Source organism: Eptesicus fuscus, chromosome 21 (genome assembly GCF_027574615.1).
Source record: "Eptesicus fuscus isolate TK198812 chromosome 21, DD_ASM_mEF_20220401, whole genome shotgun sequence".
NCBI lineage: Eukaryota > Metazoa > Chordata > Mammalia > Chiroptera > Vespertilionidae > Eptesicus > Eptesicus fuscus.
Window position 1 is genome coordinate 46,803,308 of NC_072493.1, and position 125,838 is coordinate 46,929,145.

The following is a 125,838-nucleotide window of genomic DNA, read 5'->3' on the forward strand; positions in this document are numbered from 1 at the left end:
TGGATAGGAGAACAAGACCCATACTTCTGCTGTCTACATGACACCCACTTCAGATCAAAAGGCACTGCATGAAAGTAAAGGGTTGGAAAAAGTTATTTCATCTCTACCTTTGGGCCCCCATAAAAGTGCAGAGAATGTTCCTCTAGTGAGAGCTCTAATCCTGGACGGTGGACATTTAATAGGCATGAGGATAACCGTGCTCAGAGTTAGCTGACCCCTGTGGGAGCGCTGACTTTGAGTGAAGGCAGCACATACAGGGTGTTTCAATGGCCAGAAAGTTGTGGAAGGAGCTGGAGCAGGTCAGAGCAGGCCTGCTGGGAACCTCAGGTAAAGATGCCTCTCTTTTATGTGAACCACTTAATTGATCGCTTTATAGTCTCTTTCTAAAATTTGCAAATCCAATAAAGGAGAAAACTCTGCCATTGGGGGTAAAACAAGTGATTTCATGGAAATGAAATTTTTAAAATGCTGTTGTGGTAATACTAATGTCAGACAAAACATAGGCTTTGAAAGAGAGGCCATAATAATAGAGAGATACTTCCTAATGATAAAGGGGTCAACTTACCAAGAGGATAAAACCCTTGTAAACATTTATGGATGCAAAGAAGGACCTGAGTAAATCAAGCAAATAGTGATGGACATGAAGGCAGAGATTAATCTTTTCCCCTGGGATATTTGTATTTTGGTTGTTGATTTGTAGCACTTGGGGAAATAGGGATACTAGATGCTTTAAGATCTGTGACTTAAAATAACTTTTTCTCATCCCATAGCCTGTATTTTCCCTTATGTGCTAGTCTTTGAATGCACAGAGCATACATTTTGATGATGAGTAACTCATTTAACCTTTCTCTGTTTTTGTGTTGGTGTCATCTCTCAAACTATTGTAAAATCCCAAGTCATGTAGATTTAACCCTATGTCATGCCCAACTGCCCTCCCCTGCAGGCCTGGTTGCTCCCAACTGCCCTCTCCTGCAGGTCTGGTTCCCCCCAACTGCCCTTCCCTGCAGGTCTTGTCCCCCCCAACTGCCCTGCCCTGTAAGCCTGGTTGTCCCTCAACTGCCCTCCCCTGCTGACCATCTTGTGGCAGCCATCCTGTGTCCACATGGGGGTGGCCATCTTGTGTTGGTCTGATGGTCAATTTACATATTAACTATTATATAGGATAAATGCTTATGCTGATATAGATGGAAAGTTTGAAAGAGACATTGCTATTGGACAAAAAGAAAAAAGAAACACCCAAGAAAACTGAAGCTACCAGGACTCGACTTATTCTCAATCATGTCTACTCACTCTGCAGAGAATGTCCTGCTTTTTATGTATAGATGGAATCTTTTTCAACGAAACATACTTCATATTAGATGATCACTAACACATATTGTGGTAAAAATTACTGTGGGTATAGAGCAGTGTTGGACACAACATTTGTTTTAGTAATGCAGTTTATCACAATGTTCTTTAAAAGGTTTCTTTTTAAGCAATGCTGTTGTCCTAAATGATCACATCTTAGTCACCCAAGGCTCATATCCCAGGTCGTGTCCCTCTGAAAGGCTCTGGAACTCAGCCATGTTGAGACTTGGTCTCCCTGGGGAATGAGGAAGGGAGCAGGAAAGGCTGCTGGTGTGAGTATGAAATCGCCCATCTACCCAGGGAGAGTTGTGGTTTCACCTTGTAGTTCTTCATCCTCACACAGACCAGTGCAACTCTTTGGTTAATGAAAGTGCTTACATGAATTCCTATTGCAATCATGATTCTGGGTTCAAGCCTCTCCCCACCTCCAGCCCCTCCCTGAGATCCCAGTTCCTACAGAGTTGCTTCAGCCTCACTACCAACATCTGCCTGCGTGGCCGGGGGCGGGGGGCAGATGAGCTCCTGACATAACCCTTTTCAACTGTTAGTTTCTATCACACGTGGAAATCTTTCTGAGTGCTTTCATAATATATTTGAAGCTGAGAGTCACTGACTTCCAAAGGGTACCATGGGGAATAGAGAGGAATATTGACAAGCAACATCACTGCCAGAGGGTGCTACATTCCATTATAAATTTTAAGGAGGAAATAAACAGAAATGTCTGCAAGTCTTAGATCACTTTTACCACATCATTTCTGGAGGTTGCATTTGCCCCTGTGGGTTGTATCCTCTGCCACAGAGAAGGCTCCTGTTTGATGCAGGTGAGGCTCCATCAGGGTCTCTGTCAGGGCATTCCCCTCCGCTCCATTGGTGTATGTGTCTGTATTAATCCAGGATCACACCCACTTGGTTACTGTTGCTGTGTAAAATGGTTTTCAGTGTCAAAAAGTGAATCTTCCAACTTTCCTATATTTGAAGTAATTCGCCTCTTCTGAATATCATTTGCTTAAATTACAGTCAAAATTGCCTTGACTAGGTAATCTATTTATGTGTAGACACTTGGACATATTAAGGAATGTCTTTCAGTTTATTTGTATCTGCTTTCTTTAGCATTGTTGTGTCATTTTCAGTGTTCAAGTCTTATACTGTCTTTGTAGAATAGATTGTCTTAATGTGTTTATCTGTTTATTATATGTGGTGTGTTTTTGGGCATCCAGTGGCAATACTAAGATGTGATAATTTATTGGCCTAAAGCAATCAAATATTTATATAGGTTAAACATAATCCTCTGGTCTGACATACTCTAAATTACAGGTTTCTAAACAGGTCATATCTTTAAAGTAAATAAAGATTTATAAAGCTTGAATGAATACCTATATTCATGAAAATACTGGAAAATAATCAAAATTTAAAAATGGTGATGGGACTAAGTATACTGATCATAGTTATTATTCTTATAACTCTGTTTTAAATATTGTAATTTTTAAAATTGTCTTGTTTCCCAAATATAAGAAAAACTAACAGGAGACATTCTGCATTAATATCAGTGTCTCATTAACTATGTTATAGGGACTACTAAAGTCAAAATATTCATTTAGAAATGCCTTTCCAGAACACAAAGACTTCAAAGACCACAACTTCCAATTAGAAAGTTTTTATCCCTTGGAAAGTATGTAAATTAAAATCTGTTTCCCAATGGGTCTGTCTCTGACACCCTCACCTTCCTGCTTCCCTAACTCAAGCTGCCTCTCTATTCAGATGGGGAGACAGGGAGGGGCTGAGAGAGCAGGCTGCCCTTCCCCTCCCCCTCCTCACTTAGGTTTAAGGATCCAGGGAAATTGGAGGCAGAAAGTGTCTGGTTTCAAACCCAGTCTGCCCGCCTTTTCATTTCTCTGTAAGAATGTGTTACCAGCCTGTAAAGTCCTGGGAAAGACACCTCCCTGGGATATGTGCAGCTGAAGGGCAGACCAGCCAGTAGCTCTAAGCATAGCCTCTGGGATCTGGAAAACTTATGTGTGAATTCCAGATTCTTCCTCCTTTAAAAAATATATATATATATATATATATATATATATATATATATATATATATAATTGATTTTTAACAGAGAGGAAGGGAGAGGGAGAGAGAGTTAGAAACATCGATCAGCTGCCTCCTGCACACTCCCTACTGGGGGTGTGCCTGCAACAAAGGTACATGACCAGAATCTAACCTGGGACCCTTCAGTCCGCAGGCTGATGCTCTGTCCACTGAGCAAAACCTGTTAGAGTTCTTCCTCCTTTTTTTATGCGTTTGCCACAGCTGCCATTTACTCGCTAGCACCCCAATAAAAGAACAGCCCCTCTATCTGGGGAGCCTTGTGCCATCAGAGGGCACCTGGCCCTTTCCTCCCTTTAAAGAAGCAAAATACCCGCCCTCTCTCTGCTCCTGTCTCCTCTCTCCCTGGTGAATCCTGTCACAGCCGCGTCACCAGCCAAACCCCAACAATGACGGGGGAACTCCCCCAGGAAGGGCGGTCCCTGTGGGAGGAGGTGAGGGACCCAGGGCTGCCCCCTCGCTCCTGCCCCGCCCTCCCTCCCTCTGTCCCCGCACAGGCCCCGCCCCCACCGCGGAGTCGCTCAGCTCAGGCGCTGGCCCCGCCCATCCCGCAGGGAGGCGCATGCGCAGCTCCTGGCAGACGCGGAAGCGGCTGTAGAGGGGAAGGTGGCGGTTCCCTGAGGAGGTGTCTGTGCTTTAAAGCCGCTGCTCTCCGCCCCCCTCCCCGCAGGGAAGGCTGAGGGCGCTGCGGGCGCTGAAGTCCGTGGTGAGGTCCCCGCCCCGGAGCCCCTCACAGCGGTGAGTCCGGTCCCGGGCGGCTGCGCAGTGGAGGCGCCGCGTTCCTTTGGGGGAAACTGAGGCCAGGCCGCGGTCTCTCCGCCTGTGGCTGTGGGCCCCGCCTGCCGCGTGGTTTTCCTGCTGAAAACCATCCCCGGGGCCGCCGGTCCCCCCGCGGGGCTGGGAGTCTGGGTCAGGGGGTTCCCGCCCTTTGCCCCTCCCCCGCCCGGCGCTTTCCGCCCACAGAGCCCGGATGGCTCCCGGCCTGGGGGTCTGCACCCCGCCTTCCTAGGCCCCCCATTAATAAGGGGTCTGAGTGCCCGGGGAGCACAGTGTCCATGGGGAGGGGCTCAGGGGGAAGAACGCGGTGTCCCCAGAAGAGGTGACCTGCCCGCAGGGAGGGCTTTGTGGGGCGGGGACTGCGGGGGGCGGGGACCCGGGCTGGGGGGTCAGGAGGGGAGGGGGAGAGACAGACACGTGGGAGGAGGAAGGGCGGTGAGGGGTCCACAGAGGGGCCATAGGGGTGTGGGGGGACTGGACGGCGATGGTGGGAGTGAGGGGGGAACTCGGGAAAGCAGCCTGAGGAGGAGGAAGTGGGGAACTAGGGGGAGGGGAGCCCAGAGAGAGGAGGGAGCTGAGGGGAGAGGGTCCTGGTGAGCAGAAGTGGGGGCCGCACAGGAGGAGGCACCTCAGACAGAGACACTGGTTCAGAGGAGAAGAGTTGGGGAGCGAGTGCAGGGACGGAAAGGGGGGCTTAGGGAGGAGGGAGCAGAGGGGAGCAGCGCGGAGTCCCCAGCTGTGGGGAGCAGGACAGACTGTCACGGGCAGCAGCGGGGACACGGGCGTGGGGAGGGACAGACGGACGTGTGTGGAGCTGGGAGCCATCAGAGACCAGGAGAAAGAGCACCGGAAGGGAAATGGGTTTCAGGAGGTTCGTGGTCCGGGTGTAGGGACAGACAGAGAAAAGGGGGGAAAGAGCAGGGGAGGGGGGGACACAGGAAAGGACCACAGAGGAGAGAAAGGGAACAGGGAGACAGAGACAGACCCATGGACAGAAATACATGGTAGTGGGAGGAGGGGACCCTGATCTGGGTGAGGGGTGAGCTGATGGGTGTGGATGATTTAGTTTTGTATTGGTTCGTGGAAATGTGTGTGTGTGTGTGTGTGTGTGTGTGTGTGTCTGTATGTGTGTGTGTGTGTTTAAATATATATTTTTGAAATATATTTTATTGATTCCCTAGAGCAGTGGTCGGCAAACTGCTGCTCGCGAGCCACATGCAGCTCTTTGGCCCCTTGAGTGTTTAGCAAAGGCCAGCTTAGGAGTATCCTAAGTTAATAACAATGTACCTACCTATATAGTTTAAGTTTGAAAAATTTGGCTCTCAAAAGAAATTTCAATTGTTGTACTGTTGATATTTGGCTCTGTTTACTAAGAAGTTTGCTGACCACTGCCCTAGAGGCAAGGAGGGAGAGAGAAAAAATCAATGACTAGAGATAATCATTGATCAACTGCCTTCTGCATGCCTCTAACTGGGGATCTAACATTCAACCTGGCTAAATAGGAATCTAACTATGACCTCCTGGTTCATAGGTTCAAGCTCCACCACTGAGTCATGCCACCTAGGTGTGCCTATATATTTAATTTAACAACTGAATTGTTTTAGTTATGCAGATTTGAATGACAATGACAAATCTCCAGTTTATAAAACTTGGGAGTCCTATATAATAAAGATGTAATATGCAAGTTGACTCTCACACCCTCACAAGAGGCCCACCCCCATGTGGTGACAAGATGGCCATGGCCATGTCATCACAATATGGCCACCACAACATGGCCGGCAGGGGAGGGCAGTTGGGGGCGACCAGGCTTCCAGGGAAACGCAGTTAGGGGCAACTAGGCCAGAAGGGAAGCGCCGTTGGGGGCAACTGGGCTGGCAGAGGACTTCATTTGGGGGCCATCGGGCTGGCAGGAGAGCAATTGGGCGTCGATCAGACTGGCAGGGGAGTGGTTAGGGGGTGATCAGGCTGGCAGGCAAAAGCGGTTAGTGGCAATCAGGCAGACAGACAGGCGAGTGGTTGGGAACCAGCAGTCCCGGATTGTGAGAGGGATGTCCGACTGCCTGGGATTGGGCCTAAAGCGGCAGTTGGACATCCCCTGAGGGATCTCAGATTGGAGAGGGTGCAGGCTGGGCTGAGAGACACCACCCTCCAGTGCATGAATTTCGTGCACCGGGCCTCTAGTTTTATAATAATTTGCTTCCCTTATTCACTCAGAGGGGAGAGACTTATCTCTTGGGTCCCTTGTCATTTCCTGGGATGGCAACGACTAGGTGGCCTGTGTCTGTCACCATGTGATGCTTTTCCAAGGAATCTTAGAAGCCTTAGCTTTGTTGCTGTGGTGGTTTCTGTGTGTGTGTGTTTCATCGATGGATTTACTTTTTCAATGTCTGACGTTTAATTTATTATTTACAAACACCCTGAGATAAATTCTCTGGGTCTTCTCAGATCCCCTGAGGAGCTTTAGGAAATGCCCTCAGGTGTACTTTCCCGTAGAGTTGGACAGCTGCTCTGGGTGGGGCGTCATTGGTTACTTAGGTGCACCAGGTGATGGAAGGTGAGGACAGGGATTAGCAGGAGGGTTGCAGGACGCCTTTGTGAGAGTGAGGAGCAGGGTTTGTTCAGGGGACTAAAGGGGGTGCTCTGTTTGGTTTGGGGGGTCAGGACAGCAGCTCACATTCTAATTTCTGTAGGAGTTTGTGGATACCTTTGGGAGGAGAGACACATGAAGACACACTCAACACCTCACAGTGTGGTCTCCATTGTTCCTGACTCTCTCCTTTGACAACGGTTAGAAGGTCCTTCTGACTGTATGTGTGAGATGAGCTGATTAAGAGGCTGTGCTGACGTCTTTGAAGGCACATTCTGTGACTCCTCAACATAGTGTCACCTGAGAAGGCAACCCAGACCCCATCAGGACCAGGACCACATGGCTGCTTCTCAGGTAAAAGATGTGTCCTGGGTCTGAAGCTATGTTTGCTTTTCTCTAACATCTGGTGATTAATTTCTCTATTTCGGATGTTCTTGCCTTTGCAGGTTGTTTTTCTTTACTTATTTCCTTACTTTATTCATTACTAGAGGCCTGGTGCACAAAATTCATGCAAGGGGTAGAGGGTCCCTCAGCCTGTCCTGCGCCCACGTGCACTCTGGGACCCCCTGGGGGATGTCCAACAACTGGCAGTTGGACAACCCTCTTGTAATCCGGGTCGCTGCATGCCCCAGTGACCGTGCTTTCCGTCCAGGTGAAAGGCATCTTGCCGTTATATGGGCAGCTACATTTTTTTGCCCTGATTATAAAAGGTAGTACATAACATGATCCTTCTGAGGCAGTAGTACTATTTTCCTCATCTTATGGGTCAAAAAACTAAAGCAGAGAGAAATTACGTAATTGGCTTTGTCACACAGTTATAAGTTATGAGAATCAGGATTGACCACAAAATCCATAAGCTAGAGTCCAGGCATTTCAATGCAGCATCATCCTGTTTTTTCAGTGTTAGAGTAGCCTTTCCCATTTTTAATTTTTAAATCTAAGAGACTGTTCCCAATATATGGGGTAGGGTCCCTAAGCCTGGCCGGCAATGAGGGCCGATCTGTGGTGTGACTGATGGGGCAATTGGCGAGTCCCTACTACCACCTGCCTTGCTTGGTGGCCTGGGGCCGTCTGCTGGCCGTACAACCCCCCCCCCCCCCCCCCCCCCCCCCCGCCACCACAGCAACTGGTCGCCTCTCTCTCAAGGGGCAGATGCTCAACTCAGAACACTCGGGAGACAGATGCTCCTGTGTTGAGCAACTGCCCCCTGGTTGTCAGTGCGCGTCATAACAACTGGTTGTTCCCCAGGTTGATCGATTTGCCTATTAGAGTTTTTTGTTTTTTTTTTTTTTTTGCCTATTAGAGTTTTATATAGGATAGTCAATGTCAGCAGTTTCTATATTTATCTATTTTTTCTTCTTTTTAAAAAAAATATATTTTATTGATTTTTTTACAGAGAGGAAGGGAGAGGGATAGAGAGCCAGAAACATCGATGAGAGAGAAACATCGATCAGCTGCCTCCTGCACACCCCCCACTGGGGATGTGCCCGCAACCAAGGTACATTCCCTTGACCGGAATTGAACCTGGGACCCTTGAGTCCGCAGGCCGACGCTCTATCCACTGAGCCAAACCGGCCAGGGCTATTTTTTTCTTCGTTTTTTTTTTTTACCTCTCTTTTTAAAAATATATCTTTATTGATTTCAGAATGGAAAGGAGAGGGAGATAGAGACAGAAACATCAATCAGGATGGAGAATCATTGATCACCTGCCTCTTGCACCCCACCCTGCACTGGGTATCAAGTCTGAAACCTGACCAGGAATCCAACCAGGTGCCCTGACCAGGAATTCAACCCTAACCTCTTGGTTCATAAGTCAACCCTCTACCTCTCACCCACACTGGGCTGGGCTACAATTTCCTCCTTTGTCCCAGAGCCTTGTCTGTATTCATTTTGAAAGCAGGAAGCATTCCCATATTTATTTAGTGACTTTCAACTAATCAGAACATTCCTTTTGTGACAGATAAAGCTTGGAAGGCAGCCATGTCTAACAACCCTACTGGGATGGGTCAGAGGCTCACATATCACTGAAGAAGGCAAATGTAGGTCTTAGGTTCAAGTGGCTGCCGCATCAGCTCTAGATCAGGGGTAAGAGGATGCACATCTCAGAATAACTCATAAAATTCTGAATAGAAGGGCAAATAGAAGAGACTTGCTCACTGGATAAGTACGAATACTTGGTAGATAAATGTTCTATTATTAGCTTACAGAACATAAGAGGTACATGTGGTTTGGCACTTGCAAAAATTAAAGTTTATTTGTGATAATTTCCACAAAATTATTTCTTTATTGATGTATTTTTGCCAGTAATGTCACAGCAGTGGTGACCTGACCTTCCATGTACCTCAGTCACCTGATGCCCCTTGTCCCGTCCACCTGATGTTCATGTGGCAGAGGTGCTCCCCTCACTGTAGAGTTAGTGGTCTCCCTTTCTCAGGAATAAGGGTGTAGTAGGGATTTCATAAATTTGTGCAAATACCATCACTTTTTTGTATTTTCTAGAAAGTTTTCAAGAATGGTATTAATATATATTCAGTTCCATTGAATTTTTACAACATAGTATAAATGATGCATAAAATTTTTAAAAGAAATGTACTAGTAAGAAAAATTGGTTTACCAAGCTGTTGTGGATCAGTTGGTGGAGGGTTTGATTCCTGGTCCAGGGCAAGTAGGTCATAGGTACCTATGGCAACCAATCCATGTGTCTCTGTCTCTCTTTCACATTGATGTCTCTCTCTCTCTTCTCTCCTCTCTCTCTCTCTCTCTCTCTCTCTCTCTCTCTCTCTCTCTCTCTCTCTCTCGATCCCTTTGTCTCCTTTCCCTTTCGTGCCTCAACCTTCCTGCCTTTCCCTCCCTAAAAATCCATGGGAATAAATCTCCCCAGGTGAGGATTACAACCAAAAAACGAAACAAAAGATCTAACTTGTTTTACATCCTTATGTTTCTCTCATTATGTTCATAAAACACAAAGGGGATCATACACAAATACATTCATGAGATTTACAAAATCACTAAACCATCTTGATTTCATAGTTGTAAAATGTGTGTCTCTGAGCCTAAACTATTAACTTTATTTCAGCTATTTTTTTCTTTTTTTCCCCCTCAAGTACATTTTTATGGATTTCGGAAAGGAAGAGAGGTAGAGAGAGAGAGAAACGTCAATGATGCGAGGGAAACATTGATAAGCTGCCTCGTACACACCGCACACTGGGGATTGAGCCCGCATACTGGTTGTGTGTCCAGATCAGGAATCAAACCAGTGACCTCTTGGTGCCTGGGTTAGCACGGAACACTGAGCCACACCAGCTGGACCAGGCAGGATAATCTTGTCCTAAGATTACTCATAGTGAATTTCCAACTAGGATTATGGTTCCTATATGTGCTATTCCAGGAGAACTGAATTACATTAATAAAACCTTTTAGTTCAAAGTTCTGCATGAATTTTTTTCTGTGTTTTTACTTTCTCTGTATTCAGAAGTATGGCACATGGATCAGAAACATTGAAATCACAAGTAAAAAGTGAGCTTGTTACACATGTGGAAACACAACTCCCATGTCAGAACCTGGATCACAATCTATATTTATACAGATGTTCATTTCCTTGTGGTCTGTTTTACACTTGAGAAGAAGTCCATATACTTCCAACCAGCATGGTATTTCCTGCTGAGAAATATACACCACTGACCCTGAGTGATGGAAATACAGCACTCAGAAATCCAGGTGCCTGTGTACATGATTTAATTTTTAAAAAATATATTTTTATTGCCCTAACAGGTTTGGCTCAGTGGATAGAGCGTCGGCCTGCGGACTCAAGGGTCCCAGGTTCGATTCTGCTCAAGGGCATGTACCTTGGTTGCGGGCACATCCCCAGTAGGAGGTGAGCAGGAGGCAGCTGATCGATGTTTCTCATTGATGTTTCTAGCTCTCTATCCCTCTCCCTTCCTCTCTGTAAAAAATCAATGAAATATTTTTAAAAAAATTTTTTACTGCTTTCAGAGAGGAAGAGAGAGGGGATGAGAGAGAGAGAGAGAGAAACATCAATGATGAGAGTCATAGATCAGCTGCCTCCTGCATGCCCCCAGAAGGACGCAGCCCACAACCCAGGCATGTACCCTTGACCGGAATCAAATCTGGGACCCTTCAGGTCCCAGGCTAGCATGCCTTAATTTTAAAGTTTATTTTCCTGAAACATAATCTGTACCGTGGATTTGTGGGCATGTGTCATCCTCATGTGTCAGTGTCAGAAAACACATCAGAGAATGTTACTAGGACAAAGTGATCTGTTGAATAATTCAGGATACTCCCCTAGGTTCAGACCTCTTGTCTTGATTCTGTTTTCATGTTGGGTGACATTATGAACTCTTCTGGTGACCTCTTGGTAAATGTGTCTTTTCTTTCAGGAACTGTTGACCTTCAGGGATGTGGCCATAGATTTCTCTCAGGAGGAGTGGAAACGCCTGGACCCAGGTCAGCAGAAGTTGTACCTGGATGTGATGTTGGAGAACTACAGCAACATGGCCTTCCTGGGTGAGGTTGACTTCCTTCCTGAGTTCCTACTCCACCCGCAGGGTTTGGTTTCTTATATTATTTTAACATCTGTAACGCCAGCAGCGGAGGGCAGTTAGGGACCACTAGGTCAGCAGGGGAGGGCAGTTGGGGGTGACTGGGCCATGATGGGAGCGCATTTGTGGGTTATGAGGCTTGCAGGGGAGGGCAGTTGGGGGTGACCAGGCCGGCAGGGGATGGTAGTTAGGGGCGACCGGGCAGGCATGGGAGGGAAGTTGGGGGCGATCGGGCCTGCAGGGCAGCAGTTAGGCGTTAATCAGGCTGGCAGGCAGAAACGGTTAGGGGCAATCAGGCAGGCAGGCAGGTGAGCGTTTGGGAGCCAGCAGGCCTGGATTGAGAGGGGGATGTCTTATAGGGATCGGGCCTAAACCGGCAGTCAGACATCCCCCAAGGGGTCCCAGATTAGATAGGGTGCAGACTGGGCTGAGGGACACACGCACCCAGTGCACGAATTTTGTGCACTGGGCATATAGTGTGTTTATAATCTTGCTGACAGTGTATGAATGTTGTCATTTCTCCACTTCATTGTTAATACTTTTTTTTTTATGGATGATTGGCATCCTGTTAAGTGTTTGGTGGTATTTCATGGAGGTGTCCATTGCATTTCTCTGGTGATGAATGAGTTAAACATTACTTAATATGTCTATTGCGCATCTTTATATCCTGTTTGGGAAATGTCTATTCAGGTCCTCTGCCCATTTTTCAATAATGTTGTTTGTCTTGTTGGTATTAAGTTGTGTGAGTTCCTCACATATTTTGGATCTTTATTTTTTGAGGATGTAACATTGCTGGGCTGTTGTTGTTTTTGTTATTTTGTGGTTTCTTTTGGTATGGCAAACTTATTCTTTTGTAGTCTCATTTCTTTATTTTTTAACTTCTTTGTTATGCCTAGGAAGATACATGCAAACCAGTATTTTTAAGAGTGTTGGTGAAGTTCATTGACAATGCTGACTGTGTTTTTATGGTTTCAGGTTTTATATTTTAGTTGTTAATCCATGCTGAGTTCATTTTGGTTCATGGCCTATAAACGGGATCTAGTTTTATTATTTTTGCATGTATCTGTTCCATTTTTGTCTCCCTACTTGAAGAATCTGTCTTTACCTATTGTGTGTTCTTGCCTTCTATCCTGTAAATTAGTTAACCATATAGCTTTGGACATTTTTAAAGTTGTGTTACTTCCTTTTTCATGTATATTCTGAATATTAACTACTTATCAGGTAATCTGTTTTGTAGAAATTTTTTTCACATTTCACAGCTTGTATTTTTATTGCACTAACATTTTGCTTTAATGTGAAGTTATTTTTATATGGTGTGTAATGCCTTTTGACTATTTAGTTACCTTTCCATTCAGTGCTACAATATAAAATAAAATGTCATAAAAACTTTTCTATATGCCTTAGCCAGATTGGCTTAGTGGATAGAATGTCGGCCTATATACTGAAGGGTCCTGGGTTCAATTCCAATCAAGGGCACATGACCAGGATGCAGGCTTGATCCTCAGTAGGGGCTATGCAGGAGGCAGCCACTCAATGACTCTCTCTCTCTCTCTCTTCTCTTTTTTTTTTTTTAATGTAATTTATTGATTTTAGAGAGGAAGGGAGAGGGAGAGAGAGAGATAGAAACATCAATGATGAGAGAGAATCATTGATTGGCTGCCTCCTGCACTCCCTCTACTGGGGACTGAGCTTACAACCCAGGCATGTGCCCTTGGCTGGAATCGAATCCGGGACCCTTCAGTCTGCCGGCCAATGCTCTATCCATTGAGCCAAACCAGCTAGGGCTCAATGACTCTCTCTTAATGTTTCTATCTCTCTCTCCCTCTCGCTTCTTCTCTGAAATCAATAAAAATGTATTTAAAAAAACAAAAACTTTTCTATAACTTTTATTTTAATAGATTGAGTTATTATTAGCTTTATGTTTCAAACTGCCCTCATTCTTTTTTTTTTTTTTTTTTTTTTAAATATTTTTTATTGATTTTTTACAGAGAGGAAGGGAGAGGGACAGAGAGCTAGAAACATCGATGAGAGAGAATCATCGACCAGCTGCCTCCTGCACACCCCCCACCAGGGATGTGCCCGCAGCCAATGTACATGCCCTTGACCGGAATCGAACCTGGGACCTTTCAGTCCGCAGACCGACGCTCTATCCATTGACCCAAACCGGTTTCGGCTGCCCTCATTCTTTTTACATGTAGACATCTAACTATCTCAACACTCTTTGTATATGTGAGTATATCTCTTCTTCTGTGATATAAGCACCCTTGTAGAATATTATTTTACCTCATGCGTGTGAAGTTGTAAGTAGGCTTTTTGTTCTACAGTGCTTTTTTGTAGGTTTTGTTAATCCTCATATGAGGACATTTTTTCATTGCTTTTCAGAGAGAGTGGAAGGGTGGGAGCAAAGACTGGGAGAGAGAAGGAAGCATCGATGTGAGAGACACACATTGACTGGCCCCCTTCTGTTCCCATTTCAACCCAGGTGGGGTGGGAATTTGCAACTGAGGTCTGTGTCCTTTAACGGGCTTTCAACCCACCACCCTGAAGTGCACAGGATGATGCTCTAACCCTGAGCCACACTGGCCAGGGCCTACCGTGCTCCTTTATTTACCTCTGTCTTAATGTGTGGATTCTACTCTTTTTTTAAAGTATATTTTATTGATTTTTCACAGAGAGGAAGGGAGAGGGATAGAGAACTAGAAACATCGATGAGAGAGAAACATTGATCAGCTGCCTCCTGCACACCCCCCACTGGGGAACGAGGCCGCAACACAGGCATGTGCCCTGACCAGGAATTAAACTGTGACCTCCTGGTTCATAGATAGACTCTTAATCACTGAGCCATGCCGCTCCAACTATTCCTTTTATTTTTTAAAGTTCCACAAGAGAAATCAAAGTGATAGTGATTCTTTATTAGAACACCACAGATTTTTATATTTCTATATATTTTTCCTTATACAAATAATTTTTATATTTTCATCTATTAGTGTTTTGTAGAATTTTTAAATTACCTCCAGGAGTATTTTTTTCAGGAGTACATTTCTTAAGGATTATTTATAGGGCAGGTCTAATAATGAGAAGGTCTAATAATGAAAGAGTTTTGGAGCTGGAAAAGTTTTTTCCTCTCTATTGTTGATCTGTTTTGTCAGTATTCTTGTTGGATGGTTTTTGTTCATTTATCACTTCAGTGTTTTATTTCGTGTCCTTTTTAGTCTCCAATAGTATTCTGCTTATGAAAAGTTATGTTTTAATATGCTTTTTGGATTGTATTGTGAGATTCATGATATTTTCATTCTTTTTTATATGTTCTCACGTTTATATTGATTCTACTTAGAGTTCATTGAACTGCTTGCATTTGTATGTCGCTTTCTCCAATTATCAGGATCTTAAATGATTAATTTTTTTAAATAAGCTATCTAATCCTTTTTGGTGTCCTCTTGGATGTCGACTTGTTAGTGTCTTAGGAATTCCTTAAATTCTCTTTATATTTCCACATGTTTGTTGGCTTTTCTTAATCAAAATTTTAATGAATTAAAATTTTGATGAAATGTGTATAAGTTCTTTGATTTTTTTATTTTCAGAGATGAAGAGAGAGAGAGGAGAGAGAGAAATATCAATGAATAGAGAGAATCATTGATCGGCTCCCTCCTGCATGATTGGGGATCTAGCCTTCAACTCAGGCCTGTGCCCTGCCATGGAACCAAAGTGTGACCACCTGGTTCATAGATCAAAGCTCAACCACTGAGCCACCACTTTATGGAAAATTCTTAGATGTTCTAAGTTGAAAATGTCTTTTGTTATTGATTCTACTGTATTTTTTAATTCGGGTATTATGTTTTTCAATTTCACCTTTCGGTGTGTTCTTTATAAAATACTTTTTTATCATATTTTTACTTTGGTTATATAATGGAGTTGTCTTTTTTTTCCCACCTTTTTGGCTTTAAGATATTTAGTTCCATTCTTTTTCAGGTAATTAATATATTTTAATTAATGTGGTCCCATTTGATTACTTTTATTTTGTGTTTCTGGTGATACACTTTTTCTGTTTCTATGCATGACTTAATATACTTTGTAGAGATTTCGGAATTGTAAACAAGCAGGCTTTTGAACATACTTTCTATACTAGGAAACAAATAATCACCATCTGTGGAACCAATTCTACTTTCTGTCAACACTGTTTTCAGTATTGTGTTCTTGGTTCAGTTGTCTGTTTAATTTCCCAGTTGAGATTGTCTCTCTTTCTTTCTCAGGCCCATGGTATCTTTTCAGAACCATGATATACATTTTCGGAACCACAGTCTTTGTGGTTCTCGAACAATTTCTCATTGTTCCTTTGTAGCAGCCACTACAGAGCACTCATCGTGTACTACCATTCCGTTCACACTCTGTGTCATGCACAACAGACACTTGTTGTTCAAGAAGCTTCAAAATAGGGAGGACATCGAACATGCACTTCCCTCATCGCTCTCTCTCCAGCGATGTAACTGGGCATTGGGAGTTTTTTTATAATATTGCCATTGTGTGCCAGGGGTTTTGAGCAGGTATCATTGGAAAATATAAGGAACTCTTTGTCCCTCTTTGATGTGAGTTTTCCTCATTGTACCTATCTTGAGCTTTGATTGAATTCTTTTCATGCTCTTGGAGTACTCAAAAATGTCATTTGGTGAATACGTGCTGTTACTTCAAAGTTCACTGACCTGATTGTCAAAACTTAAAAATTTGTGTGTTCTTTTTTTCAGCTATGTCATCTAAAGATAACCAGGTCCTTATGCCAAAGCCTGAAATACAAGATTTATTCCCTGAAATAATACTGGTGAGATGTAAAAGGTGTCACTTTGATAATGTACACTTAATGAAAGCCTTGGAATTTGAGGAAGAATGTGATGAGAAGGGAGGATATTAATGTAAACAGAACTAATCTGGAACACTTACAATGAAATGCTTGTTACCTAAAGAAGTCAGGTGTATTATGCATTTGGGAAATCTTCCAATTTAAAGTCAGTTACATTGGCAGATCAGTGTGTTTCTGTACGTGAAGATTGACAACAACTTTTTATTGTTTAGCATTCTTGGAAAGAAAATCTGCAAAAGCTAGGAATTCACATATTCTCTAGTGTAAATATTTATTTGAATTATTTAAAATGTAGGGTGGAATTAAACTTTCATGCAATCATATCTAAAATGTATAGATTTATAACGTACCTATAAAGTTAAAATATGCTCAATTGGGCAATCTTTTATGATTCCTTAAATTAAAATATATATTTTTATTGATTTCAGAGAGAAAGAGGGAGAGGAAAACATCAATGATGAGAGAGAATCATTCATTGGCTGCCTCCTGCATGCCTCCCACTGGGGACTGATTCCACAGTCAGGCCATGAACCCTTACTGATAATGGAACCATGACCTTGTTTATCTGTCGAAGCTCAACCACTTAACCATGCTGGCTGGGCAGTTTGGCAATCTTTTATACAAGGATTAATTCTTCTTCCTCTGACAATAAATGTTTTGTATTTATTTTTTATCTATAATTTCAATAAATTAGGAAAGCTATTTTATACAACCATCTTGGTTTAATGAGTATCACAAAATGGTACGTATGGAATGAGTGTACATATTTAATGAAATTATAAATCTCACTACAGGTCTTTCTATCTCCCATTATTACCAGAGTATGCATAAAGAAGATAGCAGTTATCAATGGATTAAACATTGGAAACATTTTAAGCAAGAGTCATATCTTAATCATCGGACAAGTGAGCTTGCAGAGGACCATTATAAAGGTGGCAAAGTCTTTGACCAAATGTCCAATCACAGCACACATCAGGTTATTCCTGTTGTGGAGAAGACACACAAAGGAAGTAAATGTGTCCAGTCTTTTCAGCAGTCTTCAAATTATAATGAACAAGAGAATATTTATACTGGGGAGGAGGCTTACAAATGGGATCCTTGTGGTAGAATCTTCAGTCAAGTATTCAATCTAAATAAAATGAAAAAAATCCATAGTGGAGAAAAACCTTATACATGTAAAGATTCTGGTAAAACATGTAATTGGCTGTCTGGTTGCACTGTAAATCATAGAATTTATACTGGAGAGAAGCCTTATAAATGTACAGAATGTGGCAAAGCCTTTGGCAGGTCTTCAGTCCTTACTAAGCATCAGAGAGTTCATACTGGAGATAAGCCTTATAAATGTAAAGAATGTGGCAAAGCCTTTAGATGGTCCGCAAACCTTACTTATCATCAGAGAACTCACACCGGAGAGAAGCCTTATAAATGTAGTGAATGTGGCAAAGGATTCATTTCGGCACCATCCCTTAATTGTCATCAGAGAATTCATACTGGAGAGAAGCCTTACAAATGTAGAGAATGTGGCAAAGCCTTTAGCCAGTCTTCACACCTTATTTATCATCTGGGAGTTCATACTGGAGAGAAGCCATATAAATGTGAACAGTGTGGCAAAGCCTTTAGGAATTCCTCATTCCTTACTTCTCATCAGAAAATTCACATTGGAGAGAAGCCTTATAAATGTAGGGAATGTGGCAAAGCATTCAGTAAAACATCATCCCTTAATTATCATCAGAGAGTTCACACTGGAGAGAAGCCTTATCAATGTAGAGAATGTGGCAAAGCCTTTGGTAGCTCCTCACACCTTATTACGCATCAGAGAGTTCATTCTGGAGAGAAGCCTTATAAATGTACAGAATGTGGCAAAGCGTTCAGTGAGTCCACAAAGCTTAATCGACATCAGAAAGTTCACACTGGAGAGAAGCCTTATAAATGTAGAGAATGTGGCAAAGCCTTTACAGAGTCCTCACACCTTACTTGTCATCAGCGAATTCACACCGGAGAGAAGCCTTATAAATGTGGTAAATGTGGCAAAGCCTTTAGCAGGTCCTCAGACCTTACTAAGCATCAGACAGTTCATACGGGAGAGAAGTCTTATAAATGTAGAGAATGTGGCAAAGCTTTTGGCAGCTCTTCAGTCCTTACTAAGCATCAGAGAGTTCATACTGGAGAGAAGCCTTATAAATGTAGAGAATGTGGCAAAGCCTTTAGCCAGTCCTCATCCCTTAAGAAGCATCAGAGTGTTCACACTGGAGAGAAACCCTATCAATGTAGGGAATGTGGCAAAGCGTTCAGTGAGTCCACAAAGCTTAATAGACACCAGAGAGTTCACACTGGAGAGAAGCCTTATAAATGTAGAGAATGTGGCAACGTCTTTAGCCGTTCCTCCTCCCTTAATGAACATCAGAGAATTCATTCTGGAGAGAAGCCTTATCAATGTAGGGAATGTGGCAAAGCCTTTAGCCATTCTTCATCTCTTACTTATCATCAGAGAGTTCATAGTTGAGGGAAGTCTTATAGATGTGAGGAGTGTTGGAAGTGTTACCAGGGAAAACTTAGTGAATATCACAGAATTCATACTGGGCAGAAGCCAGATTAATGTGCAAAATATAAAAAGGCCTTTCCATGCTATTATGTATTACTGTACCTGAGAGTCTTCATACTAAAGAGAGACCTTACAAAACTAGGGAATGGGCTAGAGCCATGGTCGGCAAACTGCGGCTCGCGAGCCACATGCGGCTCTTTGGCCCCTTGAGTGTGGCTCTTCCACAAAATAACACAGCCTGGGCAAGTCTATTTTGAAGAAGTGGCATTAGAAGAAGTTTAAAAAATTTGGCTCTCAAAAGAAATTTCAATTGTTGTACTGTTGCTATTTGGCTCTGTTGACTAATGGAGTTTGCCGACCACTGGGCTAGAGCATTTACCCTCTGATCAAAGTTTACTGAACATCAGAGATTTTATAGTTGAGGAAAGCCTATGTTGTAGAAAATGTGAGGAAGCCTTTAATGTGTAGTCAAACTTAGTCCACATTTTAACAATCATTCTAAGGAGAAACAGATAATAAAAGTATTTGGCCAGAGATTTAACCATAGGTCTAATCTTCATTGAGAATGATAAAATTAGGCCTTATCAATTATGAGGCATATGTCAAAGTATATATCCTAATTTATATCTTATACAACATCTGATTATTATTACTGGATAGAAGCCTGGCAGGTACAAAGAATGTATGAAAGCTTATTCAGTATACAAAAGTTGAAATCAGAATTCATACTGGAGAGAAACAGTACAAATGTAAACATTGTCCGAAAGTCTTTAATCAATACCCGTATCTTACTCCTCACATTGGAATTCATCCCAGAGGGAAACCTTAAAACTGAAGAATGTGGGAAATCATATAGTTGGATCTAGAGCCTCAGTCAATATTAGGAATTGTAATTGGGTAGAAATTCTACATTCATGATATAGGAGGGAGCACTTGTTCAAAATACTCAGTTTACAAAATTCTAAGAAATCGATTTTTTAAAAAAAATATATTTTATTGATTTTTTACAGAGAGAGGGATAGAGAGCTAGAAACATCAATGAGAGAGAAACATCGATCAGCTGCCTCCTGCACACCCCCCACTGGGGATGTGCCCACAACCAACATACATGCCCCTGACCGGAATCGAACCTGGGACCCTTTAGTCCACAAGGCGACGCTCTATCCACTGAGCCAAACCGGTTTCGGCTGGTGTGAAAAATTTTAAATCAGATTTCAACATGGCACACGTGAACTAATTACTGGAATTCAGTGGTCCACCAAAGTATATAACTTGACAATCTGCTAAAGTAAATGTCTGGTTTTATCCATACACACCACACAGCTTTTTACTGTATTGGCTGTTGTCACTTATTTGATTCGACCATCTATGGGTAATGTAGTCTTTGCTGTTGACTAAACAGTCTCTGTTGCCTGTTTTAAAAACTCTTGCTGCACACCAGTTTGCCTGTGTGACACCCGGTTGAAAATCACAGCTGTCAACATACAAAATCCATCTTGTCTAATGTGTCATTTAAGACCACTTTTTCCTCATTGATTTATTTCTCTGGGAGATCTATTCATTGATGCCAATGGGAAGTTAAAGTTCCCTCCTATGATTGTATTAAATAACTTGAAAATGCCAATAACTATATACCTATCAGTATTCACCCATAATATAAATGGTTTCACTGCTTCAACCAGAAGACACAGGGTAGCTGAATGGATAGAGAAAGAAGCCCTTTATATATGCTGTCTACATGACACCCACTTCAGATCAAAAGACACAGCATGAAAGTAAAGGGTTGGAAAAAGTTATTTCATCTCTACCTTTGGGCCCCAAGGAAACTCCTCTGCAGAGAATGTTGCTCTAGTGAGAGCTCCAATCCTGGACGGTGGACATTTAATAGGCATGAGGATAACCGTGCTCAGAGTTAGCTGACCCATGTGGGAGCGCTGACTTTGAGTGAAGGCAGCACATACAGGATGTTTCAATGGCCAGAAAGTTGTGGAAGGAGCTGGAGCAGGTCAGAGCAGGCCTGCTGGGAACCTCAGGTAAAGATGCCTCTTTTTTATGTGAACCACTTAATTGATGGCTTTACATTCTCTTTCTAAAATTTGGAAATCCAATAAAGGAGAAAACTGCTCTTGTGGGTAAAACAAGGCATTTCATGGAAATGAAATTTTTATAATGCTGCCCTAGCTGGTTTGGCTCAATGGATAGAGCTTAGGCCTGTGGACTGAAGAGTCTCAGGTTCCATTCCCGTAAAGGGCACATGCCTGGGGTTGCGGGCTCAATCCCCAGTAGGGGGCAAGCAGGAGGCAGCTGGTCAATGATTCTCTTGCATCATTGATGTTTCTCTCTCTCCCTCTCCCTTCCTCTCTGAAATCAATAAAAATATATATATAAAAAAAATTTTTTTTAAATGCTGTGGTTGCAATACTAATGTCAGAAAAAAATACACACGTTGAAAGAGAGGCCATAATAATGGAGGGATATTTTCTAATGATATAGGGATCAACTTATCACGAAGAGAAAACCCTTGTAAACACTTATGGATGCAAAGTAGGGGGACCTGAGTATATAAAGCAAATATTGGTGGACGTGAAGGCGGAGATTGACCTTTCCTCCTGGGATCTTTGTATTTTGGTTGGTGATTTGTAGCAATGGGGAAACAGGGATACGAGATGCTTCAAGATTGTGACTTAAAATCACTTTCCCATCTCAGACTGTATTTTCCCTGATGTGCAGGAGTCTTTGAATGTACACAGCATACATTTTGATGACTAATTTATTTAACCTTTCTCTGTTTTTGTGTTAATGTCATATCTCAAACTATTGTTAAATCCGAGGTCAGGAAGAATTAACCCTATGTTTTTATCTCAGACTTATTACATTTAGCTCACATATGGCTTCTATGTCTTGGATAAATTGTAACCTTTTTTTATTGCAGTCACCTGCTCAATTGAGAGTCCCCAGCTCAACACCAAGGGTTTTTGTGAGAAGGATGTGCAGAGAATAACAAATGGTTACTGTTCAGAAATCACATTCATGATACATTCCAACACTAACTATGTCATTTAAAACCCCTCTTTTAACCTTAGTTCTACCTTTGAATTTTCCATTTTCTTATCAGTTATTAATACTTCTGAGTCAGAAACACCCTAATTCTATTCTGTAACCTCAGATGCATTCATAAAATCAGGCAAAAGTGTTTCTTCTATCAGTGTTGGTTTTTCCATAGGTTCCTGCGCATTTGTGCACATTAATACATCACTTCATATGTAGTCTCTTATTTCCTGGTTTGTGTAGAGCTGCCAGGGCATCCATCCAGATGGGGCCCCTGAGCAATCCTTACTGACCAACCTGGCTGGTAGTCCAGAGCCTACCTGCAGGCTCTAGTCCATGTGTGAATGACGCCCCTTCTCAGAGTGATCACCTCACCAAAGCCTGTGGCCGGGTTCCTTGTCACTGCCTCATGCAGAGACGTGTGGTAGGATGTTCATTTCCTTATGTGAACATAAAAGGAAACAGGAAACCTGGCTTTCAGGTTTTTAGTGGCATCATTTAAACCCAAAATCATTTTAAACCTGAAATAAACAACCTAATATTCTCCCATCCAAGTACTAACCAGGCCCGACCCTGCTTAGCTTCCGAGATCAGACGAGATCGGGCGCGTTCAGGGTGGTATGGCCGTAGACTAAACAACCTAATATTCTTAGTTCTTTTTTTCTATGGAAATTCTAGAGATTGTGCTGGTGGAGTTTGCATCAACCTGACCACATCTCTGTGTTCCACAGACATTTCTAAAGTCTTATTTCTAAGACCGGGCTTCCTGGTTTTCTCAGAAATAATATGAATTTTAAAAATTTTAAAGTATTTTTTTATTTATTTTTTTTTAATTTCTTTATTGATTAAGGTGTCACATATTTGTCCTCATCCCCCCATTCCCATCCCACCCCTCTCCCCACGCATGCCCCAATCCCCTGTTGAACTTAACCGTTGGATAGGCTTATATGCATGCATACAGGTCCTTTGGTTGAACTCTCCCCCTCCCTCCACCCTCCCCCTACCCTCCCCTATCCTCCCTCTGAGGCCCGATAGTCTGATCGATGCCTCCTTGCTTCTGGTTCTGTTCTTGTTCCTCAGTCTATGTTGTTCATCATTTCCTCTAGATGAACGAGATCATATATTTTTATCCTAACATTTTAATAAGATATTTTTATTATTTTTATTTTTTTAAATATATTTTATTGATTTTTTTACAGATAGGAAGGGAGAGGGATAGAGAGTTGAAACATCAATGAGAGAGAACATCAATCAGCTGCCTCCAGCACACCCCCCACTGGGGATGTGCCCGCAACCAAAGTACATGCCCTTGACCGGAATTGAACCTGGGACCCTTCAGTCCACAGGCCGACGCTCTATCCACTGAGCCAAACCGGTTAGGGCAAGATTTTTTTTAATTAAAAAAAAATTTTTTTTTCATTGCAGCGAGGAAGGGAAAGGGTGAGCTAGATGGAAACATCAATGATGAGAGGGAATCATGGATCCCCTTGCTCCTGCATGCCCCACACTGGATGGAGCCCTCAACCAGAGCGTGTGCCCTGACCAGGAATGGAACCCCGACTTCTGTTTCACAGTCCTATGCCCAACCACGGAGGCACACCATCTGGGCATGTTTTATTATTTTTAATAATTTAATGCTTGAGGTGAGACAGATTGAAAGTTTGGAAGGTACATTGCTTTTGGGGGAAAAAAGAAAAGCTCCCAGGACTCAGCTTACGCTCACTCATGTCTACTCACTATGCAGAGAATGGCCTGCTGTTTGTCTATAGATGGAACCTTTTTCAGTGAAACATACTTTGTATTAGATGCTCACTAACATATTGTGATAAAAATTGTTGTGGTACAAAGGGAGATATTATTAGATATTGGTCAATGGTTTTACTTCTTTTTAGGCTTACATTACAGAGAATGTGCCGCCATACAAAATGTTGCACAATTAATGATTCCTTACTGTTCATTTTTGACTCCTGGATGTGCCCCAAACTGGGCTTGAACCCGCAATCCTTGCACATTGGGATGATGCTCCAACCCACAGAGTTACTCCTTGGCCAGAACAATACTAATGAATCTTTTTGTTGTGAATCTTCACCTGAGGCAATGTTTCAATTGATTTTTTAGAGAGAGTGGAAGGAAGGGGGAGAGAGAGAGAGAAATGTCTCTGTGGCAGAGACACATAGATTGGAACCTCCTGCAAGGGTCAGAGATGCACCCTGCAAGGTAGATATGGCCCCTTTACAGAAATCAAAGCCAGGACTCTCAGTGCAAGAACCAATGCTATAGCCACTGAGTGACACCGACTAGGGCCAGAATTAATGATTCTTGAGCTAAAACTATGTCCTGTTGTCTTCTTCAGTGTATATGTTTGACAGGTTTGTTATCCATACATGACAGAACACTCGAAAATAGAAAACAAAACAAGAAATGGATTCGGGATTCAGGGTGTGGTCAAATAGGTTATAATCCTTCATACGCTAAGAGTCTGACCTTTCATTCCACCCGTCGGTATGACACGCTCTGACCACCATTGGGCAGACGCACTGACGGCTCTGACCAGTAGGAGAGCTTGGTGCTGTGGTCTGGCTGGTAGGCAATGGGTAAGACTGGCTGGACATGCCCTTTAGCCCTCCCACTGTCTCTCCCAGGCCCCGATAGTGCACCGGTGGGGTCCCTTGATCTGGCCTGCACCCTCTCACAATTCAGGACCCCTCGGGGGATGTAGGAGGGCCAGTTTGGGCCAGATGCCCCCAGGCCAGGCAGAGGGACCCCACCAGTGCACCAGGACTCTAGCAATAATGTAAGAACTAAACATTCTGGCCCGGCCTGTGGTGCTTAGTGGATGAGCATTGACCTATGAACCAGGAGGACAGATGAGCTTCCTGGTCAGGGCACCTCCCCGGGTTTCCCTGTCAGTCCCCAGTGAGGCTGCTGGTGTGAGGATGAAATTGCCCATCTACCCAGGGATGTTTTCACCCTCTAGTTCATCCTCACACAGACCATTGCAATTTTTTTTTGTTTAATGAAAGTGCTTACATGAATTCCAATTGGAGTCATGTTCCTGGGTTCAAGCCCCTCCCAACCTCCTGCCCCTCCCTGAGATCCCAGTTCCCACAGAGTTGCTTCAGCCTCACTACCAACATCTGCCTGCATGGCTCGGTGGGGGGGCAAATGAGCTGCAGGCAAAACCCTTTTCAACTGTTCGTTTCCATCACACGTGGAAATCTTTCTGAGTGCTTTCCTAATATATTTGAAGCTAACAGAGAGAGTCACTGACTTTCAAAAGTTACCATGGGAGCAGAGAGGAATGTAGACAGGCAGACATCACTATCGGAGGGCGTTTCATTTCATTATCAATTTTAAGGAGGAAATCCACGGGAATGTCGGAAAGTTGGTGATCACTTTTACCACATCATTTCTGGAGGTTGCATTTGCCCCTGTGGGTTGTATCCTCTGCCACAGAGAAGGCTCCTGTTTGATGCAGGTGGGGCTCCATCAGGGTCTCTGTCAGGGCATTCTCCTCTGTTCCATTGGTGTATGTATCTCTGTTAATCCAGGATCACACCAACTTGCTTACTCTTGCTTTGTAAAATGTTTTTCAGTGTTAAAAAGTGAATATCCCACTTTCCTATATTTGAAGTATTTTGCCTCTCCCGAATCTCTTTTGCTTAAATTACAGCCAAAACTGTCTTGGAATTTTGATAGCTAATCTATTTATTGTGTAGACACTTGGACATATTAAGGAATGGCTTTCAGCTTATTTGAATCTGTTTTCTTTATCACTGTTGTGTTGTTTTCAGTGTGTCTTTCACCTCTTTGTAGAATGGATTGTCTTTATGTGTTTGTCTGTTTATTATATGTGGTGTGTTTTCTGGCTTTGGGTGGCAATACTAAGAGGTGATATATATATATATTTTTTTTGGTCTAAAGCAATTAAATACTTATATAGGTTAAACATAATCCTCTGGTCTGATGTACTCTACCTTAGAGGTTTCTAAACAAGTAATATCTTTAAAGTAAATAAAGATTTATAAAACTCGAATGAATTCCTATATTCATGAAAATACTGGAAAATAATCAAAATAAACAAAAAATGGTAATGGGAATAAGTAAACTGACAATAGTTATTTTATTTTATTTTTTTTTACAGAGAGGAAGGGAGAGGGATAGAGAGTCAGAAACATAGATGAGAAAAAAAAGAAAGAAAGAAAAAAAAAAGAAACATAGATGAGAGAGAAACATCAATCAGCTGCCTCCTGCACAACCCCCACTGGGGATGTGCCTGCAACCAAGGTACCTGCCCTTGACCGGAATCGAACCTGGGACCCTTCAGTCCGCAGGCTGACGCTCTACCCACTGAGCCAAACCGGTTTTGGTAATAGTTATTCTTATAACTCTTTTAAATATTGTTGATTTTAAAATTGCATTATTTTGCCCTAATCGGTTTTGCTCAGTGGCTAGTGTGTCCTCTTTTAGAGTGAAAGGTCCCAGGTTCAATTCCGGTCAAGGGCATGTACTTTGGTTTCAGGCACATCCCCGGTGCGAGGTGTGCAGGAGGCAGCTGATTGATGTTTCTCTCTCATTGATGTTTCTAACTCTCTATCCCTCTCTCTTCCTCTCTGTAAAAAAAATCAATTAAAAAAACTTTAAAAAATTGTATTGTTTCCCAAATATAAGGAAAACTAACAGGAGACATTCTCCATTAATATACACTGAGTGGCCAGATTATTATGATCTCTGAACGCATAGTAATCTGGCTACTTAGTAAATATATATAATTTTTTTATATTATTCGTGCATGGGTGGGGTCTGGCCATCATGGCCAGGGGGCGGGGACCTGGACGGTTGGCTGGTCTACCTGCTGGTAGAACTCCTGGACCAGGGGACAATTTGCATATTAACCTTTTATTATATAGGATTATATAGGATATACACTGAGTGGCCAGATTATTATGCATTCAGAGATCATAATAATCTTGCGACTCAGTGTAAATATCCCATTAACTGGGTTATAGGGACTACTAAAGTCAAAATATTCATTTAAAAATGCATTACCAGGACACAAAGACTTCAAAGACTACAACTTACAACTAGAAAATTTTTATCCCTTGAAAAATACGTAAATTAAAATCTGTTTCCCACTGTGTTGGACGGGACCTTATCTCATCAGGTGCCTAACCATGAATGGATATCTGGGTCTGTCTCTGACACCCCATCCACCTGCTTCCCTAACTCAAGTTGCCTCTCCATTCAGATGGGGGGACAGGGAGGGGCTGAGAGAGCAGGCTGCCCTTCCCCTCCCCCCTCCTCACTGAGGGTTTAAGGATCCAGGCAAATCAGAGGCAGAAAGTTTCTGGTTTCTAACGCAGTCTGCCCGCCTTTTGAATTCTCTGTAACTTCCCTGTGAGACTGTGTTACCGGCTGTGAAGATCCTGGAAAGACACCTCCTGGGACATGTGCAGCTGAAGGGCAGGCCAGCCAGTAGCTCTCAGCACCGCCTCTGGGATCTGGAAACTTCTGTGTGAATTCCAGATTCCTTCTCCCCTCTTTATGCTTTGCCACAGCTGCCATTTACTCGCTAGCACCCCAATAAAAGAACAGCCCCTCTATCTGGGGAGCCTTGTGCCATCAGAGGGCACCTGGCCCTTTCCTCCCTTTAAAGAAGCAAAATACCCGCCCTCTCTCTGCTCCTGTCTCTTCTCTCCCTGGTGATCCTGTCACAGCCGCGTCACCAGCCAAACCCCAACAATGACGGGGGAACTCCACCAGGAAGGGCGGTCCCTGTGGGAGGATGTGAGGGACCCAGGGCTGCCCCCTCGCTCCTGCCCCGCCCTCCCTCCCTCTGTCCCCGCACAGGCCCCGCCCCCACCGCGGAGCCGCTCAGCCCAGGCGCTGGCCCCGCCCATCCCGCAGGGAGGCGCATGCGCAGTTCCTGGCAGACGCGGAAGCGGCTGTGGAGGGGAAGGTGGCGGTTCCCTGAGGAGGTGTCTGTGCTTTAAAGCCGCTGCTCTCCGCCCCCCTCCCCGCAGGGAAGGCTGAGAGCGCTGCGGGCGCTGAAGTCCGTGGTGAGGTCCCCGCCCCGGAGCCCCTCACGGCGGTGAGTCCGGTCCCGGGCGGCTGCGCAGTGGAGGCGCCGCGTTCCTTTGGGGGAAACTGAGGCCCGGCCCGCGGTCTCTCCGCCTGTGGCTGTGGGCCCCGCCTGCCGCGTGGTTTTCCTGCTGAAAACCATCCCCGGGGCCGCCGGTCCCCCCGCGGGGCTGGGAGTCTGGGTCAGGGGTTCCCGCCCTTTGCCCCTCCCCGCCCGGCGCTTTCCGCCCACAGAGCCCGGATGGCTCCCGGCCTGGGGGTGTGCACCCCGCCTTCCTAGGCCCCCCATTAATAAGGGGTCTGAGTGCCCGGGGAGCACAGTGTCCATGGGGAGGGGCTCAGGGGGAGGAACGCGGTGTCCCCAGAAGAGGTGACCTGCCCGCAGGGAGGGCTTTGTGGGGGCGGTGACTGCGGGGGGCGGGGACCCGGGCTGGGGGGTCAGGAGGGGAGGGAGAGAGACAGACACGTGGGAGGAGGAAGGGCGGTGAGGGGTCCACAGAGGGGCCATAGGGGTGTGGGGGGACTGGACGGCGATGGTGGGAGTGAGGGGGGAACTCGGGAAAGCAGCCTGAGGAGGAGGGAAGTGGGGAACTAGGGGGAGGGGAGCCCAGAGAGAGGAGGGAGCTGAGGGGAGAGGGTCCTGGTGAGCAGAAGTGGGGGCCGCACAGGAGGAGGCAGGTCAGACGGAGACACTGGTTCAGAGGAGAAGAGTTGGGGAGCGAGTGCAGGGACGGAAAGGGGGGCTTAGGGAGGAGGGAGCAGGGGGAGCAGCGCGGAGTCCCCAGCTGTGGGAGCAGGACAGACTGTCACGGGCAGCAGCGGGGACACGGGCGTGGGGAGGGACAGACGGACGTGTGTGGAGATGGGAGCCATCAGAGACCAGGAGAAAGAGCACCGGAAGGGAAATGGGTTTCAGGAGGTTCATGGTCCGGGTGTAGGGACAGACAGAGAAAAGGGGGGAAAGAGCAGGGGAGGGGGACACAGGAAAGGACCACAGAGGAGAGAAAGGGAACAGGGAGACAGAGACAGACCCATGGACAGAAATACATGGTAGTGGGAGGAGGGGACCCTGATCTGGGTGAGGGGTGAGCTGATGGGTGTGGATGGTTACGTTGTGATTTATTGGCTTGTAGCTTTATGTGTGTGTGTATTAAATACATTTCTGTTGATCTCCCTCAGGCAAGGAGAGGGAGAGATAGAAACATCAATGAGGAGAAAAAACCAATGATCAGCTGCCTCCTGCTCTCCCCTCACTGGGGATCAAACCTGTAACCTGGCCATATGCCCTGACAAGGAATCTAACCATGACCTCCTGGTTCATAGGTCCAATCTCAACTAGTGAGCATGCCACCTAAGCATGGTTTCATATAATTAATTTAACAGCTGAATTATCTTATTCAGATTTGAATAAGACTGACAAATCTCCAGTGTATAAGGCTTGGGAATTATTAATAATTTGCTTCCAATTGTAACCCGTATTCACTCAGAGGGGAGAGACTTGTCTGTGGTCATGGGCCCCTGGTCATTTCCTGGGATGGCAACGAGGAGGTGACCTGTGTCTGTCACCACCTGATGCTTTTTCAAGGAATATTAGAAGCCTTAGCTTTGTTGCTGTGCTTAGTGGTGTGTGTGTGTGTGTGTGTGTGTGTGTTTCTTTCTTCCATGGATTTACCTTTTCTCTGTCTGACACTTCACTTAATTTGTTATTTAAGAACATCCTCAGGTAAATCCTCTGGGTCTTCCCAGATCCCCTGAGGAGCTTTAAGAAATGCCCTCAGGGGCACTTTCCCCCGTGGAGGCGGACAGCTGCTCTGGGTGGGGCATCACTGGTTACTGAGGGGCCCCAGGTGATGGAAGGTGAGGACAGGATTAGCAGGAGGGTTGCAGGACGCCTTTGTGAGAGTGGGGAGCAGGTTTGTTCAGGGGAGGTAAGGGGGTGCTCTGTTTGGTTTGGGGGGTCAGGACAGCAGCTCACGTTCTCATTTCTGTAGGAGTTTGTGGAAGTCTTTGGGAGAAGAGACACAGGAAGACACACTCAACAACTCATAGTGTGGTCTCCATGTGGGAGCTCATTGTTCCTGACTCTCTCCTGTGACCGAGGTCAGGAGGGGTGGCCTTTTCCTCATTTCCAGGTCCTTCTGACGGTGGGTGTGAGGTGAGCTGATTGAGACGCTGTGCTGACGTCTTTGAAGGCACATTCTGTGACTCCTCAACATACTGTCACCTGAGGAAACAACCCAGACCCCATCAGGACCAGGACCACATGGCTGCTTCTCAGGTAAAGGATGTGTCCTGGGTCACAGGCTGTGCTTCCTTTCCCTCTGGCATCTGTGGGTTTAGAACCTGCCACTTGTGATGTTGGTCCTATTCATGTTCTTTCCTTTTCTTATTTAATTGCTGTTTTTCTTGTGAAAGTCAAGGTCACCAGTTTATATAGTTTTTTGCTTTGACCCAGAGCCTTCTGTGCATTCATGTTATACAGGCTCCACCAGGTCAAGAAGATTTCCCACCTTTAATTGATGACTTTCAACTACTGAAAACATCCCTCTCTGACAGATCAACCTTGGAAGGCAGCCATGTCTAACATCCCTACTGGGATGGGGCCAGAGGCCTGGGTATCGGTGAAGAAGGGAAATGCCCCTTTTAGGTTCAGGTGGCTGCAGCATCAGCTCTAGAATAGGGGTAAGAAAATGCACGTCTTACTGCTCAGAATAGCTCAGCGAGTTCTGAAAAGAAGAGTAAATAGAAGAGACTTGCTCACTGGATTAGTAAGAAAGACTTGCTATTTAAACGTACCTTTAGCTTACAGAAGATGAGAGATACACGTGGATTGACACTTGCAAAAAGTAATGTTTATTTGTGACCGTTTTCACATAATGACTTGCTTATTTATGTATTTTTGCCATGATGCGTCCTTTCCGGTGCCTCAGTCACTTGGTATCCATTTTCCAGCTCACGTGATATTCCCTTGGCTGAGATGCTCCCCTAATCGTAGAATTTATTGAGAGATGTGCACAGACCATCCAGCTGCCCCCTCTTCGTCTTAGCTTCTATTTGCTTTGAAAAATAAAAGCTCTTTTATTTCCTACAGATCACAGTGTTGTTTTTGGTGTGTTTTTTTTTTTGTGATTCTTATTTATAGATCACAGTGTTTTGATATGGGAGTTCAACCAATCAGGCCTTCTTGCTTTGAATTCTGATTATATTCTACACTGATGTCATGGACATACTTGACATAATCACTTTTTATATTTTCTTTTTTATTATTATTTTTTATATATATATTTTATTGATTTTTTTACAGAGAGGAAGAGAGAGGGATAGAGTTAGAAACAGTGATGAGAGAGAAACATCCATCAGTTGCCTCCTGCACACTCCCCACTGGGTATGTGCCCACAACCAAGATATATGATCTTGACCAGAATTGAACCTGGGACCCTTGAGTCCACAGGCCGACGCTCTATTCACTGGGCCAAACCGGTCAGGGCAAGAATCATATTATTAATGTATGTTTAATTCAGGTAAATGTCTATGATTGTAGCTCTCCACTAATGACACTCAAAAATTTACTAATAAATTAGCAACTAAGAAACAATAGGTCCAATATATTTTCTATCATTATGTGAGTTCATCTCCTTATTGTGTTTATAATACACAAAGGGTATTATTCAGAAGGAGGTTCATGCAATGTATGGAATCACAAAATAACCTTGATTTCATTGACATGACAATTCTTTTTTCTATCCATTTTATATTGTAGCTAAGTTCTCATCAGTGTGTCTGTCTCTACATAAAATGTAACATTGTTTGAGCTACATTTTCTTACTGGCTTAACCTGTCTTTATTCTTCTCACTTACAGAAACTGCTGTGAATATTCATGAGTTTTCTTCATTGGATATTGACCTTTCTTTATTTGTTTTTTAATTGTAGATCGAGTTTGGAATAAAATTGACGGTTTAACATTTATTATATGTTTCACAAAATATTCTCCTATCCAAGGCAGAATAATCTCTTTTCTAAGAATACTCATAGTAAAATTTCAAATAGGATTGTGGTTTCGATGTGTCCTGTTCCATGAGAACTATAAATTCCATTGAAAAATACTTACACTTAAATGCTATACATGAATTTTTTCCTGTGTTTTCTTTGCTGTGTATTCAAAGTATGACAAATGGACCAGAAACGTTGGCATCACAAGTGAAAAGTGAGCTTGTTACACATGTGGAAACACAGGCCCCACCTCAGAACCTGGACCAGAGTCTGTATTTTTAGGAACGTGCAGTCGTGGTTGACTGTGTTAGCTTCAGGCAGTAACTATGCTTCCAACTCAGCAGGACGTCTCCAGCTGAGACACACACACCACGGACCCTGAACGATGCAAACACAGCCCGCGGAAACCCATATGCCCGTGTGGATGCCCTAATGTTAAAGCTTATTTTCCTGAAAAGTGAAGTCTGTTCTGTGGATTTTGGGACATGGGTCATCCTCATTTGTCAGTGTTAGAAAGCATATCAGAGAGTGTTACTGGGCAAAGTGATCTTATTGGAGGTTTCGGGATATTCCCCTTGGTCAAAACTTTTCCTCCTAACACGGTTTTCTTTTCTGTTTGTTTCTCTTTTGTGTGTGTGTGGTTTCTTTTTTTTTTTTTTTACCCCATTCATTTTTTTCTCTCTTATCTCCTAACACTGTTTTCATGTTGGGTGACATTGTGAACTCCTCTGGTGACCTCTTGGTAACTGTGTCTTGTCTTTCAGGGACCGTTGACCTTCAGGGATGTGGCCATCGATTTCTCTCAGGAGGAGTGGGAGTGCCTGGACCCAGCTCAGCGGAAGTTGTACCTGGATGTGATGGTGGAGAACTACAGCAACCTGGCCTCCCTGGGTGAGGGTGACCTCCTTCCCGAGTTCCTCCTCCTCCCGCAGGGCTTTGTTTCCTTTGTTATGTTAACATCTCTAGGGGCTTCTGCTTTCTAGGGTAGACTTTCTGATTCTTGCTCTTAGGGAACAAATGGGGGTTTTGTGGTTTAGAAAAGAAAGGCTTTGTAATATATGTGAATCAGGAACTCACTGTTTGAAAATTTTACTTGTTGTCTTGACCAGTGGTCAGCAAACTCTTTAGTCAACAGAGCCAAATATCAACAGTACAACGATGGAAATTTCTTTTGAGAACCAAACTTTTTAAACTTAAACATCTTCTAACGCCACTTCTTCAAAACAGACTCGCCCAGGCCGTGGTATTTTGTGGAAGAGCCACCCTCAAGGGGCCAAAGAGCTGCGTGTTGCTCGCAGGGCGCAGTTTGCCGACCACTGGTCTAGACTAATTAAGGTTCTGTCAGAAAACAGTATTTTGGAAAATAATTTTCTACAGTATTCAGATACTCTACCATGTCTTCTTGCCAGTGGACAAACTGGATTGGAAACAGGAGAATCTCTATAAAACTCATGTTCCATTCATACATATAAGAGCCTAAGCGACCTTTATTGCAGAACTATCAGAACAACCAGTCGCTATGACATACACTGACCACCAGGGGGCAGGCACTCAACACAGAAGCTGCCTCCAGCCTACAGGCCCAGATCTCTTGATTGGGGCCAGGCCCCTGGGCTGGGATGGGGACCAGGGATAGGTGTTGTTGGATGCAGCCGCTTTCCCAGGGAGGCTGCGGCCTAGCTCCCTCCTCAGGGCCAACCTCCTGGGTCCCTCATCCTCTCCTTCCCCCAGTCGACAGACCCCGATTGGTGCTGAACCATGCCGTGACGGCACGTGGGCTGTGAGGGCCTCTAATACAATAATAAATAGTTCTTGCAGTCTGTAAGCAAGTCCTTGTCATGTTTTCTGAGCACGTGGGCTGTGGCTGGGGTAGTAAGTTGGTTAGAGCTTTATCCCTATCTGCAAGGTTGTGGATTTGATCCGGTCAGGATGAATTCAAGAAGCAACCAATGTTGCCCTGGCTGGTGTGCTTCAGGTTAGAGCTTCAGTCTGCCCACCCACGGGTGGAGGGTTCTTTTCCTAGTCAGGACATGTAACTGGGTTGCAGGTTCAATTCTCAGCCCGGGTTGGGATTTGGGGAAGGCAATCAATTAAACTGTCTCTCTCACATTGCGCGTGTGCTTGCTCTCTCGCTCTCTCTCTCTCTCTCTTTCTTTCTTTCTCTCTCTCTCTCTCTCTCTCTGTTCCCTCCTCCTCATCTCCTCCCTTCTTTCGTTCCACTCTCTCTAAAAAAAAAAAATCCATGGAAAAATCCCAGTGAGTATTTACAACAACAAACAAAAAAAATAACCAATGATTGCATAGATGAGTGGAATGTGTATCAATGTTTCTCTATCACTCTTTCTCTCCCCTTCAACAATAAATAAAACAGAAAAACAATATTGAAAAAGAATAAGAAAGCACTGAATACGAATAGAAAAATGATAATATCTGTTCCCAGGTGGGTGGGAATGAGGAAGCAGATGGCATAGGTGAGAGGCCCAAAGGTCACGGAGGAAGCCAGACCTTCCAGTTTGGTTGGGAAGCTGTGTTTCCGTGGGAAGGGTTTTGAGAAGCTCAGGTTTGTCGGTTGCTGTCGTAGAGGACAGACCGTCTCCAACAGGACCCTTGTCCGTGCAAAGGATAGGCCATTTTTATGGAAAAGCCACTAAACATAGCAAAGCAGCTGGGGCGGGCCCCCAAGTCGGGTGGGACAAGTTCTCCAGGAGTCAGTAGGTCAAAGCTACAGTGTTCACCAGGGTGATGGAGACTCACATGGTGGGCGCTTGCTGGCTTTGTGGGGAGGTCTCAGAAATGAACAATGTGCTCTGAGCACTTTTCTCTGACAGAAAGCTGCCCTTCCAGCTCTGGCTCTGATGGCAGACAGACAGCTCAGTTTCTCCCTGTCTGTGCAGCTGAGGCCCTGGTGCTAGAGCTCAGTGTCACTGAGTCCATGTGTAAGTCCGTGTGCAGGCCCTTTAAGAGGAAATCCTGCCCTAGCAGGTTTGGTTCAGTGGACAGAGTCTCAGTCTATGGGCTGAAAGTTCCCCAGTTCGATTCAGGTCAAGTGCACATGTCCGGGTTGCAGGCTCGATTCCCCAGTGAAGGGCGTGCAGAAAGCAGCCTCTCCATGATTCTCTCTCATCATTGATGTTTCTTTTTCTTTTTTTCTCTTTTTTTAATATATAAAAAAAATATATTTTATTGATTTTTTTTACAGAGAGGAAGAGAGAGTTAGAAACATCGATGAGAGAGAATCACCGACCAGCTGCCTCCTGCACACCCCCTACTGGGGATGTGCCCGCAACCAAGGTACATGCCCCCGACCGGAATCGAACCAGGGGGACCTTTCAGTCCGAAGGCCGACGCTCTATCCACTGAGCCAAACCGGTTTTGGCTCATCATTGATGTTTCTATCTCTCCCCCTCTCCCTTCCTCTCTGAAATCAATAAAAATATATTAAAAAATAATAAAATAAACATTAAAAAAAGTAGGAAATCCTGTGACTCCAGCATCCCTCAGCCCCAGTGCACACAGGTTTTTGAGTGTTTCCTGTGTTGTGATAGTTCCCCACATTTAGTTCATGGCCTTTGTAGTGTTTGTTTATATCTGAGGGAAGTGCATGATAGGACATTCAAGTATGAGTCAGCCACATGTCTGTCTCCATTAAAGCCATGTGCATGTTTGTATCCCTACCCCGGCCTTGTTCATGACTCACCTTGTTTTCCTCTGCTCAGGCTTTGGAGAATGGTTGTTTGTCCTGTGTAGTTACGGACATACACGTAATATTTGTTTTTATGGATGAATTTATATTCTCATTATGTGAGGTAAAAATTTGTTACCATCGCCCTGACCAGTAGAGCATCGGCCTGCGGACTGAAGGGTCCCAGGTTCAATTCTGGGCAAGGGTAGGTGCCTTGGTTGCGGGCACATTCCCAGTGAGGGGTGTGCTGGAGGCAGCTGATCGATGTTTCTCTCTCATCGATATTCTAGCTCTCTATCCCTCTTCCTTCCTCTCTGTAAAAAATCAATAAAATATATTTTAAAAAATTTGTTACCATCGAAGGTAGTTTTTGGAAAAAAGTTTTATAATTCTGTCTCTTTAGATCTTATTTTTTTATTTTTTATTTTGGTAAAAAAACAAACACACATGTGACTAGAGCTGGCCTGTGTGGTTCAGTTGGTTATATCATCGTCTCATACACTGGAAGGTCACCGGTTCAATTCCCGTTCAGGGCACGTACCTAAGTTGCAGGCTCAGTCTGGGGTTGCTGTGCTTGTATCATTGCTTCTCTTTCACGTTGATGTTTCATGCTCTCTCTCCCTTCCTCTCTATAAAAACCAATAAAGATTTTTAAAAACACAACAACGTGATTAAAAATCTACCATCTTTACCATCTGTAACTGTACAGTCCAGTGGTGTTCAGTATACTCACCTTGTTGTGCATTTGATCTCTCAAAATGTCCATCTTGCAGAAGTGTCTCAATATGCATTACAAAATTACTTCCTCATTTGTTTTAAAAGCAAGGCCCGTAACTCCCATTTTTTTCCTGAGGTGAAGACATTAGATTACTCACCTGAGGGAAACCCTACAGTTTCAGTCTCTCTGTCACTTGTGTGCTTCACTTAAAAAAATGTCCTCAAGGTTTCTCTCTGTTTATCAGTTGATGATCTCTTCTTCTGTTTCAGGCAGAATAGCCTCCCATTGTACGTGTATAGTACACTCTCTTCATTCAACTATGCATGGACCTTTGGGTTGTTTCCACCTACCTCAGGCTTTTTGAATAACATCATAATGGACACAGATGTGCACATGTCTCTTGTAGTTTCTCCTGCAAATGTTTTTTTTTTATAAATACCTAGAAACGGGATGGCTGCATCATGGGATTATTCCGTTGGTAATTTTTTGACAAATACTCCTGTGTTTTTCATACTGTTGACACCAATTAATGTTTCATTCAGCCATGTATAGGGTCCATTTTCTCAACAGTTTATAAAACACTTGATATACTTTTTCTTTTTTAAAAATTTTTTTATTGTTTAAAGTGTTACATATAGTATCCCATATGTCTCCTTTCCTCCCATTGACCTCTCCCCAGCCACCCCCATCCCTCTATACTTGATTTCTTTGATCCTGGTTGTACTTATTCTTCTGAAGTGACATCTTGTTTTGTTGCTTTTTATGTAGGTTACAAATGTTTATTTATCATATGTGCATGAAAAAATGATAGGAAAATGCTGCCTGGTGTGGTTCAGTGTTTGGGACATCCGCCCAAGCACTAAAGGGTTATGGGTTTGTACCCTGGCCCCATTGAGGCATGTGTGGTGGGCTTCTAATCAATGTTTCTTTCTCTCTCACTCTCCCCTCTCCCTCCCTGCATCCCACTCTCTTTAAAAATTAATGGAGCCCGGTTGGCTCAATGGATAGAATATCATCCAGCAGACTGAAGGGTCCCAGTTCGATTCTTGTTAAGGGCACATACCTGGGTTGCAGGCTTGATCTCTGGCTTGGTCAGGGTGCAAGCCAGAGACAAACAATCAATGTATCTCTCTCAGATCGATGTTTCTCTCTCTCTGTCTCTCCCCCTCTCTTCTACTTTCTTTAAAAATCAGTGGAGCCTGGCTGGCATGGCTCAGTGGTTGAGTGTCAACCCATGAACCAGGAGGTCATGATTTGATTCCCGGTCGGGGCACATGCCCAGGTTGTGGGCTCGATCCCCAGAGTGGGGCTTGTAGGCGACAGCCAATCAATGACTACTGTAATCATTGATGTTTCTATCCCTCTCTTTCTCCTACTTCCTCTTTGAAATCAATAAAACTATAATTAAAGATAGATAAAAATAAAAATTAACGGAAAAAATATCCTTGGCGAGTATTAACCAAAAAAATAAAAGAAAGTCAATGAAAAAACATCCCTGGGTAAGGATAACAACAACAACAGCAAACAACAATAAGAAAGCTTCCTGGACCTGAGATCAGATACTTCAAAGAAAGAGTCTGTGATGGAGTTTTTCAAAGAGCACTTTTAGCCAGGCCTCAGTGGTTGAGTGTCGACCTCATGAATCAGGAGGTTACAGTTCCATTCCTGGTCGGGGCACATGCAGTGTTGTGGGCTAGATCCTCAGTGTGGGGCATACAGGAGGCAGCCAATAGACGATTCTCTCTCATCATTGATGTTTCTGTCCTTTCATCTCTGGAATCATTAAAAATATATTTTCAAAACAAAATAATGACCACTTTTAGATGCACAGCAAAATGGTGTAGAGTTAATGACAGTTTTCACGTGCTCCCTGCATAACCTGTCCCTTCTCTATGTTTTCTACCAGTGGTACATGGATTATATGTAGGAAGCTACATTGGCACATTATTATCACTCAAAGTTGTAGTTTACCTTAGGGCTCACTGCTGGTTTGTACACAGGGATTATGCAAAATTTATGATTGCACATTTCCGAAATGATACGGATTAGATCTGGTTCTCTCTCCTCTGCTTATTCTTCCCTATTTTCCCTACACTCTAGCAATCATTGATTTGTCTACTGAGTTTGTCATATCCTTTTCTGAAGTGTCACATAGTTATTACATAATATGTTGCCTTTTCAAACTGGATTCTTTTTATTTTTTGTATTGATTTTTTGAGAGAGAAACATCAATTTGTTGTCCCACAAATGTTTGCATTTATTTATGATTGATTCTTGTATGTGCCCTGATCCAGGATCGAATCCCTATCAATGGCATATCTGGGCGGTGCTGTAACCAATTCAGCTACCTGGCCAGCCAGATTGGATTCTTTCACTTAATTCTATGTATCTAAGTTTCTATCCTCTCTCTTCATGTTTTGATTTCTTATTTCTTTATAGTGCTGAATAATTTTCTATTGTATATACCTCTGTTTAATTATCCATTCACTTGTTGACACACACCTTTCTTGCTTCCATTTTTTTTTTTTTTGAAATTATGAACAAAGATGCTATAAAGAGCACCTTGTAGGCTTTTGTGTAGATAATATGTTTACCTGTGTGGATAAATACTAAGGAGCACAATTAATGCTTCAGATGCTATGTGTATGCTTAGTTTTGTAAAAAACTCCGAACTATCTTCCCAAGTGACTCTAGCATTTGGCATTTTCACCAGCAGTAAATGAACATTCCGGTTGCTCCACATCCACAAAGGCATTTGGTGGGGTCAGTCTTCTGGATTCTGACCTGTTCGGTGGTGGTTTACTGTTGCTTGACTGTGCTGTTTGTTACTTCTCATTGCGTTAATGTGCATCTACTTAGTGACATAAGACGTGAAGAATCTTTTTAATATGTGTTTTATTGATTTCACAGTCAGGAAGCTGGAGGGAGAGAGAGATAGAAACATTCATGAGAGAGGCATCAACTGGCTGCCTCCTGCACACCCCCTACAGGAATCAAGCTCACAACCCAGGCACGTGCCCTGACTGGGAATCAAATCAGTAACGTTTGGTGAATGACAGATGCTGAACCAAGTGAGCCACACTTGGCCAGGGAGAGTTGGAAGACTTCTTTATATGTTTTGCATAATAGATTTGTATACGTTCTCTTTTACAAAAATTTTTTCTCCACCTATGGCTTCTGTTTTTTTTCTCATGTTGAACATAACTTTTTTTCTCCTTAATGTTTCAGTTGGTAGATTGGGAGTTTCAATTATAGTAGAATTAATTAAAAAACAAACTTAAGAATTTGGCTTTTAAAAATATGAAGTATACTAGTATAACATTAAGTTCCTTTTGTATTTAATAATATAGATGTTATATTTATAGCGATGTGTCATCCCTGCAATAAACACTTAATGAGTCATGTCTTGGATGTGATGAGATATAAATTTTGTAATGTTTATGTTACAAAATTTCATAACCAAAAGGAAGTTTATTATTTTGGTTTAAATTGTAGAGCACCATTAGATCGTACTAGTATTGTTGTGACATTATACTGTTTGTCTTGGTTAGATCAACTCCCTTGAGTATTTTTTTTTAATTTTATTGATTTTTTACAGAGAGGAAGAGAGAGGGATAGAGAGTTAGAAACATTGATGAGAGAGATACATCGATCAGCTGCCTCTTGCACACCCCCTACTGGGGATGTGCCCACAACCAAGGTACATGCCCTTGACCGGAATCGAACCTGGGACCTTTGAGTCTGCAGGCCGATGCTCTATCCACTGAGCCAAACCGGTTTCGGCCCTTGAGTATTTTTTGCAATGGAGGTTTTCTGGTGATTAAATCCCTTAGCTTGTGTATGTATGGGAAAGTCTTTCTCAGTCATATTTAAAAGATATTACTGCTGGGTATTTTATTCTTGCCCGGTAATTTATTTTTTTTTTTTAGTCATTTGAATACTTGGTTCCACTCTCTTCTGGCTTGTCGAGTTTCTGCTGAGAAGTTGGATGATATTCTGATCGGTTTTCCTTTGTAGGTTACTTACTTCTTTTCCCTGACTGCTTTGAGAATTCTTTTTTATGTCATTCTTTTTTGATAGTTTTAATACAATGTACCTTGGAGAGGGCCTCAGTGGATTGAGTTGAGTAGGTGTTCTATGTCCTTCTTGAGTTTGAAGATCTAGTTCTTTACATAGGTTTGCAAAGTTTTTATCCACTATTTGTTTGAATAGGCTTTTAGTTCCCTTCTTCCTCTTAGATATAGTTGATCAACTTATTCTAGTTGCAGGAGGACAAGTCTGGGTGATCTCTCTAACCTCCTCTTAGTATGCGTGTAATCTATATATATAAAAGCATAAGCGACCATCGCAACTGAACGGACGACCGAACAGTCTGCGTGGAGCCACCATGCCGGCAGGGGGGTCAATGAGAGGCGACCAAAGGACCGAGCAGCAGGCTGCATGGGTGAGCAGGCCAGCAGGGAGGTCATTGAGGTGTGACCAAACGACTAAGCAGCAGGTTGCGTGAGGTTACCAGGCCGGCAGGGGGGTCAGGGAGGGGTAACCAAATGACCAAGCAGCAGACTGTTTGGGGTGACCGGGCCAGCATGGGTGGAGGGTGGGGGGGGCAGTGAGGGGCGTTCAGCCTGTCAGAGGGGGTTAGTGTGAGGTGACCAGGCCGACAGGGAGCAGTTGGGGGCGACCAAGCCAGCAGTGGGGGCTGTTGGGGGTGATTAGGCTGGCAGGGGGAGCACTTGGGGTGACCAGGCCAGCAGGGGAGGCAGTTAGGGGCAATCAGGTTGGCAGGCAGGTGAGCAGTTAGGAGCCAGTGGTCCCAGATTGTGAGAGGGATGTCTGACTGCCGGTTTAGGCCTGATCCCCAGCATCGGATCTAAATCAATATCTTAATACCTCTTGTTGGGGTTCAAGAATTTAAACAACCAGGATCGGGCCTAAACCAGGAGTTGGACATCCCCTGAGGGGTCCCAGATTGGAGAGGGTGCAGGCTGGGCTGAGGAGACACCCCCTCTGTGCACGAATTTTGTGTACCGGGCCTCTAGTTCCTATATATGAGGCTTTTCTGATGGAGTCAGTTCCTTTCTTCCTTTTCATGCTCAGGTCTCTTCTTTCTTTGCTCCATCTGTTCAGCTCTGTTTCCTAGTCTCAGTAGTTCACCGCTAATCTCCTAAATTGCATACTTTGTTTCCAAGGGTTCTGATTGGTTCTTTTTGAAAGTTTCAATCTATTTGGTAAAGTACTAGTTTTCTTCATTAATTTGTTCCTGAGTGCATTGAATTGCTGGTATTTTATTGCATTTTATTGAGTATTTTTAGAACTGTAATCTTGAATTCTGTGTCATTTCTATCACATATTTCCATGTGCTGCAGCTTGCTCTTTGGAGATTTTTTATTTTCTTTCTGAGCTTTCTCATCACCGTGGTTACTAATGCATTTTGTTAGTCTCCTCTGTCTAGGCATTTATTGTTGACCTTTCTGTAGCAGCTTTCTCTGAAGAGGACTTTCTATTATTTTACAGCAGGTGATGCTAAATAACAAGATTATTAACTGTGAATTCGTAGAGCTGACTACAGTCATGCTGCTTCGGTGGGTGTTTATGTTGCCCTTATTGTAATGGTGACCCCAGACCTCTGAGGGTCCCCCCACAGGCCTCACCTGGTTATCCATCACAGAAGTCAACAGCGATTCTATTGCACTAGGTCTCTGTGTGCTGATACTGTGGTCTTTGACCCAGGGCAACTGGAAGTGAGTTTGGGGAATCTAAGGGAAGGTAGCGCTCTGGCTACATTTCTTTGTCTGAAACACCATTCCCCGACAGCAGACAGTCATGACAGAACCCCTATGTTATGTCCTTGCCCAGGCATCTCTGTTGGCTTAGCTGCTATTTTTTTTTTAATATATTTTATTGATTTTTTACAGAGAGGGATAGAGAGTTAGAAACATCGATGAGAGAGAAACATCGATCAGCTGCCTCCTGCACACCCCCTACTGGGGATGTGCCCGCAACCAAGGCACATGCCCTTGACCGGGAATTGAACCTGGGACCCTTGAGTCCGCAGGCCGACACTCTATCCACTGAGCCAAACCGGTTTTGGCTTAAATAATTCTTTATTGTTAAAGTTATGACATATGTTCCCCCAGAGAGAGAATTATTGATCGACTGCCTCCTGCCCCCCAACACTGGGATTTGAGCCCACAACCCACGCATGTGCCCTGACCAGGAATCGAACTGTGACGCTCTGGTTCATAGGTTGATGCACAGCCACTGAACCATGTGTTCCAGGCTCCCACTTTTCCTCTTTAGCAGCCATTACAATGCATTTACCACGTACCAGTAAGGCCATTAGGTTAGCAATCTGTATCATGCAAAACAGAAACACGTTCTTCAAGATGCTACAAAACCACATGATCATTGAACACACACAGTACCCTCATGTCTATCTCCTCAGAGAAGAAACTAAGAAGTGGGAGTTTTCTTATAATTCTGCCACTGTTCGCTAGGGTGTTTTGAAGTATTGGTGGCAAATGGAAGCAACTTTTTAACCCTCTTTCATGTGACTTTTCTTCAATGTACCTTTCTTGGTCTTGCTGTCAACATTTAACTTAATTTTGGAGTACTCAAATATGTCATGGCTGGCTTGGCTCAGTGGATAGAGCGTCGTCTGCGGACTGAAGGGTCCCGGGTTCACTTCCGGCCAGGGGCACATGCCTGGGTTATGGGCTCAATCCCCAGTAGGGGCTGTGTGGGAGGCAGCCAATCGATGATTCTCTCTCATAATTGATGTTTCTATCTCTCTCTCCTTCTCCTTTCCTCTCTGAAATCAATAAAGAAAGAAATATATATATATATATATATATTTTATTATTATTATTTTTTAATTTTATTGATTTTTTACAGAGAGAAAGGGAGAGGGATAGAGAGTTAGAAACATCGATCAGCTGCCTCCTGCACACCCCTTACTGGGGATGTGCCTGCAACCTAGGTACATGCCCTTGACTGGAATCGAACCTGGTACCTTTCAGTCCACAGGCCGACGCTCTCTCCACTGAGCCAAACCGGTTTTGGCTGAAATATATATATTTTTTAAAATGTCATTTGGTCAGTAATTGCTGGTAAGTTCAGTGTGCATTCCCCTGGGTGTCATAACTGTGAAACTTTATTTCATATCTTTCAGCTATCTTATCTGAAGACAACCAGGCCATTCTGCAAAAGCCAAAAATAAGAGATTTATTCCCTAAAATAATACTGGTAAGATATGGAAGGTATGGTTTTGATAATGTACATTTAGTGAAAACCTTAGAATTTGAGGAGTGTAAATGAGAAAAAGTATTTTAACATGGACAGAAGTAACGTGGTACAGTTATTCATAATAAATCATTGTCACTTAATGAGGTCAAAGGTATTACACATTTGGTAATACTCCCAATTTAAATTAGTTATATTTTTAAATTAATGTGTTTCTAAATGTGAAGACCAAATATAATGTTTTTAATATTATACATTCTTGGAATGAAAATAATGAAAATCTATGAATTTACATAATGTATGCTGTAAATATAAGAATTAATACAGTGTAGTATGGGATAAAATTTTCAGTCTTTCCTAGAATATAGTGATTTATAATGCACATACAAAATTTAACTGCAATTAATTTGTTGACTTCTGTATTAAGGTATCATATACTTCTATTGAGAAATAATGTTTTTGATACAAATGTCTATAATTTTTACACACTTAGGAATCTTTTTAAATATGTCTTTATCAACTTAAGAGAGAGGAAGGAGAAGGAGAGAGAGTGAGAAATATTAGAAATACCAATGAGAGGGAATCATTGACTGGCTGGTTGCCTGTTGCACATCCCTCACTGGGGACTAAGGCCACAGCTCAGGCATGTGCCCTGACCAAGAGTCAAACTGTGACCTCATGGTTCATGGTTTGTTACTCAACCCCTGAGTCACACCAGCCTGGAAGGAGTGTTGTGTTTTTTTAATAAACCATCATGGTTTACTAGTTATCACAGAATAGTTATTTGAAAAAAAGAGTACATGTTTAATGAAATTATAGCTGTCACTAAAGGCCTTTCCATCTTCAATGATTACCAGAATACATGCAATGAAGACAGAATTTATCAATGCAAGGAACATTTGAAAAATTTTAACCAAGGGTCAAATTGTGATATACATCAGAAAATTCAGCTTCCAGAGTACCATTATAAAGGTGGAAAAGTCTTTGACCAAATGTCAAATCAAAGTATACTTCAGTTTATTCATACTGTTGCAGAAACAAACAAACAAAGTAAATGTGACAAACCTTTGAAACTATCTTCAGATCATACTGAACGAGATAATATTCATACCAGAGAGAAAGCTTACAAATTTAATTTGTGTGCAAGACTTTTCAGTCAAATACTCAATCTAAATAAACTTAAGAAAATCCATACTGGAGAAAAACATTATAAATGTAAAGAATGTGGTAAAACATTTAATTTCCTTTCAAATATTCGTGAACATGAGAGAATTCATACTGGAGAGAAGCCTTATAAATGTAGAGAATGTGGCAAATCCTTCAGCCGGTCCTCAGCCTTTATTTATCATAAGAGAATTCATACCGGAGAGAAGCCATATAAATGTAGAGAATGTGGCAAAGCCTTCAGGAGCTCCACAACCCTTTCTGGCCATCAGATAACTCATACTGGACAGAAACCATATAAATGTGCAGAGTGTGGCAAAGCCTTCAGGAGGTCCTCGAAGTGTCGTCGTCATCAGAGTGTTCATACCGGAGAGAAGCCTTATAAATGTAGAGAATGTGGTAAAGCCTTCACTGAGTCCTCAATCCTTAATCAACATCAGAGAGTTCATACTGGAGAGAGGCCTTATAAATGTAAAGAATGTGGCAAAGCCTTCACTGCGGCCTCAAGCCTTGCTTATCATAAGAGAGTGCATACTGGAGAGAAGCCCTATAAATGTGGAGAATGTGGCAAAGCCTTCAGTGGGGCATCATACTTAGCTTATCATCAGAGAGTGCATACTGGAGAGAAGCCCTATAAATGTGGAGAATGTGGCAAAGACTTCAGTGCAGCATCAACACTTACTTTTCATCAGAGAGTTCATACTGGAGAGAAGCCTTATAAATGTAGAGAATGTAGCAAAGCCTTTACCAGATCCTCATCCCTTACTTATCATCAGAGAGTTCATACTGGAGAGAAGCCTTATAAATGTGGAGAATGTGGCAAAGCCTTCAGGAGGTTCTCAAGGTGTAGTCTTCATCAGAGTAGTCACAGTGGAGAGAATCCTTATAAATGTAGTGAATGTGGCAAAGCCTTCAGTAATTCCTCAAACCTTAATCGACATCAGAAACTTCATACTGGAGAGAAGCCTTATAAATGTAGAGAATGTGGCAAAGCCTTTGTTGTGGCAACAAACCTTACTTATCATCAGAGAGTTCATACTGGAGAAAAGCCCTATAAATGTAGAGAATGTGGCAAAGCCTTCAACAGGTCCTCAACCCTTACTGTACATCAGAGAGTTCATACTGGAGAGAAGCCCTATAAATGTAGAGAGTGTGGCAAAGCCTTTAGTAAGTCCTCAAACCTTACTAAGCATCAGAGAGTTCATACTGGAGAGAAGCCTTATAAATGTAGAGAATGTGGCAAAGCCTTCAGTGGGACAACTAATCTTACTTATCATCAGAGAGTTCATACTGGAGAGAAACCCTATAAATGTAGTGAATGTGGCAAAGCTTTTAGTAGGTCCTCGAGTCTCACTTATCATCAGAGAGTTCATACTGGAGAGAAGCCTTATAAATGTAGAGAATGTGGCAAAGCCTTTAACCAGTGTACTTGTCCTATTGTACAGCAAAGTGTACATACATGAGATAGGCCTTAGAGTTACAAGGAATGCCATTAGTACTTTGCCAACAGTGAGGACTTACTCCGTACCATAGAATTCATATTGGGATGAAGCCTTATGAATTTGAGAAAAGTGGAAAGGCCTTTAAAGATTTTCGTGATTTATTGTACATGAGAGACGTCATAGTGGAGAGAAATCTTACAGATGTAAGGAGTGTGGAAATCCTTTTCTTGTCAGTGTGATCTTTTTTAAAATTTAATCTTTATTGTTCATATTATTATAATTATTACTCTTTTTTCCTCCCATACCTCCCCTCCACCCGGTTCCCACCCCACCCACTGCCCTTACCTCCCCCCCACTATCCTCATCCATAGGTGTACGATTCTTGTCCAGTCTCTTCCCGCACCCCCCCCCCCACCCTTTTCCCCCTGAGAATTTTCAGTCCACTCCCTTTCTATGCCCCTGATTCTATTATATTCACCAGTTTATTCTGTTGATCAGATTTTTTTATTCACTTGATTTTTAGATTCACTTGTTGATAGATATGTATTTGTTGTTCATAATTTTTATCTTTATAGTTTTTCTTCTTTTCTTCTTAAAGAACACCTTTAAGCATTTCATATAATATACTGGTTTGGTGTGGATGAACTTCTTTAACTTTTTCTTATCTGTGAAGCTCTTTATCTGACCTTCAGTTCTGAATGACAGCTTTGCTGGATAGGCTAATCTTGGCTGTAGGTTATTGCTGCTCATCACTTTGAATATTTCTTGCCACTCCTGTCTTGCCTGCATAGTTTCTGTTGAGAAATCAGCTGACAATCCTATGGGTGCTCCCTTGTAGGTAATTGACTGTTTTTCTCTTGCTGCTTTTAATATTTTCTCTTTTTGTTTTATGCTCTTGGCATTTTAATTATGATATGTCTTGGTGTGGTCCTCTTTGGATTCCTTTTGTTTGAGGTTCTGTGTGTTTCCTGGACTTGTCAGTCTATTTCTTTCGACAGGTGGGGGAAGTTTTCAGTCATTATTTCTTAAATAGGTTTTCAGTATCTTGCTCTCTTCTTCTAGCACCCCCATTATTCTGATGTTGGTATGCTTGAAGTTGTCCCAGAGGCTCCTTACACTATCTTCAAATTTTTGGATTCTTTTTCCATTTTGCTTTTCTGGTTAAGTGTTTTTTGCTTCTTTGTATTTCAAATCTTTGACTTGATTCTTGCGTTCCTCTAGTCTGCTCTTGGGTCTCTGTATAATATCTTTAAATAAATATATTTCTATTGATTTTTTACCGAGAGGAAGGGAGAGGGATAGAGAGCTAGAAACATTGATGAGAGAGAAACATCGATCAGCCGCCTCCTGCACACACCCCACAGGAGATGTTCCCACAACCAAGGTACATGCCCCAGACCGGAATCGAACCTGGGACCCTTCAGTCCGTAGGCCAATGCTCTATCTACTGAGCCAAACCGGTTTCGGCTATATAATATTTATATTTCAGTCAGAATATGTTTAATTTCTAGTTGGTACTTTTTCATATCCTTGAGGGTCTCGCTAAATTTATCAGCCTTTTCTATAAAATTCTTCAAAAACCTTTCAACCATGGTTTTGAACTCTATATCCAGTCGTTTGTTTTCCTCCATTTCTTTCATTTGTGATCTGTTTCTTTGTCTCAGCATTTTCACTGCTTCCCTGAGTTGGTAGGATAGCTTTGTATGCTAGGTGTCCGATATGGCCCAGGGGCTTGACCTCCCCAGTTACCTGAGGTGGACAGTCTTGGTGCACCACCCCTTTGTGGACTTTGTGTACAGCCTTGTTGTAGTTAAGTCTTGATTGTTGTTGGTATCACTGGGAGGAATTGACCTCCGGGCCAATTGGCTGTGAGGATCAGCTGTGTCTACGCCGGGGGAACTGTGCTGGAGACAGCCTTATGAGACAAGACTTGCAAAATTGCAAAAGTGTCTGTGCTCAGCTTGGATGGGGCGGAGTCTCAGGGCTGAACAGACAGTCTTGGCTTCCCATCAGCCCTGCCCTATGAGGCCCCTGGGTCTTAGTGTCCCTCAGTAATCGCTGCAAGCACCTCTAAGAGTAAGCCGCACTCAAGTTTTGCCTGCTGCCAGACAGTCCAGTTTCTCCCCCAATGAATCTGGACTCCCAGATTCTCGCCCAGAACTGGAGTTCAGCACAGTGGGGAGCTTCTGTTTCCCAACCACTAGAGTAACCCAGCGGCGCACTCAGCAGGCAGTCCTCTCTTCGTGCACTCTCACACGCGCCTCCAGACCTCTGTCTTTCGCGGCTCTCCTGAGTTTCCGCATGATAGTCCAGATTCCCACCATATAAGCCTGAGTCCCCAGTGTCTCACCCGGAACTGCGGTTCAGTGCAGTCAGAACTGCGGTTCAGTGCAGTCGGAACTGCGGTTCAGCGCAGTCAGGAGGTTTTGTCTCCTTCCCGATAGAGAAAGCCAGCCAGGTACTTAGCCGCATGCACGCGTGTCTCCGTACCTCAGCCTTTTGCAGCTCCTCTGATTCTCCGTGTGCTTTCCTCTTTCCTTCTAATTGTAGAATTTCCACTCAGCCAGCTTTCCTGTGGTTCTGGATGATGTTCGTTTTGTCTTTTAGTTGTAGTTTTGAAATTGTTGTTCGAGGCAGCAGTTTAGGTGCTTACCTATGCTGCCATCTTGGTTTCTTATTTGTCAGTGTGATCTTATTGCACATCAGATAATTCATTGTGAAGAGAAGCCTTACCAATGTGAAGAATTAGGCACATTTTTAAATGACCATTGGTGTCTTTCTCAACACAATACAATTCATACAGGAGAGAAGACCTATAAATATAGTGAGTTTGTCAAAGCCTTTAATTAGGACTGGTGTCTCACTTAACACAAAATAATGGAGTGAAACATTACCAAAGGAGAATGTGGGAAAGCTTTTAACCTGTACTCAAACTTACTAGTAATTGGAGGGAGTCATTCTAAATAGAAACAGTAAAAATATAAAGAATTTGCCCAAAGATTTAACGAATGTTCTAATTTCATTGAGTATGATCAAATTAAGCTTTATAAATTGTAAAGCTTAATATACACGTGCCAAAGTGTATATTCTCATTTATATATTATTCAACTTTGATAATTATTGCTGGAGTAAAGCCCAGCAAATATAAAGAATGTGGCAAAGTTTCACTCCATAAGAGAATCATATTTGAGATCAGAATTCACACTCAGGAAAAACAATAAATGTAAACAATGTCCAAAAGTCTTTATTCCACATTCATAATTTATTCCTCACATTGAAATTCATAGCAGAGAGAAACCATAAAACCAAAGATTGTGGGAAATCCTGTAGCTGGACCTGCAGTCTCGGTCAATATCAGGGATTACAATTTGGACTTAATTCTGTGTTCATGATATAGGAGGAAAGACTTTTTTTTTTTTTTTTTTAATATATTTTATTGATTTTTTACAGAGAGGAAGAGAGAGGGATAGAGAGTTAGAAACATCGATGAGAGAGAAACATCGATCAGCTGCCTCTTGTACACTCCCTACTGGGGATGTGCCCGCAACCAAGGTACATGCCCTTGACCGGAATCGAACCTGGGACCCTTGAGTCCGCAGGCCGATGCTCTATCCACTGAGCCAAACCGGTCTCGGCAGGAAAGACTTTTGTTTAAAAAAAAACAAAAAAAAAAAAAAAACGCTTCTCAAAAGCCTAAAAACATTTCCAAGGTATGTATTTGAAATTAAATTTTTAAGTTTCACAGAATTCACACTAGATGAATAGTCAATACTTTTCAGGTATTACTCTAAATCAGAATACTTATAGAGAATAACCCAATGTTTAAATGAACATAAGTAATTTTTAATATGCTTGAATATATTAAAAGAAGCAATGTTTCCATAAGTATAATTATTTACAGTATTGTCTATTTTTTATTGACATTTGAGTATATTGAAAAGGAAATATTAATGTGATTCTGTTCCCATATCACTGTTGCTACCCTGTTTTATTCCTGGTGTATGTGTGAAATCATGGGGTTGTTACTGCCTTAAAGACCTGTGAGCTCTTGTATATTGTGTGGGTTTCACTGACGTATACTTATCCGTGGAATATTTTGCATATTCGAAGGCACACTGCTTGAAGACCATCTAAATGGAGATTGTGGTTGACTTAGAATGTTTTATGTCATCACAAAGGGCATTATAAATTTTGACTAAATTTGCCAATTACAGTTTCAGGGAATTATGGTGGCAATTCATTAAAATCCTGATGTATCTTCAAAGTAGGCATAGATAGAAGTGATGAACATTAGTTGATGTGGTGAAATAAAGAAGATATGAGGCATATCTGAGAACGCATATAGACAGCTCATCCCTAAGTGCATAAAATTATTATACGTTCATGTTTTCTAATTGATTAGCCTCCATTCAAAAGACCAAATGAAGCACAGTTATTACATAATTATATCACAATGCCATGACCTTCCCGGCGAGTTTAGTATGACTTGAAGGAGGGCTGACGACACAATAAATACACTATACAAATACATGAATTTATCCACAACCCTCAGCCAGTGGGAATGTGATACAACAGGGCAACACACCCATTCTTTTTATAGGCATGACCCAGAGAGGCACATAACATTTTCACTGACATCCCATTTGCTAGAACTTTGGCATACCTGGCTGCAAAGGAGTTTGGGAAATGTAGTCTTCTGCTAAGAGGTAATGCATCCAGCCAAAAATCAGGTGGTCCGTTATTAAAGGAAGGAGGGGAAACTGAAAATCTGTCTCTGAATCAGATTCCTTCATAAAAATACTGATTTCTTGTTTTATTTGAAAAAATTAGTACTTGCTCCTTCTGTTAAGACAGATACTGGCCTTCAATATGAAGAAGGAAATTATGATACTGGCTGCCCATGTAATTATAAACACCTCTGTAAAGTCTGTAATTTAATGTCTGTTCTGTAATAAAAGTGACAGTTTGTTTGGCATTATTCAACTTATAAAAAAAATATATATATATGAATTTAAAAGGCATTTGGGGGGCCAGGTGGAACCTCTTTTGTGAAGAACACCAAGTCAGGGTCCTGCCGGCTTTTAATTCAGTTTGAATACACATTTTCTGTTTAGTAATGCATACAGGTAGATCAAAGGTAAAGTTTGTTATACAGTGTAGTGATTATCTGGTCAGCCCTAATCATTTGGCTAAGTGGATAGAGCATCGGCCTATGGAATGAAAGGTCCCAGGTTTGATTCTGGTCAAGGGCATGTACCTTGGTTGTGGGCACATCTCCAGTAGGAAGAGTGCAGGAGGCAGCTGATCGATGTTTCTCTCTCATCGATGTGTCTAACTATTCCTCTCCCTTCCTCTCTGTAAAAACATCAATAAAATATATTTTTTTAAAAGATTATCAGGTCAGGAAATAGCCTGGAGCGATTGCAATCACAGCATGTCAAACTTGTGCTGATATTCAGCCCTGCTGAATATCAAAGTCCATTGGCCTTCCAATGTCTCTTTTGTACTATTATGCTAAGTGCTGTTTGCTTTAGCCTCCAGCTTCAGAAGATTAGTAATGCATCTTAAATGTTTGTAATGTGCATTTTGACAAATGGTTGCACTTACAGTGTTGGTTTTCATACTTTATTTGGAGTATGGGTGAACTTCCTATTTTCTTTTTTAAAAGTATATTTTTATTGATTTCAGAGAGAAAGGGAGAGGGACCAAGAGGTCAAAACATCAATAAGGAGCTGAAACCTGTTTGGGTCAGTGGATAGGGCGTCGGCCTGCAGACTGAAAGGTCCCAGGTTCGATTCCGGTCAAGGGCACGTACCTTGGTTGTGGGCACATCCCCAGTAGGGGGCGTGCAGGAGGCAGCTGATCGATGTTTCTCTCTCATCGATGTTTCTAACTCTCTATCCCTCTCCCTTCCTCTCTGTAAAAAATCAATAAAATACAAAAAAAAATCAATAAGGAGAGAGATTTATTGATGGGCTGCCTCCTGCATGCCCCACATTTGGGATTGTGCCCACAACCCGGGCTGGTTGCCCTGTGGGGGAATGGAATTGCGAGGTCGATGCTTGATCACTGAGCCATGCTGGCTGGGCTGTTTTCATTAATAAAGCTGAGTGAGTGTGGATGTGTTCATGTGTTTAACCTTCAAGCTTGTAGGTAACAGTATTGGAGTTGGCAATGCAGTGTAGTTATGTCAGTAGCAAACCCTTTTCTCAGTGGCCTGGAACTTTAAATAATGTGAAGAGATTCCTCCCTTGTTGATATATTTTTCTTGTTCTTGTATCTACGGGGACATTATGATGGTCACAATAAATATGACAAGTGTTTCTGAGAGTTGAGCTAAACTACGTTCTGATGTTGCTGCCGTGGCCTTTGTGTTCTTCAGCAAGGAGCCTCGAAGTGACACCCCCTCCTCCACAATTTTGTGAACCACCTCAGGTCCTCAGTCGGGCACCAGAGAAGCTCAGGCAGGGGCTGTGGCAGGTACTGCTCTGGGGGAGCCCAAAGGGAGGGTCGCTGGGGGAGGGCACCCAGGCACCGCCTTGAGCACCAAGTGGCCTTGGTTCTGCAGTTTAGAGCCGCCAGGGGAGGAGAGTCAGAGCTCAGGCGTCGGGAAGTCTCCAGAGTTTCCTAAATGTCTGTTTTGTTCATAAGTGATCTTAATTTTGGCAGCTACTTAGGATAACCATAATACAATGGTCCGGACTTCAAACATGAGTGAATTGATTTGCAGGCATTACTCATAGCGTTTACATGTGATTCATCCCTGACTCCTACAACTTACCATTGGGAAATGAGGTGAGGATCCATTTGAAGTTAAAACTCACAAGTCTGGCGAAGTCTAAACGCCGGATGTAGCCCTGATGTTCTTTTTAATTTTATAAAATGCCATTATTTATTTTTAGAGACAGTGCACTACTTCCTTCTGATTGGATTCAGAATGTTACCAGATGGTGTCTGGGCCCAGGGCAGGTCTGCCTTAGCGCCCCTCCCCTTAGCGTGTGGGTTCTTGATTGTGTAGGAAAGACTTCACAACACCAGTCCAGGTGGCTTTTGAGAGTATGTTTACTAAAGCTGTGAAACACAGAGGGCTTAAGGGAGGATAAGCAAGTGGACAGAGCCAAGAAAATGGGGGCCTTAGAGCCCATTTCAGGGCACTAGCCTGGGTCAAGCTGCAGCTGCCCGCTGCTTACCTGGTTGCAAAACTCCTGTCCCTTAGCATTTAGGAGAAAAATAGCAAAGACACAAGGCAGCACAGATTCTTGGAGACCAGGAAGCAGCTAGCGAGGAGTAGTGGTCACATGGGTGTCCTGGTTCTGGTGTAAAGCAGTTCATCTGCATGTGGGAAGCATGAGGGTCACTGTTGGCCTTGAAATACTTGCTGCTGTGCTTCCGACAGCGACAGGGGTGAGTCCACATCCACGGGGGACGCCCCACACCCAGCCTGCTTCCCCGCCCAGATGGAGGGTCCGCGTTCAATCGGAGGGAACTCTGAGCCATCACTGTAAGTTCCAGGGGCAGCCGGTAAGCAGAGATAGAAATGAAAGCCCCACATTCATTCCTTCTCCAGTGGACTGTTGTAAGTGTGTACAAGCTGGTAAATACCAGTTCCTTTGCATGGGCCATCCCTTAGGATCACACAATGACTAAAGAAACTAGATATTGGATACTCTTCTACTTCCTGACATTCCCATGGAGCATTCATACGTATAAGAATCTCCTGATATTTTGTCTCTAGGTCTCATTATCTGGACCAGGGGTTTTATAGTTTTGTTCTGTTACGGACAAACTATTGGATCTGGATCATTCATAGGAATTCAATATCAGCTAGATATTAGTTACACTTTTTGCTGTAGTGAGTAATATGGAGGACATGCATTGATGTAAAATACACAAATTTTTTTTTCACACGGTCATTAGGAAAATAGATGAAGCAGACATTGTCCCTTGGGTTAGAGGGTGTGCTGTCTTCATTTTGTCCAGAATGCATATTCTGCTGTGAGGTTAAAAGCTCTAAGTTAGAGATTTCAGCATTGTTTATCTCATGGCACATATGAGCTAAGTACTGAAATTCAGTGATCCACCAAGATATATATTTTGCCAGTTTGCAAAAAATAAAAAAAATAAAAAATACATGATTTTGATTCATGCACACGACTCAGCTATTACTGTGTTGCCATTTGTCATATACACTGAGTGACCAGATTATTATGATTTCTGATCGCATAATAATCTGGCCACTCAGTGTACTTCTCTTGAGTACGTCATTTATTTGATATCAAAGATACTATACATTGTGCACCTGATCATTTTTCCCCTTTGCACTGGCTGATAGAAAGCTCAGGGCAAATAGGTGGTTGATCTCCACAAAAGTCTAGAATACTTTTTGGTGCCCATTTGAGATAGAAATACACTGAGTGGCCAGAGATCATAATATGTGTTCAGAGATCATCATAACCTGGCCACTCTGTATATTATTAGACATTCTATGGATAATGTAGTCTGTGCTACTTACTAAATACTTAGATGTTGCTTGTTCTAAAATTTCTTGCAGCACACAGTTTGCCTGTGTGGCATTATCGTTGAAAATCTCTGGTGTAATCATATCCAATCCATCTTATCTAATGTGTCATTTAAGACCACTTTTTCCTTTTGGAAGAGCTGTCCATTGATGTCAATGGGAAGCTAAAGTTCCTTACTATGAATGTATTGATTTAAAAATGTCAAAATCTATATACCTCTCAATAATCAAAATATTAATGGAATAATGCTTCAACAAGAAGACACAGGGTAGCTGAATGGATAGGAAAATAAAACCCATACATATGCTGTCTAAATGAAACCCACTTCAGATCAAAAGACACAGCATGAAAGTAAAGGATTGGGAAAATCTCTGCCTTTGGGTCTGAAAGATCCTTTTCTACAGAGAATTTTGCTGTAGTGAGAGCTCTAATCGTGGACTGTGTACATTTAATAGTTCTGAGAATAACTGTACTCAGAGTTAGCTGACCCATGTGGAAGCGCTGACCCCTAAGTCAGCATGTAAACAGTTTTTCAATACCCAAAACCCTGTGGTGCTGGAGCAGGGCTGCTGGAAATCTCAGGTAAAGATGCCTCTCTTTTATGTGAACCACTTAATTGATGGCTTTACATTCTCTTTCTAAAAATTGGAAATTCTATAAAGCAAAAGTTGTTCACTTGCAGGGGAAAAAGTGTGCGCTTGTGTGTAAAACGTGTAAAGGAAATGAATGCAACACAATCATAGTAATCAGTCATTAGCTAACATTGTAGGTCGTTAATAACTAGAAGCCCAGTGCACGAATTCGTGCATAGGTGGGGTCCCTTGGACTGGCCATCCTATCCAAGGTCGTGCTTGTCAAAGGAAGGACTGTGGGAAGTTGGCTGACTGTCTGGGCTGAAGGGGGAAGTAGGGAAGGGCTGCAGGAGGTTGATTATATGTATACTAGAGGCCTAGTGCACGAAATTCATGCACGGGGGTTGTGTGTTTCCCTCAGCCCAACCTTCAGCCTCTCCAATCTGGGACGTCACTCTCACAATTCAGGACTGCTGGCTCCCAACTGCTCACCTGCTTGCCTTCCTGATTGCCCCTAAGTACTTCTTCCTGCCAGCCTGATCACCCCCTAACCACTCCCTACCAGCCTGATTGATGCCTAACTGCTCCCCTGCCAGCTTGATTGCTCCTAACTGCCCTCCCCTGCAGGCCTGGTCACCCCTAACTGCCCTCCCCTGCAGGCCTGGTCTCCCCCAACTGCTCTCCCCTGCAGGCCTGATCGCCCACAACTGCCCTCCCTTGTAGGCCTGGTCCTTCCCAACTGCCCTCCCCTGCTGGCCATCTTGTGTCCACATGGGGGCAGGATCTTTGACCACATGGGGCAGCTATCTTGTGTGTTGGAGTGATGGTCAATTTGTATATTACTCTTTTATTAGATAGGATAGAAGCCTGGTGCACAGGTGGGGGCCAGCGGTTTGCCCTGAAGGGTGTCCTGGATCAGGGTGGGGGTTCCGTTGGGTTGTGGGGCATCCTGGGCGAAGGGCCTGTGGTGGTTTGCAGGCCTGCTACGCCCCCTGGTGACCCAAGCGGAGGCCCTGGTATCTGGGATTTATTTAATTCCTATAATTGAAACTTCGTAGCCTTGAGAGGAGGCCAGGAAGTTTGGCTTCCTCCATCGCCGGGGAAATCCAAGCCTCCTGCTCCCTCTGTGGCCGCAGCCATCTTGGTTGGATTAATTTGCATACCCACTCCTGATTGGCTGATGGGCGGGGCTTCTAGGTATAACAGAGGCACGGTCAATTTGCATATTGTTCTTTTATTAGGACTAGAGTCCCCAGTGCTTGAAATGTGTGCACTCGGGGGTGGGGGGTCCCTCAGCACAGCCTGTGCCCTCTCGCTGTCTGGGACCCCTCACTTCTTCCTGCCTGCCGGCTCACTGCTCCTTACTGCTTAGCTCCGTGTTCCTTACTGCTGCTGTGGAGATGGGAGTGGCTCTGGCCACTGCGCTTGCCAGCCCTGAGCCTAGCTTCTGGCAGAGCAGAACTCCTGTGGGAGCACACTGACCACCAGGGGGAAGCTCCTGCATTGAGCGTCTGCCTCCTGGTGGTCATTGCTGGTCATAGTGACTGCATGTTCTGCTGTTTGGTCAATTTGCATATCAGGCTTTTATTAAATAGTATAAGTTAAACATAATCCTCTGATCTGACTTATTTAAAATTACAGATTTCTAAACAGGTCATATCTTTAAAGTAAATAAAGATTCATAAAACTCCAATGAATACTTATATTCATGAAAATACTGGAAAATAAAGGGTGATGGAAGTGAGTAAACTGTCAATAGTTATTTTTATAACTTTTAAATATTGTTGATTTTAAAATTGTTTTGTTTCCTAAATATAAGGAAAACTAACAGGAGACATTCTACATTAATATCAATGTCCCATTAACTAGGTTATAGGGACTAGTAAATTTAAAATATTCATTTAAAAATGCCTCCCCAGAGACAGCCGTCTACGAGGTGAGGAGAGAGGCCGAGGGAGAAACCCACTTTGTTGACACCTTAATATTGGACTTCCCAGCTTCCAGAACCGTGAAAAAATAAATTTCTGTTGTGCAAAAAAATAAATAAAAATGCCTTCCCAGAACACAAAGACTTTAAAGACCACAACTAACAACTAGATTTTTTTTTTTTTATCACTTGAAATCAAATAAAATCTGTTTCCCACTGTGTTGGATGAAACCTTATCTCATCAGGTGCCTAACCATGAATGGATATCTGGGTCTGTCTCTGACACCCCCTAACTCAAGCTGCCTCTCCATTCAGATGGGGGGACAGGGAGGGGCTGAGAGAGCAGGCTGCCCTTCCCCTCCCCCCTCCTCACTGAGGGTTTAAGGATCCAGGCAAGTCAGAGGCAGAAAGTTTCTGGTTTCAAACCCAGTCTGCCCGCCTTTTGAATTCTCTGTAACTTCCCTGTGAGAATGTGTTACCGGCTGTGAAGATCCTGGAAAGACACCTCCTGGGACATGTGCAGCTGAAGGTCAGGCCAGCCAGTAGCTCTCAGCATCGCCTCTGGGATCTGGAAACTTCTGTGTGAATTCCAGATGCCTCCTCCCCAAACCCCTAACAATGACATGGGAAACTGTCGCCCGTGGGAGGAGGTGAGGGACCCAGGGCTGCCCCCTCGCTCCTGCCCCGCCCTCCCTCCCTCTGTCCCCGCACAGGCCCCGCCCCCACCGCGGAGTCGCTCAGCTCAGGCGCTGGCCCCGCCCATCCCGCAGGGAGGCGCATGCGCAGTTCCTGGCAGACACAAAGCGGCTGTGGAGGGGAAGGTGGCGGTTCCCTGAGGAGGTGTCTGTGCTTTAAAGCCGCTGCTCTCCGCCCCCCTCCCCGCAGGGAAGGCTGAGGGCGCTGCGGGCGCTGAAGTCCGTGGTGAGGTCCCCGCCCCGGAGCCCCTCACGGCGGTGAGTCCGGTCCCGGGCGGCTGCGCAGTGGAGGCGCCGCGTTCCTTTGGGGGAAACTGAGGCCCGGCCCGCGGTCTCTCCGCCTGTGGCTGTGGGCCCCGCCTGCCGCGTGGTTTTCCTGCTGAAAACCATCCCCGGGGCCGCCGGTCCCCCCGCGGGGCTGGGAGTCTGGGTCAGGGGGTTCCCACTCTTTGCTCCTCCCCCGCCCGGCGCTTTCCGCCCACAGAGCCCGGATGGCTCCCGGCCTGGGGGTCTGCACCCCGCCTTCCTAGGTCCCCCCATTAATAAGGGGTCTGAGTGCCCGGGGAGCACAGTGTCCATGGGGAGAGGCTCAGGGGGAAGAACGCGGTGTCCCCAGAAGAGGTGACCTGCCCGCAGGGAGGGCTTTGTGGGGCGGTGACTGCGGGGGGCGGGGACCCGGGCTGGGGGGTCAGGAGGGGAGGGAGAGAGAGACAGACACGTGGGAGGAGGAAGGGCGGTGAGGGGTCCACAGAGTGGCCCATAGGGGTGTGGGGGGACTGGACGGCGATGGTGGGAGTGAGGGGGGAACTCGGGAAAGCAGCCTGAGGAGGAGGGAAGTGGGGAACTAGGGGGAGGGGAGCCCAGAGAGAGGAGGGGAGCTGAGGGGAGAGGGTCCTGGTGAGCAGAAGTGGGGGCCGCACAGGAGGAGGCACCTCAGACGGAGACTCTGGTTCAGAGGAGAAGAGTTGGGGAGCGAGTGCAGGGACGGAAAGGGGGGCTTAGGGAGGAGGGAGCAGAGGGGAGCAGCGCGGAGTCCCCAGCTGTGGGGAGCAGGACAGACTGTCACGGGCAGCAGCGGGGACACGGGCGTGGGGAGGGACAGACGGACGTGTGTGGAGATGGGAGCCGTCAGAGACCAGGAGAAAGAGCACCGGAAGGGAAATGGGTGTCAGGAGGTTCATGGTCCGGGTGTAGGGACAGACAGAGAAAAGGGGGGGAAGAGCAGGGGAGGGGGACACAGGAAAGGACCACAGAGGAGAGAAAGGGAACAGGGAGACAGAGACAGACCCATGGACAGAAATACATGGTAGTGGGAGGGGAACCGTGGTCTGGGTGAGGGGTGAGCTGATGGGGTGTGGATGGTTAAGTTTGATATAGTGGCTTGTGGCTATATATGTTTAATTTTTTAAAAAATATATTTTATTGATTTTTACAGAGAGGAAGAGAGAGGGATAGAGAGTGAGAAATGTCGATCAGCTGCCTCTTGCACACCCCCTACGGGGAATGTGCCAGCAAGCAAGGTACATGCCCTTGACCCTTGACCAGAATCGAACCTGGGACCTTTCAGTCCGCAGGCCAACGCTCTATCCACTGAGCCAAACTGGTTTTGACTATATATGTTTAATTTAACAATGGAATGTTTCCAGCGGTTCTCAACCTGTGGGTGGCGGCCCCTTTGGGGGTGGAAGGACCCTTTCACAGGGGTTGCCTAAGTCAAGACATCCTGCATATCAGATATTTACATTACGATTCATACCAGTAGCAAAATTACAGTTATGAAGTAGCAACGAAAATAATTTTATGGTTGGGGGTCACCACAACATGAGGAACTGCATTAAAGGGTCTCGGCATTAGGAAGGTTGAGATCCACTGGTTTAAACAGATTTGAATGAGAATTACAAATCTCCAGTTCATAAGGCTTGCAAATTGTATAATTATTTGCTTCCATTTGCAACCTTATTCACAGAGGGAGAGACTGGTATGTTGATCCTGGGCCCCATGTCATTTCCTGGGATGGCAAGAAGGAGGTGACCTGGGACAAGAGATGATTGAGTGATGCTTTATCACGGATTATTAGAAGCACTGGATCTTTTTTTCTCTCCCATGGATTATCTTTTTGAATCTCTGACATTCAATTCATGTAAATGACCATTAACTTCTGAAATCAGCAGTGGTGATGTCTGACACCTCTTATCATTAATATTTTTAAAAAATATATATATTTTATTGGTTTTTTACAGAGGAAGGGAGAGGGAGAGTTAGAAACATCAATGAGAGAGAAACATCGATCAGCTGCCTCCTGCACACCCCCTACTGGGGATGTGCCCGAAACCAAGGTACATGCCCTTGACTGGAATCGAACCTGGGACCCTTCAGTCCGAAGGCCAATGCTCTATCCACTGAGCCAAACCGGTCAGGGCTATAATTCTTTTCTTAATATAACATAGTCTTCACCTTTTTAAAGCTTTATACCTAGAAATCATTACATTAAAATGACACAACCCTGATTGTTTTTGGTTTTAAACGTATTGTGTGTAGTTCAGATTCTGAGCCCTGCATCCTTTCTCCTGTCTATCAGACATCAAGACTCTCACTGGCACTTAGCAATAATATGAGGCGATCTCAGCGTTTACTTGGTAAGGATGGCAATGATCTTCACAGTCGTGAGCCAGTTGTGTGAGTTGGTCCAATGTTCAGCTCCTCTTTCCTTCCCTTCATGTGATTTGTTGAATTAGTGTCTGTGAGCCACACAAAGGAGCAGTTATCCTAAGTCCCTCTTGTCCATTCTCTGAACATATTGAAGGATGGACGGGATTGACCTGGAACTTGGTTCCCACAGAGACCCTCTTTTCAGGTGAAGTCATTTGATGAGCATATTTCAGTAGCTAACTTTCCCCAAAAGCTTTAGCATGAAGATCTATTCTCCATAATTTCCTGGGAAAGGAGGAAGGAAATCTGCTTGGGAAGCTGCACATGTACAAGTTCCTCCTTCCCCCCCTCCCACTCCCCACAGGTCTCAGGTGAGCTGGGTCTGGTGTCTGTGCCCAGGGCTACTGAGAGCAGCTCTGGGGGAGCCTCCCAGGCCCCGGGAGGGAACTGGTTAAAGATGCCAGGACCCGGGCCCCAGGGCAGGCTTTTTCAGGGGAGGGAAGGGGTGTTCTGTTGGGTTTGGGGACACAGCAGAGCAGCACATGCTCTCAGTGCTGTAGGAGTCTGTGGATGTCTTTGGAAGGACAGACACATGAAGACATACACTCAACAACTCACAGTGTGGTCTCCATGTGGGAGCTCATTGTTCCTGACTCTCCTGTGACCAAGGACAGGAGGGGGTTTTCTTTTCCTCATTTCCAGGTCCTTCTGACTGAGTGTGAGGTGAGCTGATGAACAGGCTGCGTGGTCACCTTTGAAGGCACATTCTGTGACTCCTCAACATACTGTCACCTGAGGAAACAGCCCAGACCCCATCAGGACCAGGACCACATGGCTGCTCCTCAGGTAAAAGATGTGTCCTGGGTCACAGGCTGTGTTTGCTTTTTCTGAAACATCTGTTGATCTATTTCTCTTTCCCTTCCCACGCCTGTGTCCCTTCCTGCTGCTCCTGTTACACTCTGTCCTGCTCCCCACAGCCGGCTGACTCAGTGCTGCTTCTCGCTCTGCTCCATCATCACGAAGACCCCCTTTCTGTGCCTGCACTCGCTCCCCCCAATTCTTCTCTCTGAACCAGTCTCTCTGTCTGAAGTGCCTCCCCCTTTGTTGTCCCACTTCTGTGCATGAGGACCCCTCTCCCTCTCAGCTCCCTTCATCCCTATGGGGCTCCTTCCTCTCCATATTTCTCTACTTGTGATGTTCTTGCCTTTCCATGTAGTTTTCCTTTCTCTCTTCATTTCCTTTTTTCTTATGATTGTCAACGTCAGCAGTTCTATATTTCTCCTCTCTTTTTTAATATATGTTTTTATTGATTTCAGAATGGGAAGGAGAGGTGGAAAAAGGTAGAAACATCAATGATGAGAGAGAATCAGCCGAAACCGGTTTGGCTCAGTGGATAGAGCTTCGGTCTGCGGACTGGAAGGTCCCAGGTTCGATTCCGATCAAGGGCATGTACATTGGTTGCGGGCACATCCCCAGGTGGGGGGTGTGCAGAAGGCAGCTGGTCGATGTCTCTCTCTCATCGATGTTTCTAGCTTTCTATCCCTCCCCTTCCTCTCTGTGAAAAATCAATAAAATAAAAAAAAAAAAAAAAGAATCATTGATCAGCTGCCTCTTGCACACCCCACACTGGGGATTGAGCCTGCAATTTGGTCGTATGTCCAGACCGCATATCAAACCAGTGACACATTGGTGCATGGGTCAGCACTCAACCATTTGGCCACACCAGCTCGACCAGCCAGAATAATCTTGTTCTAAGAATACTCATGGTAAATTTCCCACTAGGATTGTGGTTCCTATATGTCCTATTCCATGAGAACTGAATTCCATTAACAAAGCCTTTTAGTTCAAATTTGTATATGAATTATTTTCTGTGTTTTCTTTTTCTCTGTATTCAGAAGTATGGCCCATGATGTGGAAACATTGGCATCACAAGTGAAAAGTGAGCTTGTGACACGTGTGGAAACACAGGCCCCATCTCAGACCCTGGATCAGGATCTGTGTGTTTACATTTCGTTGCGGTCTACTTCACACTTGAGAAGAAGTCCATATACTTCCAACCCACCATCTCATTTCCAGCTGTCCATGCCTTAATTTAATTTAATTTTTTAATATATTTTTATTGGTTTCAGAGAGGAAAAGAGAGAGAGACAAACATCAATGATGAGAAAGAATCATTGATTGGCTGCCTCCGGCACACCCCCTTATGGGGATGGAGCCCACAACCCAGGCATGTGACCTTCACTGGAATCCAACCCGAGACTCTTCAGTCCGTAGGCCGACACTCCACTGAGGCAAACCAGCTAGGGCAGTGGTTGGCAAACTGACTCTCGAGCCACATGCGGCTCTTTGTGCTTTGAGTGTGGCTCTTCCACAAAATACCACGTGCAGGCTCGCACGTACATTGCGATTGAAACTTCATGGCCCATGCACAGAAGTTGTTTTTCAGCTGTCTAAAGAAATTTCAATCGTTGTACTGTTGATATTTGGCTCTGTTGACTAATGAGTTTGCCGACCACTGGGCTAGGGCCATGGCCTAATTTTAAAGTTTATTTTCCTGTAAAGTAAAATCTGAACCTGGATCTGTGGGCATGTGTCATCCTCATGTGTCAGAAAACACATCAGAGAATGTTACTGGGGCAAAGTGTTCTTTCTGGATAATTCAGGATACCCCCCTTGGTCAAAACCTCTTCTCCTAACACTGTTTTCATGTTGGGTGACATTGTGAACTCTGCTGGTGACCTCTTGGTAACTGTGTCTTTTCTTTTTCTTTTTCTTTTTTTTTTTTTTTTGTGTGTGTGTCTTTTCTTTCAGGGACCGTTGACCTTCAGGGATGTGGCCATAGATTTCTCTCAGGAGGAGTGGGAGTGCCTGGACCCAGCTCAGCGGAAGTTGTACCTGGATGTGATGGTGGAGAACTACAGCAACCTGGCCTCCCTGGGTGAGGATGACTTCCTTCCCGAGTTCCTCCTCCACCCCACGATTTTATTTCCTTTATTATTATGACATCTCTAAGGGGCTTCTGCTTTCTATGGTAAAGTTTGTTCTGTAGGAACAAATTGTATCCTAGCTGGTTTGGCTCAGTGGATAGACTCCATGGCCTGCAGACTAAAAGGTCCCAGGTTCAGTTCTGGTCAGGTGCCAATGCCCGGGTTGTGGCCTTGCTCCCCAATAGTAAGGCCACAACCCGGTGGAATGCAGGAGGCAACCAATCAATGATTATCATCATTGATGTTTCTATCTCTTTCTCCCTCTCCTGTCCTCTCTGAAAGCAATAAAAATATAGTCTATATAATAAAAGTGTAATATGCAAATCAACCAGACGGCCAAACAGTGGAACTACCATCCGGGACTATGCTATGACACCCACTGGCGCCCCGATAGCCAAGATGGGTGTGATGCGATTGGTCGGGGGCCCGGCTATCGCCCCATGATCATCCCGTCGAGGGAGGCCCAGGCCGCCAGCTGTCTGGATGATCAATCGGGTTACTCCATGATCGTCCCAAAGAGGGAGGTCCAAGCCACCAACCAGTGGGCTGCGGGGTTGGGCGTAGCCTCACTCTCTGATGGAAGCCCGGGTCCTGGGTGTAGGAGGGAAGCCGGCGCTGGCAGCCAGGAGAAGGACAGCATACCCCTGCTTGAATTTCATGCATCAGGCCTCTAGTTTTTTAAAAAAGGAACAAAGTGAGGTTTCTGTGGTGTATAAAAGAAAGGCTTGATGTATGTGAATTAGGAACTCAGTGTTTACACACATTACATATTGTCTACACTAATTAAGGTACTATCAGAAAATAATACTTTAGAAAATCATTTTCTAGAATATTCTAATATTCTACCATGTCTTCCGGCTAGAGGTCAACCTGGATTGAAAACGGGAAAGCCTCACCATAACCAGTTTGGCTCAGTGGATAGAGCGTCGGCCTGCGGACTCAAGGATCCCAGGTTCAATTCCGGTCAAGGGCATGTACCTTGGTTGCGGGCACATCCCCAGTAGGGAGTGTGCAGGAGGCAGCTGATCGATGTTTCTCTCTCATTGATGTTTCTAACTCTCTATCCTTCTCCCTTCCTCTCTGTAAAAAAAATCAATAAAATATATTTTTTTTTAAAAAGAAAAGAAAATGGAAAGGCCTCTATCAAAACTCACACTTCATTTTCTTTTATTTTTTGATTGTTTAAGATTTTGTTGAATTCCAGTTAGAAGGGAGAGTTAGAAAGAGATAGAAACTTCTGCTAGGCATTAATTGATTTTTTTGTATGTGCCCCGAACAGAGATCAAACTTACAACGTTGGTATATCAGCATGATCCTCTAAGCAAGTGGGCTGCCTGGGCAGGCAGATTGGATTCTTTCACTTACAAATATGGATCTAGGCATCTGTCATGTCTTTTCATGGCTTGATGTGTTATTATTTATTTATTTTTAAGTATATTTTATTGATTTTCCACAGAGTGGAAGGGAGCGGGATAGAGAGCCAGAAACATCAATGAGAGAGAAACATTGATCAGCTGCCTCCTGCACACTCACTACGGGGTATGTGCCCACAACCAAGGTACATGCCCCTGACCGGAATCGAACCTGGGACCTCTCAGTCCGCAGGCCGATGTTCCATCCACCGAACCAAACCAGCCAGGGCTATTATTTCTTCACTAGAGGCCCGGTGCATGAAATTCATACACGGAGTGTGCGTGGTGTCCCTCAGCCCAACTTGCACCCTCTCCAATCTGGGACCCCTCGAGGGATGTCCGACTGCCCGTTTAAGCCCAATCGCACCAGGGCTGCTGGCTCCCAACCGCTCGCCTGCCTGCCTGCCAGCCTGCCTGATTGCCCCTAACCACTTCTGCCTGCCAGCCTGATCACCCCCTAACCACTCCCCTGCTAGTCTGTTCAATACCTAACTACTCCCTGCTGGCTTGGTCACACCTAACTTCCCTCCCTTGGCAGCCTAGTTGCTCCTAACTGCCCTCCCCTGCCGGCCTTGTCGCCCCTAACTGTCTTCTCCTGTAGGCCTGGTCGCCCCCAAATGTCTTCCCCTACAGGCCTGGTTGCCCCCAAATGCCCTCCCCTGCAGGCCTGGTCACCCCTAACTGCTCTTTCCTGCAGGCCTTGTTCGCCCCAACTGCCCTTCTCTGCAGGCCTGGTCACCCCTAACTGCCTTCCCCTGCAGGCCTGGGTCCCCCCCAACTGCCCTCCCTTTTAGGCCTGGTCCTTGCCAGCTTCCATCCCTTGCTGGTCTGATGCAAGGGAGGGCAGTTGGGGGTTACTGGGCTGCCACAAGCGGAGCAGTTAGGCATCGATCAAGCTGGCAGGGGAGCATTTAGGCATCGATCAGGCTGGCAGGGGAGTGTTTAGGGGGTGATCAGGCTGGCGGGCCTTCTTGTGGCTTGTGTCCACATGGTATAGCCATCTTGTGTGCTGGAGTGACAGTCAATTTGCATATTACCTCTTTATTAGATAGTATAGTAGTGAATATGACTTCATTGTATGTACTTCAGCATATTTATCCATTCACTTGTTGATGGACCTCTTTATTGCTCCCAATATTTATAAATTATGAATAAACAGCCCCTTGTAGGCTTTTGTATAGATAAAAGCCTTAATTCAGGTTAAATAGTAAAGAGCCCAATGACTGGATCCCATGATGAGTGTATATTTAGTTTTATAAAAACTTCCAGACCGTCTCCCCAAGGGGCTGTAGCATTTGGCATTTTCAGCAGCAGTGATTGGAGTTCCAGTTGCTCCACATCACAAAGGCATTCGGTGGGGTCAGTGTTGTGGATTCTGACCTGTTCTGTGGTGGTTGAGTGTTGCTTGCCTGTGCTCTTTGTTACTTCTTATTGTTTTAATGTGCATTTCCTTAGTGACATAAGAGGTGCAGGAACTTGTTACACTGATCTTCTATGTGTATATACACTGAGTGGTCAGATTACTATGCATTCACAGATCATAATAATCTGGCCACTCGTATATTTTGTAGTGGGTGCGTTAAGGTGCTTGGCCCTTTTCAGTCATGTTGGTTCTTTTGTCCTGTACCTGTTGACTTTGATATATAGATTTCAGACAGAAAGGGAGAGGGAGAGAGGCAGAGAAACATCAATGATCAGAGAGACTCATTGATCGGCTGCCTCCTGCACACACCCTACTTGACATCCAGCCCGCAACTCGGGAATGTGCCTTGACCAGGAATCGAACCGTGACCTCCTGATTCATAGGTTGACGCTCAACTGCTGAGCCATGCCAGCTGGGTCATGTTGACTTTTACAAATCTATTTTCTCAGCCTATCCCTTTTCTTTATTTTCTGTTGTGGATACCATATTTGTTGCTATTGTTTTGAGATATAAATTTTGTATCCTTACATGTCAAGTCACATGAAGTCTGTTAATTTATTTCAAATGATAGAGCATCATTATAAAAATAGTCCTTTATTTCCAGTCCCATATCTTCATTATTGAAAATAATACTGCAGTGGATAAATGGGTGGGTATATCTTTTTGAATTCGTGTTCTCTGTATAAATCCCCAGAAATGGAATCTCTATATTACCTGGTACTTGTCTGTAAATATTGGAAAATCCTCCATCAAGTTTTGATAGTGGTTGCACCAATCCTTTATAATCCTTTATAATAAAGAGATAATATGCTAATTAGACCGAACAGCCGAATGACCTTCCGGATGACCTCTGGATGAAGTTAGGGCTGTGAGGGCCGGCTGAGGCTTAGAGGGGTGGCAAGGGCCGAGTTCCTTGCATGAATTTCATGCACTGGGCCTCTAGTGTGTTTACTAGTATAATCTTGCTGACAGTTCACGAATGTTCTCATTTCTCCACTTGAGAAATACTTGTATTTTGATTGGTAATACTTGTTGGTAATACTTGTTGTATTTTGATTTATGGATGATTGGCATCCTCTTAGGTGTTTGGTGGTATTTCATGGTGGTGTGCATTTGCATTTCTCTGATGATGAATGAGTTGAACATCATTTAATATGTCTATTGCGCATCTGTATGTCCTGTTTGGGAAATGTCTGTTCGGGTCCCCTGTCCATTTTTCATTCATATTGAGTTTTGGTGTTAAGTTGTGTGAGTTCCTTAAATATTTTGGATCTTTAGCTTTTGAGGATGTAGCATTGCTGGGTTTTTGTTGTTGTTACTTGGTGGTTTCTTTGTTATGCCAAACTTACTGTTTTGTAGTCTCATTTCTTTATTTATTAACACCTTTGTTATGCCTAGGAAGATATATCCAAACCAGTATTTTTAAGAGTGATGGTAAAGTTCATTGACTATGCTTTCTTCCTATGTTTTCATGGTTTCAGGTCTGATATTTTAGTTGTTAATCCATGATGAATTCATTTTGGTTCATAGCCTATGAACGGGATCTAGTTTTATTATTTTTGCATGTATCTGTTCAGTTTTTCTCACACTACTTGGGGAAGAATCTGTCTTTACCTATTGTGTGTTCTTGCCATCTATCTTGTAGATTAGTTAACCATATAGCTTTGGACATTTTTAAAGTTGTGTTACTTATTTTTTCATGTTGACTTGTAAAAGGTCTGGACATTAACTACATATTAGCTAATGTGCTTGCAGAAACATTTTCCCATTTCACAGCTTGTCTTTTGAACGCACTGACAATTTGCTTTAATGTGAAGTTATTTATATATGGGGTGTAATGCCTTTAGACTATTTTGTTTTGTTTACCTTTTCTTTGAGTGCTGTCATAAAAAATCAAATGTCGCCTAAACCGGTTTGGCTCAGTGGATAGAGCGTTGGCCTGCGGACTCAAGGGTCCCGGGTTCGATTCCGGTCAGGGGCATGTACCTTGGTTGCGGGCACATCCCCAGTAGGGGTTGTGCAAGAGGCAGCTGATCGATGTTTCTCTCTCATCGATGTTTCTAACTCTCTATCGCTCTCTCTTCCTCTCTGTAAAAAAATCAATAAAATATATTTAAAAAAAAATCAAATGTCATAAAAACTTTTCTATATGGCCTAGCCGGATTGGCTCAGTGGATAGTGTCAACCTGTGAACGGAAGGGTCCCGGGTTCGATTCCGATCAAGGGCACATGACCAGGTTGCAGGTTTGACCCCCAGTAGGGGCCATGCAGGCGGCAGACAATCATTGAATCTCTCTTAATGTTTCTATCGCTCTCCCTTCTTCTCTGAAATCAATAAAAATGTATTTTTTTTAAAAAACAAAAACTTGCCCTAGCCAGTTTGGCTCAGTGGATAGAGCATTGGCCTGTGGACTGAAGGGTCCCAGATTCGATTCTGGTCAAGGGCATGTACCTTGGTTCTGGGCACATCCCCAGTGGGGGGTGTGCAGGAGGCAGCTGGTCAATGTTTCTCTCTCATCGATGTTTCTAGCTCTCTATAAAAAATCAATAAAATATATTAAAAAACCTTTTCTGTAACTTTTCTTTTAATAGATTGAGTTATTACTAGCTTTTGTTTCAATCTTTTATCCATTTTGGTTTAATACTTGTATACGGTATTTAATAACAGTCCGACTTCACTCATTCTTTTACACGTAGGCATCTAGGTATCTCAACACTGTTCGTATATGTGAGACTATCCTTTACTTCTTTGTGGTATAGGCGCCCTTGTAGAAGATTATTTTCCTCATTCGTGAGAAGTTGTAAGCAGCCTCTTGAGTCTACAGTGCTTCTTTTTTGTAGTTGTTGTTGAACCTCGCATGAGGACATTTTTCCATTGCTTTTCAGAGGGTGGGAGCAAGTACGGGGGAGAGAGAGGGAAACATCGATGTGAGAGAGACACATCGATTGGCCCCCTTCTAGTCGCGCCTCAACCCAGGTGGGGTGGGAATTTCAACCAATTTCTGTGCCCTTTAAGGGGAATTGAACCCGCCTCCCTTAATTGCACAGGATGATGCTCTGATCTTGAGCCACACTGGCCAGGGCCTACCATGCTCCTTTATTTACCTCTGTCTTAATGTGTAGATGAGACTTTTGGATCACACCAGTTTTGAAATCTATATATATTTTTTAATCCGGAAGCAAGATACCTTTAAGGTTATACTGTCTCTCCCATGTTTGTTTTGGTTCCGTGGTGTCGTGTGTCATTTCATATCAATTTCAGGATGAGGTTTGCTAATTTTGTGAAAAGTGTCATTGGGACATGGCTAGTGATGGCTTTGAATGTTTGTTAACCTTGGGTACTCGTGACAGCTTATACCATTAGAATTGCAGTTTAAGGTCATTGCATGTGTAGTTCACTTATTGATTTCTTATTTAATTACAGCCAGCCCTACTTTATACTTTATTTTTATTGATTTTTAAAGGAAGTGAGCAACTGGTGGAGAGAGAGAAAAGATACAGAGAGAGAGAGAGAGAGAGAGAGAGAGAGAGAGGCATTTATTTCCCCACTTAGTTATGCATTCATTGGTGACTTTTTCGTATGCCCTGAGCAAAGATCAGAGTTGCAATGATTTGGTATCAGGACCGCACTCTAAACAACTGAGCTACTCTGGCAAGACGAGAGTGTCCTTATCTGTGGTATAGACAACCTTGGTGAAGATCTTTAGACCCTATCCAGAAGAATTTCTATGTGGGCCTTGTATTCACCTTGCTTTATTATTTCCCTTGGCCTTAATGTCTGTATTACTGGTTTTTGTTTATTATTTTTTATTGATTTCAGAGAGGAAGGGAGAGGGAGAGATAGTTAGAAACATCAATGATGAGAGAGAATCATTGATTGGATGCCTCCTGCACGTCCCCTACTGGGGATCAAGTCTGCAACCCTGGCCTTTGTCCTTGAGTGGAATCAAACCCAGGACCGTTCAGTTCACAGGATGGTGCTCTTATCTACTGAGCCAAACCAGGTAGGGCTGTATTACAGTTTTTAGATAACAGAAGCTGTGAAGTATTCTATATAAAAAAAGAAATAATATGCAAATTGACCCTCATGCCCTTGCACAAGATGGCCGCCACCATGTGGTCAAAGATGGCCCCTGCAAGATTGCCGGCAGGTGAGGGCAGTTTAGGGGTAATCCGGGGCCGGCAAGGGAGGGCAGTTGAAGATGACTGGGCAGCAGGGGAGGGCAGTTACGGGCGATTGGGCTGGCAGAGGAGGGCAGTTGTGGGCTATCAGGCTGGCAGGGAGGGCAGTTGGGGGTTACCGGGCCGGGAGGGGAGGGCAGTTGGCAGGGGAGGGCAGTTGGCAGTGACCAGGCTGGCAGGGGAGCAGTTAGTCGTCGATCAGGCTGGCAGGGGAGTGGTTAGGGGGATGATCAGGCTGGCAGGCAGAAGTGGTTAGGGGCAATCAGGCAGGCAGGCAGGCAAGTGGTTGGGAGCCAGCAGTCCTGGATTGTGAGAGGGATGTTCCAGATTGGAGAGCGTGCAGGCTGGGCTGAGGGACACCCCCACCCCCCAGTGCACAAATTTCATGCTCCGGGCCTCTCGTGTTTTAATACTAGGAAATCTAAAGCCTTTAATTTCATACATTCTTTTATTTTTTTTAATATATTTTGTGGATTTCAGAGAGGAACAGAGAGGGAGATAGAAACATCAATGACGAGAGAGAACCATTGATAGGCTGCCTCCTGTGCACCCCACACTGGGGACCGAGCCCACAACCTCCACTTGCGTCCTTGACCAGACGCAAACCTAGGACCCTTCAGTCTGCAGGGCAATGCTATATACACTAAGTCAAACTGGCTGAGGCCATACATTTTTTAAAAATACATTTTTATTGATTTCAGACAGGAAGGGAGATGGGGAGAGAGAGAGAAACATCCATGATGAGCGAGAATCATTAATTGGCCGCCTCCTGCACACCCCACACTAGGGATCGAGCCTGCAACACAGGTATGTGTCCTGACCAGGAATCAAACTGTGACCTCCTGGTTCATGGGTAGACCCTTAACCAGTGAGCCACTCTCCTCGGACTATTCCTTTTATTTTCTAAAGTTTCACAAGAGAAATCAAAGTGATATTTGTTTCTTTATTAGAACACGACAAATTTTTATATTTCTCTGTTTTTGCATGAACAAAGAATGTTTTTTATGTTCATATGTTAGTGCTGTGTAGAATTTTTAAATTACCTCCAGAAGTGTATTTCTTAAGGATTTTTTATAGGACAGGTCTAATAATGAGCGAGTTTTGGAGCTGGAAAAGTTTTTTCCTCTCCATTGTCGATCTGTTTTGTCAGTATTCTTGATGTATGGTTTTTGTTCATTTATCAGTTCAGTGTTTTATTTCGTCGTCTTTTGTGCCCCCAATAGTATTCTGCTTAGAAACCCCCTAATGATCTTAGAGGAGCTGTCTTTTTCATGAGAAGTTATGTTTTCATATGCTTTTACCGTTGTATTTTGGGTTCATGATATTTTCATTGTTTTTTATCTGTTCTCACGTTTATATTTATTCTACTTAGAGTTCATTGAGCTGCTTGCATTTGTATGTTGCATTCTGCAATTGTCAAGATCTTAAACTATTAATTTTCTATATAAGCTACCTTCTCCTTCTCAGTTACATTGGCAGATCCTGTGTGTTTCTGCACGTGATTGTTGAAAACAACTGTCTTTATGGGGTACTCTTGGAGGTTGACTTGTTAGTGTCTTCGGAGTTCCTTAAATTCTCTTCGTATTTCCATATGTTTATTGGCTTTTCAAAATAAAAATTTTAATGATTTATGTACAAATTCTTTCATCATTTAATTATTATTTTCTTAAATATCTTTATTGATTTCAGAAAGGAAGGGAGAGGGAGGTCGATTGGCTGCCTCCTGCATGATCAGGGATTGAGCCTTCAACTAATGCCTGTGCTCTGACCTGGAACTAAAGTGTGACCACCTGGTTCATTGGTCAAAGCTCAACCACTGAGGCACTGCTTTCAGGCAAATTTTTTGATGTTTTAAGTTAAACACGTCTTTCATGAATGATTCTACTAGTGGCCTGGTGCATGAAATACATGCACGGTGGGGCGGTGTCCTTCAGCCTAGCCTGCACCCTCTCCAATCTGGGACCCCTCAGGGATATCTGACTGCCCGTTTAGGCCCGATTCCAGTGGGATCGGGCCTAAACGGGCAGTCGGACATCCCTCTCACAATCCAAGACTCATGGCTCCCAGCCGCTTGCTCACCTGCCTGCCTGCCTGATTGCCCCTCACTGTATCTGCCTGCCAGCCTGATCACCCCCTAACCACTCCCCCTGCCAGACTGATTGACACCTAACTGCTCCCCTGCCGGCCCAATTGCTCCTAATTGCCCTTGCCTACTGGCTCAATTGCCCCTACCAGCCCACCCCTGCTGTCCTGGTCACCCCTAACTACCCTCTCCTGCCAGCCTGGTCACCCCTAACTGCCCTCCCCTGACAGCCTGGTCACACCCAACTGCCCTCCCCTGCAGGCCTGGTCACCCCTAACTGCCATCCCCTGCTGGCCTGGTCACCCCTAACTGCCCTCCCCTTCAGGCCTGGGACCCCCAAACTGCCCTCCCTTGCAGGCCTGATTGCCCCCAACTGCCCTCCCTTGCAGGCCTGGTCCATCTCAACTGTCCTCCCCTGCTGGCCTGATCGCCCACATCTACCCTCCCCTGTCAGCCATCTTGTGGTGGCCATCATGTGTCACATAGGGGTGGCCATCTTTGACCACATGAGGGTGGCCATCTTGTGTGTTGGAGTGATGGTCAATTTGCATATTACTCTTTTATTATATAGAATTGTATTTTTTAATTTCAAGTACTATGTTTTTCATAGTAGTATGGTGTTTATAAAATACTTTCTCATTGTATTTTTACTTTAATTATATAATATTTTGGTGATATTATTGTCATTTTATTTCTCCTTTTTAGCTTTAAGATATTTAGTTCCATTCTTTTTCAGATAATTAATATATTTCCATTAATGTAGTGCACATTTCATTACTGTTACTTTGTGTTTCTGATGGTATACTTTTTCTGTTTCTTTGCATAACTTAATATCTTTTGTTGAGATTCCAGAATTATAAACAAGCAGGCTTTTGAACATGCTTTCTGTAGAAGGAAACAAATAATAACCATCTGTAGAACAAAGTGTACTTTCAGTCAACACTGTTTTCAGGATCTGTATTCTTGGTTTGGTTGTGTGTTTAATTTCCCAGTTGAATTGTTCCCTGTTTCTCTCTCAGGCCCACAGTATCTTTTCGGGCTTGATACACATCTTCAATGTCACTGTCTTTGTGGTGCTCGAACACTTTCTCACTGTTTCTTTGTAGCAGCCACTGCAGGGCACTCACATGTACTGCCATCATTCTGTTTGCACACTGTGTCATGCACAGCAGACACATGTTCTTCAAAACAGGGATATCATTGAACACACACTTCCCTCATCTCTCTGTCTCTCCAGTGAAGAAACTGGGAATTGGGAGTGTTTTTATAATATGACTATTGTGTGCTAGGGGGTTTGAGCGGGTATCATTGGCAAATGTAAACTACTCTTTCTTCCTCTCTGGTGTGAGTTTTCTTCATTGTACCTATCTTGAGCTTTCTTTGAATTCTTCACTGGCTCTTGGAGTACTCAAAAATGTCATTTGATCAATACTTCCTGTAAACTTCAAAGTGCACTCACCTGATTGTCAAATCTGAAAATTTGTTTTCTTTCAGCTATGTCATCTGAAAATGACCAGGCCTTTATGCCAAATCCCGGAATACCAGATTTATTCTCTGAAATAATACTGGTAAGATGTAAAAGTGTGGTTTTGATAATGTACACTTAATGAAAGCCTTGGAATTTCAGGAAGAGTGTGATGAGAAGGGAGGATTTTAATATAAACAAAACTAATCTGAAACAGTTATCATCATAAATTTCTTGTTACCTATAGAGGTCAAGTATATTATGCATTTGGGAAACCTCCCACTTTAAAGTCAGTTACTTTGGCAGATCAGTGTGTTTCTGCACGTGATGGTCGAAAACAACTTTTTCCTGTTATGCATTCTTGGAAAGGGAATCGGGATAAACCAGGAATTCACATAGTCTGTAGTGTAAATAATCATTTGAATTGTTTAAAATGTAGGGTGGCATTAAATTTTAGTTTAATCACTTCTAAAATGTGTAGATTTATACTGTATCCATAAAATTAAATGTGCTCAATTTAGCAATCTTTTATGCTATTTTTTTATTAAAAATATATATTTTTATTGATTTCAGAGAGTAAGGGAGAGGCGAGAGAGAGGAAATCATCAATGATGAGAGTATCATTCATTGGCTGCCTCCTGCATGCCTCCCACTGTGGACTGATCCTGGAACCGGGGCATGTGCTCGGAATGGAAACAGAACCATGACCTACTTGTTCATTCATCAAAGCTCAACCACTGAGCCATGGTGGCTGGGAAATTTGGCGGTCTTTTAAGCAAAGATTCATTCTTCTTCCTCTGACAATTAATGTTTTGTACTACTATTTATTTTTTGTCTATAATTTTAACAAATTAGGAGAGCTTTTTCTGTACAACCATCTTGGTTTAATAAATGTCACAAAATGGTTCATATGAAATGAGTTACCATGAAATTATAACTGTTACTAAAGGTCTTTCTATCTCCCATTATTACCAGAGTACACATAATGGAAATAGCAACTCTCAATGGATTGAACATTGGAAAAAGTTTAAGCAGAAGTCATATTTTAATTATTGGAGAAGTGAGCTTGCAGAGGACCATTATAAAAGTGGAAATGTTATTGACCAAATGTCCAATCACAATATACATCAGGTTATTCCTATTGTGGAGGAGACATACAATGGAAGTAAATGTGTCCAGTCTTTTCAGCAGTCTTCAAATTACGTTGAACAGGAGAATATTCATACTGGGGAGGAGGCTTACAAATGGAATCCGTGTGGGAGAGTCTTCAGTCAAATATTCAGTCTAAATATAATGGAAAAAATCCATAGTGGAAAAAAACCTTATCAATGTAAAGATTCTGGTAAAACATCTAATTGGCCTTCAAGTTGTATTCTAAATCAGAAAATTCACACTGCAGAGAAGACTTACAAATATAAAGCATGTGACAAACCATTTAAATGTCATTCATCTCTTATTGTACATAAGGGAGGAAATCATACTATAGCAAAATTTTACAAACTCGGGGAAAATGGAACAGGCTTTAGTCAGTCCTCAAGACATACTCAACATCATAGAAATCATATAGAAGAAAAGTCTTATAAGTGTTCAGAGTGTGGCAAAGTCTTTAGCCGGCCTTCAACCCTTAGTATTCATCTGAGAATTCACACTGGAGAGAAACCTTATAAATATAGAGAATGTGGCAAATCCTTTAACAGCCATGCAGTTCTTAGTAATCATCACAGTGTTCATCCTGAAGATAAGCCTTATAAATGTAGAGAATGTGGTAAAGCATTCCTCCACATCTCAAACATGATTCGACATCAGAAAGTTCATACAGGAGAGAAACCTTACAAATGTAGAGAATGTGGCAAAGCCTTTAGTCAGTCCTTCACCCTTAATCGTCATCAGAGTGTTCATACTGGAGAGAAGCCTTATAAATGTACAGAATGTGGCAAAGCGTTCAGTGAGTCTGCAACCCTTAATCGACATCAGAGAGTTCATACTGGAGAGAAGCTGTATAAATGTGGAGAATGTGACCAAGCCTTTAGCTGGTCCTCAACCCTTAGTAGTCATCAGAAAATTCACACTGGAGAGAAACCTTATAAATGTAGAGAATGTGGCAAAGCCTTTAGTCAGTCCTCCTCCCTTAATCGTCATCAGAGTGTTCATACTGGAGAGAAGCCTTATAAATGTACAGAATGTGGCAAAGCGTTCAGTGAGTCTGCAACCCTTAATCGACATCAGAGAGTTCATACTGGAGAGAAGCTGTATAAATGTGGAGAATGTGACCAAGCCTTTAGGTGGCCCTCAACCCTTAGTAGTCATCAGAAAATTCACACTGGAGAGAAACCTTATAAATATAGAGAATATGGCAAATCCTTTACCAGCCATGCAGGTGTTACTAATCATCAAGGTGTTCATACTGAAGATAAACCTTATAAATGTAGAGAATGTGGTAAAGCATTCTTCCATGCCTCAAACATGATTCGACATCAGAAAGTTCATACTGGAGAGAAACCTTACAAATGTAGAGAATGTGGCAAAGCCTTTGGCGATTCATCTTCCCTTATTAGACATCATAGGGTTCATACTGGAGAGAAGCTTTATAAATGTAAAGAATGTGGCAAAGCCTTTAGGCAGTCTTCATCCCTTAGTTATCATCACAGAGTTCATACTGGAGAGAGGCCTTACAAATGTAGAGAATGTGGCAAAGCCTTCTGGCAATCCCAAACCCTTACTGATCATCAGAAAACTCATACTGGAGAGAAGCATCATGAATGTAGAGAATGTGGCAAAGTCTTTAGCCGGGCCTCAATTCTTACTGCACATCAGAGAATTCATACTGGTGAGAAGCCTTATAAATGTAGAGAATGTGGCAAAGCCTTTAGCTGGTCCTCAAACCTTACCACGCATCAGAGAGTTCACACTGGAGAGAAGCCGTATAAATGTAGAGAATGTGGCAAAGCTTACAGGCATTCCTCAGCCCTTATTTACCATCAGAGGGTTCATACTGGAGAGAAGCCTTACATGTGTGGAAAATGTGGCAAATCCTTTGGCAACGGCTCAAACCTCTCAGCACATCAGAGAGTCCATACTGGAGAGAAGTATTACAGATGTGAGGAGAGTTCTAAATCCTTTACCAACAGTGAGAACTTACTGAACATCACAGAATTTTAAATGGGAAGAAGCCTTCTGAATGTGAAAAATGTAGTTACTGTACATGAGAGACTTTCATACTAAAGAGAGATCTTACAAATTTAGAGCATGTGCAAGAACCTGTACCCACAGCTCATAATTTACTGAATAACAGCTGTTTATAGTGGAGAAAACCTTAAATTGTAGAAAGTGTGATAAAGCACTGTCTGGCATTCCTTGGTGGTTTAGCTTTGACCTATGAACCACAAGGTCAGGGTGCAATTCCTGGTTAGGGCACAGGCCCTGGTTGGTGACTCAATCTCCAGTGTGGGGCATGCAGGAACTAGCTGATTCATGATACCCTCTGATCATTGATATTTCTATCGCTCCCTCTCTTTTCGTGTGTAAGTCCTGGCATTGGCGGATGTGAGCACTCCTGATGGCTGCTGCCGCTTGCCCAGGGCTGGGACGGGCGGGGTAGGTGGGGCCCAGTGGCATTGACTGTGAGCGCTCCTGATGGCCCGCAGGCCCGCAGGCCCGCAGGCGCTGCTTCAGCTCAGCCACAGGCTCCGCTTGGCACTGCTCACAGACATTTCTAAAAGCTTATTTCCAATGAAGGGCCTCCTGGTTTTCTCAGAAATAATATGAGTTTTGAAAAACTTAAAGTATTTTGATCCTAATAGTAAGATTTGATTATTTTATTTTTATATATATAAATTGAAAAAAATTTTAATTGATTGCAGAGAGGAAGAGATAGAAACATCAATGGTGAGAGAGAATCATTGATCCCCTCCTCCTGCATAGCCCACACTGGGTATGGAGCCCCTGACCAGGGTATGTGCCCTGACTAGGAATGGAACCCTGACCTAGTTCATAGTTCTATCCTGAACCACTGAACTACGCTGTCTGGGCAAATTTCATTATTTTGAATAATTAAATGCTTATGCTGACATAGATTCAATGTTTGGGAGATACATTGCTTTTGGACAAAAAATAGTAATAAAATAAACCAAGATCCCAGGACTCAGCTTATTCCCACTCATGTCTACTCAATAGGCAGAGAATGTCCTGCTGTTTGTTTATAGATGGAGCCTTTTTCAATGAAACATACTTCACATTAGATGCTCACTAACACATACTGTGGTAAAAATTACTGTGGGTATAGAGGGAGTTGTAAATATTGGATATTGATCAATGGTTTTACTTCTTTTTAGGCTTACATTACAGAGAATGTGCCACCACACAGAATGTTGCAGAATTAATGATTCCTTTCTTGTTTATTTTTGACCCCTGGATGTGCCCCAGTCTGGGCTCAAACCCACAATCATGGCACATTGGGATGAGGTTCCAACCAGCAGAGTTACTCCTTGGCCAGGACAACATTATTGAATCTTTTTGTTGTGAATCCTCACCTGAGGCTATTTTTCCACTGAATTTTAGAGAGAGTGAAAGGAAGTGGGACAGACGAGAAACTTCTTTGTGGGAGAGAGATGTTGATTGGTACCTCCTGCACGGGTCAGGGATGCACCCTGCAAGGTAGGTACGTTCCCTTTAGCACAATCAAAGCTTAGGACTCAGTCCTTGAGCCAGTGGTGTATCCACTGAATGACACCAGCTAGGGCCAGAATGAATGATTCTTGACCTAAAAATATCCCAGTGTCTTCTTCAGTGTATACTGTATATTTGGCAGGTTTGTTATCCATACATGACAGGTCACTCAGAAATAGAAAACAACAAATGGGGAATTGGGGAGTGATGGGGCAGCCAAATAGGTTATAATCTTATATAATAAAAGCCTAATACACTAAGTGTCTGACCATTCAACCATCCAGTCACTCTGACCTGCACTGACTACCGGGGGACAGACACTCCTACCGGTAGGTTAGCTTGGTGCAGGGGTCTGGCCTGTGGGGACTGGGCAAGACAGGCTGGATACCCCATGGAACCCTCCCACGGTACCTCCCTGACCCCAGTTGAGCACCGGTGGGGTCCTACGGCCTGGCCTGCATCCTCTCTCAATTCGGGATCCCTGGGGAGATGCAGGAGAGTCAGTGTTGACCCAATGCCCACAGGCCAAGCGGAGGAGGAATCCCACCGGTGCACCAATCCCTGCACCAGGCCTCTAGTAGTAATATGAGAAAGAAACGTTCTGGCCCAGCCCGTGTTGCTTAGTGGATGAGCACTGACCCATGAACCAGGAGGTTGGGTTAGATTCCTGGTCAGAGCCCATGCCCGGATTTCCCCTTCAATTCCCAATAAGGGGCATGCAGGAGTCAGTGGAACATTGATTCTCATTATTGATGTTTCTCCCTACTTCTCTGAAATCAAAATATTTTTTTAAAATGTAGTTGCTCTTTTAAAAAAAAACTTTATCCAAGGATATTTCCATTGATCTCAGAGAGAGTGGGTGGGATAGTGGGTAGAGAGACAGAGAAACATTGATATGAGAGAGAGACCTCAATTGGTGCCTCCCTGAGGCACACAGGGCCCGCCGGGGATCAAACCTTCCACGCCGGTACCAGACCTGAATGGGAATGAAATCTGTGACTCTAGGAGGGAGGACACTCTAACCCACTGGGCCACACCTGGTGAGCTGTAGATTCTCTTTGAAGGGACTTATAATAAATTTGATGTTACATTAATTATGACTGACATAAACATATCACGACATAAAGAAGTTTATCTCAAAGGTATTTCTAACCCTGTCCTGTTTGGCTCATTTGTCTGCATGGAGTGCCCTCCACCAAAAGGTTGCAGGTTTGATTCCTGGTCCTGCAAATGCCCAGATTGTGGGGGTGATTCTAGAGCTCCTCAGGTGCTTTCAGGAGGCAACCAATGGATGTTTGTCTTGCACATGGATGTTTCCATCGCTGCCTTCCTCTCTAAATTTAGTTTAAAAAAAAAAAAAACTTTGCCAAAGCCGGTTTGGCTCAGTGGATAGAGCATCAGCCTGTGGACTGAAGGGTCCCAGGTTCGATTCCGGTCAAGGGCATGTACCTTGGTTGCGGGCACATCCCCAGTGGGAGGTGTGCAGGAGGCAGCTGACCAATGTTTCTCTCTCATCGATGTTTCTAACTATACCTCTCCCTTTCTGTAAAAAATAAATAAAATTATATTTTTAAAAAAGAAAAAGATTCATAACAGTAGCAAAATTACATTATGAAGTAGCAAAGAAAATAATTTTATGGTTGGGGGTCACCACAACATGAGGAACTGTATTAAAGGGTCGCGGCGTTAGGAAGATTGAGAACCACTCGTGCAGGTACTTGGACATATTAAGGAATGTCTTTAAGTTTATTTCTTTTTGCTTTCTTCAGAATTGTTGTCATTCTCAATGTGTAAGTTTTTCACCATCTTCGTAGAATGGATTATCTTGTGTTTGTTTATTATATATGGTGTGTTTTCTGGCTTCGGGTGGCAATACTAAGGGGTGATATTTTATTGGCTTAAAGCAATTAAATACTTAATATACTTTAAATATCCTCTGTTCTGACTTACTCTAAATTACAGATTTCTAAACAAGTCATATCATTAAGTAAATAAACAGTTATAAAACTCGAATGAATACCTATACTCATGAAAATACTGAAAAATCATCAAAATAAAAAATGGTGATAAACTAAACAGTTTTTATTCTTATAACTCTGTTTTAAATATTATTGGTTTTAAAATTGTATTGTTTCCCAGATATAAGGAAAACTAACAGGAGACATTCTACATTAATATCAACGTCCCATTAACTAGGTTATAGGGAAACTAAAGTCAAAATATTCATTTGAAAATGCATTCCCAGAACTCAAAGACTTCAAAGACCACATCTTAAAACCAGGACATTTTTATCCCTTGAAAAATACGTAAATTAAAATCTGTTCCCTGCTGTGTTGGATGGAACCTTATCTCATCAGGTGCCTAACCATGAATGGACATCTGGGTCTGTCTGACACCCCATCCACCTGCTTCCCTAACTCAAGCTGCCTCTCCATTCAGATGGGGGGACAGGGAGGGGCTGAGAGAGCAGGCTGCCCTTCCCCTCTCCCCTCCTCACTGAGGGTTTAAGGATCCAGGCAAATCGGAGGCAGAAAGTTTCTGGTTTCAAACCCAGTCTGCCCACCTTTTGAATTCTCTGTAACTTCCCTGTGAGAATGTGTTACCGGCTGTGAAGATCCTGGAAAGACACCTCCTGGGACATGTGCAGCTGAAGGGCAGGCCAGCCAGTAGCTCTCAGCACCGCCTCTGGGATCTGGAAACTTCTGTGTGAATTCCAGATGCCTCCTCCCCTCTCTATGCTTTGCCACAGCTGCCATTTACTCGCTAGCACCCCAATAAAAGAACAGCCCCTCTATCTGGGGAGCCTTGTGCCATCAGAGGGCACCTGGCCCTTTCCTCCCTTTAAAGAAGCAAAATACCCGCCCTCTCTCTGCTCCTGTCTCTTCTCTCCCTGGTGATCCTGTCACAGCCGCGTCACCAGCCAAACCCCAACAATGACGGGGGAACTCCACCAGGAAGGGGCTGTCCCTGTGGGAGGAGGTGAGGGACCCAGGGCTGCCCCCTCGCTCCTGCCCCGCCCTCCCTCCCTCTGTCCCCGCACAGGCCCCGCCCCCACCGCGGAGTCGCTCAGCTCAGGCGCTGGCCCCGCCCATCCCGCAGGGAGGCGCATGCGCAGTTCCTGGCAGACGCGGAAGCGGCCGTGGAGGGGAAGGTGGCGGTTCCCTGAGGAGGTGTCTGTGCTTTAAAGCCGCTGCTCTCCGCCCCCCTCCCCGCAGGGAAGGCTGAGGGCGCTGCGGGCGCTGAAGTCTGTGGTGAGGTCCCCGCCCCGGAGCCCCTCACAGCGGTGAGTCCGGTCCCGGGCGGCTGCGCAGTGGAGGCGCCGCGTTCCTTTGGGGGAAACTGAGGCCCGGCCCGCGGTCTCTCCGCCTGTGGCTGTGGGCCCCGCCTGCCGCGTGGTTTTCCTGCTGAAAACCATCCCCGGGGCCGCCGGTCCCCCCGGGGCCGCCGGTCCCCCCGCGGGGCTGGAAGTCTGGGTCAGGGGGTTCCCGCCCTTTGCGCCTCCCCGCCCGGCGCTTTCCGTCCACAGAGCCCGGATGGCTCCCGGCCTGGGGGTCTGCACCCCGCCTTCCTAGGCCCCCCATTAATAAGGGGTCTGAGTGCCCGGGGAGCACAGTGTCCATGGGGAGGGGCTCTGGGGGAGGAACGCGGTGTCCCCAGAAGAGGGGACCTGCCCGCAGGGAGGGCTTTGTGGAGGCGGTGACTGCGGGGGGCGGGGACCCGGGCTGGGGGGTCAGGAGGGGAGGGAGAGAGACAGACACGTGGGAGGAGGAAGGGCGGTGAGGGGTCCACAGAGGGGCCCATAGGGGTGTGGGGGGACTGGACGGCGATGGTGGGAGTGAGGGGGGAACTCGGGAAAGTAGCCTGAGGAGGAGGGAAGTGGGGAATAGGGGGAGGGGAGCCCCGAGAGAGGAGGGGAGCTGAGAGGGAGAGGGTCCTGGTTAGCAGAAGTGGGGGCCGCACAGGAGGAGGCACCTCAGACGGAGACACTGGTTCAGAGGAGAAGAGCTGGGGAGCGAGTGCAGGGACGGAAAGGGGGGCTTAGGGAGGAGGGAGCAGAGGGGAGCAGCGCGGAGTCCCCAGCTGTGGGGAGCAGGACAGACTGTCACGGGCAGCAGCGGGGACACGGGCGTGGGGAGGGACAGACGGACGTGTGTGGAGATGGGAGCCGTCAGAGACCAGGAGAAAGAGCACCGGAAGGGAAATGGGTTTCAGGAGGTTCATGGTCCGGGTGTAGGGACAGACAGAGAAAAGGGGGGAAAGAGCAGGGAGGGGGGGACACAGGAAAGGACCACAGAGGAGAGAAAGGGAACAGGGAGACACAGACAGATCCATGGACAGAAATACATGGTAGTGGGAGGAGGGGACCCTGATCTGGGTGAGGGGTGAGCTGATGGGGTGTGGATGGTTAAGTTTGATATATTGGCTTGTGGTTGTGTGTGTGTGTGTGTGTGTGTGGTTGTGTGTGCGCGCGCTTCTTCCATGGATTTACTTTTTCTACGTGTGACACTTAATTTATTATGTAAGAACATCCTGAAATAAATCCTCTGGGGCTTCCCAGATCCCTGAGGAGCTTTAAGAAATGCCCTCAGGGGCACTTTCCCCCATGGAGGCGGACAGCTGCTCTGGGTGGGGCATCACTGGTTACTGAGGGGCCCCAGGTGATTGGAAGGTGAGGACAGGGATTAGCAGGATGCCTTTGTGAGAGTGGGGAGCAGGTTTGTTCAGGGGAGGTAAGGGGGGGCTCTGTTTGGTTTGTGGGGTCAGGACAGCAGCTCACGTTCTCATTTCTGTAGGATTTTGTGGAAGTCTTTGGAAGGAGAGACACATGAAGACGAAATAAAACCCCTCACAGTGTGGTCTCCATGTGGGAGCTCATTGTTCCTGAGTCTCCTGTGACCAAGGACAGGAGGGGTGGCCTTTTCCTCATTTCCAGATTCTTCTGACTGAGTGTGAGGTGAGCTGATGAACAGGCTGTGTGGTCACCTTTGAAGGCACATTCTGTGACTCCTCAACATACTGTCACCTGAGGAAACATCCCAGACCCCAATCAGGACCAGGACCACATGGCTGCTCCTCAGGTAAAAGATGTGTCCTGGGTCACAGGCTGTGCTTCCTTTTCCTTTAACATCTGGTGATTTATTTCTTTATTTCTTATGTTCTTGCCTCTGCTGGTTATTTTTTCCCTTATTTCATTACTTTAGTCATCATCGTCATTGTCAGCAGTTTCTATATTTCTCTCTCTCTTTTTTTTCTTACTTTTTATTCTCTTTTTAAAAATAATATGTTTATTGATTTCAGAATGGAAGAGAGAGAGAGAGAGAAACATCAATTCGGCTAGAGAATTATGGGTCACCTGCCTCTTGCAGCTCACCCAGCACTGGGTATGGAGTCTGAAACCCGGAGGGAGCCAGACCAGGAACCTAAGCCTGCCCTCCTGGTTCATAGGTCAGCCCTCTACCTCTAGCCACACTGGCCGAGCTATAATTCCCTCCTTTGTGCCAGAGCCTTGTCTGCATTCATTTTGCCACCCTCCCCAGGTCAGGAAGCATTCCTACCTTTAATTAGTGACCTTTAACTACTCAAAACATCCCTTTTGTGACAGATCAAACTTGGAAGGCAGCCATGTCCAACATCACTACTGGGATGGGGTCAGAGGCTCAGGTATCAGTGAAGAGGGCAAATATGGGTTTTAGGTTCAAGTGGCTGCCGCATCAGCTCTCGATCAGGGGTAAGAAGATACACATCTTACTGCTCAGAATAGCTCAGAATGTTCTGAAAAGAAGGGTAAGTAGAAGAGACCACTCATTAGATTAGTACGAAAGACTTGGTAGGTAACTGTACTCTTAGCTTACAGAACATGCGAGGTACAGGTGGATTGACACTTGCAAACATTAATATTTATTTGTGATCATTTCCACAAATTTATCTATTTATTGATGTATTTTTGGCAGGAATGTCACAGCAGTGGTGACTGACCTTCTGTGTGCCTCAGTCAGGTGATGCCCATTGTTCAGCCCACCTGGTGTTCACGTGGCAGAGGTGCTCCCCTCACTGTGGAGTTCATAGTCTCCCTTTCTCAGGAACAAGGGTGTAGTAGCGATTTAATGAAAGTTGTGCAAAGGCCATCACTTCATATTGGAAATGTACTTCTTAGTTTGCGTTTCCTTTAGAAAATGAAGGACTTACTTTTCTTTCCTACAGATCATTGGCTTTTGCATGGGAGCTTTAACTAATCAGGCTTTGATTCTTTTTTTTTTTTTTTTAAATATATTTTATTGACTTTTTACAGAGAGGAAGAGAGAGGGACAGAGAGCTAGAAACATCGATGAGAGAGAAACATCGATCAGCTGCCTCCTGCACACCCCCCATCGGGGATGTGCCCGCAACCAATGCACATGCCCTTTGACTGGAATCAAACCTGGGACCCTTCAGTCTGCAGACCAACGTTCTATCCACTGAGCCAAACCGGTTTCGGCTCAGGCTTTGATTCTTTACATTTTCCTTATATTCTATACTCACATGAGAGACGTACCCCATATTATAATTTTTTGTATTTTCTAGAAAGTTTCCAAGAATGATATTATTAATGTATGTTCAGTTTCATTAAATTTCTACAACGTAACTCTCCACTAATGATACATTAAAATTTGAAACAGCCCTAACCGGTTTGGCTCAGTGGATAGAGCGTCAGCCTGCGGACTGAAGGGTCCCAGGTTCGATTCCGGTCTAAGGCCTGTACCTTGGTTGCGGGCACATCCCCAGTAAGGGGGGTGTGCAGGAGGCAGCTGATCAATGTTTCTCTTTCATTGATGTTTCTAACTCTCTATCCCTCTCCCTTCCTCTCTGTAAAAAAAAAAAAAAAGCAAAAGCAAAAAATCAATAAAATTTGAAACAAATGTACTAGTAAGAAAAATTAGTTACCCCAGGCAGGTGTGGATCAGTGGTGGAGGGTTTGATTCCTGGTCCAGGGCAAGTACCTCCTGGGTACCTGCGGTAGGCAGCCAATCCATGTGTCTTTGTTTGTCTTTCACACCGATATCCCCCCCTTTTCGTTCCTCTACTCCACTGCCTTCCACTATCGAAAAGTCAGTGGAAAAAAATCTCCCCTCCTGAGGATTTACAACCACACAAAGGAAACAGTAGCTCTACCTTGTTTTATATGCTTATGTTTCTCTCTGTATTGTGTTTATAAAATACAAAGTGGATCATACACAAATAGATTCATGAGATTTATGCAATCACTAAACCATCTTGATTTCATAGTTGTAAAATTTGTGTCTCTGTGCCTAAACTGTTAACATTATTTCAGCTATTTTTTCTTTGTTGTTTTTTAAGTATGTTTTTGTAGCTTTCAGAGAGAAAGAGAGAAGTAGAGAGAGATAAAAACATAAGAGATGAGAGAAAATCATTGATTAGCTGCCTTCTGCACACCCCACACTGGCAATTGAGCCCGCAACCTTGTCATGTGTCCAGACTGGGAATTGAGCCAGTGACCTCTTGGTGCATGGGTTAGCACGGAACACTGAGCCACACCAGCTGGACCAGGCAGAATAATCTTGTCCTACGATTACTCATAGTGAATTTCCAACTAGGATTGTGGTTCCTATATGTGCTATTCCAGGAGAACTGAATTCCATTAACAAACCCTTTTAGTTGAAAGTTCTGTATGAATTTTTTTCTGTGTTTACACTTTCTGTGTGTTCAGAATATAGAACATGGATCAGAAACGTTGACATCACAAGTAAAAAGTGTGCTTGTTACACATGTGGAAACACAAGGCACATGTCAGAACCTGGATCAGAGTCTGTATTTTTACAGAAGTTCATTTCCATGTGGTCTGCTTTACACTTGAGAAGTACATATACTTCCAACTCAGCATAGCATTTGCTGCTGAGAAATATACAGCACTAACCCTGAACGATGCAAACACAGCACTCAGAAATCCATATGCCTGTGTCCACGCCTTAATTTTAAAGTTTAGTTTCCTGTAAAGTAAAATCTGTGCTATGTATTTGTGGACATGTGTCATCCTCATGTGTCAGTGTTAGAAAACACATCAGAGAATGTGACTGGGGCAAAGTGTTCTTTCTGGATAATTCAGGATACTCCCCTGGGTCCAAACCTCTATTGCTAACACTTTTCATCTTTGGTGACGTTATGACCTCTTCTGGTGACCTCTTGGTAACTGTGTCTTTTCTTTCAGGGACCGCTGACCTTCAGGGATGTGGCCATCGATTTCTCTCAGGAGGAGTGGGAGTGCCTGGACCCAGCTCAGCGGAAGTTGTACCTGGATGTGATGGTGGAGAACTACAGCAACCTGGCCTCCCTGGGTGAGGGTGACCTCCTTCCCAAGTTCCTCCTCCTCCCGCAGGGCTTTGTTTCCTTTGTTATGTTAACATCTCTAGGGCCTTCTGCTTTCTGTGTTAGATTCTTGCTCTCAAGGAACAAGTTGGGCCCTAGCTGGTTGGGCTCAGTGGAGAAAGCACTGGTCTGCAGCCTGAAAGGACCCAGGTTTGATTCTGGTCAAGGGCCAATGTGCAGGTTGCTGGCTCCCTCCCCAGTAGTGGGTGTGCCAGAGGCAGCCAATCAATGATTCTCTCTCATCATTGATGTTTCTATCTCTCTCTCCTTCTTTCTTCTCTGAAATCAATAAAAATATATATTTTTTAAAAAGTGGAACAAATTGGAGGTAGAAAAGAAAGGCTTTGTGATGTATGTGAATTAGGAACTCAGTGTTTGCGCACTTTTTTTTTTTTTTTTTTTTTTTTTTTTTTTTTTTTAATATATTTTTTTTTTATTTTTTAAAGAGAGGAAGAGATAGGGATAGAGAGTTAGAAACATCGATGAGAGAGAAACATCGATCAGCTGCCTCTTGCACACCCCCTACTGGGGATGTGCCCGCAACCAAGGTATATGCCCTTGACCGGAATCGAACCCGGGACCCTTGAGTCCGCAGGCCGACGCTCTATCCACTGAGCCAAACCGGCTTCGGCTGTTTGCGCACTTTACATGTTGTCTACACTAATTAAGATACTATCAGAAAATAACATTTTACAAAATTGTTTTCTAGCATATTCTTAACATTCTACCATGTCTTCTTGCCAGAGGGCAACCTGGATTGGAAATGGGAAAGCTTCTATCAAAATTCATACTCCATTATCTTTTATTTTTATATTTTTTAAGATTTTATTGAATTCAGGGAGGAAGGGAGAATTAGAGAGAGGTAGAAACTTCAGATGGGCATTAGTTGATTTTTTTGTATGTGCCCTGACCAGAGATCAAACCTACAACTTTGTTATATCTGTACAATCCTCTAAGCACCTGGGCTTCCTGGGCAGGCAGATTGGATTCTTTCATTGACTTCTATGTATCTAGGCTTCTGTCATGTCTTTTCATGGCTTGATGTATTATTTCTTTTAAAAAAATATATATTTTATTGATTTTTTACAGACAGGAAGGGAGAAGGATAGAGAGCTAGAAAAATCGATGAGAGAGAAACACCAATCAACTGCCTCCTGCACACCCCCCACTGTGGATGTGCCCGCAACCAAGGTACATGTCCTCGACCGGAATCGAACCCGGGACCCTTCAGTCCACAGGCCAACGCTCTATCCACTGAGCAAAACCGGTTTTGGCCACGCCCTTGATCGAAATCAAACCTGGGACCCTTTAGTCCACAGGTCAACGCTCTATCCACTGAGCCAAACCGGTTAGGGCTATTATTTCTTTACTAGAGGCCCAGTGCATGATTGAATCATGCATGTGTAGGGTGCCCTACATGCTTTTGCTTTCGATCACAGGGGAGCTGGGTGCCTGTCCGCTGGTGCACCAGGCGCTGGAGGCTTCTGAAAGGCCTGCTGCCTGAGTGGACAGGCACTCAGCTCCCCCACTTTTGATGGTCCGTGCGGTGGGACATCAGCTCGCTGCCCCAGAGGCCCCTTCTGTGCCGCAGCACAGCCATGGCGCAGACGCTGAGCTCGTGCCGCTGCTGGCGATGCAGCTCAGCGTCCCACCGGCCCAATCAGCTACCCCGGCCACCCCGAGTCCCACCTCCCCGCGCCTCCTGGCCAATCGTGGGCATAGCGAAGGTACGGTCAATTTGCATATTTGTCTATTATTAGGTAGGATAGCAGTGAAGAAGACTTCGTTGTATGTACTTCAGTTTATTTATCTATTCACTTGTGTGTCTTTTTTAATATATTTTACTGATATTTTACAGAGAGGAAGGGAGAGGGATAGAGAGTTAGAAACATCGATGTGAGAGAAACACCGATCATCTGCCTCCTGCACACCTCCAACTGGGGATGTGCCCGCAACCAAGTACATGCCCTTGACTGGAATGGAACCTGGGACCTTTCAGTCTGCTGATACTCCATCCACTGAGTTAGGGCTGTCTGTTCACTTGTTGACAGACATTTTCATTGCTTCCCATTTCTGTAGATTATGGATAAACAGTCTCCTTATATGCTTTTGTGTAGATTAAAAGGCTTAACTTTTAGGATTAACACGTTAAGCGCCCAGCCTGTTTTGTCTTCCTGACGGAAAGTATAGTGTCAGTCACCAGTGACGACTGGGCACTTAACGTGTTAAGAGCCAGGAGCCCAATCACTGAGTGTATATTTAGTTTATAAAAACCTCGAGGCATCTCCCCAAGGGGCTGTGGCATTTGGCTTTTTCAGCCGCAGTGATTGGAGTTCCAGTGGCTCCACGTCACAAAGGCATTTGGTGGGGTCCGTGTTCTGGATTCTGACCTGTTCAATGGCGATTTAGTGTTTCTTGCTTTGCTGTTTGTTACTTCTCATTGTTATAATGTGCATTTCCTTAATGACATAAGACGTGCCAGATCTTGTCACATTGATTTTTTATGTGTATATGTTTTATAGTGCTGTGTGTTAAGGTGTTTGGCCCTTTTCAGGTTGTTTTGTCCATGTTTAGTTTGAAGGCTTTTTTGTGGATTTTGCATAATTGTCCTGTACAAGTTGAGTTTTTAATTAATATATAGAGGCCTGGTGCATGAAATGCTTACTGGGTAGGGTCCCTAGGCCTGGAATCCTGGCCTCCTCCATCCCTTGCTCCCTCAGAGCCTCGCCACCTCTGCTGGTTGACCCCTGGTGGTCAGTGCATGTCATAGCGAGGGATCGAACTCCTGCTCTTGAGGTCGAACTCCCAAGTGGACAGTATATAGATTTTTAATTGATTTCAGAGCAAAGGTGAGAGGAAGCGATAGAAACATCAATGATCAGAGAAAATCATTGATCAGCTGCCATGTGCCCTGACTAGGAATCAGACTGTGACATCTTGGTTCATAGGTCGAAGCTCAGCTGTTGAGCCGTGCAGCTGGGCCGTGCTGACTTTCACAAATATATTTTCTCAGCCAGTGGCTTCTTGTGTTTTATTTTGTTTTTCCCGTTGAGGGTGCTGTTTTTATTGTTTTTTCTTTAATGTTTGAGTTGATACATTGGGAGTTTCTATTTTAATACAATGCATTGAAATACAAACCTGGTTTTGTATTTGCCTTTCAAAAATGTGAGCTATATAAAGGTAATGTAGTTTTATATTCAATAACATGGAAGTTATATTTGCAGCTATAGTGTCATTTCTGGAATAAACACATAGTGAGTCACGTCTTGAAGGAAATGAGATATAAATTCCGCCACCTTACATGTCAAATCAAATGAAATCTTTTATTTCACATGGTAGAGCCTCATTATAAAAATAGTCCTTTTTTTCCAGTCCGATATCTTCACTATTGCAAATAATGCTGCAGTGGATATGTAGGTGGGTATATCTTTTTGAATTTGTGTTCTCTGTATAAATCCCCAGAAATGGAATCTCTGTGTTACCTGGTACTTGTTTGTAAATACAGTAGGTCCTCGGGTTACATCGGAGATCTGTTCCTCTGGCGCGACGTAACGCGATTTTTGCCATAAGTTAGAACCCACCTACATAAGCACCTATGTCACTCACATCACAGCAGTAATGAAGTGAAACATTAAAAAAAATTTTTTTTTAAATGTATTTTATTGATTTTTCACAGAGAGAAAGGGAGAGGGATAGAGAGCTAGAAACATCGATGAGAGAGAAACATCGACCAGCTGCCTCCTGCACACCCCCCACCAGGGATGTTCCCGCAACCAATGTACATGCCCTTGACCAGAATCGAACCTGGGACCTTTCAGTCCGCAGGCCGACGCTCTATCCACAAACCGGTTTCGGCTAAAAAATTTTTAAAAGAAAGATAACAATTCCTGACCTTAACCTGTGGTAAATAAATGATAAAAAAATAAAGCACATACTGTACATACGTCGAAATGACTGAACTTTTGTTTTTTTTTAATATATAAATGGGAGATGGTGATGTAATCAGGAAATGACGTACATCGAGTTTGATGTAACCCGAGGACTGCCTGTATTGGAAAACCCTCCATTGTGTTTTGTGAGTGGCTGCAGGAATCCTATGTAATAAAAGGCCAAGGCCCTGATGGGTTTGGCTCAGTGGACAGAGTGTTGGCCTGCGGACTGAAGGGTCCCAGGTTCGATTCCGGTCAAGGGGATGGCCCTTGGCTGTGGACACATCCCCAGTAGGGGGCATGCAGGAGGCAGCTGATTGATGTTTCTCACTCTCTATACCTCTCCTTTTCTCTCTGTAAAATCAATAAAATGTATTTTAAAAATAAATAAATAAAATAAAAAATAATAAAAGGCCAGGGATCATAAGTGTAACGACTACTTGACCAGTCGCCATGAGGTGCATTAATCACCTCTCGGCCCCTCCCCCCTTGGCCTGCGAGTGGTGGCGGGCGGGGCGATTAGCGGTGAGCAGTGAGTGGCGGCGGGCTAGGTGGTGACGTACCATCAGCAGTGGGCGGGGTGGTGAGTGGAGGCAAGCGACAGCGAGCTACTCTCACATGGATTCGTATATTAAAAGCCTACACAACCGGTTGCTGTGATGATGCACTGACCACCAGGGGGCAGACGCTGAACACAGGAGCTGCCCACTGGTGGTCAGTACGCTTCCACAGCCAACTGACCTTGGTCGGCCAACCTCTTGCGGTCCCTCCCCTTGACCAGCTGGCCCCGATCGGCCCTGATTGCTGGCCAGCCGAGGGACCCCACCCGTGCATGAATTCGTGCACTGGGCCTCTAGAGTGTTTATAATTTTGCTGACAGTGCACGAATGTTTTCATTTCTTCACTTCATTGGTAATACTTGTTTTTTGATTTATGGATGATTGGCATCCTGGTAGGTGTTTGGTGGTATTTCATGGTGGTGTCCATTTGCATTTCTCTGATGATGAATGAGTTGAACATCATTTAATATGTCTATTGCACATCTTTATGTCCTGTTTGGGAAATGTCTATTCAGGTCCTCTGCTCATTTTTTAATCATATTGTTTGTCTTTTTGGTCTTGAGTTGTGTGAGCTCCTTATATATTTTGGCTCTTTAGCTTTTGAGGTTGTAACAATGCTGGGCTTTTGTGGTTATTATTTTGTGGTTTCTTTTGATATACCAAACTTACTGTTTTGTAGCCTCATTTCTTTATTTTTTAGCTTCTTCGTTATGCCTAGGAAGATATATGCAAACCAGTATTTTTAAGCGTGATGGGAAAGTTCATTGACTATACTTACTTCCAGTGTTTTCATGATTTCAGGTCTGATATTTTAGTCCTTAATCCATGCTGAGTTCATTTTGGTTCATGGCCTATGAACGGGGTCTACTTTTAGTATTTCTGCATGTATTTGTTCCCTTTTTGTCACACTACTTGGTGAAGAATCTATCTTTACCTATTGTGTATTCTTTTTTCTTTTTTTAAAATACATTTTATTGGTTTTTTACAACGAGGAAGGGAGAGGGATAGAGATTTAGAAATATCAATGAGAGAGAAACATCGATCAGCTGCCTCTTGCACACCCCCTACTGGAGATATGCCTGCAACCAAGGTACATGCCCTTGACTAGAATCGAACCTGGGACCCTTCAGTCTGCAGGCTGACACTCTATCCACTGAGCCAAACCGGTTAGGGCCCTATTGTGTATTCTTGCCTTCTATCTTATAGATTAGTTAACCAAATAGCTTTGGACATTTTTAAAGTTGTGTTCCTTCTTTTTTCATGTTGATTTATAAAAGGTCATTATGTATTCTGGATATTAACTTGTTATCAGACAATATGATTTGTAGAAATATTTTCCCATTTCACAGCTTGTATTTTGAACGCACTGACAATTTGCTTTAATGGATGTTATATTTATATGGGGTGTAATGCCTTTTGACTATTTTGTTTTGTTTACCTTTCCTCTTAGTTGTACCTTCTTAGGAAGTAAACTGTTAATATTTCATTTTCAATTATGCTGTTATTCATGTAAATACATACTTAATTTGTTATTTTTTAATAAATATTTGTTACCTTACAGGAGCCCAGCTAACTTCGTTGGGTGGTTTTACATGGCATGTTTTGAGAAATTAATTATATATCTATATCTATATTTGTAGAAATGTGGACTTTGTGATTTGTAATACAGAATTCTGTCACCTGTTAGCAGAGATCGTTTTATTTATTTATTTATTTATTTATTTAATTATGACCATGGGAACTACTTAAAATCTTAAGGTTATAAGGATGTATGTTAGCCCTAACCAGTTTGGCTCAGTGGATAGAGCCTCGGCCTGTGGACTAAAGGGTCCCAGGTTCGATTCCGGTCAAGGGCATGTACCCTGGTTGTGGGCACATCCCCAGTAGGGGTGTGCAGGAGGCAGATGATCAATGTTTCTCTCTCATCGATGTTTCTAACTCTCTATCCCTCTCTCCTTCCTCTCTGTAAAAAATCAATAATATATATATATTTTTAAAAAGAATGTATGTTAAACTCATAGTGTCAACTGCATATAAAAACTCTGCAGATTGTCATTTTTACCCATGTACCCACATAAGTTGATATCACATTATCTTTTTTATATCACATTATCTTTAATGTGTGCCAGCAGAGATTTAAGATTTTATTCCTTTTATTCATTTTTTCAAAATACATTTTATTTCAGAGAAGGAGATGGAGAGAGAGATGGAAACATCCATGATGAGAGGGAATCATTGGTCGGCTCCTCCACACACACTGGGGAACGAGCCCACAACACAGGCCTGTGCCCTGTCCCGTCATCAAACTGTGACCTCCTGGGTCATAGAGAGGCTCCTAACCACTGAGCCACAACTCAGACTATTCCTTTTATTTTCTAAAGCTCCACAAGAGAAATCAAAGGGATACGTGTTTCTTTAATAGAACACCACAAATAGAAGATGCACAAATGCACTTCCCTCATATCTCCCCCCCCGCCCTCTCTCTCTCTCGCCAGAGAAGAAACTGGAAATTGGGAGTGTTTTTATAATATTGCCATTGTGTGCCAGGGGGTTTGAGCAGGTATCATTGGCAAATTTAAGCAACTCTTTCTCCCCCTTCGATGTGAGTTTCCCTCATTGTACCTGTCTTGAGCTTTCGTTGAATCCTACACTGGCTCTTGGAGTACTCAAAACTGTCATTTGGTCAATTCTTGCTGGTGAGTTCAAAGTGCACTCACCTGATTGTCAAAATTAAAAATTTGTTTTCTTTCAGCTATGCCACCTAAAGATAACCAGGCCTTTATGCCAAAGCCCGGAATACAGGATTTATTATCTGAAATGATACTGGTAAGATATAATTGGTGTCACTTTGATAATGTACACTTAATGAAAGTCTCAGTATTTGAGGAAGAGTATGATGAGAAGGGAGGATATTAATATAAATAGAACTCACCAAGGACAGTTATCATAATAAATTTCTTTTTACCTAAAGAGGTCAAGTGTATTATGCATTTGGGAAACCTCCCAGTTTGAAGTCGGTTACATTGGCAGATCAGTGTGTTTGTGCACGTGACGTTTGAAAACAAGTTTTTATTGTAATGTATTATTGGAAAGGGAACCTGGAAAAACTAGGAATTCATTAAATAATCATTTGAATTGTTTAAAATGTAGGTTGGGATTAAACTTAGTAAATCATTTCTTAAATATATAGATTTATAATGTATCTATAAAATTAAAATGTGCTCAATTTGGCAGTCTTTTATGATTTTTTTAATTAAATATATATTTTAATTGATTTCAGAGAGTAAGGGAAAGGAAGAAGGAGAGGAAACATTAATGATGAGAATCATTCATTGGCTGCCTTCTGCATGCCTCCCACTGGGAACTGATCCCGCAGCCACGGCATGTGCCCTTACTGGGTATCAAACCGTGATCTTCTTGTTCATATGTCAAATCTCAATCACTGAGCCATGCCAGCAGGGCAATTTGGTAATCTTTTGTTTATTTTTATTTTTATTATTTTTAAAAAATATACTTTGTTGATTTCAGAGAGGAAGGGGGAGAGAGAGAGAGAAACATCAATAATGAGAGAGAATCATTGATTGGGTGCCTCCTGCACAACCCTTACTGGGGATCGAGCCCACAATCCAAGCTTCTGCCCTTGACTGAAATCGAACCCAGGATCCTTCGGTCCACAAGCTGATACTGTATCCACTGAGCTAAACCAGCTAGGGAAAGTTGGTAATCTTTTAATCAAGGATTCATTCATTCTTCCTCTGACAATATTTTGTATTTATTTTTTGTCTTTAATTTTAATAAATTAGGAAAGCTTTTTTCATACCACCATCTTGGTTTAATGAGTATCACAAAATGGTTCTTATGGAACAAGTGTACATGTTTAATGAAATTATAACTGTCACTAAACGTCTTTCTATCTCATTATCACCAGAGTACACATAATGGAGAGAACAGTTATCAATGCATTGAACACTGGAAAAACCTTAAGAAAGAGTCACATCTTAATCAAGGGACAAGTGAGCTTGCAGAGGACCATTATAAAAGTGGAAAAGTCATTGACCAAATGTCCAATCACAACATACATCAGGTTATTCCTATTGTGGAGAAGACACACAAAGGAAGTAAATGTGTCCAGTCTTTTCAGCAGTCTACAAATTACAATGAACAAGAGAATATGCATACTGGGGAGGAGGCTTACAAATGGGATCCGTGTGGGAGGGCCTTCATTCAAATATTCAATCGAAATAGACAGAAAAAAATCCATAATAGAGAAAAACTTTACACATGTGTAGATTCTGGTAAAACATCTATTTGGTCTTCAGGTTGCACTGTAAATCAGAGAATTCAACCTGGAGAGAAGCCTTACAAATGTAAAGCATGTGGCAAAGCCTTTAAATGTCATTCATCTCTTATTGTACATAAGGGAAGAATTCATACTATTGCAAAATTTTACAAACTCGGAGAAAATGGAAAAGGCTTGAGTGAGTCCTCAAGACACACTCAACATCATAGAAATCATACGGGACAAAAGTCTTATAAATGTTCAGAATGTGACAAAGCCTTTAGTCGGCCCTCAACCCTTAGTATTCATCAGACAGTTCATACTGGAGAGAAGCCTTATAAATGTAGAGAATGTGGCAAATCCTTTAGACGTTCCTCATACCTTACTACGCATCAGATCATTCATACTGGAGAGAAGCCTTATAAATGTAGAGAATGTGGCAAAGCCTTTACCCGGCGCTCTACTCTTAGTATTCACCTGAGAATTCACACTGGAGAGAAACCTTATGAATGTAATGAATGTGGCAAAGCTTTTAGACAGTTCTCACACTTTACTTATCATCAGAGAGTTCACACACGAGAGAAGCCTTATAAATGTAGAGATTGTGGCAAAGCCTGTCGCAACTCCTCAGACCTTACTAAGCATCAGAGAGTTCATACTGGAGAGAAGCCTTATAAATGTAGAGAATGTGGCAAAGTCTTTAGCTGGCCCTCAAACCTTACTATCCATCAGAGAGTTCATACTGGACAGAAGCCTTATAAATGTGTAGAATGTGGCAAAGCCTTTATCGATTCCTCCAACCTTCAAAATCATCAGAGTGTTCATACTGGAGAAAAGCCTTATAAATGTAGAGAATGTGGCAAAGCGTTCAGTAATTCTGCAAAACTTAATCGACATCACAGAGTTCATTCTGGAGAGAAGCCTTATAAGTGTAGAGAATGTAGCAAAGTCTTTAGCCAGTCCTTCTCCCTTAATCGTCATCAGAGAGTTCATACTGGAGAGAAGCCTTATAAATGTAGGGAATGTGGCAAAGCTTTTAGATGTTCGTACTCCGTTTATATTCATCAGAGGGTTCATACTGGAGAGAAGCCTTATAAATGTAGGGAATGTGGCAAAACCTTCAGTGAGTCCTCAAAACTTAATCGCCATCATAAAATTCATACTGGAGATAAGGCTTATAAATGTAGAGAATGTGGCAAAGCCTTTATCCGGTCCTCACACCTTACTTATCATCAGAGAGTGCATAATGGGGAGAAGCCTTATAAATGTAGAGAATGTGGCAAAGCCTTCAATGAGTCCGAACGACTTAATATACATCAGAGAGTTCATACTGGAGAGAAACCTTATAAATGTAGAGAATGTGGCAAAGCCTTTAGAAGTTCCTCGTCCCATAATCTACATCAGAGAGTCCATACTGGAGAGAAGCCTTATAAATGTAGAGAATGTGGCAAATTCTTCAGATGGTCCTCACAACTTACTAAGCATAAGAAAGTTCATCCTGGAGAGAAGCCACATGAATGAAGAGAATGTGGCATATCCATTGGCAGCTCCTCAAACCTTACAGCACAGCAGAGAGATCATACTGGAGAGGAGCCTTATAAATGTAAAAACTGTAACTAAGTCTTTAATCAGTGTTCCTGCCTTATTGTACAGGAGAGTTCATACTTGAGAGAAGTATTACAGATATGAGGAGCCTCATAAGTCCTTGACCAGCAGTGAGAACTTGCTGAACACAGAATTCTGTCTGCGAATAAGCCTTGTGAATGTGAAAAATGTTGTGAAGCCTTTAAAAGCCATTCATGTATTACTGTACATGAGAGACTTCATAGTGAAGGAGGAACCTTTCAAATGTAGAGCATGTGCAAGATCCTGTACCTATAGCTCAAAATTTACTGGCTATCACAGACTTATAGTGGAGGAAAGCCTTACACTGTAGAAAATGCTAGAAAGCCTGGCTGGCTTGCCTCAATGGTTTAGTTTGGATGTATGAACCAGGAGGCCAAGGTGCAATTCCTGGTCAGGGCACAGGTACCAGTTGGGGACTCAATTCCAGCTGTGGGTTGTGTAGGAGCCAGCCAATCAGTTATTCCCTCTCATCATTGATGTTTCTATATCCCCATCTTTTTTCCTCTCTGTGTTATAACAATGGCATCTAAACCTCTTCCTCCCCCACATCAGCCCTTCAGGCCCCTCTAGCTTCTGTTCAGTAGTTTGGAATTTTACTAATGCTGTAACTGACATCAGAATTTGGTGTGTGTGTGTGTGTGTGTGTGTGTGTATAAAACTTTATATTCATGAAATAGGAAGCCCACTGTTCTATTTTTATGCTGGATTCTAAAGTTTTGAATATTAATTTTTTTAATATAATAAATTGGATTGTGTGTACTTTATAACTGGAATGATTTTTCTTGTCCTGATTGTCATTGATATCCTTAAGAAGTTCTCATTAACTTTTTCCTTGGGTTAGAATCAACTGGCGTAAAACTGATTTTATTCTCAATTACTTGAATGTAGCTGAATGTTGGTCATTCTTCCTAGAGGAACCCCGGAGACCATGGCAGATTTGCGGTTGAAGAATATTATTATTTTGCATCAAATGTTTTGTATATTGACAGCATGATCACAGGTATGTTTATAGGCATTAGTTGTCCCTGCAGTGTTTTCCAAACACACACTATAAGTTCCAGGGACAGCAGGTAAGCAGCGAGTGAAATGAAAGCCCCACATTCATTCCTTCTCCAGTGGACTGTTGTAAATGTGTACAAGCTGGTAATATCAGATACTTTGCATGGGCCAACCCTTAGGATCACACAATGATGAAAGAAACTAGATATTGGATACTCTCCTACTCTACTTCCTGACATTCCCATGGAGCATTCATACGTGTAAGAATCTCCTGATACTTTGTCTCTAGGTCTCATTATCTGGACCAGGGACTTTATGATTTTGTTTTGTTCTGTTCTGGACAAACTATTGGATCTGGATCATTCATAGTAATTTGATATCAGCTAGACTTTAATTCCATTTTTTGGTACTGTAGTGAGGAATATGGAGGTGGTGTATTGATGTAAAATATACGTAAGATTTTTTTTCACATCGTCATTAGGAAAATAAAGCAGACATTGTCCCCTGGGTTAGAGGGTATACTAGTCTTTATTTTATCCAGAATGCATATTCTTGTGTTGTGAGGTTAAAAGCTCTAAGTCAGAGATTTCAACATTGTTTATCTCATGGCTCATATGAACGAACTACTGAAATTCAAGGGTCCATCAAGATATATATATATATTGCCGCTGAAACCAGTTTGGCTCAGTGGATAGAGCATCGTTCTGCAGACTGAAAGGTCCCAGGTTCGATTCCGGTCAAGGGCATGTACCTTGGTTGCGGGCACATCCCCAGTAGGGGGGTGTGCAGGAGGCAGCTGATCGATGTTTCTCTCTCATTGATGTTTCTAACTCTCTATCCCTCTCCCTTCCTCTCTGTAAAAAATCAATTAAATTATATATATTTTTAAAAATATACAGATATTGCCAGTTTGCCAAAACAAATGTATTATGTTGATTCATGCACATCACAGAGCTGTTAACTGTGTTGCCTGTTGTCAAATATATTACTAGATATTGTATGGCTAATGTAGTCTGTGCTACTTACTAAATAGTCAGAAGTTGCTTGTTCTAAAATTTCTTGCAGCACACCAGTTTGCCTGTGTGATATTACAGTTGAAAATCTCTGGTGTAATCATATCCAATCCATCTTATCTAATGTGTCATTTAAGACCACTTTTTCCTTTTGGAAGAGCTGTCCATTGATGTCAATGGGAAGCTAAAGTTCCTTACTATGAATGTATTAATTTAAAAATGTCAAAATCTATATACCTCTCAATAATCAAAATATTAATGGAATAATGCTTCAACAAGAAGACACAGGGTAGCTGAATGGATAGGAAAATAAAACCGATACGTATGCACACATTAACATTAAAAAAGTACATTTTCTGAGCATACTCAAGGACCTAAAGAGCCAAAGACTCAAGTCCGCCCAGGATCCCCAGTGTGGGGCTTGCAGGAGGCAGCTAATGTGTGATTCTCACTCATCACTGATGTTTCTATTCCTCCCTCTCTGAAATCAATAAAAATATAAAAAAAATAGCCAACAACCATTACTTCCTCATTAGTGAACTGAGTAGGGAGCCTCAGGATTCAGGGGCACAGGCCTCCTGGGTCTTACCAGAATGGTCATAATGGGACTCGTGGCAAAGGCAGTAATAAACACCAAAATTTCCTGCATTGGCAATGGGCACACAGCCAAGACGCATGCCCCCCCCCCCAAAAAAAAAAAAAAAAAAACACCATCAGGATGGTCCGGCTGGCATGGCTCCGTGGTTTGAGTGTGGACCTGTGAACCAGGAGGTCATGGTTAGATTTCTGGTCAGGGCACGTGCCCAGGTTGCTGCCAGAGCCCCAGGATCCCCCGTGTGGGGCTTGCGGGAGGCAGCTAACCAACGATTCTCTTCACTGTTTCTATTCCTCCCTCCCTGAAATCAATAAAAGTAAATAGAGAAGCCTATCAGGATGACGCATTCCGGTTTCTGCTCTCGTTCTGGATAGTGCTGCGGAGCCCTCAGGAGGGACGTGTCCTCGGCGGCTTCCCGGTCCACTTCCTCCTGGGTTCCGTGGCGCACCGTCAGCGGTTTGCCTCTCGGCCTGAAGGCCCTGCTCTCGCCTTCCGGGAGGACGGTAACTTAACGTCCATGTTGGACCTGGCCAGCACGTCGGCAGAGGCGCTCATGCTGGAGACAGACGATATTCCTGGCGATGTACGCGGCGGCCACCGCTGGTTGCAGTTACCGGAACAGGAGAAGCCCTTCCTGGCCTCGCGTCTCTCCTGGGGAGGCTGTACTATCTAGAACGTCAGCGCGGCCGCCATCGGGGAAGTCGGGCGCTGGGCCATCTGTGTGGGAGTAACGAACAGAGCAGGGACATGGAGGCCCACGAGGCGCCCGCCACCGCGCGGGACGTGGCCGACACGACCGGCGCGAACGGACCGTAGCGGGCGGCGGCCGAGGACAGGCGACAGCAGCTCCTCCGAGGAGCATTTCTTTACCCGGAAAAGGAACTTGGGAAGCTCAGACCCTTCCCAGCCGGCTTCCCACGCAGGTTCAGGTTGGGTTCGTTGCGGCTACTGCGCATGCCCAGCCTCTTGGCCCTGCCCTAAAGCTCCCCTCAGGCCACGCCCCCGCCGGGTGGGGTTTTTCCTTTAGCTGCAAACTCAGCGGAAGTCTCACTGAGGAGCGGTCCCGCCTCCGCGCGGGTTTCCTTTGGCCGGCTCCCGGGCTTGCGCATGCGTAGCTCCTCACTAGGCCTCTAACCGAACTCCACGCAGGCCACGCCCCTTCACACATTTTTTTTCACCTGCAGGTGGTAGCTGCGCAAGCGCGGCCTCTCCGAAGCCCCGCCCCTCGCGCGAGCCCGGCCCCCGGGACGTCCCTTCCCCTCCACCGCCATCTTGTAGGAGCTCGGAAGGTGGGAGAGGCGGCCAAGGTCGCACTGCGGAGCGTGAGTTCGTCTTTCTCGTTCTGCGTCTCAGAACCGTCCGCTTCCCGCAGGCGGCCCCGCCCTCCGTGTCCATGTAGGCGTCCTCCTCAGCCGGGCACTTCCCCTTGGGGTTTAAAATGGCTCCTAGGCTGCTCCCTGCCCTCAGCGGTCGGTCTGTGTGGAACCGTCTTTCTAAGCGTTTCCCTTTTTGTCCTTTAGCGACCTTGCTGCCCCCCCTCCCCCCCAGGGGCCATTGAAGGCTCCGCGAGGTGGCCCCGCTCCCTCCAGGCCTTGGGAGCGTCTTCTCCCATAATCGCCGCGTCCCCCGCTGGGTCCTAGGATTCGGACGACCCCACCGCTGGCCTGAGACACCCTCTCTGCCCCAGCCCCGGGGTCCTCCTCCAGCCGTGTCTCGGCTTCTCAGCTTCCCCCCTGGTGTCTGTCGCCTGACACCTGAAGGGGAGTGTCCGCTCTGCAAAGGTTCCTACCGCTGGGGTGTGTGCGCGCGCGCGGGAGTAAGATGTGAAGAAAAGGGCGGGAAACTCACTGGTCTCTGACGGCTGTTTATGGCCCGAATCCCTCCCGTGGCGGTAAGTGGCAGACGCCGTCTCTTCCACGTGGTGAGATCGATCCTGTTGTTGGAGCGTGGGAATTTTTGACACTCGGGAGAGGAGAGGCCGTGGACTATGCCCCAGTGTTGTCAGTGCTTACACCAGGCCAGGCCTTGAGATACGGTCTCATGGCCCCTTCCCAGTTGCACCTCCCAAAATAGCCTTGCAAGATAGAACACTGTCAGCTTTCTGAAGAACAGGATAACCCTGTAAATAACATGGTCGTCAGTAGCAAGGCCCTGACATTATTTGGGAAAAACTGTTTTGTGGTGTTTTTTTTAATTTCTTTATTGATTAAGCTATCACATGTTGGGGAAACTGTTTTGTCTTGGGTTGCTTACTCTGCAAAAAGAGGATGTGGTTAATGTGCTTAAAAGTGGTCTTACACAAAGAGTCAGGGCTGCTCTCTGACTTCCTTGCGTGGAGAGAGAACAGTCGCCGGCCAGCAATTAAAGGCTCCCTAAATTTTAATTTGGTTTGGACTCCAGTGGTCTTGACTCGTGTTCGATCCACAACACTGTTTGGTTGTGGCACAGGAAAGAGGGTATGTTGATAAACCGCATACTTTCATCTCTCATTATTCACTGCTGAGCACTCTTGTTGCCTGAGGCAGAAGCCCAGAAGAGGAGGAGGAAGAAAGGGTTCAGCAGTGGCTGTTTCTCAGGTAAAGTCATGTTCTCAGTTGGTTGTGTCCGTCCTTCCTGAAATGCCCTTTGACTTGCTGATATTCTCTGACGGAATTGTCCCGTCTGACATTTGTTTGTTCACACTCAACCTGGGCCTTCCCTCAGTCCCTCTTAATCTTAAATTCCATCTCACCATGATCCAGTGACATGAGTTTTTTTAATCAACCAGGATAAAGGAACATGCCGATAGCTCAGCTGGTGTTGCTCTGCAGTTGAGCATTGACCCAGGAACCAAGAGGTCACATGCTTGGGTCTGGGCTTGGTTCCCGGTAGGGGGCGTGCGGGATGATGTTTCTCTCTCTAAAAAATCAATTAAAAAAACATTTTTTTAAAAGAATATGCGCATAGAAGTCACATAATATGCACACATATTTGGTAAGTTCCGGTGAAGAGACCAATAAGCGAAAATATTTCTGTGTTGATAATACATTTGAAGCTAAGCGAGTGAATCACTGACCTCAAAACCTTCACCATTGGGAATGGAAAGGAAAGTTGACAACAGACATCATTGACGCGGGGTGTTTCATGCCATTATCGATTTTACAATAGGAAATCAACAGAAATGTCTGACAGTGGGAGATTCTTTAGATCATTTTTATCACATCCATTTTTTGGAGGTTACGTTATTACCCTGTGGATTAGGTTCTTTGAGACAGAGAAGTCTTTATGTTTGATGCAGTTTGGGTTTATTTCAGGCAGTTTCTTATGTTCCATTGCTTTAAGTATCTGTGTTAATAAGCTTTTCAGTCTAAAAAGGTGAAGCCTCTAACGTTCTATTTGAAGAACGTTTGGCCTCTCCTGGATCCCTTTTCTTGCTTTCATATGAATTCTAGTTTTGTTTTTTAATGCAAAAACAGATTTATTTGTACACACACCAGTGAAGGAAGGCAGTCTTCTGTCAAATGGAGATTAAGATTCTTAAGTAGCTGATTTTGAGATCTACTACAATGGGACGACTTGCTTTGCTGCCTTCAGTTGTTTGTTCTGTTTACCTAACACTTCAGCAGGCTTTTTCAATGGGGCTTCCTCCTCCTGGGCCTGATTTTCTAACTGCGTATGATATACTAGCTAGTGTTGCAGGTACTTTGTGTCACTCTTCAGTTCATCCAGGAACTTTCCCATGAAGTATAAGACATCATATTCGTTGTTGGCAGAAGCTATGGTCTTCAGGTCTGGCAGGGGCTTGCTTACTTGTTCTCCAATTCCGGGGCAGACTCTAGATCTTGTGTGCCAGTTCATTTCCCCAGTTACCTATCTCAGGCCTCTTAGTCATCGGAAGGCAGATATTACTCCCACATCCTCTTAGGTATCTCAAGAATTGCTTTCCGTGTTCCCTCTTCACCTCAGCTTGGTCTTCAAATAATGCAGCAAAACAAGGTTCTCCAAGGCCTTCAATGTAATAACAGGCCATAGATAAATGAGCATCACTGATGTGCAGCTCGTAAGATGCCATGTGGTTAATAGCAACCCTACACTCTTCAGAGAGCGGGTGCATGGCTGCCATCAGCTTTGGGGATCACCAGGCATAAACAGTGTTCTAGTTTTTGGTGTTTTGATTTCTGCCAAATTGCCCTTGTAATGTGTGTGTGTGTGTTAATTCTCACCCTGAGGATATTTTTCCATTGGTTTTTAGATAGAATAAAAGAAAGGAGGGAGGAGAGGAAAGGAGAGAGAGAGAGAGAAACCTCAATGTGAGAGAGACACATTAATTGGTTGCCTCTTGCACCAGTCTGGGGATCAAGAACCTGCAACTCAGGCATTGTGCTCTTGATGGAGAATTGAACCCAAGACTCTCGGGCCAACTCTCTAACCATTGAGCACATGGGTCAGAGCTGACTTGATAATATTTTAAAATATATTTTTATTGATTTCAGAGAGAAAGGGAGAGGGAGAAAAAAACATTAATGATGATCAGAATCATCGATTGGCTGCCTCCTGCATGTCCCCTAGTGGGGATCGAACCCGCAACCTGGGCATGTGCCCTGACAGGTAATCAAACCTTGACCTCCTGTGAGGTCAACCAATGAGCCACAATGGTCGGGCTAAATCACATATTTTTATGTCAAGTTTATTTGCTGCAGTTTTTCCATTTTCTTCCTGAGCTATTTCATTACCGTCATTATTCTATGGTCTTTGATGGGTCATTTCTCTGTTTGGGCGTTTGTGGAAATGAAATAATGCTCTTAAAAAAAATATTTGAACCCTGATCAGGTGGCTGAACTGGTTGGAGCACCATCTCAGACACTGAAAAGTTGCTGCTTTGATTCCTGGTCAAGGCATATATGTAGGTTTGGGTGTGATCCCTGGTTGGGGCATCTAAGAGAGACAACTGATCATTGTTTTTTCTCACATCGATGTTTCTCTCTCTTTCCCTAAAATCAATAAGCAGATCCTCGGGTGGGGACTAAAAACAAGTATTTGACACTTCAGTATTGAGCAGGCTGAATGCAGAGATCTCTTGTTTTCCAATGGGTAGCACTGAGGCACATGTTTTATTTTCTCCTGCTTGCACTGCTGAGACTTCCGTTGGATGCTGTTGCCTTGGCTGTGGAAAACGCCCTGTATTCCCTAGGGGGGTGGGAATGCCCGCTGTTTCCAGGTCACCCGTGTCTAATGGTAGCATCTTCAAGGGGGAATGTTGTGGCCCCGCAAGATCCCAGTGCTGCCTCCTGCCACTAGATGCTGCCATTAGTGCTGTTCTCCCTGAGGTGTCCCAGGCGACTCTGTTGGGTTCTATTGTCATGGGTTGTGTCAGGGAGAGGCTGGTTCTGCATTTATGGTCTTGTTTTTCCCGTGATGGCAGCTGGCAGACCTCAGCTGTTACACCTCTTTACCTCTGCACCGTCACTGGATTTAGCCACGGTGTGCACCTGCCGGTCGGGGAGAAATAGTATTGCTCCACTGGTCCTCGGAGTGGCTGAGAGTGTAGTGTAAACTGTTATCTGCACGCTGCCCCTGCTGCAGCGTGTGCAGGGTCCTTGGGGAGCTGTAGGATTGTGAGGGGAGGGGTTCAATGTCAGGACTTTTGTTTTCTGCTTGGTAATGCTGGCTGCTAGACCACAGCTGCCACACATCTGGGTACCATTTCTGCTCCCATCTCTGGTTTCACCTGCAGTGACCACTCAGGCAGGAGTATTGCTTCTAACTTTTTGCTCTTAGGGGATGCAAGTGTGTGCCCAGTGCCTTGTCTCCTCTTCTAAGGGCCATGATGGCTCTATTTGTAGCATCTCTCTTCTTCTTTGCTCATCCCTGTTCTTTTGTGTGTTCTTCCTGCATTTGGGAGCCCTGAGATTGTGCATCCATGTTTATAATGGTTATAGCCTCCTGTTGAATTCACACTTTTATCATATAATATCCTTTTTGTGTTATAACACTTCTTTAAAAAATAATGTTTTTACTAGAGGCCCGGTGCATGAAATTCGTGCACGGGGGGAGGGGAGTGTCCCTCAGCCCAGCCTGCACCCTCTCCAATCTGGGACCCCTCAAGGGATGTCTGACTCCCCGTTTAGGCCTGATCCTGGTGGGATCGGGCCTAAACAGGCAGTCGGACATCCCTCTCACAATCCAGGACTGCTGGCTCCCAACTGCTCGCCTGCCTGCCTCTCTGATTGCCCCTAACCACTTCTGCCTGCCAGCCTGATCACCCCCTAACCACTACCCTGCCAGCCTGATTGATGCCTAACTGCTCCCCTGCCAGCCTGTTTGCCCCTAACTGCCCTCCCCTGCAAGCCTAGTCACCCCTAACTGCCCTCCCCTGAAGGCCTGGTCCTCCCCAACTGCTCTCCCCTGCAGGCCTGGGTCCCCCCCTAACTGCCCTTCCCTGCAGGCTTGATTGCCCCCAACTGCCCTCCCTTGCAGGTCTTGCCCCTCCCAATTACCCTCCCCTACTGGCCTGATCGCCCACAACTGCCCTCCCTTGTAGGCCTGGTCCCTCCCAACTGCCCTCCCCTGCTGGTCATCTTGTGTCCACATGGGGGCAGGATCTTTGACCACATGGGAGCAGCCATCTTGTGTGTTGGAGTGATGGTCAATCTGCATATCACTCTTTTATTAGATAGGATAGAGGCCTGGTGCATGGGTCGGGGCCAGCTGGTTTGCCCTGAAGGATGTCTCGGATCAGGGTTGGAGTTCCCTTGGGGCGTGGGGCAGCCTGGGCGAGGGGCCTGTGGTGGTTTGCAGGCCGCCATGCCCCCTGGTGACCCAAGCAGAGGCCCTGATATCTGGGATTTATTTATATTCTACAATTGAAACTTTGTAGCCTGGAGCGGAGCAAAGCCTCCTGCTTGTTCTGTGGCAGCAGCCATTTCTGTTGGGATTTATGTATCTCCTATAATTGAAACTTTGTTTGCCTGGAGCGGAGGCCAAGGCAGGCCACGGCTTCAGAAGCTTGGCTTTCTCCATCGCCGGCGGCAACCCTAGCCTCCTGCTCTCTCCAGCTCCGTGGCTGCCACCATTTCTATTTGGATTTATTTATCTTCTATCATTGAAACTTTGTAGCCTTGAGTGGAGGCCTAGACCAGCAAGGGCTGGCAGAAAGCTTAGCTTCCTCCATTGCCAGGGAAACCCAAGTCTCCATCCTGCTCTCTGTGGCTGCAGCATCTTGGTTGGGTTTATTTGCATATTTTCTCCTGATTGGCTGGTGGGTGTGGCTTAAGGGTGTAGCAGAGGTGTGGTCAATTTGCATATTACTCTTTTTTTATATAGGATTGGCGTTAGAGAGGAAAGGAGAAGGGTAGAGAGTTAGAAATATCGATGAGAGAGAAAAACATCAAGGCTACAACTCAGGCATGTGCTCCCAACTGGGAATCAATCCGGTGACCCCCTGGTTCACAAGTCAGAGCTCAGTCACTGACCCACACTGGCCAGGCTGTTGTGACACTTTTTAAACCATACTGTGTATTTGTCTAGTATTAGTATGGCCAGCCGTACCCTTGAATCAATTGAGACGTTTTTCTTCCTTGTGGAAGTTTCAGCTGTTTACACTTAAAATAATTACTGAAATGGATGGACTACTACAACCATTTCAGAATTATTTTCTCTACATTTTGAAGCTTTTTTTGTCTTACCTTTCCTCTTATTTTGTTCCATTGTGTTTCTTAGGTTTGGGGGCGGAGAGGATAATAACATGATCTGATTTCTTTTTTGCAATCTTTTTGTGTGTGTGTGTTTTCTATAGATATCGTGGTTACCATCAGTGTAACTTAAGACATCGTAAAATTATAACAATATACTTTGAATTCTTGGTAGGTAATTAATATATCTATTATTTAATATTGGTGTCGTTTTTAAGTTGACTTTTAATAAAATACGAGGAGGAGGGCAGAGGGAATACACAGGTGGTTGAAGTTGTCCCAGAGGCTTCTTAAACTATCTTAATATTTTTGGATTATTTTTTCTTTTTGTTCTTCTGATTGGATTTTTTTTCCTTCCCCATATTTCAAATCATTGATTTGATTCTCGGAACCCTCTACTGTTGAATCCCTATAAATTATTCTTTATTTAAGTTAGTATATGCTTAATTTCTGACTGGTCCTTTTTGATGTTTTTGACATTCTCAGTAAGATCTTTGAAAGTCCCACTAATTCCCTTGAAGCTCTCATGAAGATCCTGGAGTAACCTTATAACCTTATCCAGTAGTTTGTTTTCTTCCATTTGTTTCATTTGTGACATGTTTGTCTCCCACATTTTGGCTGCTTCCCTGTTTTAGTTTCTATGTATTAGATAAAGCTGCTATGTCTCCTGGAGTTGGTAGAGTGGCCTAATATAGTAGGTGTCCTGTAGGGCCTGGTGGCTCAGCCTCCCCAGTCACCTGGGCTGGGCCCTCTAGGTGTGCCCCTGTGTGGGCGGTGTGCACAGTCTGGTAGTTGAGCCTTGATTGCTGTTGGCATCACTGGGAGGAATTGGCCTCCGGGCCAGTTGGCTGTGAGGACCAGCTGCGACTATGGTGGGAGAGCTGTGCAGGAAGAGCTACTGCAAACAGCTTGGGAGGGGTTGCATATTGTATGCGGCAGCGTCTCAGGGGATCACCCAGGTGGAGAAAACAATTTGAACCAGGTTGATGGGGACTCAGACATGGCTGCCAGTCAGCCTTGTAATAGGGTAGGCCCCAGCACAGGAATAATAATCCTTGTGAGCACACCTATCTGGGAGAAAGCCGCCCCCAAATTCCTGCCCCAATGCCAGACACTTCAGTGCCCCATATTTTCTCATATAGGGGTGGATTCCGAGTAAGTTTGTGCACTGGCCCTTTAAGGGGACACCTGGGTTCCCAGCAGCCTCAATCTCTGATGGTTTTTACAGCCCAAAATTAGGGGACTTCTCTTCCCAGCTCTGAGACCCTGCGGTGGGGCTGGGACCTGCTTGCTCTTCACCGGCAGCCTCGGCAGGGACAGTCTCCCTCCCAATAAAAAACAGCATAGGTGGGTGTCAAGCCATCCCTTTCTGCGCCTCCGGCGCCCCTACCAGTCTCAGTGTGCTTACTTCTCTAGTTTTAGGGCGCCCAGCCAGCCAGCTTTCAGGTGGTTCTGAATGATTGTTGTCTTTTGGTTGTACTTTTGATGTGGTTGTGGGAGGCATCCAGTACCCACGTTTACCTATGCCGCTATCTTGGTCCTCTTAGATCTCTATTACCAGTATTTCAAAGCAAATTTGGGGAGATTATATTTTCCTGGCTTATTTATATGCCATGTTTTCTTGTTTATTTATATGCTTTGTGGTCTTTGTTTAGAGTTGGGAGAAGAAACAGCCACCATGCCAGGCTTTATGAACTTGCTTTGAAGATACCATCTTCAAACTAGGAGTTTTCTCACAGTGTTTCCATGGTGTGTCAGGGAGAATTTGCATTTATTGGAGGCAAATACAAGCATCTTATCTTTCTTCTTTGAATTGATTGTCTCGCTTTCCTGGGACTGCTGTGGTTTAATTACGCTTCATAAAATACTGTTGAATGAGTAACTCACGAAGTTCACTTCTCCATTGAGGAGCAAAGTTTTGTTGCTTCCTATTCTGCCATGTTGCTGAAGTCCTATAGTCAGTATTAATTTTGTACGTTAGAATTTAAAGTATATTCACCTTTGTGTAGTGTGGGCTAATTCATTTGGTATCTTTCAATTATGTCTCCTGAAGACTCCCAAGACTCATCTCTAAAGCCAACCATAAAAGAATCATTCCAGAAAGTGCTACTGGTAAGATACGGAAGGTGTGATTTTGAGAGTGTACACCTCATGAGAGAGTGGGAATGTTAATAGGACTGTGAAGGGCAGAAAGGATGTTATGATGACCAAACTGGTTCAATTACTCAATTTCTTTTTTTTTTTTTCAAAAGAGATCAAAGATATAAAACATCTGGAAAACCATCACTTTACAGCAGTTGGGTTTGTAGAAAATGTGTTGTCTTTTTTATATTTTTATTGGTTTCAGACAGGAAGGGAGAGGGAGAGAGAAGAACATCAGTGATGCGAGAGAATCATTGATCGGCTGCCTCCTGCACGTCCCCTATTGGGGATCAAACCCACAACCCAGGCCTGTGCCTTTGACCAGAATCGAACCCGGGATCCTTCAGTCTGCAGGCCGATGCTCAATCCACTGAGCCAAACCAGCCAAGGCAACAATGTGTTTCTTTTAGTAAAATTTTTTTGAGAGAATGTTCATTAAAATTTTTTTCTTTATCCAATACAGTGACAATTTCAGTAGAAGAATATGAAAGCGATTCAAGTGGAGTTAGTTTTCTTAAAAAACTTCATAGAGTCATTCTTTCCTCATCTGAGGATGAGGATTTTTTAAAATTTTATTTTATTTTTAAATGTATTTTATTGATTTTTTTACAGAGAGGAAGGGAGAGGGATAGAGTTAGATAGATCTATGAGAGAGAAACATCGATCAGTTGCCTCCTCCTGCACGCCCCCTACTGGGGATGTGCCCGCAATCAAGGTACATGCCCTTGACCGGAATCGAACCTGGGACCTTGCAACCCACAGGCCGACGCTCTATCCACTGAGCCAAACCGGTCAAGGCGAGGATGAGGATTTTGAAGAAGGGCATGATCCGAGAGGTAATCACCAAGGATTATGCCTTTCACCTATCCGTCTGGCTTTAGGATTGAAGACTTGAATGTAAAGTCATGTGCAACAGTAGAGAATTCTTACGAACTGTTTGTGCCTAATGAGTTGTTATGAAAAGATTTTTTGGGTTGATTCTATGGATGGAACTAGTTCGACTACCATCTTTACATTTATAGTGGGCCCATGATCCTGCATATATGCAAACATTCCCCAAAAAAGTCAATAGATTTGAAATACTATACAAATACTGCATTTTTTAGACAATAGGGAGATAGATGTTTCCAATCGTTTATGCAAAATATAACAACTAATAGATAACATGGAAATAAATTTCAAAAAAATCTTATGATCCGTTTGAAGCTATATGTATAGATGAATCTTTGATACCATTTCATGGCCCCATAATATTTAGGCAATATTTAAAACAAAAATGCCACAAATATGGTATTATTTAAGTTGTGCTGTGGATCTGGGCACATGTATGTTTTTCGTGTATGCAGAGAAAAGTTTAGAAAAAGAAAATACGACACCAACTAATGTAATGTCTCTTTGTAGAGATGTATTCAATTAGGGACGTACGTTGTACACAGACAGCTGGTACACAAGTTTACATTTAGCATATAAATTACTTGATAATAATACTCATTTAGTAGGAATATTACATTCAAATTGATGAGGAAATCCTCATGAAGTAACGTCAAAGAAATTAAAACGGGGGAAAATTTTAAAATGGAAAGATAAGCGGGACATCTTTCAACAAAACATACGTCAGAAAATAGATCAGGCCACTACTTGAAACCAAAAATTGTAGTGGATTCCAATGTAGGAAAAACAGCAGTTGATATATCTGATCAAATGAGTGCCTATAATAATCCGTTACTAAAACCCATGAAATGGCATAAAAAGCTAGCCTTTGAGCTCCTACTAAATACTGCTGTTCTCAATGCTTGTATTTTATTTAAAAATATTAGCAAGAAGAATACGAGTATCACAGAATTTCGGAAGAAATTAGCTGTCCATCTAACAAATTGTCGGGATGAAGAAATTTCAAGTAGCAGTACTGTAAATATACCTCAAATATCTGTTCACAAACTGCAACAAAAAACTGGAAGTGTCTAAAGTTTGAAGATAGTGTAAAAAATGCTACGAAAATAATGTGGCACGATTTGGACGAGATATTGCCAGAAAGTTGACAAAACAAGTTATAACGTCTGTGAAACCTGCACAGGATAACCATTTTTGTGTACACCGTGTATTAATAATATTCATTAATTTTTTTTGGTAACAAGTAATACTTAGGTACATCCTTTAATCTCCAAATTATTTAAAATTTAGTAATAAAAGAATTTTTTAAATTGTATTATCGTCAGTCACCGAACTGACATGGAAGCTGGGACAGGGAAACAAGGGAGGGCTTGGGATAACAGCAACAGGAGAGGCCTAGGCTGGGCAGCTTTGGCTCTGAGAAGTCAGCAAAGGGCCTTCCGGACTGGTTCACCAGGTTAGCCTGGGATGAGCTGTGGCTGCCTGTTGCTCCCCTGCTGGGAAGTCTTGTGGGTCCTCTAGGATTTAGGAGATGCATGCCTGAGAGGGAGGAAGAGGGGGAGAACAATGTGAGTTTGAACGCAAAGACCTAAACAATTTTTTAAGCTTATAGTCTCTGAAAGGAAATTTGGAAAATTTTAAAAGTGCTATATACTGTGCCACAATTTTTAACACTTATAAATGTACTATTCAATTAAACAATGAGTCCAAATTAAAAAAAATCATTGATTTAAAATCAAGATAGAATTTCTAAAGGTGATCAGTTTGAGAATCCCTTGATCAGGCATTCATTGTTCTTCCACTGAGAAATATTTTCTTGTTCCAGAGTCTAGAGTTTTCCTAACATTGGGAGGGTTTTTATACAGCCATCATAATTCACTAAGTATGACAGAATGTTCGTCAGAAATATATATATATGTATATGTTTGGGGTTTTTTAGAGAGAAACATGGATGTGAGACACATTGAATGGTTGCCGCCCAAAGGAGCCTGGGGATCAACCTGCAACCCAGGTAAGTGTCCTTGACCAGGGCTCTAAATACATCTGATGTTTTATGGCAGACGCATTACCTGGGCCAGTGACATGATTTATCCCGTTACAGGCTGAAGTATCAGACCAGGAACATCCACACAAATAAAATCTCAGCTCGGTTGTTTCATTTTTTGGTACTCTGCTGAGGAACACTGAGGTGGTGCAGCAATGAAAATAATACATAAGTTGATGCCGAAACCGGTTTGGCTCAGTGGATAGAGCGTCAGCCTGCAGACTCGAGGATCCCAGGTTCGATTCCGATCAAGGGCACGTACCTTGGTTGCAGGCACATCTCCAATAGGGGGTGTGCAGGAGGCAGCTGATCGATGTTTCTCTCTCATCAATGTTTCTAACTATCTCTCTCCCTTCCTCTCTGTGAAAAATCAATAAAATATATTTTTAAAAAAGACATAAGTTGATTTTCATGGGGTCACTGGAAAAAACAGATAAGGCGGACATTGTCCCTAGTCTTAGGGGCATTCCATTTTGTCCAGTTTTCTTTCTCTGTTGTATGAGATCTGATGTGATCTCTTGCAAGGCCATCAAACAGACAGAAGAAATGTTATTAGTAATAGTTTTTATATTTTGCCCTAACCAGTTTGGCTCAGTGGATAGAGCGTCGGCCTGCGGACTGAAAGGTCCCAGGTTCGATTCCGGTCAAGGGCATGTACCTTGCTTGCTGGCACATTCCCAGTAGGAGGTGTGCAAGAGGCAGCTGATTGATGTTTCTCTCTCATCAATGTTTCTGGCTATCTATCCCTCTCCCTTCCTCTCTGTAAAAAAATCAATAAAATATATTTTTTTAAAAAGGTTTTATTATTTTGTTGGCCTGCTTAAGACAAGCATTTTATATAGTTGTTTCAGAGAACTTTTTAAAATATATATATTTTATTGATTTTTTTACAGAGCAGAAGATAGAGGGATAGAGAGTTAGAAACATCGATGAGAGAGAAACATCAATCAGCTGTCTCCTACACACCCCCTACTGGGGATGTGCCCGCAACCAAGGTACATGCCCTTGACCAGAATCGAACCTGGGACCTTTCAGTCCACAGGTCGACCCTCTATCAACTGAGCCAAACTGGTTAGGGCCAGAGAACTCTTAAAGATGTACATTGGCTCAGTGGCTAGAACTATAAAATGACAGTGATGAAATCAGGTAAGTAGTGAACACAATATTATACACCTAAAACCTATGTAATTTTACTAAATAATGTCACCCCAGTTAATTCAGTGAAGAGGAATAACAAGTGTAGAATCCTATATTCTATGCTAACATTTCAATTTGGAAAGTCCCAGAAATAAAACTTTTTGGTTGTTGCTATTAATCCTCACCCAAGGATATTTTCTCCATTGATTTCTAGAGAGTGAAAGGGAGAGAGAGAGAGAGAAATATTGATGTGAGATGGGAGAGACCTATCTATTGGTTGCCTACCACATGCACACCGACAGGAGCTAACCTGTACCAGAGGTAGGTGTCCTTGACTGAGAATTGAACCTGCCACCTTTAGTGGTGCCCAGACAGACACTCCTGAGTCACACCAGCCAGGGCAAACTTATATAGGAATGGTGAAATAAAACAATTAAAAACGAATTTAAAAAGTCAAGTAATTATGGAGACTACCCACCCGGTGTGGCTCCGTGGTTGAGCGTCAACCTATGAACTAGGAAGTCACTTTGATTACCGGTCAGGGTACACGCTCGGGTTGCCTGCTCGGTCCTCAGTGTGGGGCCTGCAACAGGCATTGACTCACCTCTAACAGATAAACAGCTGAGACCAGAAGCCAGGGACCCCAGAACACAGTCTGGCTGGGTTTTTCACACCCTCTCCCATTCTGCCTTGTTCTGCCCACACCTTCAGGAATGCACATCCAGCACTTTCAGGAATGCAGACGACAGAGCAGACTGGAAGGTGAGGGACTGGCCGCCCAGAATCACTAATACAGACCTATCAGGCGCCATCAGTCCGTCCTCCAGGCCCCACTGATACCCCGATTCTGGTTTAAACTTCAGCCCTAACATGGAGGACACAGAGCTCAGAAGCCCCAGAATTTGGTCCCTCTGCCTAAATGGGCTGGAAACCCAAACAGTGCAGTCAGTTCCGTTTCTGTAGAAAAGGGCTCTTATACCAAGAAATGGCCCTGTTGTGGCCCCATTTGCTGATCCTCCCTTCTCAGAACAGTGACTGGGGGTTCCTTTACCCGTGTGTCCTGAGCTGACATTCTCAACTTCCTGATGATCAGACTCAAGACTCAGATAAAGAACTTGGGCCGAAACCAGTTTGGCTCAGTGGATAGAGCGTCGGCCTGTCGACTGCAAGGTCCCAGGTTTGATTCCGGTCAAGGGCATGTACCTTGGTTTCAGGCACATCCCCAGTAGGGGGTGTGCAGGAGGCAGCTGGTCGATGTTTGTCATCGATGTTTCTAGCTCTCTATCCCTCTCCCTTCCTCTCTGTAAGAAATCAATAAAATATATTTTAAAAAAAGATTAAGGAATTTTTCGTGACTTTCTGTTTAAAATCTATGCTTTCAGGGCAACACACAACACCCTTTTATTCCTGGTAGTTCACTGCCTTCACACACTAAGAATTAACGAAATGAATACATACAAATGAACCCATCAAAATTCCCCAAGATCCACTAATCTACCCCTTCTCTTTGTCTCTTAATTTCCTCTATATTTGGTTGCCATCACATCTAACATTATTTTTGTTGATAATCCTCACCCAAAGATATTTTCCCATTGGTTTTTTTTTCCTTTATTTTTAGAAAGAGTGGAAGGGAAGAGAGAAACGTCAATGTGAAAAAGATACATTGATTGGTTACCTCTCGTACATGCCCTGACCAGGGCCGGGGATTGAGCCTGCGACCGAGGTACATGCCCTACAGCAGTGGTTCTCAACCTTCCTAATGCCACGACCCTTTAATGCAGTTCCTCATGTTGTGCTGACCCCCAAACATAAAGTTATTTTCGTTGCTACTTCATAACTAATTTTGCTACCGTTAATGAATCAAAATGTAAATATCTGTGTTTTCCGATGGTCTTAGGCTCTACCCCCTGTTGTCCGCCTAAGACCATCGGAAAACACAGATATTTACATTTCGATTCATAACAGTAGCAAATTACAGTTATGAAGTAGCAACGAAAATAATTATGTTTGGGGGGTCACCACAACATGAACTGTATTAAAGGGTCGCGGCATTAGGAAGGTTGAGAACCACTGCGAGGCTGGAATTGAACCCAGGACCCTTCAGTCTGCAGGCCAATGCTCAATCCACTTGAGCCAACCAGCTAGGGCCGACATTATTTTTATGATTTGTGATAATGAAAGAAGAAACAAAGAATCAATGCTTTCAGGAAAGAAGCCCAGCACCTCAATTCTCATGTGAATTGGGGGCCACGTAGTAATCAATTTCCTGGGCATCCTGAAGACTACCCACATCATGTGTGGAGTTCCCAGCACAATGCCCAGGACACAGTGCAGCCGCACACAGCTGGCAGCACATAGTAGATGCTCAATAAATATTGCTTTCATGGAAGGAACATCCTACCAAGACCATTCCAAATCATGCAGACCCTCACCAGCCACGGGGAGATCTATGACTCATCAGAAATGCCAGGGAGATCATAGCAGCAGAGGAGAACCCTTAGAAGATAGAGGAGCGAGATCAGAGTGGAGCAGGAAGGATCTCTCTGGGATGAGAGAAATTAACCTGGGTTTCTCAAAATCTTTCCCATTCAGGCAGAGCTTCCCAAACCACATTTCAAGGTCTAGCTTCCTCCTTGACTTATGGACCTGTAACCTGCACCACCTGCTGCATTCATTCCCACGTACCTGGGTAGATGTCTCCTGTCCCTTCACATCCCAGGTCTCTTTGCTCCAAAAATGTCAGCAGGTTCAATTAGCGACATTGAGACCTATTTTAAAAAAGGATGGGAACATGACTTTTATGGGGTATAATTTTCAATCCAGTACTTTGTTCAATAGAGAACAGAGATCATTATAGAAGGTTGTAGGAAATTATTTCCCCAAACACTATTTCCTGATTGCCCCTTTTAATTCCTGGATCCTTAATTCCTCTTTCCAGCATTACTGAATCAAAAAAAAGGAATGGAGGCTGGTTTGGCGCAGTGGATAGAGCACTGGGCTATGGACTGGAGGGTCCTGGGTTTGATTCCAGTCAAGGGAATATGCCTGGGTTGCAGGCTCCATTCCCAGTAGGGGTGTGCAGAAGGCAGCCGATCTCTGAAATCGTAAATCATTCTTTGAAGCAATCAAGAAGGCTATACTCTCTTTTTCAGAACTTGTAGTTCTGGGCCACATGACAATTGTGTGATTTCATGAAATTTTTAATGCCACATCACGATAGGACCTAGCCCTAGCCGGTTTGGCTCAGTGCATAGAGCATCACCCATGGACTGAAGAGTCCCAGGTTCAGTTCTGGTCAAGGGCATGTACCTCAGTTGCAGACTCGATCCCTGGCCCTGGTAGGGGTGCACGAGAGATGCAACTAACCCTTCCACGCTCTCTAAAAATCAATGGAAAAATATCCTCAGGTGAGTGTTAACAACAACAAAGGATGGGACCTAAATATGAGCTGTTCCTCTTCACTGATAACCCAGGCCAGACCCCACCTCCAGTGGGAATCTTGGTACCAACACCCCCATGTGGGTCTGTCAGAGGGAACCTTTTCACTGCTTGCAGGTCATTAGTTCATAGTGGGAATCCTTCATGTCTCATCAGGAGGGACAGCATGGAGAGAAGCTCTGCGATGAGAGCAACACCCAAAGAGCTGGCTGTGACCTCACTCACGTGAGGAAAATAAGGAACAAAATACACTGGTGAACGGAGTGGACCCAGAGACAAGGAAGCATGGAACTCCGGAGGGGGAAGGGGGTGGGAGGCAATCAAAGACCTTGTATGCATATGTGCCTAACCCATGGGCACAGACAGTAGGGGGCTGAAGGACTGGGGCGGAGGATGGGCTGGAGGGGGGAAAAGGGGGATATGTAATACTTTCAGCAATAAAGACTATTTCTTTAATGAAAAAAGTCAACAACAGATTTGTTTACAGGGCTATCGGCGTAAACAAGTAAACGCGTGCAGATCCTAAATCCACCAATTGTAGGAGGAAAAGCGCACACAGCCTGGGACCCTGAACAGAACCTTTTACCTGCTGTGGGTCAAGCGCGGGTGTGGCCCGATTCCCCCTCCCAGTCCGGGACAGGTGTCCGCCTGGCCAGCGGCCGTGAGGAGCAGAGGAGCTCGTACCCAGGTGTTTCCCGTGCCCTTGACGGCCAACAAGCCTCCCGGACTGCCCTTGGGCGGCCACCAGACGGCGCCCAGCAGCTCTCCCGCCCTGGCCCTCCCCCCTCTGCCCGAGAAACCCTAGCGGGCTGGACCCGGGCCGCGCAGAAGCTAACCGACCGGCGGCCCCAGGTGTTAGGAATAAAGGCTTGGCTCCCCGCCCCCCCGCCCCCCCAGTGGTAGAATTTTCTAGGACTGGCAAAGAACAGCACGGTGATCCCGGGGTGGGAGCCCCACAGCTCACCCCAGAGGACACACTGCCTTGTGGTCCTGCTCCTGCTCGGGGTGGTTTTCTAAGGAGTCCAGTCTGCATCTTGAGAAAGTGCCCCGAAGGCGTCCGCACTGCCCTTCCCCGCTTCCATCACAGTCCCAGGGACCTGGAGTGCTGAAAGGGCCACCGCTCCTGACTGTCACAGGAGAGCCAGGCACAGTGAGCTCCTACGGGGAGACCAGGCAGGAGCCTCCTCTTGCCTGTCCTGGGGGGGGGGGGGGGGGGCACCCCTCCCGCAGGGGCCACACCTCGAGCTCCAGCGCCAGCACGTGGGCTGCGATCCTGCCCCTGCAAATCCGGCAGAGCAACCTGTTACCGCCCTGAGCCAAGGGCTGTGCTCCGTCCTCACAAAGAAGTTCGGGCCGATGCTGGCCTCACCTTAACATCACATTAAACCCCGAGACCAACCCGGCCAACAGCCTGGGGAGGGCGCAGGTGATGATGTGACGTTTACTGAGAGCCCAGCCGACAAGCATGGCTACCAGTTTTGCATCTCAGTGTTCAGTGTGCACACAAACCCCTGTGCTCCAGCCGCACTGGGAGCCCCCGGGTCCCCCGCTCGGCTACGGGCCCTGTGACCGGCACCGCTAGCCCGTTCCCCGGCGGAGGCGGAGGCCGGCCTTCAGGGATGGCCTCAGGCCTGGCCCAGCGCACAGGGCTTTTCCTCAGAAGGGCCGCAAGTCTCACTCCAAATTTGGAAAACAAAGAGCTGAAACACGGGTAACCAGGGAAGACTTCCACCTTATTGGCCCTAGGATTTGAGGTTTCCTCTGGGCCCGGAGTGCTGGTGACATGGACAGGACTGATAAAGGCGTCTTCTGATTTACAACATACAACACATGTGATCTGTTCCTCACACTTGGAACGTAGGCTCCTAATCTATGGCAATTACCTAATTTAAAGGAAGGGGTGGACCTTTGCCACAGCCCCCAGGGGAGCTGCAAGTCACATGAGCCAAGATGGCGTCTGCCACTTCCTGTAGGCCAAATGGCGGCTGCCTAAACTCTGTTCATTGACAGGAAAATTATTGCTTATTTACACACACACACACACACACACACAGCCGCAGTGCTGGGCCTGAACCCACACTCACCTTCAGGTCACAGGCCAGCCCAGATCAAGCAGCGACGACAAAAACAAGGCCTGAGGCGCCTCAGGACGCGATGGGGCCTCGGGAGGGTGTCTCCGGACTGGGGTGGGTCGCCAGGACCCCAGAACAGGGAGAGGGTATGGACTCTCCGGTGCCGGTGGGGCCACTGCCCCCAGGAGCTTAGGAAGCGAGGGGGCGGCACAAACCCAGCTCCCGGAAGAACTTCAATGGCGCTGGACAGGACGGAGTTCATGAAAAGGTAAAAAAAAAAAAAGTAAGAAAGAAACAGAACCTACTCAAAAGTAGTCACTAGCTCTGGCCGGTTTGGCTCAGTGGATAGAGCGTCAGCCTGCGGACTGAAGGGCCCCAGGTTCGATTCCAGTCAAGGGGACGTAACTTGGTTGCGGGCACCTCCCCAGGTGGGGGTGTGCAGGAGGCAGCTGATGGATGTTTGACTCTCTATCCCTCTTCTTTCCTGTGAAAAATCAATAAAATATATTTTTAAAAAATGTCTCCACTAGCGGACCAAAAGCAAAAGAGCCAGGGTAGGGAGCAGCCTGGCCGCCATTTAAAACACCAAGGGAGGCGCCCGGGTCCTGGAGAGCCGGCTGAGGGGCTGGAAGGCACGTTGGGACCAGCAAACCCAGCTCGACGGACGCAGGCGGGATGGTGACTGAGCGCAGGTGACACTAGGGAGACGGCAAGTCGGGCCCCGCAGCGAGGCCTTTCCTCCCTCTGCCGCCCTCATCGCCCAGCTTCAGGCTGCAGACAAAATGGCGCTGGGCTGCACAGGGGGGCGTCCCGAGGGCGGAGCGTACGGCCCAGGGGGCGGGGCCTGGGAATGGCCGGCCGCCGCTGGTTGGAGGAAAAGCCCGGATAGGAGCGAGGCCAGAACGGAGGTGAGCTATGGGGCGTGGCCTAAGGGACCAGGCATGCGCAGTTACGAGGAGGAAGGAAGCCTGAGGAACCCGGCTGTGGAAGGGGCTGGGGGCGGGCCCTGAGCTTCGCAGGGATTTGCCGGCAGAAATTCTGTTCCCTGGGTCTGAGGCGGCGGCGGCCTTCCCACGCGCGCTGGGGGTCGAGGGGGAGAGGGAAGAGCAGGAGCAGGAGACGCCTCTGGAGTCCTGTCCATGTCACCAGCACTAGTGGGCCCACAGGAAACCTCAAATCCTAGGGCCAATAAGGTGGAAGACTTCCCTGGTTACCCGTGTTTCAGCTCTTTGTTTTCCAAATTTGGAGTGAGACTTGCGGCCCTTCTGAGGAAAAGCCCTGTGCGCTGGGCCAGGCCTGAGGCCATCCCTGAAGGCCGGCCTCCGCCTCCGCCGGGGAACGGGCTAGCGGTGCCGGTCACAGGGCCCGCTGCCGAGCGGGGAGCCCGGGGGCGCTCCCAGTGCGGCTGGAGCACAGGGGTTTGTGTGCACACTGAACACTGAGATGCAGAACTGGTAGCCATGCTTGTCGGCTGGGCTCTCAGTAAACGTCACATCATCACCTGCGCCCTCGCCCTCGCCCTCCCCAGGCTGTTGGTCGGGGGTTACCTAGACTTGTGAAGTAAGAGTGCACTTGCCCGTCCTGTGGGCCCGCTAGTGCTGGTGACATGGACAGGACTCCAGAGACGTCTTCTGATTTACAACATACAACACATGTAATCTGTTTCTCACACTTGGAACGTAGGCTCCTAATCTATGGCAATTGCCTAATTTAAAGGAAGGGGTTGACCTTTGCCACAGCCCCCAGGGGAGCTGCCAATCACATGAGCCAAGATGGCGCCTGCCACTTCCTGTAGGCCAAATGGCGGCTGCCTAAACTCTGTTCATTGACAGGAAAATTATTGCTTATTCACACACAAACACACACAGCCGCAGTGCTGGGCCTGAAGCCACACTCACCTTCAGGTCACAGGCCAGCCCAGATCAAGCAGCGACGACAAAAACAAGGCCTGAGGCGCCTCAGGACGCGATGGGGCCTCGGGAGGGTGTCTCCGGACTGGGGTGGGTCGCCAGGACCCCAGAACAGGGAGGGGGTACGGACTCCCCGGTGCCGGTGGGGCCACTGCCCCCAGGAGCTTAGGAAGCGAGGGGGCGGCACAACCCCAGTTCCCGGAAGAACTTCAATGGCGCTGGACAGGACGGAGTTCATGAAAAGATAAAAAAAAAAGTAAGAAAGAAACAGAACCTACTCAAAAGTAGTCACTAGCTCTGGCCAGTTTGGCTCAGTGGATAGAGCGTCGGCCTGCGGACTGAAGGGCCCCAGGTTCGATTCCAGTCAAGGGGACGTAACTTGGTTGCGGGCACCTCCCCAGGTGGGGATGTGCAGGAGGCAGCTGATGGATGTTTGACTCTCTATCCCTCTTCTTTCCTGTGAAAAATCAATAAAATATATTTTTTAAAAATGTCTCCACTAGCAGACCAAAGCAAAAGAGCCAGGGTAGGGAGCAGCCTGGCCGCCATTTAAAACACCAAGGGAGGCGCCCGGGTCCTGGAGAGCCGGCTGAGGGGCTGGAAGGCACGTTGGGACCAGCACACCCAGCCCGACGGACGCAGGCGGGATGGTGACTGAGCGCAGGTGACACTAGGGAGACGGCAAGGCCCACCCCGCAGCGAGGCCTTTCCTCCCTCTGCCGCCCTCACCGCCCAGCTTCAGGCTGCGGACAAAATGGCGCTGGGCTGCACAGGGGGGCGTTCTGAGGGCGGAGCGTACGGCCCGGGGGGCGGGGCCTAAGACTGGCCGGCCGCCGCTGGTTGGAGGAAAAGCCCGGATAGGAGCGAGGCCAGAACGGAGGCGAGCTATGGGGCGTGGCCTAAGGGACCAGGCATGCGCAGTTACAAGGAGGAAGGAAGCCTGAGGAACCCGGCTGTGGAAGGGGCTGGGGGCGGGCCCTGAGCTTCTCTGGGATTTGCCAGCAGAAATTCTGTTCCCTGGGTCTGAGGCGGCGGCGGCCTTCCCACGCGCACTGGCGCACTGGCGGTCGAGGAGGAGAAGGAGCAGGAGGAGGAGGAGGAGGAGGAAGAGGAGGAGCAGGAGGAGAAGGATGTGTTCTGGGGAGGTGAACTGGCTGCGGAAAACAAGCCGGAAGAGCGTTTCCCAGTGTATTCCTCCAAACTAGCACCTACTGCGTTTTGAACACCGTGCCCCCGCTAGGTGACCATGGGAACGGCAATAGCAGTCATGTAAACATCTTCTTACCGAAAACGCTGCTTGAAAGTTTACCGAAATGTTCACGTTTACCCAGAGAGAGGCACCGTTGGAACAGTAATGAGAGACCATGATGTAGCCGTCCTTTTGGACTTCTTTTTAATAATGTGTGACCCTTCACCTTTGATCCTCTGACATGCATTACTTTGGTCACCATTTCATTTTTACATTTCATTTCATTTTTTAATTTTGGTGTGCAAGCTCTAAGTGTAACATGCTGATTTTCTCAGAGAGATCCCTTTGAGCAATAAAAAATTAAAATAAAATTATTTTCCAGCCCAGCCTACATGGTTCAGTGATTTGAGTGATTGAGTGCAGACCTATGAACCAGGAGGTAACTGTTTGATTTCTGGTCAGGGCCCTTTCCCAGGTTGCAGGTTGGATCCCCAGTGGGGGTTGCAGCCAACGGTTGATTCTCATCATTGATGTTTCTTTCTCTCTCTCCCGTCCTCTCTGAATAAAAATATTTTTTAATAAAAATATATTTTAAATATATTTTAAACATTATTGTCCAGATTTAGAAATGCTTCTTTGTGTTATGCTGGTGAAGTAAGGCAGCCAAAGCAAGATAAATATCGTGTTTTCACTTAAATTCTTATATCTAGAATCTAAAGAACAAAATAGACAAAACTGAGAATCCGAAATAGAAATATGAAGATTGGGAGTGGGAAGGGTTGAGGAATGGAGTGAAAGAGGTCATAGGGGTTAAAGAATAGCATAGGGTATACAGTAATATAATCAGTACAGATGGTGGGTCCTGGAATTACCCATCAGTGGGGACAATTTATAAGAATATGATTGTCTAATCACTATGCTCTATACCTGAAACCAATACAAAACAATATTAAATGTAAACAGTAATTGAAAAAAATTAAAAGTAAAGAAATGCTCGAGTGTCTTTCACATCTGTGAACAGCTTTGCTTCCTGCCCATTTTAAGTGACAGTGCCTATCAGTTTTATGGTGAAAGTTTAGAGTGATGTGAACCACTTCTGTTGGAAACTATTTGATTTCCTCTTAACAGCTGAAAAGATTTATGTAAAAAGCTATTTATTTCAGTACAGCCAAGACTCAAAAAAGACTTAATTCCACAGCCTTTTATAGGGACTCAACATGTGATATGAGACGTGGAGATCTAAGGCAGGTGACAATGAGGTCAATAAACATTGCTTTAAAAAAAAACTTTTAAAATTGTTACAAATTGAATTTTTAGGATAATTGTGTTTTTTTCTTAATATATTTTAATTGATTTTTTACAGAGAGGAAGGGAGAGGGATAGTCAGAAACATCGATCAGCTGCCTCCTGCACACCCCCCACTTGGGATGTGCTCGCAACCAAGGTACATGCCCTTGACCGGAATCGAACCTGGGACCTTTCAGTCCACAGGCTGACGCTCTATCCTCTGAGCCACACCGGCCAGGGCTAGGATACTTGTTGTTCTATACCATATTTGGAATAAATTACCCTCAAATCGGGATATTTGAGATTTTCCTCCCAAGCATATGCTGTCATTTCCCCACAAATAAATTCTTAAAAGAGCAAAGAATGTAAAGGCCTGTGTGGCTCAATGATTGAGCATCAACCTACGAACCAAGAAGTTACTGTTCCATTCCAGTCAAGGTCACTTACCTGGGTTGTGGGCTCAATCCCCAGTGTGGGGAGTGCAGCAGGAAACATCATCATTGATGTTTCTCTCTCTCCTCCCTTCTTCTCTAAAATCGATAAAAAAACAACATGAAAACGAACAAACCAACCAACAAAGAAACAACCTTGTTCAAATCTACACTAATAAAAGAGAAAAATGCTAATTGACCATACCTTCTCTATGCCCACAGCCAATCAGAACAAGTATGCAAATTAATCCAACAAATATGGCGGTTAATTTGCATATGTGGAGGGAGGAGTGAAGACTAAAGACAACATAGAAGGAAGAGGGAGGGAAAGTGGAAAGCAAGGCGGCTCCTGGAGGGAAATCCCTGGCAGCACAGGTGGGGCGGGACGGGGCATGCTTGGCCTTGGAGGCGGCGGCAGTGGGCGCGGTGGGTCAGGGTGTGCAGCGGTGGCGGTAGGGCACGTGGCCACGGAGGAAGCGGCGGGCGCAGTGGGTCGGGCGAGTGGGGTGGGGCGGGGCACGCAGCGGAGGTGGCGCCTGTGGCCGAGGGTGGGACTGGCAGGGCGTGCCTTGCCCTGCACGCCACAGCAGGACAGGTGGGGGGACACAGGAGAGGTGGCAGTGGCGGGAGGGAAGCCCGCTGGAAGTTTTGTAGGAATATTCCTGCAACGGGTTCCTAGTCATAATATAATGTACTTAGGTCAATTAAATCTAAATGTCATTTCAATTTCATTATATGTTCCTTCTGAGAACAATCACAAAGTTTATTTTTATTTATTTATTTAATATATTTTATTGATTTTTACAGAGAGGAAGGGAGAGGGATAGAGAGTTAGAAACATCAATGAGAGAGAAACATCGATCAGCTGCCTCTTGCACACCTCCCACTGGGGATGTGCCCACAACTAAGGTACACGCCCTTGAGCAGAATCGATCCTGGGACCCTTCAGTCCTCAGGCCAACATTCTCTCCACTGAGCCAAACCGGTTAGGGCTCTCTTTTCCTTTGTTGCTCCCACTTCTGCTCACTTGGGCCCCTCTCCTTATTAGCTCCCCTTCATCTCTCTGGGTCTCCCCCTCTTCTCCCTTCTTACCCAATTTCCTCCTCCTCCTTATACTTTCCGGAGTTACCCTCTCACTCTTATTGTCACTGTCCAGTCCCTGCCACATCCCCTATGGGGCCCCCTCACTGACCCTGTCTTCCTCCCACGTGTCTCTCATTCCCTTTCCTAACCCCACCCAGCCTGGTTCCCCGCCCCCTCGCAGTCACCGCTCCCATAAAGCCCCTCCCAGCGGGCAGGTGACCTGTTCTGGGGACACCATATTCTTTCCCAGTAAGTCCCACCCCATGAAGACTGCTCTTTCTGGGAATCTAGGCTCATTATTTTTGGGGAACGGGAGAATTTGAACTATTTGAAGCAAATGGATGACACACCAGAGGCAAGATCTGAAATGCGCCCTTCTGGGCCCTTATTAAATGGGTGAGTGGCAGAAGGGTCTGCAGATCCCCATGTTGGGGAACCATCGGGACTCTAAGGGCCTGGAGCAGAGATGTGGGG

The 125,838-nt window shown here is 44.6% G+C and overlaps 3 protein-coding genes, 1 long non-coding RNA gene and 1 pseudogene across 4 annotated transcripts; 4 read left to right on the forward strand and 1 right to left on the reverse strand.

The window, feature by feature from the left end:
- The first annotated feature begins 4,118 nt into the window (after positions 1-4,118).
- Positions 4,119-46,286, forward strand: LOC103304365 (zinc finger protein 208-like; annotated as a pseudogene).
- LOC103304367 (zinc finger protein 420-like) lies at positions 27,748-77,248 on the forward strand. Its single transcript, XM_054710548.1, has 7 exons — positions 27,748-27,900; positions 30,023-30,168; positions 61,194-61,337; positions 63,303-63,429; positions 74,073-74,146; positions 75,019-75,462; positions 75,628-77,248. The coding sequence occupies exons 3-7, from the start codon at positions 61,323-61,325 to the stop codon at positions 77,200-77,202; spliced, it is 2,235 nt and encodes a 744-aa protein (XP_054566523.1). The 5' UTR covers positions 27,748-27,900; positions 30,023-30,168; positions 61,194-61,322; the 3' UTR covers positions 77,203-77,248.
- Positions 77,249-81,853: 4,605 nt separating this feature from the next.
- On the forward strand, positions 81,854-113,118 carry LOC114229566 (zinc finger protein 440-like). Its single transcript, XM_054710569.1, has 8 exons — positions 81,854-81,991; positions 83,642-83,786; positions 86,912-87,038; positions 94,311-94,384; positions 98,376-98,463; positions 101,255-101,392; positions 109,794-109,852; positions 112,875-113,118. The coding sequence occupies exons 2-8, from the start codon at positions 83,772-83,774 to the stop codon at positions 112,908-112,910; spliced, it is 537 nt and encodes a 178-aa protein (XP_054566544.1). The 5' UTR covers positions 81,854-81,991; positions 83,642-83,771; the 3' UTR covers positions 112,911-113,118.
- LOC129147750 (zinc finger protein 420-like) lies at positions 95,619-98,162 on the forward strand. Its single transcript, XM_054711050.1, has one exon. The coding sequence runs from the start codon at positions 95,619-95,621 to the stop codon at positions 97,356-97,358; it is 1,740 nt and encodes a 579-aa protein (XP_054567025.1). The 3' UTR covers positions 97,359-98,162.
- Positions 113,119-116,638: 3,520 nt separating the features above from the next.
- Positions 116,639-121,530, reverse strand: LOC114229565 (uncharacterized). The gene is made up of 3 exons (XR_008554931.1): positions 121,363-121,530; positions 119,477-119,706; positions 116,639-116,722 (listed from the first exon to the last, which is right to left on the reverse strand). It is a non-coding gene; the product is annotated as an uncharacterized LOC114229565 (long non-coding RNA).
- Between the last annotated feature and the right edge of the window lie 4,308 nt (positions 121,531-125,838).

Excerpts from the sequence above, each read along its gene's own strand:
- LOC114229566 (XM_054710569.1), top strand. Across the intron at positions 87,039-94,310 it reads CAGCAACCTGGCCTCCCTGG|CTATGCCACCTAAAGATAAC; the intron begins GTGAGGGTGACC and ends GTTTTCTTTCAG. Across the intron at positions 101,393-109,793 it reads CCAAGGTCGCACTGCGGAGC|ACTCCCAAGACTCATCTCTA; the intron begins GTGAGTTCGTCT and ends TGTCTCCTGAAG.
- LOC129147750 (XM_054711050.1), top strand. The coding sequence starts at position 95,619 with ATGTCCAATCACAACATACATCAGGTTATTCCTATTGTGGAGAAGACA.
- LOC103304367 (XM_054710548.1), top strand. Across the intron at positions 63,430-74,072 it reads CAGCAACCTGGCCTCCCTGG|CTATGTCATCTGAAAATGAC; the intron begins GTGAGGATGACT and ends GTTTTCTTTCAG. Across the intron at positions 75,463-75,627 it reads AGAAGACTTACAAATATAAA|TGTTCAGAGTGTGGCAAAGT; the intron begins GCATGTGACAAA and ends AAGTCTTATAAG.